The 130,074-nt window shown below is 47.6% G+C and overlaps 3 protein-coding genes, 1 long non-coding RNA gene and 1 pseudogene across 6 annotated transcripts; 2 read left to right on the forward strand and 3 right to left on the reverse strand.

The window, feature by feature from the left end:
• Positions 1-1,780: 1,780 nt before the first annotated feature.
• On the reverse strand, positions 1,781-3,878 carry GPR84 (G protein-coupled receptor 84). The gene is made up of 2 exons (XM_066365863.1): positions 3,694-3,878; positions 1,781-3,197 (listed from the first exon to the last, which is right to left on the reverse strand). The coding sequence occupies exon 2, from the start codon at positions 3,187-3,189 to the stop codon at positions 1,981-1,983; it is 1,209 nt and encodes a 402-aa protein (XP_066221960.1). The 5' UTR covers positions 3,190-3,197; positions 3,694-3,878; the 3' UTR covers positions 1,781-1,980.
• A 5,579-nt stretch (positions 3,879-9,457) lies between these two features.
• On the reverse strand, positions 9,458-34,155 carry ZNF385A (zinc finger protein 385A). Of its 3 annotated transcripts, none has more exons than XM_066369681.1 (8): positions 34,091-34,155; positions 27,774-27,910; positions 16,981-17,091; positions 15,182-15,344; positions 12,471-12,713; positions 11,224-11,393; positions 10,932-11,027; positions 9,458-10,774 (listed from the first exon to the last, which is right to left on the reverse strand). In XM_066369681.1, the coding sequence occupies exons 1-8, from the start codon at positions 34,098-34,100 to the stop codon at positions 10,544-10,546; spliced, it is 1,161 nt and encodes a 386-aa protein (XP_066225778.1). In that variant the 5' UTR covers positions 34,101-34,155; the 3' UTR covers positions 9,458-10,543. The 3 variants fall into 3 exon arrangements, with proteins under 3 accessions (XP_066225778.1, XP_066225779.1, XP_066225780.1); XM_066369682.1 differs by lacking the exon at positions 34,091-34,155 and adding an exon at positions 28,999-29,118; XM_066369683.1 differs by lacking the exons at positions 27,774-27,910; positions 34,091-34,155 and adding an exon at positions 20,707-20,833.
• A 2,876-nt stretch (positions 34,156-37,031) lies between these two features.
• Positions 37,032-67,472, reverse strand: ITGA5 (integrin subunit alpha 5). Its single transcript, XM_066369684.1, has 30 exons — positions 67,174-67,472; positions 54,087-54,217; positions 52,197-52,309; positions 51,930-52,050; positions 51,667-51,728; positions 51,535-51,580; positions 51,138-51,263; positions 50,862-50,906; positions 50,682-50,725; positions 48,112-48,168; positions 47,876-47,928; positions 47,379-47,587; positions 46,901-47,092; positions 46,631-46,676; positions 46,353-46,454; positions 46,103-46,158; positions 45,818-45,972; positions 45,375-45,512; positions 45,178-45,245; positions 44,658-44,808; positions 44,470-44,562; positions 44,250-44,329; positions 44,061-44,141; positions 43,654-43,759; positions 43,133-43,285; positions 41,831-41,917; positions 41,622-41,735; positions 40,922-41,023; positions 39,528-39,650; positions 37,032-38,519 (listed from the first exon to the last, which is right to left on the reverse strand). Exons 1-30 carry the CDS (start codon positions 67,404-67,406, stop codon positions 38,436-38,438), a joined length of 3,171 nt encoding a protein of 1,056 aa, XP_066225781.1. The 5' UTR covers positions 67,407-67,472; the 3' UTR covers positions 37,032-38,435.
• Positions 61,033-62,079, forward strand: LOC136393245 (protein XRP2 pseudogene; annotated as a pseudogene).
• A 224-nt stretch (positions 67,473-67,696) lies between the features above and the next one.
• Positions 67,697-94,612, forward strand: LOC136393246 (uncharacterized). Its single transcript, XR_010749062.1, has 3 exons — positions 67,697-68,014; positions 77,066-77,158; positions 94,432-94,612. It is a non-coding gene; the product is annotated as an uncharacterized lncRNA (long non-coding RNA).
• Positions 94,613-130,074: the final 35,462 nt, after the last annotated feature.

Below are 130,074 nucleotides of genomic sequence, written 5' to 3' on the forward strand. Positions count from 1 at the left end.
TGGTAAACTTTGTGGGGTTTACACAAAATAGTATATTTACAGGATTTAAGACAGCACTGGGTCACATAAGACTACATCTCACCTCCATCTTTGTACAGATAATAAAGCCTGAGGCCCAGAATGATCAAGGATCCCGCTCAGGTTCACAGAACCTTGACTGGAACCCTGGTCTCTACACTCCTAAGCACATGTTCTTTTTTTCTTTTTCTTTTTTGTGACAGAGACATAGAAAGAGGGACAGATAGGGACAGACAGACAGGAAGGGAGAGAGATGAGAAGCATCAATTCTTCGTTGCAGCTCCTTAGTTGTTCATTCATTGCTTTTTCATATGTGCCTTGAATGGTGGGCTCCAGCCAAGCCAGTGACCTTGGGCTTCAAGCCAGCAACCTTTGGGCTCAAGCCAGTGACCATGGGGTCATGTCTGTGATCCAACACTCAAGCCAGCGACCTCGTGTTCAAGCTACTAAGCCCGCACTCAAGCCAGTGACCTTGGGATTTTGGCCCTGGGTCCTCTGCATCCCAGTCCGATGCTCTATCCACTGTGCCACCAACGGGTCAGGCTGTTCCTTTTGGTCCTGTATTGTTCACCCCAACTGTTTGGGCCCCTGCATCAGTAGCCTGAACTTGATTCACTTTTGTGGAAGAAGACACTTTAGAAGCACATGTTCCAAATTAGGAGGCAGGATTCCTGGGCCCTGAAAGTATGTTAAATGTGAGAATGTGTCCACCCCACTATAGTTCTCTCTGTCCTTGTCTGAATCTCTCTGGATTTTACTTTTTCCTCTCAAATCATGGACTTGAGGGCAGGGAGGGAACAGCTGTAGCCAGAGCACTACTATTACTGTCAACATGACTCTCACATTCCGTCCCCAGTGCCAGCACTCGGCACACTCTGCTCCACCACCCTAACCAAGTAGACAATAAATACCTCATAAATAATAAATGTATAATTCTTCACTTTTTTTCCTCAGTTTTGGAAAAGAGAGGGGTACAGATACCTGGTTCTTCAACCCTGCTGGCTGGGAGGGATGGGGGTATCTCTAGACTCCCAGCCCCTCTGACAACCTTCTGTCCTGAACAAGGAAGACAGAAAAGAAACACAGAGAACTAGCATCACCTAGTGGTCACATGTGCTTTAAATTCACATATGACAGGATGTTGGTCAGTCTGGAGGAAGGGAATGGTATGATCTCCCCTCAGGGGCCCCTGAGTCCTCTTAACTAGAGAGTCTCTGTACTGCTTTCACAACTCAAGGATGAAAAGAGCAAGCCTAGGTAAAGTGAGGGGTTAGGTGAATTAGCTCCAACCAGTGTGACCCTGCCAGGGCAAGTAGAATGCCTGTCTGTCATTGCTTCAGCCAAGTTCAGTTCCATTTCTACAGAGCAAGAGTGCTCTCCTATGACCATTCTCTTTGGATAAGGCAAGGGTTAGGGGGTAGCCATACTGAAGTGGTTATTAAAGCTGAGTTAAAAAAATTTTTTTTGAGCTAAGAAACAACTGTTTGAAGGGACAGGAGGGTCCTGGCAGTAGTAATTAGGGATAGGGGATATTTCTGGGAAGTTAAACCAAAATTCTGGCTAATTTTCTTTAACAATTTACATATTTTATATCCAGAAACCCCTTAGTTGAAGGCTATATCCCAGGCCCACTGTTCCTGCTTCTGTTCTGATCTGGGCTCCCCACCCCCCAAACCCTCCGCTATTAAGTTCTAACTGCAAACTAACACTGGCCTATTTCTATCTTCCCCAAAGACCACACCTGAGCATTAAAAGGGTAGAATTCATTTATTAATAATTAATAATGCATCTTGAGCAGCCTAGGGTTGAAACATTGAGCAAGGGATAGAGAGGCCTGGTTTGGGGTTAAGGGAATGTTGTCTGTGAAAATGCCCACAGGTATTACTTTCATTTACTCCCATACCAGCTGGCCACTCTAGTTCTGGATGAAACATCCGAGATTCTAGTGACTGAAACACAGTTCTAACGGAACCTACGGAAACTGTGAAGCCTATGGAAACTCTGGGGCCCTCGTTTTAAGACGGAGCCATACGCTTGGCGGAACTGGCGGTTCATGGCTGCATAGAGCACAGGGTTGATGCAACCATTGAGCCAGGTGAGGTTGGCAGCAAACATGTGGATAACCCGGGGAGCCTTGACCATGGCATCCAGGATGTTAAGCAGCAAAAAAGGGATGTAGCTCAGGGTAAAGCAGAGGAACACAGCAAAACACATCCGAGTCACTTTCCCAAACTCTGACGAAGAGTCCTGAGCTTTCTGGGCTCCTTTAGTTGACTTGGCCTTTGCTGGTACTTCTGGAGTGCTTTTGTCTGCCGTCTGCTTAGATATCTTGCAGTTGCTCTGGTCCCCCACTTCTGATCGGTCTCCTTCCAGGGTCTGGGTGGTGTTAGCACTGACTGGCTCAGATGAAATCCCCTCACTGGGTCCCCCTGATGCCATCCCGCTGTCCAGTTCCTGGAAATGACCAGGCATGGCTTCATCTGTCCCAGCCACATGGTTGGAACGGACACTTGCCTGGTGCAGCTTGTATTTATCCAGTGCCTGTGCTGCTTGCTTCACCTGACGGTGGATAAGGCAATAAAAGATGCCAACACTGCTGAGCCCAAGCACAAAGTAGATGCCCATGAGGATGGTGCTGTAGGGTCGGCCTCGGATGCGGTCAAAACTGCAGGTGCAGACTACAGGCACCAAGGTAAAGACAGACCAGAGGGGAATAAAGCTGGCCACACCCACCACCCAGGTGCCTACCAGCACCAGCACTATTCCCTTGGCAGTAAACACTTGGGGAAAGAGCTTAGGGTGGGCAATGAGGAGGTAGCGTCCCAGGGCGATGAGGCAGAGGGTGAGGATGGATACAGAGTTGGATGCAAAGAGGAGAAGCCCAAAAACCCTGCAGAAGGTGGCACCAGTTCTCCAGTGCAGGTGGAGGTAGGTGTCCACAGAGAAGGGCTGGAGAAGGGTGCAGTAGAGCAGATCAGCTATTGTGAGGTTGGCGATGAGCAGGTTGAAGCGGGTACGGAGCTTAGGCTGGATGGCCAAGGCCAGCAGGGTAAGCACGTTGCCTACAGTGCCTGTTACAGCTACCATTACTCCCCAGGTAACTGCCACATAACGATAGCCCAGCACAGACTCATGGTAGCAGGAAAAGTTGACATCAGAGGTGTTCCACATGATGGAGCCTGAAGGGGAATGGGTAGGAGAGGAAGACAGTCAGAACTTGACTTTGAATTTATATCTCTTGCACAACGCTGGGTCCCTGGACACCTGAACTCCTCTGGGAGTTCAACAGGCCTCTTCATCCCAAGATTCCCAATCCTCTCCTTAGGCTCTCTTAGTCCTTTCTCAAGTTCCCAAATCTTTTCTCAAAGATTTTCCCAAATTCTTATCTATCTCAGTCTTTGTCTACTGCAAACTGCAGGCCTCATTCAATACCCATCCAGATACTCTCAGTAACCCCAGTGCCCTCCAACCTTTTAAATTCCTGTTTCCAAAGACCACCCAAGAGTCCCCGCTCTGTATCCACGATGCTGCTATAGTTCTCTTTGCCCTACTTCACTGCACACACATGCTGGCCTCAGTTGTTGTTTTCTTGTTTGTTTTTTTCTTTTCTGTTTTTACCACCTGGGAGATGAAGACATAGAGAAAGAAAAGTACACCCACCACAAAATTACTTACCTGAGTCTCCCAGCCTTCAATTCTCTCTCTAGTGGAAGAAGAAATCAAACTTACTAAAGGGCAGTCCTTTCTAATGGGCAGTGAGGCTTCAAATAGAATGTACCCTGCTACCCTGCTTTCATGTCTCTTATTATACAACTAGACTGAAAGAATAAGAAACTCCCCAGTTACTTCATCTTAGCCACTTCCTTCCCTGTCTCCAGTCCTACTTGTTCTGCTTTGGCTAGTGAAACCTGGGCTTCTCTGTTGAAATTCTTCTGCTACATACCCCAAAGCCATTTCATTTCTTCTTTCTCCTTTCTGATACCCAAGCTCGATTTCCTTCTTCTCTTTGCATAGCAGAATGCCTATAAGACCATTGCTGAGAATTGTCGAGGCAAAGAGACAGAGTATCAGAATATCTGGGCCACTTCTCAAGGAGCCAGAGGACAAGACCAAGTTCCAGGAGCAACTCTAGGCACCCCAGAAACCTTCGCTTTGTTTTGGGGGGGCATGCCTTCTTTCTCTCCAGGACTTGGAGATGGTTCAAATCAGAGGGTCTTATATGATATCCTAGTCCATCTGAGGAAAGGAGTCAGATGAAGAAAGGTGGGAATGAAGCAGTTAGGATTCTGGCTTCACTCCCCACAGGGCTCATTCAACCAAATCATTCATCCACTTACTTAAAAAATATGATTTGAGTGCCTACTATTCACTGGACTCTGAACTAGACACTGGGGTATACAAGGAGTCTTGGTACACGGGCTTGTGCAGAGTCTAGTAGAAGAGACAGACATGTAAATATATAAATGCTTCATTGGTTCTCTAAAGCAGGGATCAGCAAACTTTGGCCTATGGGCCATCTGTTTTTGTGTGGGTCATAAACCAACAATGTTTCTTCCATTTAAAAATGGTTACAAATTCGCCTGACCAGGCGGTGGTGCAGTGGATAGAGCATCGGACTGGGATGCGGAGGACCCAGGTTCGAGACCCCGAGGTCGCCAGCTTGAGCGTGGGCTCATCTGGTTTGAGCAAAAGCCCACCAGCTTGAACCCAAGGTCGCTGGCTCCAGCAAGGGGTTACTCGGTCTGCTGAAGGCCCGCAGTCAAGGCACATATGAGAAAGCAATCAATGAACAACTAAGGTGTTGCAATGCACAATGAAAAACTAATGATTGATGCTTCTCATCTCTCTCCGTTCCTGTCTGTCTGTCCCTATCTATCCCTCTCTCTGACTCTCTCTCTGTCTCGGTAAAAAAAATAAATAAAATTTAAAAAAAATGGTTACAAATTGAATGGTTATATAAATACCTACATAATATCCTCAGTTTTGCTCTTTGCCAGCACAACCTAAAATATTTACTATTTGACCCTTTAGGAAAATATTGGCAACTCTTGCTTTAAAGTGTATCAGGGGCTGGTTTAAAAGGAGCTAACTGTTGAGAAGGTCAGGAAAGCATCCACAGAGATACTTGTGCTGGATTTTATTTTTATTTTTTTGTATTTTTCTGAAGTTGGAAACGGGGAGGCAGTCAGACAGACTCCCGCATGCGCCCGACCAGGATCCACCTTGCATGCCCACCAGGGGGTGATGCTCTGCCCATCTGGGGTGTTGCTCTGTTGCAACCAGGGCCATATAGTGCCTGAGGCAGAGGCCATAGAGCCATCCTCAGCGCCTGGGCCAACTTTGCTCCAATGGAGCCTTGGCTGCGGGAGGGGAAAAGAGAGAGAGGAAGGAGAGGGGGTGGGGTAGAGAAGCAGATGGGCGCTTCTCCTGTGTGCCCTGGCCGAAAATTGAACCTGGGACTCCTGCACGCCAGGTCGATGCTCTACCACTGAGCCAAATGGCCCTGGTCGGGGTGCACAGGTGAAGCAACTATCTGCTTTTCTTCCCTGCCCTTCTGGGCACATGTGGGAGTCTGTCTCCATCTCCCCTCCTCTCACTTAAAAAAAAAGAAAGAAAGAAAAAGAAAAGATAGGGAATGTGGGGAGTAGGAAGTACAGCACATTTAGGAAAGGGGTAAATCATGAAATCAGCTTTAGACTAGATTTGGGGTAGTTGTGGGGCATGCTAGTATCCCAGCTCCTCTAACCCCAATTTCTTCTAGCCCCTATGTCTCCACACATGTGACTCAGCCCCTGTTTTTCTCCACTCACTCTACTATGGGGTCAGAATTCTGGATCTCCAGTCTCTGCCTTTTTTTTTTTTTTTTTTTTTTTTAGCTACAAAGACCTGGAAAAATCGAACAAACCCCAAATTTCTTCTTGGCTTCCATTTCTGAACCCACAGTGAACTCCAACCTGCAACTTCACAGTTGACAAACCCAGGAGGCCCTAGTTCCCTCTCCTTCCTCTTTAACTGCCAGCATCCTCCCTTCTCTTTTCTTCTGTAAGACTGTGAAGTGAGTAGAGAGGGGGAAATGAGCAAAGATGTCATTCAGGAGAACCCCACAGGGATTCTGGGTTCTGGTCTGGCCTTTCTTGTTTGACCTTTTAGCCACTTAGCTACCTAGAGGGAGGGTCACAGAGTCACTGGCTGCTCTTGGGAGCATGTGGTTGAAGTTAATTCTGGAAATAAAGAGGTCTCTCTCTCTCACATCCCCACCCCCCATTATGTGAGAGAAAAGAGTGTGCTCTTCTATCCCACAGACCATTTGGAGAACCAGATGAGAAGGTATTCTAGCATATGTATAAGTAGCACTGTCCCAGTTTTTTTGGTCTTGGATACATGAAGTCTGAATACATTTTTTAAAATTTATTGATTTTATTTATAATTATTATTTTTAACAATGAGATGATTTAACAAATTTTTATTAATGGATATTAAGAGAGAGAGGAAGGAGGGGAGAAAGAGAGAGAAACATCAATTTGCTCCTATATGTGCTCTGCCGGGGGATCCAAAGATGCTCTAACCCAGTGGACCCCAACCTTTTTTGGGCCATGGACCCGTTTAATGTCAGAAAATATTTTCACGGACCGGCCTTTAGAGTGGGACGGATAAATGCACAAAATAAAATTATGTGACCCAGGCCTGACCTGTGGTGGCGCAGTGGATAAAGCGTTGACCTGGAAATGCTGAGGTCGCAGGTTCGAAACCCTGGGCTTGCCTGGTCAAGGCACATATGGGAGTTGATGCTTCCAGCTCCTCCCCCCTTCTCTCTCTCTGTCTCTCCTCTCTTTCTCTCTCTCTCTCTCTGTCTCTCCCTCTCCTCTCTAAAATGAATAAATAAAAAAATAAATAAATAAACTTTGAAAAAAATTATGTGACCGGCGTAAAAACTGTGGTATTTTAAAATATATATAATTGTCAAACGAGGCAAGCGTCAAGAGTGAGTCTTAGACGGATGTAACAAAGGGGATCTCGTCATTTTTTAAAAAATAAAACATCATTCAGACTTAAATATAAATAAAATGGAAATAATGTAAGTTATTTATTCTTTCTCTGAGGACCGGTACCAAATGGCCCACGGACCAGGACTGGTCCATGGTCCAGGGGTTGGGGACCACTGCTCTAACCAACCAAGCTACCAGGCCAGGACTCAATAAACATTTTTAAAATTGCCTGACCTGTGTTGGCGCAGTGGATAAAGCATCAACCTGGAACGCTGAGATCGCCGGTTCGAAGCATTGGGTTTGCCTGGTCAAGGCACATATGGTAGTTGATGCTTCCTGCTCCCCCCCCCTCCAAAAATGAATAAATAAAAAAAATCTTAAAATTTTTTAAAAAAATTGCCTGACCTGTGGTGGCGCAGTGGATAAAGTGTCGACCTGGAAATGCTGAGGTCGCCGGTTCGAAACCCTGGGCTTGCCTGGTCAAGGCACATATGGGAGTTGATGCTTCCAGCTCCTCCCTCTGTCTCTCTCCTCTCTAAAAATGAATAAATAAAATAAAATAAAAATTAAAAAAAAATTTTTTTTAATTTAACATATTTTTTAATTAAGTTTTTTTTATGGATTGATTTTAGAGAGAGAGAGGAAGGGAGAAGAGAACAGAGAGAGGAGGGGGACAAACAGAAACATGGATTTGTTTCTGTATGTGCTCTGACTGGAGATTGACAAGGGCAACCATTGTGTTTGGGGAGGACGCTCTAGCAGGGGTCTCAAACTTGCGGCCTGCGGGCCGCATGCGGCCCGCCGAACAATTTTGTACTGATTTTTTTTTGTTTTCAACTGCAGTGAGAAAAATGTTGCGTAACAGTTGCCTTTTGTAGACCTAGTGCGGCCCGCCGAACAGCTGTGATCTACATGCTGAGTTGAGTTTGAGACCCCTGGAGCCAGTCTGGCTATCCCGCTAGGGCACAGGGTTCAATAACTTTTTTTTTTTTTTTTTAAGTTGGAAACGGGGAGGCAGTCAGACAGACTCCCGCATACGCCCGACCGGGATCCACCCGCACGCCCACCAGGGGGCGATGCTCTGCCCATCTTGGGGCGTCGCTCTGCCACAATCAGAGCCATTCTAGCGCCTGAGGCAGAAGCCACAGAGCCATCCTCAGCGCCCAGGCAAACTGCTCCAATGGAGCCTTGGCTGTGGGAGGGGAAGAGAGAGAGAGGAAGGAGAGGGGTAGGAGTGGAGAAGCAGACGGGCGCTTCTCCTGTGTGCCCTGGCCGGGAATCGAACCCAGGACTCCCGCACTCCAGACCGACGCTCTACCACTGAGCCAACCGGCCAGGGCCTCAATAACTTTTTTTTTTTTAATAACTTTTTAATAGACTCAAACCTGTTCATTTTGCTGATAGGGAAACTGGGGTCCAGAGAGGGGAAGGACTAACCCAAGGATTACTTTATATAGGGCCAAGCAGAGGTGGAGCTCAGATTCCCAGGCCCTGCCCCCACTTCTTTTCATGCCTTCTGTGTCTCTGGCATGGGTTTCCCACCAGAGGTACAAAAGCCTGATTTTTTCCTTTGTCCGAGACTGGGTCTGGACCTGTCTCCCTAGAATCGTGAGACACACCGCAGGGGAGTCTTAGCCTATGGGAGACTCCTTTTTCGTGTCGTTGGCGCCGCCTGGTGGACTTGTGGAGAATTCTCAGCAGCTGTGGCTGCAGTCCAAGACCTGGACTGGGATTCCCCACAGACATCTTTACATTTGAGCTAGACAGGAGTGGGGGTGAGCGACGTGGGGAGTCTCTCTTCACTTTGCACAAGCCTCAGGTCTGCCTCCTCCCACCCTAGTTTCCCTGGCCCCCTCTTTCTTCTGGTTCCCTTTCTTGTGTGTCCGTCTCCCTCGCTGTACAGATACATATCCCAATGTTATTGCTCCCAGCAGCGGGCCAAGTGGTTACCAAGAGGAGGAGGGGATGGGAGAAAGAGGGACAAATATATGGTGACAGAAAATGATCTGACTTTGGGTGATGGGTACACAATGCAATCAACCGTTCAAATGCTATAGAAATGTTTACTTAAAACTTCTGTATTCGTATCCTCTTATTGATCAATGTCACCCCATTAATTTTTTTTTTAAGTGAGAGAGACAGACAGGAAGTGAGAGGGATGGGAAGCATCAACTAGTAGTTGTGACACTTTTAGCTGTTCATTGATTGCTTCTCATACATGCCTTGGCCAGGGGGCTCTAGCTGAGCCAGTGACTCTTTGCTCAAGCAACCTTGGGCTTCAAACCAGATGAGCCCACACTCAAGCCAGTAACCTCTAAGTTTTGAAACTGGGTCTTCAGCATCCCAGGTCAATGCTCTATCCACTGACTTACCACCTGGTCAGGCAAATTTAATTTCTAAAACAAATAAACGAACAAAACCAGTGAACAAAGAGATTGAGAATGAGTCTGAGGGACAGAGAGAAACGAATCCAGACTTTATTGTCAGGGAGAAGGAAAAGGGAAAGGCATGGGTTGGGAGCCAGGATTGCTACATCATTAAGCAGAAAGAGTTGATGGGGAGGGAAGGCCAGTAGGCCGTTCCCCTCTCCGGTGGGGGGTTGGAAGGGCTGACAATACTACGGAATTCACAGGGTGGGGGGGAGGTTACGCCCCCTCCCGAGTTGTACTGTGGAGTCTGGTGGTTGGGGACAGCCATGAGGTCTAGGAGCTGGTATGGAGAGGCTACAGACTCTGCGAATCTTGCGGAAAGGAGAGGGGCAGGGGCGAGGCTTCTATTGCTTTTTGCTCACAGTTTTGCGGAAGGCGAGGAGGGGGTGGGCTTTGACTGGACACCCCTTGCCCCCCTCAGTACCCCTAGGGCTTTGGGTGCTGGTGAAAAGAATGGAATCCGAACTGGGGAAGAAGGTGAAGGGTCTATAGAGGCATCTACTTGGTCCCACCCAAGTGCCAGAGTGCCTCTAAGTGCTGTCCCCTGCTGTGGACCCAGCTAGACCTGGGGCAGGGGCTTGGTGCGGGGCGGGCACAGTGAGGTTGCAGGCGGTAAAACCAAAGTGCTTTTAAGGGATCCCGCCTGTTCCCCTCCCCCTGTGAAGGGCGGGGTGTTCACGGAAGCGCTTCAATTTTGGGGTAGAGGGCCAGAGTACCAGAGTCTGCTTATTGCCAAGAAAATCCATTTCTGCCCCCCAGGCCCCGACCATGGCTTGTGAACCCCGTTTTGTGCTAGGTTTGGGGGGAAGGGGTGGATGGACATGGCTTTTGGGAGGGGGGTGTCTCCAAGGGGGCTCGGGGTGAGACGGCCCCCCTTTCCTAGGGGAGAAGGGCAGGGGGCGGGGTTCCCTGAGATCTGGGGTGTTCCCCCCCTTCTGAAGCCCCTCTCCCCCACTACCCCTCCCCTTTCCTAGACCCCCTACCTCGGGGTGGGGGGGAAGGAGAGAGATCATTCAGGGAGTGCCGGGAGGAGGGGCGGGCTGGGAGCCCGTAGGCCTGAGTCCCGGCTAGAGGTGCGGGCGTTGAATGGGCGGGGGTTCAGGGTTCAGGTCAGTAGGGGGAGAAGAGGATGGGTCCATGAGCCGTCCGGATGGGCCCAGGGGCTGGATGGAGCAGAGGATGGGTGATCGGCGGTCCCTGGAGAAGAGGTGCTGCTGGAGCCGGGCGCAGGGACAACGGGGAGCCTGCTGCCGCTGCCATTACCGCAGCCACCGCTAGGGGGCTGGGGAGCAGGCCGCCGGCCAGGGACTTGGGCAGCTCCTTGGAGAACGTGAGAGTGCCCTGCAGCCGTGGAGGGGAAGAAGGAGGGAAGAGAGAGGGAAGAAGTCATTCTTTGGTCCTGCAAACCCAACCTCTCCTCAGGTGGCCCTCGTCCCTTTCTCCTCCGCGCACCGATTCCCCCATTGCCGAATTTTCCAGCGCCCAGCCAGGGTCTTACCGCTAACTCTGCAGCGCCCCGAGGCTTTTTGTGACGGCTCAGTAGCGGGTTGGGCTTCCCAGCCACGCCATCTCGGTGCCGCCGGCTGGAAATGTGCTGCAAGGGTGAGTGAGTAAGGGGCTGTGAGGCGACTGCCAGGAGGCAGGGCATAAGACAAAATCACAGCCCAAGTACCTGCCCCTGTCCCTTGTGTGGAACCTTGTAGAAGAGCCCTTACTCAAACTCCCTGTTCTCCCTTCCCAATTAGCAGGTGGACCTATTCAGAATTCTTGGGAAGAGCCTTGGGACCCACCTGTTTCAGCTGGACCTCCGAGTTGACCTTGACATTGCAGATCTCACAGTGGAAGGTTCGGTCCTGGGCAGGGGCCTCTGGTTCCCCAGGAGTGGTAGGCCCTAGCCGAGGGTAAGCTTTGATGGGGCCCAGCCCACTTCGGGCCTCCAGAATTGTCTTGTGCTTAGTACCTGAAACACACAGAGGGAACGAGGTAAGGAGTGGAGGGAAAATTCTCCAGGCCTACAAGGCCTCAAATACCCACATTCTTTTTTTTTTTTAATTTTTAAAATTTTATTTATTTATTTTATTAATTTTAATGCAGTGACATTGATAAATCAGGGCCCCCTCTCCTTCCTTGCCCCCCTTCCCCCCCCCGTTACCATCACATTCTTGTCCATGTCTCTGAGTCTCATTTTTATGTCCCACTTATGTATGGATTCATATAGTTCTTAGTTTTTTCTGATTTACTTATTTCACTCAGTATAATGTTATCAAGGTCCATCCTATGTTGTTGTAAATGATCCAATGTCATCATTTCTTTCTTTCTTTTTTTTTTTTTTTACAGAGACAGAGAGTCAGAGAGAGGGATAGACAGGGATAGACAGACAGGAACGGAGAGAGATGAGAAGCATCAATCATCAGTTTTTCGTTGCGCATTGCAACACCTTAGTTGTTCATTGACTGCTTTCTCATATGTGCCTTGACTGTGGGCCTTCAGCAGACCGAGTAACTCCTTGCTCGAGCCAGAGACCTTGGGTCTAAGCTGGTGAGCTTTTGCTCAAACCAGATGAGCCTGCACTCAAGCTGGTGACCTCCGGGTCTCAAACCTGGGTCCTCAGCATTCCAGTCGACGCTCTATCCACTGCACCACCGCCTGGTCAGGCCCGATGTCATCATTTCTTATGGCTGAGTAGTACTCCATAGTATATATATACCAAAGCTTTTTAATCCGCTCGTCCACTGACAGACACAATACCCACATTCTTAATTACAATATGAGAGGCATCAAGTGCGGGGTTCCCAAGCCCCTCAGGACCCTCCCACTCAAGCATAGGATGGGTCAGAGGAGAGCCATAGGCACAAGATGTAAGGTGGGGAGAACTGAGGAAGTAAGGGACTAAGGGATGGTGGACATGATTAGGAAGGAAGATAAGTTGGTAGGTCTTAGAGGGTACAGAGATATTAGGAGCCAGGGGAGCTAGGATGCAGGGAATAGGAGTGGGCTGAGGACAGGGGAGTGGGGGTGTAGGCAGGGGAGTCCATACCTTTGTTATGCGCCTCAAGCTGGGACAGGGAGTTCACTGCCACCTTGCACAGAGCACAGTAGAGCAGCCGCTTGGCCTTTTCCTCCTCTTCCTTGCTACCTCTAGGCAGGGCAGCTGGGGCTGGAGTCACTCCTTCACCCTTGGTTGCACCCTGACCAGTCTCAGGAGTGTTAGGAGGGGATGGGGAACCAGGCTGTTTCTCTGGGGATTCTGGGGCTGGACCCAGTCCATTCTCCATGGAAGCTGTTGTTGGGGGAGAAACACAAGGGTCACTCTAGATGGCTTCTGGAGAAGATTCTTTATGTGGAGGAGACCCACCCCCATTTCCTGGAGGGCAAGAGCCCAGGAATTCCCACCCTGTGACAACATGAATGCTCTCATGCCCTGGGCCAGAGCCAGATGTGGTCCAGCTGCCGCAGGCTGGGTGTGAGACTGCAATGCCTGGCTCACTCTCCATAAGCTGGGAAAGGCCAGGGGGTAGAGGAGGGAGGTCCAGCCCATGGTGTCCCCTTCAGGGTGAAGCTGGTAGCCAGCCTAGCCAGGGGGAGAGGTATGGAACAAAGATTCACCCCTCAGTGGCCTGCCAGCCAGCCTGGGCTTCCTGCCTGGCCAGCCCCTTCCCAGAGTCCTGTCCAGTCCCCAGGGAGGCAAGCCAAAGAACTAGGAAGTCACAGAGACAGGATGAGCAAGGAGAGATTGAAAGAGACAGACACAGATATAGCAAAAGGGAAACAGAAACAGCAGAACCGGAGAGGGAAGAGACAGGGATGCGGGCTGCTCTATAATTCATGGCTCGATTAAAGATGCACAGGCCCTAGGCCTCAGCGCTGGGTTCTGGCCTCCGTTCAGGGGAAACTCTAGCACTCCCATTCTTGCTCCAGCAGCCGATCCAGTTTCCGGGTCATGAGGAGGCTGGTGGTGGGGGTGGGGAGCTGGTGGGAGGGGACCTCCTGACCCCTGCAGGTGTCCATTTGCTTGTCCATTGTATGGTATTTCCCTTTATTTCACTTACTCATTTCTGACATCCTTTATCTCCATCTCAATCCAGACAGCACACTCACATCTCAGTCTGGATAGGACTTCATGGCTTACAAAAGCAGGGCAGGTATCACTATTTCCTTAGAGAGATACCATAGGAACTAAATGAGGTAATATGAATAAAGCACCTAGAACAGCGCTATTGAAGAAATGTTACCTACCACCACCATTATCCCAATTTTACTGAGATGTTATCAAATTAACCCAGATGATTAGGCTAAGAAGCAACTGGAGCACAGTTAGAACTCCGCTCACCTGCCCACTCTATCTGCATCCCTGAGGGATGGTGTGTATGTGTGTGTGTGCTGAGAGGGGCGGCCTGGTTCACAGGCTGGTGCTGCAGATCCTTGGTTCTCATTCTGCTTAGGGTAGGGCAGTAATAACAGGCAAGGATACGGAGGAAATGGGCTGTTGGGTCTCTCTGGAGTTGGCCATGACTGACATCTGATGTAGCAATCCCAGGATGGGGGTGGCTCATATCTTCCTGTCTTAATATTCCTTCTTTCCAGTTTCTTGGCTGGGAATATGGTTAAAGATGGCCAGTAGCCATGAGGGAGAAAGAGTTTCAGAGTTGCCTTTTGTAAACCCAGAAAAGACCTCAAAGGTCTTAAAGTTTTACTCCCCGCTTTCCCAGGAAAGAAAACACTGGCCCAGAAAGGTCAAAAGATCTACCCAAGTCTGACCAGGCGGTGGCGCAGTGGATAGAGCATTGGACTGGGATGCCAAGGACCCAGGTTCGAGACCCCGAGGTCGCCAGCTTGAGCGCGGGCTCATCTGGTTTGAGCAAAAGCTCACCAGCTTGGACCCAAGGTCGCTGGCTCGAGTAGGGGGTTACTCGGTCTGCTGAAGGCCTGTGGTCAAGGCACATATGAGAAAGCAATCAATGAACAACTAAGGTGTCGCAATGCGCAAAGAAAAACTAATGATTGATGCTTCTCATCTCTCCGTTCCTGTCTGTCTGTCCCTGTCTATCCCTCTCTCTCTCTCTGTAAAAAAAAAAAAAAAAAAAAAAAAAAGAAAAAGATCTACCAAGCCTGTGGTGGCGCAGCAGATAAAAACCTCCACCTGAAATGCTGAGGTCACCAGTTCAAAACCCCGGGCTTGCCTGGTCAAGGCACCTACAAGGAGCAACTACTAGTTGATGCTCCCCAGTTCTCACACCCTCCCTTCTCTCTCTCTCTCTCTCAAAAATCTATAAATCTTAAAAAAAAAAAAAAAAAAAAAAGGAAGATCTACCGAAGATTATCCAAAGAGTTGCCTGGGTTTCCTAGACTTTCAGTCTTCCCTGAGGGGAGCACCATTGGGTGGACCCTCAGATGTCCTAACTCCCTCCCCTGCCCCTCTTCCCAAGATGAAGGGGCCTCTCCCTGGATTCCATGGTTCCCTTTTTCTTGAGGAAGTTTGCCAGGTGGCCTCACCCTCGCCCCTCTCTGACTCACTGGGCAGTGGGGAGGACAGACAGTGGGAGCTCTATTGAGGAGCTGGGGTGAGGGGGAGATGACAGGATGGAAAGTTTGCATCACTGTGCTTGGCTCCAGGACTCACCTTGGGTGGGGGTGGGGGTAAGGTAGGGGCTGAGGAAGAGAAAGATGAAAGCAGAGGAAAATTCTGGGAAGTGTGGAAAGAAGAGAGGAGAAGAGATCAGTTTAAGAATGTGGGGGGCTCAGATCTACCTGGACGAGGGGCTACAGCATCCCCATTCTGGGGGGTGCCCCCTGGGGGAGCTGTGTCTCCAGGTTCCCGGACGCCAGGCTCCCTGCCTCGGGTCTTGGCGGCCTCGATGCCTTTGACTCTTCGGGCATGACGATTACCCTTGTAGTGTGCCTCAGCCTGGCTCTGAGGTGATGGAGGAAGAAAATGGAAACCAAGATCACCTTTCATTGAACAAATCTCCCTGTAGGGCTCTTTCAGGTCCAAGGTGGTCTCAGCCGGATGCAGTGAGTGAATCTCTCCTTACACCAGTGAGATGTAAAGCCCCATGCCAAGGAGCCCTGCTTATTCCTGGGGCTCGGACAAACTTCTCAAGTTGGAGTCCCTGGGAACCTGGATCCCTACCTAGCTCAGGCTCCACCTGCTACCACGCCCAGGGCCTGGTTGCAGATTTAGGCTTCCCACCTAGTCTTGAGGTGAGGGAGAAGGACCCCACACCTACAGACTCCTAAATGGGAGGAGTCTAGCAGTCAAGCCAGTTAGCATCCTCTTAGACCCTGGGCCTGTGTCCCCTGGTCCTGGGATCCAGGCTAGGCTGCGCCTACCCTCAGTCTGAGAGTCCCAGAAGCTCCGAGACGTGGGCTCTACCTAACTACTGCCGCTTGGGTCTCATTTTCCCTGAAGCCTCTGCAGACACCCTGGAGGACCCTGGCCCCAAGCCCAGCTCTGGAGACAGAAAGCAGCAGAGACAGCTGTCAAAACAGAGCCGCTTGGTTGCGGAGGGACAAAAAAAGGAGAGAGCTGCTTGTTATTGGCCCCCACCCCTCTGGTCTTCTGCCTTCCACTCCTGAGTGGAGCCTGGGTTGGAAGAGGGGTTGCCTGAGGTTGAGGGGAAGGGGAGGTCTAAAGCTGACTTGGTCATGGCTCCACCTCCCCCACCATGTGCACTCCCTGCTAAGAACATACAATCCTAGAGTTACAAGGTCACCCAGAGAGAAACAGAGTAGAAATAAAAGGTGTGGATAGGCAGAAAAAAAAGATCGAGAGGTGGGGTGGGTGGCGGTGGCGGTGTGCACAGCCTGGCAGCGCAGTGTGTGTGTGTGGACTGGGCAGAGAAGCGGAGCAGGCTCTGTTCCCCTATTCAGCAGAATGAGGCTCTGCTCTTCTTCTACAAAAGCTCTTTGAACTTGTACCCCTCAAAGTCCCCTCTAGACTCACACAGAAATCCCAAGGGAGCCTTGGAGGCAGGAAATCTGGGAGGCCAGCACCTACATTCTGAGCTCTCAGCGGCTTCTCCCCATAAGAAGTCCCATGGAAAGAAGTGGGGGCCTGGCTTTGCATGTGATTTGGAGGGAGGAGAGTGGAGAGAGGAGGAAACCAGGCAGTTAGAGGAAGTGGGTGGGTCAGGGGAGGAGTTCAGCAAAGTCCAAGGAGGAAACAGGCTTTGCAGGGAGCCAATAACCTAACTCAGTTCTGTGCCCTAGGACCAGTGGGCCAGAGGCCACGTTCCCACCCAAACACTGATGGCCACCTGTGTTCCAAGAAGCTCTGAGCCAGGGATACAGCAGTCCTTAGGGAGGGAGGGAGGGCTCAGCCTTAGCAGACTGGTCTACTTCATACTGAAATGTAAAGTCATCTCTTGGACTTCTCAAGTGCCTTCTATCATCTCATGCCCTTCCCACAGTATCCCGTTCACTTCTCTTCCCTTGATGTCCCTTTAATCCCTACCCCTCACCCAAGGCTCCCAGCCTATGTTCTCCCCCAAGACCCTCCAGCTGCCCCTGCCCCACCCGTTGAGTGGGTGAGTGGCTGGGCTTCTTACCTGAGAATTGAAGCGGATCTGACAGACATTACAGGAAATGATGGGCCGCTTGGTCTTGAGCAAGGGTCCCCCAAAAGTGTGGGAAAGCACAGCCTTCTGTACAGGGTCCATCTGTGGAGGCAGGCTGGGGTGAGCAAGGAACCCCAGCACAAGCTCATGTTCATCGTCCCCCCAGAGGCAGAAACTGGGTTCAACCAAAGTCCCCAGAGCCTCCTTCTTATCCTCAGTATGCTGAGGGCTCCGAGTCTCAGTCCTCCCTGATTCCCTCCCAGCCCTATCCTGACAGCACTAGAAGGGATCTGAGGGGTCAGCTGACCCAGCGCTCCCATTTGACAGAGGTAGAAGTGGTTTTTCAAAGGTCAGACCATGAACTAATAGCAGAGCTGGGACTTGAACCGGCACTCTTGTCTCAGTCCATCATACCCTGAAGAGCCAACTCAGTCATCTTGACCCATCTCCTATAGCTAGGCCGATGCACTAGAGGCCCACTGACAGAGTCTCAGCAACCCAGATCCTAGGGCCTTCGGTTAAGGCCTTTGTGGCCTTCCCTCTGGGGCAAGACTGTCTACTAAGCTAAGCTTCTGGCCCCAGGAGACAGATGTAACCAGCTTCCCATCTCTTGGCCCCAGAAAACCTGAACATACTCACTCCCTGGATCTCTTTAAAGCAACATCTTCTAGAGGGAGTAAACTCAGGAAGAAAACACACACACACACACACACACACACACACACACACACACACACAGAGAGAGAGAGAGAGAGAGAGAGAGAGAGAGAGAGAGCGGGAGGATAGGTGGCTCTAGCAGATAATGGGGAATGTGGGAACGTGTAGGGAGCCTAAGAAGCTGGGTTGGCCTGAGGCAGCCCCCATCTTCTGAACTGTGTCTCCCTGATCAGAGAGCTTCTGGGGCAGGGCTGTGGGGCTAGGCGGGATTAGAAACAGTTTCTGCCTCCACCCTGGGGCAGCAGATGTCTTTGCAGTCTCCTGCCAAGAGTTCACATGAGGAGGGGAGAGGATGGGAGTTTCTCTCTGAGGCCTTCTGCTATCAGAGGATGAAGCCAAGAGGACTAGAGGCATGAAAACAGCCTCCCTGCACAGTCCTCCTCCCTTCTGGCCCCTAGGCAGCCAGGGAGAGGCAAGACTGGAATGCAGCTGAGGCTGAGGAGGGTTGGGTGATCCTCCTGGACTTATAAAAATGGAACCAAATTAGACCTGAAACCTTATCTTCCAGGTGGAAGATCAAGTTAAAAACAGTTGCTGGTAAAAAAATAATAATAATAATAAAAAAAACAAAAACAGTTGCTGGTGACTTGAGGGGAGGGTCCTTAGCTCTTCAGCTGAGTCCCTCCCTGTGCCTAAGACTACTTGGTTCCAAGTGAGACACCAGTGAGAGACAGGAATGTGAAGCAAAGGGAGAAAGGGGGTTCAAGTCTGGAAAGCCCCACATATCCTGTCTTTCCTCTGCTTTCCACAGTAGTCTCACTGGCTGGTCGGGGTAATTCAGGAAAGGTGCTTTAATATCTTTGTGAAAAGGGTTGCCCCATCTAGTAGTGGTTGAGGCAGGAACCATGACCAGGTTCAGATAACTGGTCTGACAGACAAGTGTCAATCTCTTGGCCTGCCCTTGGCTGGAAGCAGACCCTCTCAGTGGCTCACTTTACACCTCCTGAAAGCCTAGGACCTATTCAAGAAATAGCCAAGTAGGAAGAATGGGTGTGTCTGTGTGTGTGTGTGTCTAGGCAGGCTGTGATCAATCTGTGCATGGGTGGATTGTGAAAGAGTATCATGTACTGTGTGTATACCATTTATGTATCAACATTTTTGTGTTGGGGGTTCTGCTGACTCCATGAATGGCCAGGTTGTGTAATCTTCAGCTGTGTATGTGTGGTTTGTGTGTGTGTGTTTAATTTACAGAGACAGAGAGAGGGACAGACAGACAGGAAGGGAGAAAGATGAGAAGCATCAATTCTTCGTTGCAGCACCTTAGTTGTTCATTGATTGCTTTCTTATATGTGCCTTGACGGGGGGGGGGGGGGGCTACAGCAGAGCCAATGACCCCTTGCTCAAGCCAGCGACCTTGGGCTCAAGCCAGTGACCATGAGGTCATGTCTGTGATCCCATGCTCAAGCCAGTGACCCTGCGCTCAAGCTGGTGAGCCTGCGCTCAAGGAGGCAACCTTGGGGTTTTGAAAGAGTGTCCTCTGTGTTCCAGTCCGATGTTCTATCCACTGTGTCACCGCCTGGTCAGGCTTCAGCTGTATGTTTATCTGTGTGACTGTATGATGTGTTTGGCAGAAAGAAATACAGACCAAGTTGGAGATAGCTTTAATCAGAGAAAGGAAACAGATGATGGCTCTCAATTCCCTATCTCTAGGCTTTGGTCCTTCCTATCCAGAGATCCTGCCCCCCAACTCTGCCCCAGGATTCTTCTCAGTCCCTGGGCTTCCTCACATGCTGGGTGGGGAATGGAATGCAGCCCAAATAGAAACCCAATCTGGGCCAGGAAACCTAAATAGATTAAAATAATAGGGATAGAGGAGAGGGATGGAGAGGGGAGAGTGGAGGTTCCTGATTCTGTCTAAACCTGGTCCCATCATCCCAGCCTGCTCCCCTGTGTGCCCTGAGGATGACTTGTGGGCTGACCATCCCAAAATCCATCCCCTGAGGATGGTCCCCGTCCTTCCTCCAGGGTTAGAGCCTTTTCTCTTGCACGACCCCCTCCTCAGCTTAAGTTCATAAATACCAACTGGTGGGGTGGCAGGGAAAAGGGCATCAACCCAGTCAGGTGGGTCCTTCCCACTCTCTCCTCCAGGAATTGAGGGAACACCAGGCTGAAGATGAGGGCTCCAAGGCCCAATCTCTGTGCAGGTGGAATGTGAGCCACTGAAGTGCTGCTTCAGACCAAGGTCAAGAAGCCCTGGTGACCTAGATGAGGGCTCTCTGGGGAGGGGAGGAGGCCAAAATCTCCCAGAGCCTGTTCCACTCCAGAGCCCCTTCCCTGGGATTTTGGCCTAGGAACTGCCTGGAAAGGTCCACAAAATGGTCCCCTCTCACTTGCCCTCCAATAGTAGACATGAAGGGGAACTGCTCCCTGAAGCTGGGGCATAATGAATCGGGAAGGGCAAGGGGGAGGGAAGGGGGAAACCAGATCAGAAACACGAGGGGGGGCTATGATTCTATTTCCTTCCATTGCCCTTTATCTGATGGTAGTTGTTGCCCCTTGTTTGACAGCCCCACTTCCCCAAACCCCCAAATAAAGGCAGAAAGGAAAGGGAGTGGAATCTTATTAATGGGAAGACCTGAGGACAGGACAGATAGAAACAGGAGAGGGAGCTAGGGGGTGTCTAAAGATCAGGTGGAAGCTGGTGGGGGAGGGATGCTGAGAAAGAGAGACCGGGATGGGGTCAGGGCTGGAGACGAGGGATCTGAGCAGCATGGTAATTTCAGGGTAGGTGTAGGACCTGACCGGATGTCTGAAGATTTGGGGGACTCGAAGGATCTAAGTCTGGGGTATCCAGTATGGTGGCAGCAGTCTGGGGGCGCCACCTGGGATCCAGAGATTGGTTGGGGCCCGCGCCAGTTGTGGGGGATGGGCCGGATAACGCGAGGACCAGGCGAAGGGAGAGGTAGCCAGCCCCGCAGGGGCGGGCGGGGATGGGGTGGGGGTGGGGGGCGCTGCGGTAGCAGCGGGAGCCAGGGAGAGAAGAGGGGACGGGTGGCTTACCCTGCGGGACCCCGGGGGCCGCGGCTCCATGGCCCGGGATGGCGGACCCGGGCGGGGGCCTCGAGCCTTGCCGGGCCGGGCAGGCCAGGGAAGCGGCTCTCGTTGCCGGGGTGGCTCGGGGCTGTGCGGCCCGGCCGGCCGCGAGAAGGGGAGGCGGTGCCGGCAGGGACCGGAGCCGCCCCGGAGGCGGGGCCGAGGGCGGGCCGAGGGCGGGGGCGGGAGTAGGGAAGAGGTTTGAAGAGGGGCTAGGGCGAAAAGAGGAGGGAGAGTCCCAGTCCAGACACTCGTTCCAGGGAAGCCCTAGTCATGATGTGAGGGGCCGCTCGGCCTGGTGATGGGCACTGACCAGATGACCTCGGCTTTCCTCCAACCGGGACCCTTCCTGGGTCTAGTGTCTCCACCAGTCCTACGGACGATCCTGTTTCTCTAGCTTGGACATTTCTCCTTTCTTTCATCCCTTCCTCCCTGATCCTGTTTTCTCTGTGGTCAGTCTCTCTTCCGAATCCCAGACGATCCTTCCCCTGCTCCCTCTGTACACGGGTCCTGCGCCCTTTTACATGCCACCTTCTCTACTTGGGATGGGGAACTGAGCTCAGGTAGCCAGGTGTCAGGCACTGCTCTCTCAGTTATTTCTGTGAACGGTTGGAACTGCGGGCGCCTGGCGCAGAACAGACTTCAGGCTGGAGACCTCGTTCCTATCTTCTTCCCTCATCCGCCACCTGCTGGAGAACCAGGTTCCCTAATAGTTTATGCTTTCGTGCACTTGCTTGCCCTCTGGCGGTCTAGTGGGGGCAGCATTTCAGGACAAGGGGCGGGAGGGCAAAGCAACCCACTCCCCGAGACACCTCCTCATCCTCTCTGGACAGGTTCTAGGATTCCCTCTCTCATCTCTGGATCTCATCACCTCTCATTCCACCTAGGGCAGACAGATGAGTGAAGCAGGGGACTGGATGTAGATACGCTGTGTTTGAGAAATAGTGAAGGATGTACAAGGGCAGAGGGACACATAATGCAGGAAGGGGGTCTAAGGAGTAGGAAATGCCCAATTAGGAGAGCAATCTTAGAGTCCAAGGATACCGTCACCACCTAATGCTGATTGAGCCCTTGGAATGTGCCAGCCTCTGTACCAAACTCTGCGTGGATTGTCTAATTTAATCTCCACAACCACTATTCTGAGTACTATTTTTGTCTTTATTTTATAGATGAGGAAACTGAGGTTAAATAATTTGTTCAAGGTTGTAAATGAAGAAGTGGCTGAACTGGGATTTGAATTTAAACCTGGACAGCCTGACTCCAAAGCCATGTTATTAACTGTTGCACAGTACTGCCAAAGGCCTGTCTGCACCTTTTCTGCAGTCCCCGTTCCCCTGCAGAATTCGACACTATTGATGCAGCCCACTACACTCTCTCCCTTGGCTTCTCCAGCTCTACAGGAATCGGGTTCTGTGGTTCTGCCCCACCCCTTCCAGTGGCTCCTCTGTTTCCTTTGTGCAGCTTCCTCCTGTTCCCACTACCTAATTCTGCTGATTTCTCAAGGCTGAGGCCTTGGCCACACTATCTTTCTCTCTCTGATCCTCCCTTAAATAGAAATAATAGCAATAATGTAATAATCATAGCAACTGAACATTTACTTTGTGCTATGCGTTATGATTATACAACATGATTCTCACAACCTTGTGAGCTGGTACTATTCCTATTTTATTTTACAGCTGGTAAATCTGAGGTTCAGAGTGATTATGTAATTTGCTAAGGCCACACAGCCACTACTTTCACTATGTCAATTCAAGTCCTGACAGTCACGTGCCAAAATTGGTGCTGCTCAGTACTCTGCTAGGCTCTCCAAGCTTATCCATGCTCCTGGCTTTACATTGCTCGTCCTCACCGCCCACTAGAGACAGTGGAGTTATGAACACGAGGGGAGTCAGAAACCCTGGATTATCCACCGGGATCACTAAGTAGTTTTGTGATTGGCAAGTCATTTAATCTCTCTGGGCCATTATTTCCTTATCTAAAAAATGAGGGAAATAATGGGCGACCTGGAGTAAGTATAAATCAGGTATTTGGTTGGGGGAAAGTATTCCCAGTATTCTGCTCTAGTTACACCCAATCAACTGCACTTTCTCAAGTGCTCTTTTCCAGACCTTGTTCATGCTATTTGCTTCTGTCTGGAATGCTCTCTAAGGCTCCTTTTAAAATCTACTAATTCTTCAAAGCCCAAATCATATGTTACCTGCTGCAAATTCAATCCCTTTTTCTTCTTCTTTCTTTTCCTCCTTTAGCTCAGGTCAGTCCCTTGGGCACCACCACATCCAGCAAGTCTTTTTTTTTTTCTCATTTATAAATTTTTATTTATTTATTCATTTTAGAGAGGAGAGAGAGAGAGAGAGAGAGAGAGAGAAAGGGAGAGGAGCAAGAAGCATCAACTCCCATATGTGCCTTGACTAAGCAAGCCCAGGGTTTTGAACCGGTGACCTCAGCGTTCCAGGTCAACCCAGCAAGTCTTTCTTGACACCCTTTTGAGCTCCTATAGAAGCCAAATGCTTCTGACACAGCTCTTCTCACACTATAGGGTAAATGTTAACTTGTTATTTTTCCTACTAAACTGTGAGTTCCCCAAGGGCGTGAACAGAGTCTTGTGTCCTTGGCACCAGGCCCAGTGCCTGACACATAGTAGGTGCTCAAAATAATAATTTTTTTATTTATTAAATCATTATTAGTGTCTGTTTCACAATATTTATTAATTCTTTTCTGGTTTGCATTGCAGATTACTGTATTTCTCCCCTGAATATAAGCTCCTTCAAGATTGGACCATATTATGACCCTGGCCAGTTGGCTCGGTGGTAGAGCTTCGGCCTGGTGTGTGGATGTCCTGTGTTTGATTCCTGGTCAGGACACACAGCAGAAGCGATCATCTGCTTCTCCACCCCTTCCCCTCCCCCCCTCTCTTCCCCTCCCACAACCAAGGCTTAGTTAGAGCATGTTGGCCCTGCGCACTGAGGATGGCTTCATGGCCTTGCTTCAGGCGTTAAAATAGTTTGGTTACTGAGCAACAGCCTCAGATGGGCAGAGCATTCCCCAGCAGGGGGTATGCTGGGTGGATCCTGGTTGGGGCACAAGCGGGAGTCTGTCTCTCTAACTCCCCACCTCTCACTTAAGAAAAAAAAAAATTCTAACACCATACCACCCTGGAAGTGCCCAATCTGGTTTAATCTCGGAAGCTAAGAAAAAAAAATTAGACCATGTTATATTCACCCTAATGTCTCCATTGTAACTAAAGCAGTGCCTTGCTTATAGTACCAATATTCCCCCATGTATAAGATGCATCTGTGTATAAGACACACCTTAATTTTGGGGCCCGAAATTTGAAAAAAAAAAAGTATTACATAAAGTTATTGAACTCAAGATTTTTTCTTTTTTTTTTTTCTATTTTTTTAAACTATTTTTTAAATTTTATTTATTCATTTTTAGAGAGGAGAGAGAGAGACAGAGAGGGAGAGAGACAGAGAGAGAGAAGAGGGAAGGAGCTGGAAGCATCAACTCCCATATGTGCCTTGACCAGGCAAGCCCAGGGTTTCGAACCGATGACCTCAGCATTTCCAGGTCGACGCTTTATCCACTGCGCCACCACAGGTCAGGCGAACTCAAGTTTTATTCATCATAAAATTCATAGAACCTGACCGGGTGGTGGCGCAGAGGATAGAGCATTGTACTGGGATGCGGAGGGCCCAGGTTCGAGACCCCGGGGTCACCAGCTTGAGCGTGGGCTCATCTGGTGTGAGCAGAAGCTCACCAGCTTTGACCCAAGGTCTCTGGCTGGAGCAAGGGGTTAATCGGTCTGCTGAAGGCCCACGGTCAGGGCACATGTGGGAGAGCAATCGATGAACAACTAAGGTGTTGCAATGTGCAACGAAGTACTGATGATTTATGCTTCTCATCTCTTTGTTCCTGTCTGTCTGTCCCTGTCTATCCCTCTCTCTGACTCTCTCTGAAAAAAAAAAAATTCATAGAACTCCTTATCACTGTCAAAACTCCCATCCATTAGCTTGTCCTCATCTGTGTCTGATGATGAATCACTGTCTTCAACAATGAGCACAAAAACAAGTGCGAAGGCCCTGGCTGGTTGGCTCAGTGGTGGAGCGTCGGCCTGGTATGCAGAAGTCCCAGGTTCGATTCCAGGGCACACAGGAGAAGCGCCCATCTGCTTCTCCACCCCTCCCCCTCTCCTTCTTCTCTGTCTCTCTCTTCCCCTCCCGCAGCTGAGGCTCCATTGGAGCAGAGATGGCCTGGGCGCTGGAGTGGCTCTGGTTGCAACAGAGCGACAGAGGGGCAGAGCATCACCCCCTGGTGGGCAGAGCGTTGCCCCCTGGTGGGCGTGCCCTGTGGGTCCCGGTCGGGCGCATGCGGGCGTCTGTCTGACTGTCTCTTCCAGTTTCTAGCTTTAGAAAAATACAAAAGAAAAAAAAACAAAAAAAAAACAAAAAAAAAGTGCGAAAAAGCGGGAAATGCAAGTAAAAAAATCTACAACCACTGTATAAGATGCACCCAGTTTTTAGACCCCAAATTTTTCAGAAAAAGGTGCATCTTATACATGGGGAAATATGGTAAGTACTTAGTTTTCTCATCTGTAAGATGAGGATAAAGTCATAGCTACTCTATCGGGTTGCTGACAAGATTGAAATATAAAAAATATCTGTGACCTGTGGTGGCGCAGTGGATAAAGCGTCGACCTGGAATGCTGAGGTCGCTGGTTTGAAACCCTGCGCTTGTCTGGTCAAGGCACATATGGGAGTTGATGCTTCCTGTTCTTCCCTCTCTCTCTCTCTCTTTCTCTCTCTCTCTCTCTTCTCTCTCTCTAATCTCTAAAATGAATTTTAAAAATGCATGTTTGTACCTGAATATGGTTTGATGGTGGGTTAGAGTAAGTCTCCAAGCCTCAAATTCTGCCTATTTAACATTTCTGGCTCGATGTTACACTGGTACACCAACTCACCATGTCCTAAAGGAAGTTCAACAGCCTCATGCTGGATCAGCTTCCTCCTCCAACCCTCTGCCCCTGTCAAGATGACTTCTTCTTCTTCTTCTGTTTTATTTATTTTTTAATTTTAATTTTAATTTTGAATTTTTCTGAAGTTGGAAACGGGGAGGCAGCCAGACAGACTCCCGCATTCACCCGACCGGGATCCACCCGGCACGCCCACCAGGGGGCGATGGTCTGCCCATCTGAGGCATCGCTCTATTGCAACCAGAGTCGTTCTAGCGCCTGAGGCAGAGGCCATGGAGCCATCCTCAGCGCCTGGGCCAACTTTGCTCCAATGGAGCCTTGGCTGCAGGAGAAGAAGAGAGAGACAGAGAGGAAGGAGAGGGGGAGAGGTGGAGAAGCAGATGGGCACTTCTCCTGTGTGCCCTGCTGGGAATCGAACCCGGGACTCCTGCACGCCAGGCCAACGCTTTACCACTGAGCCAACCGGCCAGGGCCTTTTTAATTTTTTTTGTTTTTTATTTGTTTTGGGTTTTTTTTGAGTGAGAGGAAGGGAGACAGAGATATAGATTCCTGCATGCACTCCAACTGGTATCTACCCAGCAACCCCCATCTGGGGCCAATGCTCTGCCCATCTGTGGCCATGCTCATGACCGAGCCATTTTAAGCACCTGAGGTGGAGGCTCCATGGAGCCATCCTCAGCGCCCAGGCTGACATGCTTGAACCAGGTGAGCCATGGCTGCAGAAGAGGAAGAGAGAGAAGAGGGAGGGGGAGAGGTGAAGAAGCAGATGTCGCTTCTCCTGTGTGTCCTGACCAGGAATCGAACCTAGGACATCCACACTCCTGGTCGATAGTCTACCACTGAGCCAACCGGCCAGGGCCCAAGGTGACTTCCTCCTCCCAATCACAGAGGCCTGAACCCTAGAGTCATCTTTGACTCCTCCTCTTTCTGTTCCCCAACTCCCAAACTCTGATTGGTTACCATGGTCTTTCAATATTTCCTTGGAAATACCTTGCCCATCTCCCTTCCTTTCTCTGCCACTGTCACTAGACACGTGCTGGTCTGGCACTCCAAGCTTCCTTGTAGGCCCACATTGCTGAAATAGCCTCTTCATTGGCCACTTTCCTCCAGCCTCTGCTCCCTTCCATCCAGCTGCTTTACTCACCTTCCTTAAACACTTCTCTTACCAAGACACTCTCCTGGTCAAGAATGGATAATGGCTCTCCACTTCATATTGTATTAAATCTAGACAATTTTACCACCCTCCACAACCTACCCCACTGACCCTATCCACCCAGGGTGGACATCAGAGAGCTGGAACTTACAAAAAGGCATGTTTATGCCCCTGCTGATTCCCTCATTCTTGACATCACTGCTTTCTGGATATCCTATCAGCCCTCCCACCTCCCTACAGACTCTATCACCCACTAGGTCTGGATACTTCTCTAGATGATGGACTAGATGAGTTATGTAAAACACCTAGCAGCCTGACCAGGAGGTGGCGCAGTGGATAGAGCATCGGACTGGGATGCCGAGGAACCAGGTTCAAGACCCCAAGGTCACCAGCTTGAGCGCAGGTTCATCTGGTTTGAGCAAAAGCTCACCAGCTTGAGCCCAAGGTCACTGGCTCGAGCAAGGGGTTACTCGGTCTGCTGAAGGCCCGCAGTCAAGGCACATATGAGAAAGCAATCAATGAACAACTAAGGTGTTGCAATGCGCAACGAAAAACTAATGATTGATGCTTCTCATCTCTCCGTTCCGGTCTATCCCTCTCTCTGACTCTCTCTGTGTCTCTGTAAATAAATAAATAAATAAATAAAACACCTAGCAGAGTGTCTAGCCCATGGCAAGGCCTCAGCAAATATTAACTATTATTGTTATTGTTATTAGTAATACACCAGATTAAAAAAATGATAATAATACACCAGATAGCCAACTATACTTGTAATTGACTAGTAAGGGAGATTGGATTCTAAAAAGAGATAAGGAATTAGATACAAGGGGAAGAGGAGAAGAAGGCAAGGGTGGGTCTGAGGGAGAGCTGAGGTTACAAGAGGGTGGGGAAGGCAGGCCAGCTGCTACTCACAGTGCTGTAGTTGCTAAAGAGGCCCAGGGTGGGGGCTGGCTCCAGTGGGAAAGGCAGGATTTGCTTGAGGTCCAGTGGGGGCTGCATGATGGGGGTCTGCCGTAGCAGAGGGAGGGGCCCTGCCCGGCTCAGGCTGCCTGAAAGGCAGAGAAAACATTATTTGAGGCAGGAAGATTGAAGCCTATCAGCCCCGCTCCCCAGCTGGGCCCCCACACTCAGAAGTATGACCCCATGCACACACACTTCCCCTGCTCGCTGGCTCTGGAGCAATGGAGCACGGTGCCCTATGGGTCTGGGGAAGGGTGCAGATCAGTCCTTCCCTTTTGGGTCATTTTCACTTCTCCTTTCTCTAGCCTTCATCCTCCACGACCATTAATTAGGCATTAAACACTCAGGAAGAGCACAGACCTCTGCCCACTGCCTTTTGGACCAGCAGGACTTGGGAACCCTGAGCCCCTGCCCACTCCCTTCTCCTGGTTTTGCTTTCCCCCAGGGAACCCCCAAAGCTAGGTTTCACCCCAGAGAGAACAGTCAGGTGGGTGCTTCACCCCACTGTCCAGAAAGGGTAATATTAAGGCCTAGATTTGGATGAGGGCTATTGAATCTTTTAGGCTCTCCAAAGAGTTATGATGTTGTTGTAATTGTAATTCTTAATTAACTGTTGACACCTCTGGGGTGGGTAGTAGGTGAATGGCATTTGCTTGGGGGGGGGGGGCGGACTGCCCCGGGGCCCTTCTCAGGGCGCTTCTCCCAACCTTCCTGTCTTCCCCCATGCCCTCCTGTGCAACCAGGAGTGCTCAGCTCCAGCTCAGCAGGAGGAACTAAGACCTGACCTGCTCTCTGGGAGGGGAATGCCTTGGTCTCACCCAGAGGGGAAATGAAAGTCCAGGCTGCCACTTCACTACCCTGCCCTCAAACCTCTTTTCTTCTCTCCAGAGCCATGGGAGGAACCCCACCAGGCTCCAAAGGAGTGGCCCCAAAGGCCCTCAGGACCCCTCTGGGCCTCTGCTGGCCCAGCTCCCTTCTTCGACCTCCCTGTCCATGGGTTGGAAACTCTGGCTGCCCTTCATTATTCTAGCAAGCCCCTGTCAGCAACAGAGCTTCTCAAGAACAAAGGCAAACCCAGGAGGCTGCAAGCTTGGCCCCGTCCTCCCTTGACTTTACTGGGGCAGAAGGTTTCCCAGATCCTTTCTTGCTCCCTCCACAGAGACTGCCCTTTTCATACCTTCAGTTTATGGTGCCTGCCGCTCTCAGGCAGTGGCCTGGCCCTGGCCCTGGCCCCTCAGGGCCCGGGGCCTGGGCCCGACAGTGTCCCCTTCCCTTGGTTTTGCCCCCTGCCCTCTCCCTTGCCAGCACCCCCTCCCCCAGTCCAGTCAGTAGAATCAGCCAATCAGAGTTCTGCAAAAGTGGGGCAGAGGGGAGGGCAGGGGAGCAGGGATTAGGGGAATCAGAGGCAAGAGGGGGGGGGAGGACTCAGGCACAGCTGGGGGCAGGGAGCTGGTCCAGAAAGGTCTAGAGGGGTCTGTCTCTTCTAACCACTGCTAGGACTGGGTAGTCAGGGCGCCTGAGTCAGTGAAGGGTCAAGATTGCAGGAAGCTCGGGTTCCAGGCATCTGAACGTTGAGGGGCAGGATGCTTGGCTTTGGCCCTTGGGCATGTAGGGGTCTGTACACCGTGTGGCCATTCCCTTTCTTTCTGTACACTTGTGTGCATGCCTTTGGAGTTGGGATGGGGTAGGAGGAAAGGAGGGAGAGAGAGAGAGACAGACAGACAGACAAGGGTGAGTAAAAGGGAATGGGAAAGACTAACAGAAGCAGGAATAAGTGACTAAGAAAGGGGACTAAGAAAGGGGACCCAGAGAAAAGGATAGAGAACAATGGAGAGGTGGAAGAGAGTGAAACTAGACAGAAAAACAGGGACACTGCTGAAAATCTGGACCTGGAGCTACAGACTAGGGTAGAAAGCCCAAAGGACAGAAAGTAGAGCAAGACAGGGAGAAACAGACAGGTACAGACAGACTGACGGGGTAGTTTAACCATCTCCTCTTCTTGGTCTGTCTGCTCATAGCTTCTCTTCTCTGTACCCTGCCCCCTCCTGCCTGGCACACAAGACCAGGGCAGCCTTAACGAGCCCTGGGTGGCATCAGGAATGGTGAGAGAAACCTGAGCACTCCTGGAGTCCCGGGCACCCAGCAGCCACCCTTAGCAGCTGGTTTGGGGCTGGCACTTGCCCTGCCCAGAGCACCAGAGACAGCAGCCCAGTTCTTTCACTCTTTCCCGGGTTGAGTATTATCACATTGAATCTCTGAAGGTAGTGATGATTCAATGGGGGTAGCTGATAGTCTCTTTTCCATTTGACATATGAGGAGACCTGAGGATCAGAGGAGTTGAAAACTTGACTGATGTCACACAGTTTATATGTATCAGAGCTGGGATTTAAATCAAGATCTGTTGCACTCTATAGCAAATTCTCTCTCTGCTACATAACCCCAAAAGGACTCTACTCTAACTCTGAAGCAAAGTTCTGAGCAGAGGCTTCCATCTTGTTCAAAGAGAGGAAGGGGAGAGCAAGTTCCATGCACTTCCTGGGAATGAAGGAAAACAGGTAGCAGCCACTCCATTTCCTACAGCCAACAACTCACTTTTTCCACTGACACAAACCCTGGAGGGAGGGGTGGGGGGAAGGGGAAGTGGGGGGAAGGGATGAAATGAGGATGGAGATGCAGCTTGTAGGATAAATGGGTGGAAGCAGAACTCTTGCTTTCAGGTAGTCCAAGACTCAGTTCCCTCTTCCATTCCTTTTCTGAGAATAATAGTTGCCACTTTTTGAGGGATATAGTTGCTACTATATTCCAGGCAATTTACATACATAGTCTCCCTGCTGATGGAGGCATTGCTCACTAGCTAGTTGACTGGCTAGTTTCTTGGATTCTCTTGGTCTCATTTCACATTTTTCAAATGAGAACAAAAGTACTTGCCTCATGTTGAGAAGATTGAACAAATCTATGTGGCATGCCACAAGGGAGCTTAATGAATAAATGTTTACTGAATAAATTAATCCTTGTTTTGTAGATGAGGAGAATCAGCTCAGGAAGGAGGAGTTACTTGATTAAAGTCACACAGCTAGTGAGGGAATTGAACCTGTGTTTCTGGCTCCAGACACAGGACTTTCAAGCACTACACGTTTCTGGGTAGACTAGGCATGGGAGGGGGAGGCAGGAGTATATAGTAAGGACCCAGGAAGCAGGAAATGAGGTAGGATATTCAAGACTCCTGTTATTTGGCCAGGTGAAGGCTTCAGTCGGGTTTGGAGGAGGAGGTGGAGAGCAAACTGGAGTGTGTATGTGTGTGTGTGTGTGTGTGTGTGTGTGTGAGAGAGAGAGAGAGAGAGAGAGAGAGAGAGAGAGAGAGACAGAGAGACACAAGTCAGGCAGGGCAGACCACTTCAGAGGGTAGCTCATTAGAGTAATTACCTCCAGCAGATAAAGCCCCACCCAGCTCTGTGGGGAACTGCCAAATGCTTTATTTAAAACAGCTCCCAATAAATTTAGAGGGGTGAACTCAGCCACTTGGATGGATGTCCATTTGTCCATTTCTGTGCCCTACCTTCCCCTAGGGCCTAGGCACTTTGATCCTGCTCAGGTTTCCTCTCCAGCATCAAGCCACAGCCAACTCCTTCCAGCCCACTGAGGTCTGGTCTTTCCTTTCTTCCCCAGAAATTCTAGCCTGGTTGGAGTCCCAGCCCCTTGGAAATCTTAGGTTGGGCTTGGGGCTTCAAGCCCTTGTGGTAAAGATTGGGAGTGTCTACCATGAGCTGGCTCAGAGAGTGGCTGAGTACAGGTAGAAACAGGAGCCAGGAAAGGTGTTAGGGTAGGGCTGTGGGTTAATGTTGGTCGCTAGAGAATGAGCTAGGATGAGATTCAGATTAAGCAGAGATATCAGTGTTAGTGCTGTAAATTGTGTTAGGGCTCAAGGTAGTAAAAAGCATGAGGAATTAGACTCTGGGGCCAAGGGAGAAATTGGATTGGAATCTGGACTGGGATCTCTTCTCTAATCCATCTCTTTTTCTCTCCAGGCCTTTTGGCCTCTTCTCCTTCTCCAGAAATGCCCAACATTGGGGGTTGAGAGGAGAAGCTTGAAACCCTGGGTCTTGCCTTTTTGAGCAAGTCCCATGTAAATGTCTCCTTCTGCCTCAATTTCCCCCATCTTGGCAAGAGGCAGGCTGAGGGCTGGAAAGACTTTGAAGTCAAAGATGAAAGCAACAAGGGGATGATTATAAATAACTACTCAAAACATCATCCCTAATAACCCTGGGGTAGATGTGAGAGGAGGCAGGGACAAAGGGAGAAGGTAAGCAGGAAGGGAAGAGAGAAACAAAGCCTCTGGGATATCTTCCCAATCTGACAGGAATGGGCCTCTCCCAGTGACTTTCCCTTCACCATACTAGGGGCCCAGTTGGAGAGGACAGTAAGAACAACCTGGAACAGGGAACCTGAGCCCAGAACCACCTCCTTAAACCTGGGCCCACAGTCTAGAGCTTAAGCAAGCAGGCTGGACTTTCCCTGCTGGCTAGGGCCACCAGGCACATAGGCACATAGACACAGTAGACCTCAGCATTCAGAGCTTGAAAACCTTAGTATATAGGCCCTGAGGGTGGGGCCTGAACACAAGCTGGCAGTTTCCTCCCTTTCCCCTTCTTTCCTCAAAGAGGACTAAACTGTGTGGGCTTGGGCCAACAGGCTTCCCACCCCTTCTGTAGGTTGGGCACAAGGAGGCAGTTAATTGCAGTGTCTTCCAGGGAGATGTGGTGGGGGCCTAATTGCTGGATCCAGGCATTCTTCCTGTGGGGGGATCTTGGTTGAGTTTGAGTAGGTCTCTGAGGTTCTTTTTTGGGGCCTATTGACCAGGGGAAGTATGGCTCATGCTGGCCTGTTCTGAACAAACATGATGCTGCTTCTGGGCCTCATGCCGAGGGTGAGGCATGAGTTAGTTGCACAGGTTGGAGGAATGTGGAGCCTGTCTTTGGGAACCTGAGTCCAAGTCATGTCTGCGAGGGTCACTCTAGAGTAGTCCTCATAAATGGGTGGGAATCTTCCCTGCTAGAGATACCCTTGGGAAGGAGGCAGGCAACCAGTCAGTCATGACTTTGTTCCCTCATTCATTTAATAGTTACAAAGTGCCAGGTGGAAAGGGCCAGACATAAAGTGGTGAGAGAGTAAGGAGATTCAGGAGGGGGAGTGAAAGAGATGGAGGAAGATGCGAAGAAGGGATAAAGACAGCTAATGGGAAGTCAACAGGAGTCAAATGAAAGAAGAAAAGCAAAAGAGTCAAGGACTCAAAGAGCAGAGGGATGAAGCAGCAGCTAGGCAAAGCCTGGGGCACCAACATAGAGCCAGGTGTCCCCAGTGTGTGGTGGTGGGAAGACCACAGGTGTCTGGGTCTGGTTGGTGGGGCTCCCGCCATAAACGGGCCCCAGGAACTGACCTACCCAGGGTAAACGTCAGAAGTCAGAGGACGAGCAGGCCTGCAGACTATTCGGAGGCAGGGGCCTGGAGCTCAGATGATGAGGAGTCCAGTACACAGCTCATCTGTCCCTCTCCTCCCCCACCCTGAGGTTCTCTTCTGATGTAGGTCATGAGGATGGGGTGGCTGTGGCTGAAGGGCTGTCAGAGCCCGCGGGAGTTCCCCGCCCCCATTCTTACTCTCTCCATTGCCCGCCCCCACCCCCCAAACCAGGCAGAGATGGGGGTGAGGTGGGGGAAGAAGGAAGAAGAAGGAAGCCAGGAAGGAAGGGCCCAGGCAGCAGAGCAGGGAGATAGGCGCAGGTTCTGGCGTGTTGGGGCAGGATGGCTGCGGAGACAGGACCTGAACCGCAGGGGCCCTGGGATGGACAGTTTCCTCCTTTCCCTCTTATCCTGGGCCCAGAAGGACATCGGAGCGCCAGAGCTAAGGGTGGGGGAAGACAGGTCAAAGCCTTTCCCTCAACTCCACCAGGCCGAGACCAGCCAGCCCCTTCCCCCAGCCTCCTGTAGACAGTAATATAGTATTCATGAGCCTCATGAATACGCAATGTTCTCATTATGGGGAGGGGGTCTCCCTCAGCTCAGTCTGCTCCTTTACCACTCCCTAGATTATCGAGAGAAGCGGCAGTTTGGAGAAGAGGGTAAGAGGGGACCCCAGATGTGGAGCCAGATGAAGGGGGAGGGGGAGCTGGTCGCTGACGGGCGGCCGCAGTCACCGCGGTGCAAGGGGGTGTGGGGGGGTGACCTACTGAAGGGGACCCAGGGGCCTAGAGTCTGGAGCTGCAGAGCCCACTCACCGAGGATCATGCTGGGGACCCAGGCGCCCGGGCTTCCGCGTCGCTCTGTCCCGGGGCCGTTCTGACCCGGCTGGGGGTACGGGGGGAGGAGTCGGAGGAGGAGCAGAGGCTGGTCTAGGCGGAGAGGGGGTGGAGCCCGCAGCAGGTGAAGACCCGAGGAGGAGGCACCCGGACACCAAGGGCTCTGTGAGGGGGCGTCCTGGCGGCTCCTCGCTCCCTCCCGCTTGCTGCCCCTGAGTCTCCTGGATTTACGGTGTCGCTGTGGCCAGGGCTGGGGAACGAGACATCTTGAAGACAGTGTGAGGTGATGGAGGAAGCTGAAAACTGAAACGCCTGGGTTCTTGGGAAGGGCTGTCTGAGGGCAGGAAGTCTGGTCCTGGGCTTATATGGGGTGGAGGATGCCTAAGTCAAGTACTCTGGGGAGGGATGGACCCTGGTTTGGGTAGGTCACCTTGATCCTTTCCAAAGTGGTGGGCTAGGTGGGGGTGGGGAGAATGTTTGGGGAGGCAGAGTACAGGACACTGGATATATTTTGTTTCTCTCGTTTTAGAACAGGATGCCTGGGGGCTGGGTCTCAGGTGAAATGTGGGGTTGAAGATGGTTGACAGGTTAATCTATGACTGGGGTCCAAATGCCTAGTCCTTAGAGAAGATCTGAGTGAAGAGACTGTAATCAGTGGATCCAAAAAGGTGGAAATAGAAGCTTGCAACTGAGATCATCAGGGCAACCAACAGATGACAGAAGATTCAGAACAGAGGTTCAGCCTTGTAGAGATGACCTGGATTGGGGTGGGGAAAGGCGTATCTACCCAGGGCCTGAACCCAAGGCCCTCCCCACTAAGGTGAACTTGGATTGAAGAGGACTGATGGGAGGTTTTGGTGAGGTGGAGGGTAGGGTAGAGGATAGCAGAGAATGTATGGGTTGTGGAGAATGTCTGGGGAGGCAGAGTACAGGACACTGGATATATTTTAAGGACCAACAAAGGGACCGGGCTAGAGGCAGAAACTGGGACACCAGTATAAGGCTGGAGTCGGAGTCTGGGTGTCTGGGGAAGATGCAGCTGCTGTAGCTGGACCTGCCTGTACCTGCCCCAAGAGGGAGGGCAGCAGGAGGCCTTCCCAGAATGCCAAGCAGCCAGCATTAGGCCAACCCCAGACAGAGGGAAAGGAAGTGTGACTGAGAAGCAGAACACTTAGGATTTAAGGAAGGTGATGGCAGGACTGGAATCGTTGAACACTCTTGGAAGGGAAGGGTACTGGGTCCCCTAGCATCTATGGGTTCTGGGGGGAAGCTGCAATCGACTAGATGGCTATTAGGTACCTGTATAGGAAGCTAAGTTCCTCTCTCTGGGCCTCAGCAGTCTCTTGCACTCACCCCTGACCTAGTTGGTTTGAGGAAAAGATGTTTCTGCACCTGCCAAGATGGTCCAAATCAAGGGCAAGAGAATGTTGGGGTTGCCAGTGCTTTGGTCTTGTTCTGGTCCAGAGGCCTAGAGATCTTAGGGCACTGTGGCCTTGCTGTTTTAGGTCTGGCCTTGGGGGGAGAATGCAAGGTGTCTGAGCCCATCAGAAGAGGTCTTCTTGCTCCAGATTTGACTTACAACCATGCCATCCAACCCTAACATCACAAAGCCTGCATCTATCTTCCCAAACCTTGTTATCCAATCCCCACACACATTCCTCCTTGCTTCTTCCCATTTTTTTCTCTTCCTGGGCAAACTCCTAGAACAAACCAGGCATGGTTGATTGGTGATAGAGTCCCTTTGCCCTCAGCCTTGTCCACCCTCCCACACTGCCCTGGGGACTCTGAGTTAGGGAGGTTTCAGAAGCTTAGCTTACCAAGGGGAGGCAGCTGGCTGAAGGGAGGGTGACCTTGCAGGCAGCTGGGGTGGGGGAAGCTAGTGTGTGGGGTGAATTCATTATTGATGAGCCCTGCACCCCAGGCTACTAATGAGCCTAGACCGGCTGCTCTAATTGATGTCAAGAAACTTGAGACCCCCCAGATCAGCTTCCGCCTGCCAGCTGCCTCTCCTGAGCCCCTCCCCATCCCTGTACCCCCAGCTGCTCTGTTCCTTTCTCAGGACCTCCTTTCCATGACCACCAACAAGGAAAAGGCTCATGCCTCCTAGCCCCCTACTCACATGTCCCCTTGGATCACTCAAGTCTCAAAGGTGGGAGGCAGACATGCTTTCGAGGGGCTGGGAGATTGGGAAGGGGAAACAGACTCCTGAATTACAGTTCAGGGACAGAGAGCTGGTGCTAGATTACATCTGCAGTGTTTTTGAGCCTAAGGAATTCCTTTCTTATATCGTGAGAGACCAATTCACTCTGAGATTCAAAGGTACAGGCACTACACAGACACACCCATGACACCAGTCCAAGTTAACAAGAAGAGTCCTGGTGACGGGAGGAAGAGGGGAAGATGGACCTTATAGCCTTCCTGCCCCAAATTTCTATAAATTTGTAGCTATGCTGCCCTCCGGTGGCTGAATTCAGGTCTAGCATGACATAAACGTCTGCATCCAACTCTCCCATTAGATTTTAGCACCCTTCTCCTTTCTCTTAGTGCAGTTAGGACAGGTATTGAGGAGACAGAGGACCCTGAGGGGCTCCCTCACTTTCATTTCTCTTCAAAGACCTAAGCCTTACAGTATATTGGTTAAGGATGAGGACTTTCACGTCAGACAAAGATGAATTTGACTCTGCTCTGGCACTCACTGTTGACCTTGGGCAAGTTACATAACCTCTGTGGACCTACTGTATTCCCCCTTGTGTAAATAGAATTAATTGTACCTTATTTACAGAATTACTTATAGAAATTAAAGGAGTTAATGTATGTATACTATTTAACCCCCCCCCCCATACACACACATGCATACAATAAGCAATAAAAACAAAATAAAACCTTCACTGATTTCTTCTGATTTAGTTCTGTGGCTTTTTTTCTCAACCCATTTCATTATTCTGATTTGTGGAAGTCCAGGTGAGTCTTCTGTACCGCCCTCCCCCACCTTCTACCTGGACCTCCCTCTTTGCATTCTTCCCGAATCCTTATGGAGAAGGGACTTCTTTCCCTTCTCTCTTGGAGGTGTTAGGGACCAGGTCTGGTAGGACTGAAAGACGGGCAGAAGAGTTAGCTTTCCTTTCACTCTCACCCCTTCCATCTTTTCTTTCTCCGAAGAGAAGGGAACCCCAAAACAAGTTCCACAGTTCCTGGGGGTTTTAGTTGTGGCTCCCAGTGGAAAGAAGATGCTAGAAACATAGCTACCCACCAAGCTGTCTGCTTCTAGGATGGGTTTGGAAAGAGTGTAAAAGAGATTTCAGCTCTGGTCAGTGGGGGCACCAGGCTGGGTTTATTGCACTGCAACAGAGTTTAAATAAGTCCCGGGTGTCCCGAGCCGAGGGGAGGGGAAGGGAGGGTTGGGCCGGGGGGGGGGGGGGAGGGCAGCATCAGTGCAGCTGGTGGGCAGAACCCAAAGCCCAAAGGCCCAGGACAGTGGGCTCCCCTTTCTCTGGGGGACTGGGAGGGTCTGGTCTGCCTTTGGCCAGGCTGAGGTTCCAGACCTGTTGCCATCATGGCCCCTTCAGAGTCCTGGGCAATTCCTGACTTCTCCCAAGTCAGAGGTGGAACAGGCCTCCAGGTCCAGGTGTCTGGAGCAGGCTCAACTGTTGTCCTGGATCTGCCTGGTTAGGTTACCAACGACTGAGTCCGGGTCCCAGATAAATCCCAGGCTCCAGGTTCAATCTGGCCCCATTAGAGTTCTGGTTCTCCTTGGAGCTCGTTCTGGGCCAGCATCGGTCCTTGTTTGAGATCTGTCCTGAGCTGGTCCTGGGCATTGGCCACGGCTAGTGTTCCTTATTCGCCCACCAGGATGGGTGCTGTCCCGAGGTCAGGTCTCATCCCACAGGTTCCAGGTTCTTTGCTGGGGCTTCCTGTGGATCTCTGGCAAAGCTGAGGACAGATCTTTGCAGGCTGTAGCTAGACAGAAAGTCCTGGTGGCAAGTCTGACCCAGAGAACTGGGATTGGATTCCCCAGTTCTGGTTCCAAGTTGTTTTCAAGAAACGCCCTCCAAAATGCAAAGGCTTTAAGAAGTCTGGGGCCTCAGTCCTTGGACCTGAGTTCCCCCACTCATGAGGAGGGTGTGTGTAAACAAGGGTCCTTCACAGTGCATGGGCGGTGGGGATCCCCATCTCCTCACCTCCCTGCTCTGGCCCTTCAAGTATGTCTCTGGGGTGGGAAGAGGATTTTCTCCCTAGCCCTCAGCACCTTCAGAAAACACGCAGCCCCTCTGTCAGTAGACTGTTGGGGAGACTGAGCCTTCAGGATGGAGTCGGGGATTAGGAGTCAGGCATCAGAGGTGGCTGGAGGCTTGAGCTGAGCTTTCTCCATGGCGGTGCCGTAGGGGAGGGAGCGTTTGAAGAATCCGAGCTAATGAAGGGGAAGAAGGGAGAGTTTAGATGCTCTGGCTCCCATTTCTCCCCAGACCTTATTCCAAGAAGGAATAGAGAGGACTCTAGTGCTTCCTATCTCCCCATCTTGCAAAAGTGGCCTAAATTCAGCCTCTCCATAAAGGTCTAATGAGCTAGGAGAGCTAAAGCTGGGGGTGCTTTGGTATAAAGGGATCTTTTATCAGTGCCATAAAAATGCCCCTAGTTAAGATAGGGAGAGCAAATAGATTTGAACTCAAGTTCCAAGTCTTATTTTCTAGTACTGGCTTCCTCTTGAGGATTCTGAGGCCACTGCTAGGGAGCGATCAGTTAGTGATAACTGCCATGGGTCTTTGGAGGAAATGACAGCACAAATGCCACATATTTGCCACCTGTAAGTAACACTGATTTTGCAAGTATAGGTGAACTTATCAGCTTGATTCAAGAGACTCTATCTAAGATAAGGGCTGTATGTAGGCCCTGGCCTACTGGCTCAGTGGTAGAGTGTCAGCCTGGTGTGTGGAAGTCCCAGGTTTGATTCCTGATCAGGGCACACAGGAGAAGTGACCATTGGCTTCTCCACCCTTCCCCTTTTGCTTCTCCCCCCCCCATAGCCATGGCTCAATTGGAGCGAGTTGGCCCCGGTCATTGAGGATGGCTCCATAGCCTCCATCTCAGGTGCTAAGAAAAGCTCAGTTAGAGCAATGGAGTAATAGCCCCAGATGGGCAGAGCATGGCCCTCTAGTGGACTTGCTGGTTGCATCCCCATTGCGTTGCATGCAGGAGTCTGTTTCTGCCTCCCCTCCTCTCACTGAATTTAAAAAAGATAAGGGCTATAGAATGAAAGGAAGGGTCCTATAGGTAGGGTCAGTATGGGATGCATGTAGCCAGGGCATAGACGGGGGCATGTGGATAGAGAATTGGTCTGGAGGTAGATGCTTGGGATTACGTTGGGTCAAGGGCAGAACCTGATGAGAGGGTGGTCAAGTCAGCAATAGAAAGTGCTGACCTTATAGAGGATGTAGATGAGCAGACCTAGGAGGAGGAGGCCAATGAGGATGGCTAGGATAATAATCCACAGTGGGACACCATGGCCGCCTTCTGCCTTGGTCCATTGCACAGCTGTGGCCACCTAGGGAGCAAGTCAGGAGATGTCACTGAAAAGTCATTAGTTCTTCCCACCTACACTTGGCTCCTATTTGCCACTGGACCCCCTCTTACCTTTCATCTTGGGCTAACAGAATTCTGAACTTCAAAATTAAAAAAAATTTTTTTGATTGATACTAGAGAGGGAGAGAGAGAAGCATCAGTTTGTTGTTTCACTTATTGATGCAGTTATTGGTTGATTCTTTTTGAAAAATGTATTTATTGATTTTAGAGAGAGAGAAAGGAAAAGAGAGATAGACAGACAGAAACATTAGTTTGTTCCTGTATGTTCCTGTTTGTGTAACAGGTCGATGCTCTACTCAACTGAGTTACCCAGCCAGGGCAAAACTTAAATTCTTTTTTCCCCCATTTTTTTTTAAGTGAGACTGAGAGAGAGACAGAAAGGGAGAGAGATGAGAGCATCAACTCATAGTTGTGGCACCTTAGTTGTTCATTGATTGCTTTCTCAAATGTGCCTTGACCGGGGGACTCCAGCTGAGCCAGTGACCCCTTGCTCAAGCCAGCAACCTTGGGCTCAAGCCAGCGACCATGGGGTTATGTCTGTGATCCCACACTCAAGCTGGTGATCCTGTGCTCAAGCCAGATGAGCCTGTGCTCAAGCCAGTGACCTCAGGGTTTTGAACTTGGATCCTCAGTGTCCCACGCTGACGCTTTATCCACTGTGCCACCGCCTGGTCAGGCCCCCAATTTTTAAACAATTTATTGAATTCAGTGACAAAGGAAGGGAGGGAGGAAGGGAGGGAGGGAGAGAAAGAGAGAGACAGAAACACTGATCTGTTCCTGCATATGCCCTGACTAGGGAAAGATTTAAATTCTTAAAATGTGTATTATTGTCTCTTACTCTTGGGCCTTCACACTTGCTAATTTCTTCTTCCCAGAGAATATTTTTTTCCTGAGTGGTTAGCCTGGTAGTTCAGGTTTCAGCTTAAACATCACTTCTTTCATGTAGCCTTTCCTGACCCTGCAAGACTGTGTTCCAGTGTCCCCATGGTATGTTCACATAACTATCCTGGCACTTGTCACACTGTGTTCTTATTACCACTAGACCATGATCTCCAGGAGTGAAGATGTCCTGTCCATCTGGCTTATCATTATAGTCCTAGCACAGGACATAGTAGATGCTCAGCAAATATGTTATAATAACAAGGCCAGCCCCATCTATGTCCCAGTCCTAGTGCCAGGCCCAGCACTCTGAGCTCTATCTTCCTTGGCCCAGACCTCGGGCTCAGGACCCACCAGAAGTTCTTTCCGGGGCAGCTGCCGAGGCAGGATTCGGTAGGGCATCTTCAGGGCTTCGTATACAGCTTCACACTGCAGGCTAAATGGGTGGTGCTTTTGCTGTGGGTGGAGAATTGGTGTTCAGGGAAGCCCCACTTTGGCATCTAGAGGACATAGGCTCCCCATGGTCTGGTTCAGGGTCTCATCTTTCTCTATTTTGAGCTCATTCTCTCCTGAATCTCTACATTCCTTATATGAGATATTAAATGTGTAATTGAATACTTATAACTAAATCATGCACAATGAGATGACTATGTTCAAAAGAACTTTTTTGGAATCATTAAAGTGGGTGAAGTACCCAGGACAATATCTGGTCCATAGTGTGCACTTCATAAATGACTGATCTTTACTATTCCTATCTTGTCTCTCCACTATGGATTCATCTTCCATTTCTGTTTTTCTGTCATTTTCTGCGCACTGGTTTCCCTCCAGCCTTTCCACTTTCTTTGAATGGGCCAAGAAAAGAAGGCTGTCACTCTTCCCACTGTGGCCACGAGGTGGCACCAAGGACATAGCCCTGTCTAAACAGGGGGAGGAGGCAGCTGGAGTGCCTGGGTCCCATTCCCCAAAGGATGTGGCTAGGGCAGTGGGGAAAGGGAAGGTCAGTCCAGGCAAGCCTGACGGTCAGGGCATCAGGGTTAAGGTAAAGCTCCCTCACCTGCAGGAAGGTCTTGGCCCCAACTCGGAAATGCAGTTGCAGACTACGGCTCTCTTGACGGTGGAGTGGCCCAAGCTCACAGCGCAGCCTGAAACACTCCACCTCTGGGCATTTCTGGGAAGAAAGAGGAAGCTTGAACCTGGCATCCTGCCCTTTGAGAACTCAAGCAGGTACTCAACACTTGGGCCTTCATTCCCAGGATGACTTACAAGGATCTGGGGCTCTGAGGAGGCGGGGCTCTGACCCGGAGCTTCCCGTCTTTGCAACCTGTGGCCCTGGGAATCCTCAGGATCCAACTGGAAGAGGAAAGAGACTGTTAGCTGCCTTTCCCACCTCATTACAGTGTTTAAGTCAGCCTGCACCTGGGTTCCAGAACAGCTTCAACTTGTTCGTTTTAATCCATTCAACCAACCACCTCCAGTGAGTAAGACTTGGTCCTTGGAGTTTACAAGAAGAGATGTGTAAATAATTAGGCCCCCATCCCTGAGTTAGGGCCTTTGAATTGGCTGTTCCTTCTTTTTGGAATGCTCTTCTCCCAAGTCTTCACAAGCAGATTTATCCTTATCTTTTAGGCTTCAAGAGGTTTTTCCAGATGGCTCAGTCTCCAGTCCCCAGCCTACCATTCCCCATCCCACTTTTCAATACCTGTCAATCTCTCTCTTTTTATTTTATTTTTTTAATTTAGAGGCGGTGAGGCAGAGACAGACTCTTGCATGCGCCCCAACCAGGATCCACCGGGCAAGCCCCCTACCCTGTGATGCTCTACCCATCTGGGGCTGCTGCTCCACTGCTCGGCAACTGATCTAATAGTACCTGAGGCTAGGCCATGGAGCCATCCTCAGCGCCTGAGGCCAACTTGCTCAAACCATTTGAGCCATGGCTGCAGGAAGGGGAGAGAGAAGAGATGGGGGGGGGGGGAGAGAAGCAAATGGTTGCTTCTCCTGTGTCCCCTAACGGGGACTTCCATACACCGGACTGATACTCTACTCCTGAGCCAACTGGTCAGAGCCTCTTTTTAATTTTTATTGTCTATTATCCTCCACTAAAATATAAGCTTCATGAGAGTGGGGACCTTGTTAGTTTTGTATGGTGTGATAATTCCTGAACCTATAATAGGGTTCAGTGCAGGCAGGCAGTTAATTAAATATTGTTAATGACCAAACAGGTATTGGGGCCCAGAGAGATAGAACTGAAGGCTTTCCAGAAGAGTCTTTCCAGAGATGGTGGTGCAGAGCTGGGCTCCTAGAGTATGCCAGGGCAAGAAATAGGGAAGGAAAAAAAAAGAAAGAAATGAAGGAAGAATATTTCAGGCAGAACAGTAGAAGTGTAGTGCATAAAAGAATCTGTTTCCTTTTTGGGGCCTCGAGATGTCTGTGGGCCTTCTGACCCCCTGCCAATGGCCTGAGTCCTAGCTTCAGGCACATCCTCATTGGCTCTTCCAGGTCCCCAGTGACCTTCTCCAAACCTCTCTGCCTTGGCCCTGACCACATGTCAGTCTTCAGGCCTCTCACCTCCAGGTGCTCTGAATTGGGGAGGTGACTGGAGGAACAGTTGCTGAGTCCTGTAAATCTGGTCAGGTAGAGGAGCTGCTGGCCGTCCAGGGTCTGGGGACAGCTGAGCTCTAGCACACCCCGGCTAATGGAGCTGGGGCCCAGATTGATGAGCTGAGGAGAGAAAAGCACAGTCATCTTGAGAAGAAAGGGAACGATTCTGCCCCCTTGACATCCTGGATCACCATGGCCCCCTGTACCTGCTGTGTCACCTATCTCAGGAGTTAAAGAGGAAATCAACAGGCAGAGATGAAATTCTCTCTAACCAATACTCTTGGAGATAGCTTCATCTTTTCTTCCAGTTACTCCACTGGCCTGTCTCTCTGACCCTGCCTGGGCCTTTGCATATCAGTCCCTCATTCTGCTCCTAGCCACCTGTCACTCACACTAGCTCCTCCTTCTCCATCATTCATTGTGGCCCTACCCCTCCACTCCCAGCTGCCTGCCCTGGACCTAGTCTTGTGGGTCCTATCCTTTCTCACCTCATAAACATGGTGGACAGCAGGGCCCAGGTCGCCTTCCTTCTGAGGCTTGTCTGGGGGATGCCAGTCACTCACTGGGAATAGCACTGCTTCAGGCTTGGAGACACTAAGGAGAAGGGTGGTTTTATTTTGTTATTATTTTAAAAATGTTTATTTGCTGATTTTAGTGAGAAAGGAATAGAGAGAGAGACAGGAACACTCATCTGTCCCTATATGTGCCCTGACCGGGGATCAAACCCATAACCTCTGTGCTTCAGGAGGGTGGTCTAACTAACTGAGCCATCCAGTCAGGGCAGGGGAAGGGAGGTTTTAGAAGACAGTGGAAGGTACCCCATATGTATCCTATCCTAGGAGTTTGTATCCCCTCCCAGGGAATCCCCCATTCCTCAGTCCCCATGGGCACTGACCCATTAAGGGAGACCTGGGTTTGAGCCTCCACCGAGAGTCGGAAGGAAACCACTTCGCTTTGCGAGTTGTTGAGATTCTTGCTGTGGGATGGAGAGACTGAGGTGGTGCTGGAGTCCAGCCAGGGAGGACTCCATTGGAACAGGCCCTGCCCCCAACTCAGCTGCAGCCTGGCCCCACCCACTTTCTACCTGAGGATCTGGAAGTCAAACTTGATTGTTTTCTTCATGTCCCGGAGGTGAGGAACTGTGAACCGGAGGCCACCCCAGAGCTGCGAAACAGAGGGTCAGGGGGGCTGTTAGATTGTGTGTTTTCCTTATCCCAACTGCAGCCCTTCTTCCCTATCCCACAGCACTGCTCTGAAGGGGCTGGTCACTGTCCTCTCAGGTCCTCTCACTGTCCCCGACTTACACTGGCTCCAGCCTTCATGGGGTTGCCCAGGTCACACACCAGTAGGCGGCTCTGGTTCACTGCAAAGTAGTCACAGCTCAGGCTGGAGAAGTTCTGGAGGTGGGTGCACAGGTAAGGTTTTGGTGCCTCTCTGCCAGGGCTGCCTCCCAAGCCCCACCTGAGAGTGCTCCCTGAGAGTCTGCTCATACCCCTGGGTGTCTGACGAGTCCTGAGTACTCGGCCTCTGGAGGAGCTGTGACCCGAAGCTCAGCTTCATAGGCGCCACCCTCACCCACATTCTGGGCATGGAAAGTTAGGTTCAGAGAGTTCTTGTCACCCAGGTACACGTGGTTCTGCTCACTGTTGGGGGGGCACACAAGGGACACTGGAATTAATCTCCAAACCAGGACAATGGGCCGTAATAACAGTAATATAATAATAGTAGACACCATTTACTGAGTTCCAACTCTATGGCAGGCACTGGGCTAGATGCTTCATGTAAATAATTTCATTTAATTCTTCCACAAGGCTAGAGAAATAGATGCTATTATTCCTGCTACACAGATGAAGAAGCTGAAACTCAAACAAGCTGAATAACTCAAGGTCACACAGCTAGCCAGTATGCTCCTATTATACTTTTTCAGGTGTCAAGTATTTTCAAGTTTCATGTGTCCTGCTTCAAGACCTTGACATCAGGAACCTCCCAGCTTGATGTTACCCTTCACTTACCCAAAAACTTCTAGCTGTAGGTCTGGCACACAGATGTTGTCTTCTCCACAGTCTAGCAGGATCTGAGCCTGGGAAATAGGACAGCCTTCAGAGGGAATTTAGAACCCTTCCTGGGCTGTAGTAGGTTCCTCCCCCAGGGCTCTGCCCCCAGATGCTCAGGCAACTCTCCTCCCGGCTTCTCCCCACCCTGTCCTCACCTTGTCCTCCATGCGGCTCTTGCTCTGGTAATGTAAGACTGGCCGAAGGCCATGGCTGTCCACAGGGGCTTGGGGGTCCAGGGAGAAGTTGAGTGCAATGTGAATCGGGGAGAGTTTGTCTCGGAACTCTGACTCGTTCTGGAGCAGGGGAGAGGGTTCAGAGTCAGGGGACACTGGGGATTTGATGGCCCTGATCCTCAGCTTCTCGTGTCTCCTTTTGCCCACTTAGGGCCTTCAAGGATTCAGGTGTCCAAACCTGACCACCCTCACTGCTTGAGAGACCCTGACAGCCCAACTCCTTTGACAGAAGGGCCCCGTCCTCAGCCCCTCAAGATCCCAAGCCTTTCACTGGAATCTCCCAATCTCTTTCCCTTGAGGAGCGGCCCCTAGTCCCTATGGCCACCCTCCCCAGGCCAGTCCGTACCCTGCCCCTGAGGCCATACCTTGAGGTAAATCTTCATCTCTCTGCAATCCTCCTGAGCTCCATTCTCAATGAGCAGGGTCTGGGTCAGCATTGCCTGTCTGGAGGCCAGGAACAGCGCTCGCCGGGCTCCTCCCTTCTGCTTCTGCCAGTCCAACTGAAGCTCCACAGTGAAGCCTGCAGCCAGGGATGTACATTAAGGAGAATCTGCCTGTCCATTTTAGTCTATTCAGAGAGAAGGGATGTGCCTATGTCCCCAGTCCCACCCCTGTCCCAGTGCTTGAGAGGTTTAGGGAGTCTCCTTTACCGATGGAATCAGGAACGTGTTTTCCAGAAGCATTGAGGCAGAAGCTAAGGTTGATGCTGGAGGAAGACCAAGAGGAAAGCTGATGTACCCCGACTGGAACAGGCAACCCATCCTCCACCTATCTCCCAGACAGACCTAGACTCGGACACCCTCACGGTGCCCTTCTGCAGACCTGGCCTCCCTGCCCACTCCACGGCACAGACTCAGGTAACCCAGACTGGCCCTTGCAACCTCCAAGGCCCCTGCTCACCAAGCCACAGGGTTCCCCTCCAAGCTGCAGCTGCGCTCCTCTGGGTTGAACATGGCAGGGAAGATGGTGAGAGAGGCACTGGCAGACACAATAGGGCGACCCCTGTAAAGAGTGCATGTGGGATCAATAGAGTTAAGATTCCTCTGGAATCCGGGCACAGGAGGTTGAGGCTCAATCCCCAGGATACCGGTGTCTTTTGTACACTTTTCCAATCTCAGCCCTATGGAGGAGTTCCCCAGTTCCCACTTCTCCCAGGTGGCCCACCCTGGAATTCATACCTGTATACCACAGCCTTGGCCACACCAAATGACCCCACAATCAGATCTGCAAGAAGTCAAGAAACTACCCTTTACAGGAAGCTCCAAATCAATGTCCTTCCTTCCTAACACCCTTCTGGTTTCACTACACAAGGAGGTGGAATGAGGGGAAATCGCCATCTAGTGGCACTATCCCAAAACTGCACCAAGGACCTTTGGAAAGTGCAAAGAAGGGTTAGGAGCCAGTAACCAGGGAATTCTAAGATGAATAGGCCCTAAAGCACAACTCACCAGGGTAGCCATTGCCATCCAGGTCTTGGCCTCCTCGAAGGGCAGAGCCAAAGAAGTCTGGAGAGTGGCCAGCTGCCCACAGGGGCAACAGAACCTGGGAAGGCTTAGAGCCCAGCCCCACAGGGCTCCCAGGGAATACAAACACCATTCCTTGCTGGGTTTCCCCACCAAACGGAGCTCCAATAGCCACATCTGTAAGAAACACAACACACACCAGTCATCAGGCCCCAAATCCAGGAGTACAAGTCTTTACCACCGAACCCCAGGACCCAGGATTCTATTTTCCCATCTGTCATTCCCAGTGTTCTAATTTCTTCAAAGCTTCAAGGTCTAGACAATTGGGATCAAAGTCTACACACCTCCTTAGAAAGTCACTGGGGGGTCTAGCTATCTTAGTTGATCTGGGTATGGTAGCTACCCTTTCTCTAAATCCCATCTGACTCAGGTCCCTGTCTCCTCCTCAGCTCCTTATACTTACCGTTGTAGCCATCTTGGTCCAGGTCCCCCAGGGGGGTCAAGGAACTTCCAAATCGGCCAAACTCATCATGGCCAGTAAGGGTAAGGGTGGGTGTGGGCTCCATGCCGGCTGGCTGCTGCAGGTAGATGTAGACCCTGCCTACCTCCTTAGGTCGCCCATGGGCTGTCCGCTCCATGAGCAGGGGTGCTCCCACCAGCAAGTCATCCAGCCTGGGGGTAGGGGAAAATCTAGGCATCCTGACAACCTGACTTGCTACCTCCCCTTCCCAATTCTAGTGCCAGGACATTCCAGGTATCCTCCCACCCAAGTAAGAAGAGCTGAGGTCTTTCTGTCTGAGCTCTCAGCTCTCTTCATGCCCCTGAGCAAAGGGGATGCAAGCACAAGTGAGGAGAATCCAGGGGGAAAGCCTGCAGAAAAACTCTCCCTGCACTTTTCTGTCCCACCCCACTCTTCCTTCCTGGGAAGGGCATCGTGGTGTGCCTTCTCCCTCTACTCACCCATCTCCATTGATGTCCGTTGCGGTCACTGCATAGCCATAGTAGGAAGCCATCTGGGGACGACAGAGGGGCAGCGCTGGGTCAGAACCAGGGGTTTAATCAACAAAATCAATAGGGGATATTGGGGGAGATCAGAGATTCCAGGGAGCCTGAGAAATTGGGCTGAGCTTATTGGGTCACAGCTGGGGCTTGGCTGAGAGAAGGCCAAGCTGAGGTGGGCGTGGGGGTGTCCTTACCTGTTCCCCTGAGAAGTTGTAGAGGGATCGAATGTCTGATCCATTAAGGATGGTGACCTGGGGATGAGGAGATACAACTATTGGCCCCAGACTCCCTGACCATCCAGAGGGCAGATATGTACAGGCTACCCAAGGGCAGGCGTTCCTTGGAGACACAGACTACTTGTCCCATAAATCCCTCTTGAGCTCTGCCCTTATATATTCTCACCTCTATGCCAGCAGCTCGGTCCCACAGCTACGTTATTATTTTGCTCCATATCACTTGTAAACTACTATCAGACTTCATGTTTATTCGTCTTACTGTCCATCTCTACCCACTAGAATGGAAGATCAGTGCAGGCAGGTGCTTGGTGTTGCTCTTGCCTTTCTCCCCAGAGCTGAAAGTAGTTCTTGGCCAGCAGTCAACACTTGATAATTTTTAGCTGAATGACTGAATGCCCATGGAGGCCTCAGGCATCCCTAATCTGCCAGCCCCCCAAACCACGAACACTTGTGTCTTCCCCACGTTCCCCCTGAGTGGATGGCTTTGCCAGTCTCCGTCTTTTGCCTCCTTGCTCTCTTCCCCACTCTTGCTGCTGTTACTCTGGTGAGAGCCCTCTCAAACGACTGCGAGAGAGCCTTTTGGCCCCCTCCCTGCCTCAAGCTGTCCCTTCCTCTTAGCATCCTTCCCTTGCCGCCACAGAATGATTGGCCTCAAGCAGGTAGAGGAGGGAGACCTCCAGCTTGGAAACCCCCAGTGGTTCCCTGTAGCCACTGACCAAAGTCTTGACTTCTTGGCTGGCCCCCTGAGGCCCTGGATAACTGGCCCCAATCTGTCTGCTTTCGTTCAACCTTTCCTTATTCTCCTCATCCTCAGTCAGCCAGACAGGCTTGAATTGTTTCCCTTTCCGTCCATGCCTTTTTTTCATGCTCCTGCTTAGGTTGCCCTCTTGCCTCATCTCCATTGATCCTTCATAGAACCTACTCTGATCCATCCTTGCTCTGGAAAGGTTATTCCTTCCCCTGAACTCTTATACCATCTTAACCACTTTTCTGAAATTTATCATAGTGCAAAAAGAATGCTGATTTTGGAACAAGAGAGCCCTGGTTTTAAATCTCTATCCAGCCGCTTACTAACAATGATATTTATTTGGTCTTAGAGCCTCAGCTCTCTCATCTCAAATGCACATGGTAATATTTACCCCCATCAGCTTGTTGTGAAGAATAGAAATCATGAATGGACAGTACTTGACTCACTGAGGGGTGCCTGAATAGTAGCTGTACCTTAGGTTATCACTATATGTGTCTTGTCTTACATACTTTTTTGATTTTCTTGAGAGAGAGACAGAGACAGAGACAGAGAGGAAGGGAGAGAGATGAGAAGCATCAACTTGTAGTTGTGTTGCTTTAGTTGTTCATTGATTGCTTCTCATACATTGCCCTTTATTCAAGCTTCAAGCCAGTGGCCACACTCAGTATGACCCCACGCTCAAGCTGGCGACCCCACGCTCAAGCCGGCAATCCCATACTCGAGCTGGCGAGCCTGTGTTCAAGCTGGTGACCTCGGGGTTTGGAACCTGGGTCCTCAGTGTCCCAGGTTGACACTATCTATTGTGCCCCCACCGGTCAGGCATTATCTTTACAAGCACCTTATGAAATGGAGTATGTCTTATCTCTTACCTTGCCTTAATAAATGTTAATTGAACTCTTATGGCATTCTTTTTTTTTAATTAATTAATTTATTTATGTACAAAGACAGAGGGATAGATAGGGACAGATAGACAGGAACGGAGAGAGATGAGAAGCATCAAACATCAGTTTTTTTTTGCAGTTCCTTAGTTGTTCATTGATTGCTTTCTAATATGTGCCTTGACCGTGGGCCTTCAGCAGACCGAGTAACCCCTTGCTCGAGCCAGCAACCTTGGGTCCAAGCTGGTGAGCTTTGCTCAAACCAGATGAGTTCGCGCTCAAGCTGGCGAACTCGGGGTCTCGAACCTGGGTCTTCTGCATCCCAGTCCGACGCTCTATCCACTGCGCCACCGCCTGGTCAGGCTCTTATGGCATTCTTTTTTTTTTTTTTTTTTTTGTGGAATTGTAAAAGGCTTTATTGAGTACAGAGCACGCATCTCACCCCGCAAGGTTCCCTGGCCCCGACAAAAGATGGAGGCCAGGGAAGTTGCTCTTATGGCATTCTTATCTGCATCCTTTTTAAAGCACTTGTTACAGTAGAATAATAATAGCTACCAGCTGTACACTGCTTAACAGTTTACTAAGTACTTTTACATTCATTATCTCATTTCATCCTCACAAGAGCCATGTGAGGTCAGAACTATTATTATCCCATTATACAGAGAACGAAACTCAGAGAGGATAAGCAGGCTCAAGGATTTTATGGAATGAAGTAGGATATGAACAAATAATAGAATGATTTATCTACAGTAGGTGCCAGAATTTGAATCCTGGTCTGGCCCCAGAGCCCATGCTCTGGTCCACTTTTTGAATCCTCACAAACTGCTATGCATGGTTTTTGTGTGTGTGTGATTAGCCAAGGGAGAAGAGGGGTGGAAAGGGAGAACCAGGCAGAGTCTTACATAACCATAGGTGAGGTTCCCTTTGGGTACTCCAGCAACAAAGTCTGCAAAAAGAAGATAAAGTTGTGGACTAAGCATGGCGAAAAAGGGAGTCACAAAATGGTGTCTCAGTCCCCGTAGCCCCAGGCCCTGGGTCTCCATCAACCCCCTCCCTTGCCTCTAGCCTAAGGGCATACTCACCTTCTGTGTCATCACCACTGAATTCACCCACAGCAACAGAGTAACCTTGGAAACAGAGTGGGTGGGTATTAGTATTGTTGCCTTGGGGCCCCATCTGCCCTGGCTCATCCTCCAATCCCTCCCCCACTCCTACTGGGATTGCACAGCTAGCTCGCACAGGACAAGTATGAGAGAGGGGCTGGGGATGCCTGAGTGGGGGACAAAGAGGAGAGGAGATGTGTGAGGACAGGAGCACCTGAGGCTCCCCCTGCAGTTCCCTCCCACTTGCTCACTCACCCAGATAGCTGTCATCATAGATGGAACTGGCCTGGCGAGTCTGCAGCTGTCCCTGAACCACATTGATCAGGTACTCAGGGTAATAGGACTCTGCAATCTGCTCCTGAGTGGCCGACAGGATCTGGCCTGGGGAAGGGGATGAGAAAGAGCTGGACAGAGTAGGAAGGGGCAGGGAGGGAGACCCTGTGGGTAGGGGGTGACTGGGGCAGGATTTCAGAAGTCTGGTTCAAGGACAGGATGCTTGTGGAGGGTGGTGGAAGAGGACACATAAGTCTCAAGAAAGGGAGAGGAGAATTGGGATGGCTGGCAGAGGAGGGAGGAACAGTGATCTCAGGCTGGGAGCGGGGATGAGAAGTCTTGTGTCAGGGGACTAGGGGTCAGCACAGGAAGGACTTACCTTGCCAGAAATAGCTCCCTGGTCCACCCAGGACCACACGCCCCGTCTGTGGAGGGAAGGAGGTGAGTCTCTATCTGGTCCTGATCCTCCTGTGTCCCCCACCCACACTTCTCTCCCAGATCACCCTCTCACCTTGGTGAACTCAGCACTGAAGCCCCCTTGGCAGTAACCCTGTCCTGCTGCCCCACTGTGATCTGTGAGGGGAGAAGGTGGTGGGAAGGAGGCCCGCAGACAGGACATGCAGGAAAAGAAAGATTGGGAAAGGAGGTGGGAGAGGAAACCTGAGGGAGGACCTCCCTGACCCAGAGAGTAAGCATAAGACTAATGGGGGGGGGGGACTTATAGGGACATAGGGAGAAAAGGCAGACACAGGCACATGCCCACTCTTGCACTACCTGAGCGGCAAGGTGCATACTCCAGAATTCGGGTGAAGTTGTCCGTGGAAAGGTAGCAGGTGCCCACGGGATCGCTCTGTGGCTCCTTCTCTGTGCGCCAGCTGTATAATGGAGCACAGGCCTGGGAGGGCCCGGGAAGGGAGCTTCAGATTTAGACCAACAGGATCCCTCCTCCCTCCCTCAGGCCTGTGCTCCACTATACCCCACCGCAGCCCATCCCCTAGCCTCTACACGCCACCCCCACTCCCTGAGCCTGCAGCCCCTCACCAAGATGGAGGAGCCATGGGCTCGAACTGTTGCTCCAAACCACTGTAAGGACTTGTACTCCACAGGTTCTTCTCCCTCTGGAACGGGGAGTGAGGACTCCCAGATCCAAGAGCCTTGGGGAAGTGAGAAAGGGGAGTCATTCAGCCCTAACTCAGCCCCCACTCTCAGCCTGGGGCCGCCAAAGCATTTGCAAACCTGAAGCCCATGACTGACTCACAGGGAGAGGGAGTGGGGAAGGGTCTTTAGATTCTGCTTTGTGTAGCCTATGCACCCCTCTTCTACACAAACACACACCTGGGGTTTTTAGAGTTGCCTTCCCCTGGTCCAGCTGGGCCAACGATGCTTGCAGTGAGGTGGGGGCAGGAGGGTAGTGGGGGAAGAATGGCTTTTTTCTCAGAGGGTAACCCTCTGGCTGCACTTCTGGTTGTACCTGGGCCGTGTATCTAAGTATCTTGTTCTTTTCTAGATTTTCTTTTTTTCCATTTTTGTTTTTTTCCACGTAAGAGGAGGGGAGATAGAGACCCAGACAGAGACCTGCCCATAAACTCCTGTCTAGGGCCTATGTTCTGCACATCTGGGGCCATGCTTGCAGCCAAACTATTTTTAGCACCTGAGGCAGAGGCTCCATGGAGCCATCCTCAGGGCCCGGGGCCAATGTGCTCGAACCAATAGAGCCATGGCTACGGGATGGGAAGAGAGAGAGAGAGAGAGAGAGAGAGAGAGAGAGAGAGAGAAAGAGAGAGAAAGGGGAGAGGGAGGGGAAGGGATGGAGAAACAGATGGTTGCTTCTCCTGTGTGCCCTGACCAGGAATCAAACTCAGGACTTCCACATGCTGGGCCAACACTCTACCGTGGAGCCAACTGGCCAGGGCCATTTTCTTGATCTTTCTAACATCTCTGGATTGCTGTTCCCTTATGTCTCTCTTTTTCTCTGTGTGCATCTGTCTTTTTCTAAATCCCAGCTCTGCTCTCTATAGGACATATTTTTTGTTCCTTGGAGTCTTACATGTTTTTCATGTTAAAAAAAAAATCAGTCTATTTCATGATCTTATCTCCCACCCTTCATTGTCTTCATCATTTTATGCACTCCTCCTTGTCTCCTCACCCCAGTCTTTATCTCTGCAGCCAGACTGTACAAGTTCATGTCTTGCTTTACCATTTACTAGCAATGTGACCTTGAACGATTTACTTAACTTCTATTTTCTCACCTATAAAATGGGGATAATAATACTTCATACAGTTGTTGAAAGGACTAAGTGAGTTAATATACTGCTCACAGAAATAAGGGGATATTTTATAGCTTCATATTCATTTTTAAATATCCCTTTATTTTTGTGATCAGTGTATGTATGAAGTGCTTACAACAGTGCTGGGCACAGAGCAAGTGCTTTTGAGGGTTAGCTGTTATTACTATTTATTCCTTGTCTCTGTCTCCCTCAATCTCTGCATCTACTCTGGACCTTGAGCTCCTCAAAGGCAGTGGCTAAATCCTGTTTCAATCCCCCACAGCCCCAGTACAGTGCCTGGCATGCACTATCGCTTAGTCAGTGCTTAGCTAAATGAATCAAATAATCCGTGTGACTCTCCCTGTCTTTGTCTGTGTTACTGCCCTGGCCTCCTTGAGTTGTGGATGATTCAGGGGAAATGAGAGCCACATGTTTCTGAATCATGCCCACCCTCCTTGGGCTGAGCTGAACTGGGAACACGGTGTGAGCGCCACAGGGAGCCACTGCACGGCTGCACAGAGCTGAAGCCCCACCAGGGAATCAGAGCGCTGGCAGGCCTGGTGGCCAAAGAACTGTGTAGGCTCTGCCCTTCACTCCAGGCCCCACCCAGGCCCACCCCTAGCCCCTCTCTGAAGTTCCCAGGCCTAACAAGAGGGCTGGTTACCTTTGCTGTCAAACTCAATAGGGGTGCACTGTGCCAAGTTGGTGCCCCAAGGACAGAGGTAGACGGCACCACCCTGCAGCACTCCTGGCTGGCTGGTGTTAGCCTTGGGTGCTCCCACCAGCACGCTGACCCTGTGAAGGGGAAAAGAGAGGCAGTTCAGGGTGGCTCCTAACTCTTCTCCGGTCTCCCAAGGTAGGAAGGACCCAGGCCTCTGGACCGGGGTCTGGCTTGGGGTCGGGTAGATGCCCTCTGTGCTGTATTTATATCTCAGAAGATACCACAGATGCCAGAGGCACAGGCTGGAGTCAGGCGGTCCCCATGTGCCGCTGTCACTAATACGGCTCCTCCCCTCCTCCCACCACTCTCTTTCCGCTCCTACCTTTCCCTGTTATTACAGAGAGACAGAGCCAGAGTCAGTTCTGGAACGGGAAAGAGGCTAAAGGTTCTGGACTCAGCCTCTCCATTTCTCTCCTGCCAAGATTAGTGTGCAGCCCCTGGAACCCAGGGTCCTCTTGCCTAGCCTGTGCCCTCCTGTCCCATGCCAAAGCCTTTCTCTGGGCCGAGACCCAGGCGTCCGGCCGCCCAGCCCCTGGGGTGTGTAGGAGGAAAATGTGAGTCTTGGAAATCAGGCAGTAGAAGTGGAGAGGGGAGCTGGAAGATGGCGAAACAGATCATGAAACAGATCATTCCCTGGGGCCTGGGCCTGCCTTCACCCTGGGCTCTGGTGTGGACTTCCCCCATTCTGCCTGGGTCTCTGTCTCGGCCCAGGAGCCCCTTTTCCACACACCATTGCGAGGAGTCTGAATTCAGCTCCTGCTCTACTGGAATCTGAGTTCTGGACACACTTTTTTAGTCCCCTCTGAAACGAGGAGAGGTTGCTTTTGCTGAGAGTCCTGTGTAATGGGGTGGTCACAGGTAACGTCCCCGACAATCTTCCTGTCTTTGTCTTGGTCTCTACCATTCTTCGGCCCTTTGCCTCCGAGGCTTCTGCACAGCAGTCAGCCCTCCTGGAATCTCCTCTAGGCTCTCCCATGAGGACTGCTTCTGGTAACCTGGGCCAGTGTCCCCCAAGCCTCGGCCTCTGCTCTCCTCCCAGACCTGCCTCTGGCACTGCTCCTCAGTCTTCTCTTCTGCCCCTGTGGCTGCTTGCTCTCTTGGTCTTAGTAGTTTTTGAGTCCTCTCTCTTGACCTCAGGTCTTGGGCTTCTTCATCTTTATTTCCTGCCCCTTTCAGCTTCAGCATTCCCAACACCCACCCGTCCTTGATATTAGGATGCCTGCTTCAGCCTTTCTCATCAGGAAAAGCTGTAAAGTGGGGGATTAGGATAGAGGTCACAAAAGCTGGGGTTGTCTTGAAGAGGAATCAGTGGGGAAGAATTCAAAGGGGTTGGGGGTCCAAGAGGAATAGGGGATGGGAACAACAGAGGAAACAGCTTCAAGGGACAGGATTGCGGACTGAAGAGAAGTCCAGGAGGGCCAGAGAATGAGATTGGAGGAGGGAGAAGGTAGGGGAGAGAGGAATTGGGGGGGGGGGCGAATATGAGAGTTCCTGGAGTGTTGGGGGTGGGGTGCCAGGCTTGGTTACCCAGGGGACAGGAAATGTTTACTGCCTGTGGCTTCCTGTCTGTTTTCCAACCTCTCACTTCTCCGTTTGTCTCCCACCCGCTGGGCCCCACCCTTTTCACTCAGGCAGTACATCTAGTTGGGGAGTGGGTGATGGCATGGTGACCTGGTCAGTTACCCAACCCAGTAGGTAAGGTTGGTGGCAGGGGAGAGGTTGCACTGGTCCAGGGCTGGGTGAGGAGAGAAGGCTGTGAGCCTCCCTTAGCAGGGGCAGCCCCAGAGGAGCTGTGCTACAGGAGGCAGTGGAAAGAGCACTGCATGAGGGTCAGGCACTACTGCAGTGCCTTTCCCTCTTTCTCTGGGAGAAGAGGTTGAACAAGTTATCTCAAAGTCTCTGGAGCTCTGATAGTCTACTTCCAGAAAACAGGGCTGTAGCCAAGGGACCTGGTTTTCACTCCCAATTTTTCCAACACCTTCAGCTCTTGAGGAGATGCTCGGCCTGAGTTGTCCTGGGATGGCCGGAGGAAGAAGCCTGGAATTTGTTTTGACAGGGTTGAAAGGTGAGAGAACTTACCAAGCTTGCAAAGCCCTTAAGCTCACAGGCCAGGGGCCTGTGCCTTGTGGCTGTGTGAAGGTTTAGCAAATCTGGCGTTCAGTCAAGGGACACCGACCCTGATCCAGACATGCGCCCCCACCCATGGCTTATACCCAATGGGTCACTGGCCCTTCTAGCCCACCTTTCCCAAACCATCTAATAACTAGTGCCCTTCCCTATGTGCCAAGTGAAGAACTTGGTGTCAGGGATGGCAATGTGACATAGCTTATCCTTATTTTCCCACTCTTAGTTCCGGCTTCTTAAATCCTGGAGCAGCTGGGTCCTCTAAGGGGTCCAAGAAGGTAAAAATGGAGAGCCCTTGGGATATTTTCAATTTTTCAAAGTCTACCGGAAAATATGCATTTACCTGATAAGGCAGCACAGTCTAATTAAAACCTCAAGTAGATGTGCCTTTGGCTGGAATTATATCAGCTTATGTAGAGAACCTGGCTATCTCATATTGGTCACAAGCTCTGATTGGCAGCTACAGAAGTCTTCTTGTTCTACCTTCTAGTTCAGGGGTCGGGAACCTATGGCTCACGAACCAGATGTGGCTCTTTTGATGGCTGCATCAGGCTTGCAGACAAATCTTTAATAATAAAAAAATGTTAAAAATATAAAACATTCTCATGTATTACAATCCATTCATTTCCTACCACTCATGTTCATGGTTGCAGGTGGCAGGAGCCAATCACAGCTGTCCCCTGAGACAACACCAAATTTTTATTTGATAATGAGTAACGTACATGGGTCATTGTATGGCTCTCACGGAATTACATTTTAAAATATGTGGCGTTCATGGCTCTCTCAGCCAAAATGGTTTCCGACCCCTGATCTAGTTGATAAAAAATGGGAAAAAAGAATTTATTATTTCTTGCTAAATGAGGTTTGGCAGATAAACTCTTCTAAAATATAGAGTCCAAGGGAAGAAATAATTGCCATAATTTATTCTGAAGCTTCAGAACCTTAAAATTCTAAAGATCCAGGCTGCCACAGCTGGAAGGCACTATAGAGGGCATCCACTGACTTAAAAACTCCCTTGTAGATGTCTCAGGGCTGCCACATGGACTGAGAAGAGGCTAGTTTGGTCTTGATACTCATCTTCTTCTTTTTTTAAATGTATATATTTTTAGATTTTTTTATTTATTCATTTTTAGAGAGAGAGGAGAGACAGAAGGGGGGAGGAGCAGGAAGCACTAATTCCCATATGCGCCTTGACCAGGCAAGCCCAGGGTTTTGAACCAGTGGCCTCAGTGTTCCAGGTCAACGCTTTATCCACTGCGCCACCACAGTTCAGGCCTCCTCCTCATCTTCTTTTAGAACAACCTCTTTTCCTCATTTTATATAGAATGTACTGGTAAGATATCATTTAAATTAAAAAAAAAAGAAAATATAGAAAAAAAATTAATTATAAAACCCCGTTGACTGAATTCTATGTCCTTTATTTACAGATAGGAAAACTAAGTCCCAGAAAAGTGAAGTAAAATGTCCAAGGTCACTCAGACTCCCCAACATAAGAACAAAAAGCCAGCAATCCTGATTCCTAGAGCAGTTTTCTAGTCTATCCTGTTGCCAATTTATCCCCTCCTCTCCTCACCTCTCCATTATCTCCCTAGCCAGGCTTCTGATTAACCAAGATCTTGTTCAATACATGGTTACTGTTTGACTCTGTTGGCCTGACAAGGTTGGGGGTAGAGAGAAGCAAGTGGACCAGTTAGTTCCTGCAGGCTCTGTAGTAGCCCTGGCCAGGCCAGAGGAGGACACCTAGTTCTGGGTCCCCAGGGTATTCTCAGAGGAAATAGCTGGCTGACTGGGGAGGGAGGTTGCCTCTACTGATGGCAAGCAACTAAGTTCCAGAAGGGAGTAAAGAGGTGAGTTAAGGCTGGTGCACCTTTTAAGTTCATGTCCTAGACCAAGTCACATTCTCTCTCCAAGTCTGGGATTCTCTACCTATAAAATGATAGGACCTTGAATGGTCCCTAAAACAAATTCTAGTTCTAAACTTCCATGACTCCTTAAGCTTCAGTATATATAAAAAACAAAATGGAGCAATAATACTTCCTCTGCTTAATGCAGGGATTTTTTGTGATGATGCAATGCAAAAATTGATATAAAAGTGCTAAGGAATGTGAGAGATTATTACTGTCACTGCTACAAGCAAATATTAAAAGCAAGTAAGAAATGGGGAAGACTTAGAAAAAGAACTAGGTGGGCCCTGGCCGCATAGCTCAGTGGATTAGAGCATCATCCTGAAGCACAAAGATTGCTGGTTTGATCCCTGGTCAGGGCACATACAGGAACAGATAGATTTTCTTGTCTCCTGTCCTCTCTCTAAATCAATAAAATAAACATTAAAAAAAGAAAAAGAACTAGGTGGTAGCTAAGAAGAGAAGCAGAGACAGAAACCAGCTATCTCATAAAAATCATGCCTCCCATGAATTGATCACCCTCTATGGACCAGGTTGCTTTTTCTATATATTGTCTCATTTAGTTCTCAGGACGGCTTCATAAGTTAGGTGTCTGATTTTCATTAAGACCATCAGACTTGGCCCTGGCCGGTTGGCTCAGCGGTAGAGCGTCGGCCTGGTGTGCGGGGGACCCTGGTTCGATTCCCGGCCAGGGCACATAGGAGAAGCGCCCATTTGCTTCTCCACCCCCCCCCCCTTCCTCTCTGTCTCTCTCTTCCCCTCCTGCAGCCAAGGCTCCACTGGAGCAAAGATGGCCCGGGCACTGGGGATGGCTCCTTGGCCTCTGCCCTAGGCGCTAGAGTGGCTCTGGTCACGGCAGAGCTACGCCCCGGAGGGGCAGAGCATCGCTCCCTGGCTCCCTGGTGGGCAGAGCATCGCCCCTGGTGGGCGTGCCGGGTGGATCCCGGTGGGGCGCATGCGGGAGTCTGTCTGACTGTCTCTCCCCGTTTCCAGCTTCAGAAAAATACAAAAAAAAAAAAAAAAAAGACCATCAGACTCTAAGACAGGGGTCCCCAAACTTTTTACACACGGGGCCAGTTCACTGTCACTCAGACCATTGGAGGGCCGGACTATTAAAAAAACTATGAACAAATCCCTATGCACACTGCACATATCTTATTTTAAAGTAAAAAAACAAAACGAGAACAAATACAATATTTAAAATAAAGAACAAGATTTAAATTTACTTAAATTTAAATCTACAAACTGACCAGTATTTCAATGGGGACTATGCTCCTCTCACTGACCACCAATGAAAGAGGTGCCCCTTCCGGAAGTGTGGTGGGGGCCGGATAAATGGCATGCGGCCTGCGGGCCGTAGTTTGGGGATCCCTGCTCTAAGAGCTTAAGTAACTAGCCCCAGTCACACAATGAATAAATAAATGGTAGGGCCAGGGTGCACACCCAGTTCTGCCTGATTTAAGGCGTGGCTCTTGCCTACCATGCAAACTCTTTTGTGCTCCCTTTGCCCTTTGATGCTGTTTTGATGTCCAGTATGAGAGGTGATGCAGAAGGACCAAGAACACTGAGGCCTTCCCTCTCCAGTGATGGCCCCAGGTGAAAGGCTATGTTTGCCCCCTGTATGTAGAAGGGGGTTGACAGCTCAGCTGCGGTGGCAGGGAAGTGACTGGGGAGGTGGAAGGTTCAGTCTTATTCTAAGACTGTATTGTCAAGAGAAAATGAAAGAGGGAGGAGTGCAAGCTGGACACCTGGGTTCTTTTAGAAGGAGAGGTGAGAAGGGGCAGGGGAAGAGATGAAAATGTTGGGTTCTGTTTTAGGAGAGCTTTAGGGACTTTGGGATCATAATGGCCAGGGGCCAGATAGACACTGAGGGAACCAGAAATGTGTGAAAGCCCAGATGTTTTAGAGGAGTGTTTTAAAAGGGGATGACACTTGCCTGACCTGTGGTGGCGCAGTGGATAAAGCATCAACCTGGAATGCTGAGGTTGCCGGTTCAAAACCCTGGGCTTGCCTGGTCAAGGCACATATGGGAGTTGATGCTTCCTTCTCCTCCCCCTTCTCTCTCTCCCTCTCTCTCCCCTCTCTAAAATGAATAAATAAAGTCTTAAAAAAAAAAAAGGGGGATGACACTCTTGTTAGGTGTGGGGTGGGGTGAGAGGAAGATTACCCAGATATGGGGGAAGATCCCACCTCTCCCTCCCTTCTTTCCTCTTCTCTACTCCATTAGGGTGGTAAGCAGTTTGAGGGGGCTTTGGGGACAGCAGGCCTGGCAGAGAGGTTCCAAGCCAGGGTGATGCAATGGGGTTTGGGCAAGAGGCCAGGGGGTTGGGTGGGGACCTTGAGTAGCTAGGACCTAACTATCTTTCTTATTTTCCCAACCCCAGGTCCTCTGACAATGGAGAAATTTAACCCACTTCCACCCCAACTGAACTAGCTAGATTAATCCTTTTCTCCAAAAATTAAATAAAATGAGTATAGATCAGTTAACTGTATCAGGTGTAAAAACAGCTCACCTCTGATAGAGGTCCTATCAAACCGTAAGACTAGGGATTGGGAGGGTGGTGGTGGGTGAGGGGAGCAGTGGGAAGCTCAGAGCCCAGAGATGTAGGAGAAAGGGGATTAGCATGGAGGATCAAGAATCTGGCATCTGGGCGGGTCGTCGGGGCAACTGAGTGGGAAAAAAGAGAAGGGGTGTTAGGCCTCGCAGGCGAACTGAGGCTGAGAGCTGCTGGGAGGCTCTGGGAGGCGGTATCCGGGGAGCCGTGGTATCCAGGCGCCCGGGGTTCATGTCACACTACAGGAGACAGCTGAGCCAGCGGGCCGGCAAAGAGCAGCGGTCGGGAGACCCATGGGCCGGGAAAATGGGCTGCTCTTTCTCCAGAAGACAGAATGGTAAAGACTCACAGCGCCAGGGCAGGGAGACATTGAAGCAGTACAGCTGGGATCAGTGCGGGAAGATTGACCCGAGAAACTACATGTTCAGTAGACTGAAGAATGAAACAGTGGGTCGCTTACCTGGGAAGGTTTCAGGACAACAATTTATCATTCAAGACTGTGAGAACTGTAACATCTATATTTTTGATCACTCTGCTACAATTACAGTTGATGACTGTATTAACTGCATCATTTTTCTGGGACCTGTGAAAGGCAGCGTGTTCTTTCGGAATTGCAGAGATTGCCATTCCGCGCTAGCCTGTCAACGGTTTTGTGTGCGAGATTGTAGAAAGATGGAATTCTTTTTGTTTTGCAATACTCAACCCATTATTGAGTTTTCCACAAATATCAAGTTTGCCTGTTTTCAGTGGTACTACCCTGAATTAGCTTTGCAGTTCAAAGAAGCAGGGCTAAATGTCTTCAATAATAACTGGAGTAACATCCATGACCTTACACCTGTGCCAGGAGAACTCAACTGGGGCATTCTTCCAGAAAATGCTGTTATTTGCCACCGTGTTCCTCCACCTACTACCAAAGAATTCAAAACTGTCCATATTTCCACAGAAGCAACTGAAAGTGTTGTTCCTGTAACTCACGGTCACAGATGGAAGTCTAGTAACGAATCGTGCTTAGTGGTATTATTTGCTAGTGATTTTACTACTGCAAATGCCAGGAGACTAGTTGATGAGCTGGTTAAAGAAGGCTTTCTCCTGGTTCACACAAGGGAAATGCCAATGAAACTTGAGGATGCTAAAAGGGTTTTTCGAGGAAGAGCACCTGAATTCATTCGTTATGTGAACAGAGGTCCTGTTATTGCCTTAGAATTTAATGGAGGTGTCATTGTAGAAGCATGTCAAATAATCGTCAACGAAATATTCAGGGGGATCAAGACATATATATCAGCAAACCAGGATGCAGCATCTAAAGATATAGAAAACTTCTACAATTTTGCTGATATACAGATAAGAATGTGAAGTGCATTGTGGAAGCAGGGACTTGGTATTAAACCCTTTTTCAATTTCTGTATTAGAAATAGCTTTACCAAGGCTAAAATTGTTAAAGCTGATTCTTCAGTAAATTGTTGAATACTGCATCATTTACTTGAGGTTCAAAAATAGTTCATTTTAAATTAAGCAGTTTTAATTAGCTTAAAAACTATTTAACCCACTTCAATAAGCTTGCAGTTTTGATTCTCTGCATATGATACTGTCATTAGAAAATAGAAGTGGCTACCAGTTCATAATTTTAATCCTAACTAAACATTCTTTCAAATCTCTGATAATTTAAACTTTCCTCAGTGCTTCATACTATTTGTTTGAGAATACATCCCATTGCTTATTTTTTTTAATTTAGATGGATTTGTTACTAGTTTATCAGTTAGAATGAACCTATGTGCATTTTTTCATGTACACATATCCAGTCAAAGAATTGCTTTCTAGTTGTATAATATGGCAAATGAGATTTTGTACATGGACTTGACATAATAATATTTCATAAACTGAGCCTGACCAGGTGGTGGCGCAGTGGATAGAGCGTTGGACTGGGGTGCGGAAAGACCCAGGTTCAAGACCCCGAGGTTGCCAGTTTTGAGCGCGGGCTCATCTGGTTTGAGCAAAAGCTCATCAGCTTGGACCCAAGGTCGCTGGCTCGAGCAAGGGGTCACTCGGTCTGCTGAAGGCCTATGGTCAAGGCACATATGAGAAAGCAATCAATGAACAACTAAGGTGTCACAACGAAAAACTGATGATTGATGCTTCTCATCTCTCTCTGTTCCTGTCTGTCCCTATCTATCCCTCTCTCTGTCTCTGTAAAAAAAACAAAAAGCTTCATAAACTGAATTTTTAAATTAATTGGTGTTTGATAATTGGTTTTCAAGTAACTCTACTAACTGATGATAGTATAGCTGTTTGAAGACTGTAATATAATTATTTGAATAACTTTCACCCTGTTTAATTTTTTTTTTTTTTTTTTTTTTTGTATTTTTCTGAAGCTGGAAACGGGGAGAGACAGTCAGACAGACTCCCGCATGCGCCCCACCGGGATCCACCCGGCACGCCCACCAGGGGCGAAGCTCTGCCCACCAGGGGGCGATGCTCTGCCGAGACCAGAGCCACTCTAGCGCCTGGGGCAGAGGCCAAGGAGCCATCCCCAGCGCCCGGGCCATCTTTGCTCCTATGGAGCCTTGGCTGTGGGAGGGGAAGAGAGAGAGAGGAAGGGGGAGGGGGTGGAGAAGCAAATGGGCGCCTCTCCTATGTGTCCTGGCTGGGAATCGAACCCGGGTACCCCACACGCCAGGCCGACGCTCTACCGCTGAGCCAACCGGCCAGGGCCCCTGTTTAATTTTTGAATACAACTGCTAAATGACTTTTCTGCTTTCTGATAAGAGAAAGTATATGTAACACTAAAACTGTAGAAGCCAAAACACCTGCAGTTTTCAAAAAGGTGATTACTGTTTTATCAGCTCCTGAGGGATGTTAAGAGAATTAGAACAAAACCTTGTTATATTAAGCCCTGGCCGGTTGGCTCAGTGGTGGAGCCTCGGCCTGGCATGCAGGGGTCCCTGGTTCGATTCCCAGCCAGGGCACACAGGAGAAGCGACCATCTGCTTCTCCACCCCTCCCCCTTTCCTTCCTCTTTGTCTTTCTTTTGCTCTCCCGCAGCCAGGGCTCCATTGGAGCAAAATTGGCCCTGGCACTAGGGATGGCTCTGTGGCCTCTGCCTCGGGCGCTAGAATGGCTCTGGTCGCAACAGAGCGGCGCCCTCTGGTGGGCGTGCCAGGTGGATCCCGGTCAGGCGCCTGCGGGAGTCTGTCTGCCTCCCCGTTTCCAACTTCAGAAGAATACAAAAAAAAAAAAAGGTTCTTAAAAAACACACACAAAAAAACCCCTTGTTATATTTAGGTAAGAAATACTTAGGCATAATAATAAGCTATGCAGATTAAAAAGGTAGATAAATTTGACTTTCATTAGAAAAAAAAAATTGACTTTCATTAGATATGCCACTCATTTCAGGTAATGTTCAAGCATGATAAAATTATTTTGGTTGCTTTCAAGTATTGTTTTCCAAATTAGTTTACCATAATAATTTACCAGGAGGCAGGGGACACATACTTGCTTAAAAGTCCAATTCTTGGACCCAGTCCCTAGATGCACTGATTCAGTCATCAGAGAAAATTGTGTTTAAGAGGCTTGTTGTACTCTGAAGTCATCAGTTCAGAAGATGTTGGGAAGCTGTTCTTGTGTGAAGTGACTGAACCTGCCATCTACATTGCATGTAGCAATAGGTCTATTTTTAAAAGGAACCTTAATTTTACTTCTATTTTGATAAAACTAAGACTGGTGACTTGTAAAAAAAATTCTCTGATGATTGCTACTAAAAATATAATTTTGTGTTTAAACTGCTTTTTTTTGTTATTTTCATATTAATTTATAAATAATACATCAAATTGTGCTGATGTCCAGAAATAATATATTAAAGGACTTTTCACTTTAAATTAGTAATATTTGCCACTTACCCTGTGCCTAGCCTTGTGCTAACCATTAGCATTGCATCATTTCAGTCTTTTTATAGAGCAGTCTATATATACTAATCAACCTCTCCTTTAAATCATATAGTTTCATAAGATTCAAATAAAAATTGGTGACAGGTTTAATATAATTTTGATCATAATTTACAAATGAGCATCGCAATTAATGGTCACAGGTTATTAATTTTTCCCATAGTTGCCCTGGCCAAGATAGCTTGCTTAGTTAGAACATCATCCTGTTATCTAAAGGTTGCAGGTTCGATTCCCAGTCAGGGCACACACATACAGAAACAAATCGATGTTTCTACCTCTCTCTCCCCCTTGTCTCTCTCTAAAGTAGAAAAATAAAAAACTTTTAAAATTTCCCTCATAGTTAAGCTAAACTAAACATGTTCCGTTTAGTCATGATTACATTATTAAACTACATTATTCACACTTAATTACAGTACTTTTTGTTTTCCCCCCAAAATAATACAATGGTATGCAAAGCTGTAAATTGAGTTCTTTATTTTATCCATGGTATTTTAGCAAAAAACTCAGAAATATAACATATAAGGGAGATGTTAATTTTAAATTTCCACTAAATTTAGCATCTATTAACCAAAGCTTAAAATGTTATATTCTTCTTTGCCTGACTGGGCGGTGGCACAGTGGATAGAGCGTCGGACTGGGATGCAGAGAACCCAGGTTCGAGGCCCCGAGGTCACCAGCTTGAGCGAGGGCTCATCTGGTTTGAGCAAAAGCTCACCAGCTTGAGCCCAAGGTTGCTGGCTTGAGCAAGGGGTTACTCAGTCTACTGAAGGCCCGCGGTCAAGGCATGTATGAGAAGGCAATCAATGAACAACTAAGGTGTAGCAATGCGCAACGAAAAACTAATGATTGATGCTTCTCATCTCTCCATTCTTGTCTGTCTGTCCCTGTCTATCCCTCTCTTTGACTCTCTCTCTCTGTCTCTGTAAAAAAAAAAATTTATATTCTTCAGTTAAATAAGAGCTTTTGCCCAAGTCTAATTTGTTTTTAAAGCTAGCATTAGTCTTCCAAATGTTTGAAAATATTAAAAAAAAATAAGTAGTGCTGTTGTTGTTTCTATAATTCTAAAACTTTGATAGTAGTTATAATATACTACATTTCATTTCTGAATAGCTTTTGAACTCATGAATTAGTAATTTTTAAGTTTTACATGTATAAGCATTATATTAGTTTATTTCTCTTGTGTTGAAAGTACTGCTTAAGTTTTAGTACTGTTTTTGCTTCTGTATATTTATGTATAGCTTTTGTATGTAATTTATCTAGTGTTTATAAAATTGGATTTATAATAAATGTCATTAAAAGGAAAATGGCTTAACACTAAAAAAAAAAAAAAATCTGGCATCTAGGGGTCCCCATCCCAGCCCAGGAGCAGCTAGCTACCTTTCCCTCTTCCCAATCCCCCAACCCCCATATTTAAATAAAAACCCCAGTTCTAATGTCTCAGCTCCAACTTCGGTTTTCCTATGCCTGCGGGCTCCCCATTTTCCGGGCGCCTAGGGTCCAGTCTGATGGTCACCCTGTTGAGCTGGGATTGAGGATCCTTCTTTGAGCCTCCCAATCTCTGCTGTCCTGTGTTCTGGCGCTCCTGGGCCCAGCAAGCCCGCGTCTCCCCAGCTTCCGACCCCAGCCCCAGAATTCCCGGTCTCAGTTCAGCTCCAGCTCACAAGCTACAGGAAACCAGCTTTTCTCTTCCTCCCAGAGCCGGAGGAAGAGGGAAGCCGCCCACCCCGCTTCAAGCGCGCACACACACCCCTCCCGACACATCCGAGCACCCGCCCTTGACTGAGCCCACCCCCGGTCCCGGCTCCCCCAGTGCCAGGGTCCGGAGACTCTCCCCAAGTTCCCGGATCCCCTCATTTGAACAGAGATTGGGGGTGGAGGGCAGAATAGGAAACCAAGGAGAAAGGAAGGGGAGCCGCCGTCTCCCCCCCCCCCCGGTCTTGCACAGTCTGAGTTGAGGGGGGAGGGGAGGATGAGGCTGGCCCCCATTTAACCTCTAGGCCCCCTCAGCCTCCGACTTCCCTCTTACTACACACAGTTCATTCTGCTTCGAACAGTTCTCTCTCTGCACAATGGCCCTTGGGGACCTGAGGTTTCCCTGTGCTCCAAAAACCCTTCCCGGCCTCCGCGACCACTCTTCGTCCCCATCCGCCTGGTTCCCGGCAGCTCACAGTTCTCAGCCCGAGACCCTCTGCCCTCTATTCACGCACCTCTCCCTTGACCCCGAGACCCCTGCCCAGACTTCTCCAGGTTCCAACTTCGTGTCCTCTCCCCACCCCATACATGTTTCCCCACCGATCTCAAACTCCAGGCACCCCTCCACGCCGGACACTGTCCCCTCCCTACTCCTGCGCGGGCCCCCAACTCTAGCGTGGGCCCCTAACTCCAGCCCTGGTCCTTCCAAACTCCGCCTCTCAAACTCAAGCTTTGGTCCCCTCCAGACTTCAGCCGCGCCCCCACCTTCCAGGCGTCCCCCCCCCCCTCCATCCTGCCGCCAACTCTCCTCACTCACCCGTCTGTCCCCGGCCGGTAAAACTCCACCGAGAAGCCGAAGAAGGAGCCCGGGGACCCAGAGAGCACAGCTGGGGCCTCCGAGTCTAAGTTGAAGCCCCCGACCCTGGGTGTCGGTAGCAGCAGCAGCAGTAGCCGCAAGGACAGCGGGGGCAGCAGCAGCCAGGGTCGGTGCGGGGGGCCCCAGCGTGGCTGCACGGCGTGGAGAGAGGAACCCGGTGTCCGGCTTCCCATAGCGCCTGCTCTTCCCTGTCCCGGGGCCGCCGACCCGGAGCCGCTTCCTAACCTCCCAGACGCGAATGACTCAACGCGGGGAGGAGTTTGCCAAACTCCCGGCTGAGCCCTCCTCCCAACGGCCGGGGGAGGCGGTTGGGCTGGGGGGGGGGAGGGCATTCCTGGGTCCTCGGAACGCTGAGCCCACGCCCCCGACCCCGAAGGGGTGTGTGTGGGGGGGCCGCACCTCCCCACCCCTTCTCCCAGCCCCGGTTGGAGGCCGGTCATTTGTACTGGGTCAGACTGGGCGCGTCTGGGCTCTTCCTCCTCCTCTCTCTGCTTCCCCCTCCTTCCTCCCCTTTCCTTTCCAGATGTACAACGAGAACGCTCGGAAAAGGAGTCGGAAAAAGGGAGCTGAGAATTTCCTAATGAGGAAAGGAATCACCTCTGGAGGGCGGAGGGAGCCTGTACATGAGTGTGGGATCTCCCTCAGTTTTTCAGGAAGGAGACTTTTGGGTCGAAAGAGACAGGAGACACCTCTGGCATCTAGCCAGCTGGGATTCCTCCTTGCCTTCCGGGGCCACCGGGCCTGTGTTCCTGCCAGCTGAATTTGGGACTCAGGAGTTGAGGTACAGAGCTCTCCAGATCTGACGGAGGACCTCCACAGGCTCCTCGAGTCCTGCTGCCCCTCACCCCAAGATGCTAGAATAGAAAACCCAGGAGTTTGGAGTTATTCACCAGGAGGATTGTGCTCCATGTCACCCCCTTCTTGGTTGTAGGGTATGGAAAGCTCTGTTGAGGTTCTTCTTAGAATCTGGCAGTTGACCAAGAGACTGGGGGTGGTAGAAGGGTGGTGCTTTGGCCCCTCAGTGGCTTCTTGATCAAACCAACCTGATTCCTATAAACGTGGAGAATTGTAGCACGGGGTGGGGTGGTAGTGATGGTATCTTGCAAAGGGACTACCCGATTCTCCCCAGATCCCCTGGGGATGTAAAGGAAGGAACTCTGTAGCAAGGGAAGGCAGTGACCCCCAGCCCACTCCCTCCTCCAACCCTTGCTCTGTGTAATGAGATCACCTTTCAGGATTCCAGTCTTTATCTTAGTCTGGGGGTGGGGGACTTAGGGGACTAGATTCTCTCCTAACCTCTCCTTTCCAGAGCCCTTCCTGCCTTTATCCTCCAGGACTCCTTTTCTTTCAGAATAATAATTGCTCCAATCAAATCCCGCTCCCTCTGTTCCCCAGTCCCCTGACACACTCTGGCCTCAGGGACTCAAAATAAAAGTGCCCAGAATCAATGCTTTTTCTTTCGCTATGAGTTTATTTCTGCTACTCTACTTTTTGTTTCATATCACCTAGCTGTTTTTCCCTTTTTTTAAAAAAAAGATTTTATTTATTCATTATAGAGAGGAAAGAGAGAGAGAGAGAGAGAGAGAGAGAAGGGAGGGAGGAGCAGGAAGCATCGACTCCCAATATATGCCTTGACCAGGCAAGCTCAGGGTTTCAAACCAGCCACCTCAGCGTTCCAGGTCGATGCTCTCTCCACTGTGCCACCACAGGTCAGGCTCTGGGTCAGGATCTTAAGCACAGCACTGCCACAAAGCTAACTTCTAGGCAAAAACTACTCAAGCCAAGGGCTGAGAACCCCCTTTGGAGGGAGAGGGGCTGAAGTCTGACTGCTATATAAACCAGCAAAGCACAGGTGTGTGACCCCAGCTCTCTTCTCTATCAACCCAGGCACAAGGTCTTTAGATTTTCCCAGGATTTAGGAGCTTGGGGTGGAGGAGGGAGGGGTACAGAGAGGGAGGTGTGACTCAGCTCCTCCCAGGAGCCTTGGTAGGGGATTGTGGACATAGTGTCCTATTCCGGCCCTCTTCCCAACTCCACCCCCCCACCAGGCTTGGCCAACTCAAACAGGCCCCCTCCCTGTCCATTCCTTGCTCCTGTTTACATGGGGAGCCCCTTAGTCATTGTCTGGCTGGCTTTCCTACTCTCTCTAATCTCCTTCCTCTCTTGGCTCTCTCTGCCCTTATAAGTCTTCTCCCAGTGGCCCCAACCCTCTCACCATGCCTGCTCCAGGTCAGGCGTGATTTTGGGGTTCCCTCTTAGTTGGAGCTCCTTCAGCATAGCCCTCCAGGTGTGAAGCTGCCCTAGAAAGGTCAGCCAAGCCTGACCTGTGGTGGTGCAGTGGATAAAGCCTCCACCTAGAATGCTGAGGTCTCCAGTTTGAAGCCCTGGGCTTGCCCAGTCAGGGCACATATGGGAGTTGATGTTTCATGCTTCTAGCCCCCCTCTCTCTCATCTCTCTAAAATAAATTTTAAAAATCTTAAAAGAAAAAAAAAAAGAAAAAAAAAAAAGGAAAGTTCAGCCAAGAAGGGTCCCTGGAGGTCATCAGCCCAAACCTCTTCTTTAGAAGAGGAAATGGGTGGAGAGAGTTTAAGTGACTTATCCAAGGTCACTTGGATAGCCAGTTAGTGTTTTAACTCTAAACCCAATGCCTTCTCTCAGCTTATTGCCCTTGAAATACTCCCTCTCCTCTCAGCTTTTTCTGTCTTCTGTATCTCTCAACTTGTCTCTGACCCAGTCTATGTATCTCCAAGTGTCTCTGTTTTCTCTCTGACATGACCTCTCATGTGCCCTCTGTCCTTTCATCTGTCAGTAGGAATAATTTGCTGTGATGATGAACTATTATTAATCATGGGCTGCTTCACAGAGGAGCAGAAGGGGTGAAGGGCAAGGGCGGGACACTCACCAGGCTCCTGCTGTCACCAGCCTGCCTGCCCAGAAGGCAGGAGTTTTAGAACCAGAAGAGTGAATTTCTGTAGAAATGGATGGATAAAGGTGCAAGTTCTAAAGCCAGGAGACATGCTGAATTTCAACAGGGTGGGAGATGGGTAAGGGAGTATTAATAATGGTTTATTTAGCATATGCTATATGCCTGGTCCTGGGCTTGACATTTAACCTGCCTTTATCCCATTTAATCTTCCCAACTAGCCAGCACTAAAGATATGACCCTTATCTTACTGTGAGGAAACTGAGGTCCAGAGAGTGAAGTGACTAAACCAATATCAACAGACATAAAGGGTCAGAGGTGGAATCCAAATTCAATCCCAGTTGATTGCAAAGCATGTTGCTTTTCCCTCTGCACTGTTAGTTTAGTCTTCTCATTTGGGCTGGGTTTCTGGAGCAGGGGTCTTTAACTGAGGTCCATTGTTTCCAGGGTGGGATGGAAGGAAGATTGGTGCACAATCCACTAATCTTGTGAAACTGGATGGAAGTTTTTGTGTGTATGTATGTGATTTCTCTGGGGTGAGACTCAGTTGCTTCTTTTGGATTACCAAATGCCTGGAAATTCTGAAAGCACTAAGGCAGGATGTTCTATTTTTTTTTTTTTTTTTGATGTTCTAATTTCAAGGAACAGCCATGAGCCTTGCTGAGCCTGTGAAGAGCCTGGTTGGGTGGCTTTAGCTGAGCAAAGTTTTCATGAAATTAAACTTCCCAACTAGTGTGTGGTAGCACATGCAAATAGTGTATGCTGAGATCATACCAATCCTTTCAGTATTTGCAGCCTTCCAAAGACCTCAAGCTGGTGGATTCTGGCTAGAACAACCTCTCTTGCTTACTCTAGGGGATTGTACAAAAAGATTGAGAAGAGTTTCCTAGACAAAGGAGCCAGAAGAGCTTGTCGGCTTGTGGCTCCTGGCTTTGGCCTTGAAGTCCCACTTCTGCCATGTGATGAATGGGAAGAAGGAAGGAAGAATGGATACTAATGAAGATTATAGAACTGCAAGTGGATCTCTGGAGGCAGAACAGGAGCTTAGTTATCCCAAGAATCTGTGTCTAGAGCCAGCTAAAGTTGGGGCATCATTGTGTGTGTGTGTCTAAGAGAAATTGGAAAGTACAGGAGCAGGTCATCTGAACCCTGAGGCTCTGTCACTGCCCTGACTCAAGGTCTCAGTCTAAGAAAACTGATGGGTCCATCATTTGTGAATCACCACCCCACTATCTGTATTTCCTGTCTGACCCAGGAGAAACCCCTCCCTCATGTCCTGGACCTAAAATAAACCCAAAATTCCCTCCCCTTTTCACCCTCACTTTGCTCAGAGCACAGGAAGGAGGGATGAGGGATGTTTGCTAGGGTGACAAGATCAGGCATGGGGATATGATGGGGGGGTTCACTGGTGCTCTAGGACTCTGAACCTGGGGATTGAGACTGGGATCAGATATCTCTGTAAGGACTAAACTGGGAGTTTTTCTAGGCTGGGCTAGATTGGGGAGGGACAAAAAGACAGGGATTGGGGGAAAGGCACTGACTGGAGAGGGGCAGGGCTAAGGGGACACTGGGGTAAAAAAAAAATACCATATAAGACTGAGTAGTCCAAAAAAGGAAGATCACTGAAAAGGAATTTTCCCTACCCTAGCTAGTAGTGCCCTCTCTTCCAAAACCTCTTCAGTTTATATATATATTTTTTTCTACAACAAAATGTAACAACCCCAGGTAGGAAGTTAAAAGCAAAATTAGATTCTCTGGTGGTGCCTTCAACATTGACCTCATTTAATTGGCTATCCACCTCATGCCCATTAGTTTCTGTTCTTTTCCTCCACTTTGCTACATGTACCTACTTCTGGAGAGGAAAGGAGTGCCTGAAGCTTCTGGGCTTAAGGGCCTGGAAAGTGGAGGAGAGATCCTTCCAGGGTGGGAGCATCAGTTTCCTAGGATGGCCTTCACAGATGTAGGCACATCTGGAGCCCATCAGGGAGGGATCTGGAGCATCAGGATTCTCAATGCACATCTGATTGAGGCTGTGAGGCACTGAGGATGAGCAAGGTTCCCTCCCACCCCCACAAGTTTGCCTGCCATTTCTAGGCCTCTCTTGGGAAAGATTACCTATCCCAGACAGGAAGTTAAGGCATTGGAAAGGGCCAGGTGGAGGTCCAAGGCTTGCACCAAACCCAGACTTACTTTTTCAGTAGCTTTGTCTCTTTCTGGCTCTATAGAGGTGACAGAATCTCTGCTCTGGTAGAAATCAGTGTGTGTGTGTGTGTGTGTGTGTGTGTGAGTGTGTGAGTGTGTGTGTGTGTGTGTGTGTAGCAAAATTAAGCCATCTGTCCTTAACACAGTATTGCATTTGTTATGACATCAGGTTGGGGATGGGGATCAGCAAGTCCCCCTTCTTGCTTTTCATGAAAAAGCATGAGTCCTCCCCATGAGTTTTCATGAGTTCTTTGGACCTCTGGCACTTCTCACCCTCCTACCCTCAAACAAACACACACTCCTTCCTTGGCTACAAATTCCTCCCTGTCCATCATCACCTTCTAATGAGCATATTTGTTTTCCAGGGGTCACATACAAGGCTAAGAATAGGTCTATCTACTTGCCATTCCCCTCAGGGGGATCTAACTTTTTGGGGTACTGAATTAAGGGGTAAATAGGTATTCAGTGATTCATGCAAGGGATCCTGGTGTCCCCAGCTGCCAGCTGCTCAGGGTAAAAGGGAAAGTGTCTGGGGCTCAGATTCAGGCTCAGTGACGTGGAGCACTCCCGAGGAGCAGAGTTCTCTCCTTCTTCCACAGCTATATCTTGAGGAACTGAGCCTTAAAAGATTCTTTGTACTTATTTATGTAGTGACAGGAAGGGAGAGAAGGAGGAGGGAGATGAGAAGCATCAACTCAACGTTGTATCACTTTAGTTGTTCATGGATTGTTTTCTCATATGTGCCTTGACTGGGGTAGGGGGGCTCAAGCCGAGCCAGTGACCCCTTGCTTAAGCCAGTGACTTTGGGCTCAAACCAGCAACCTTGGGCTTCAAGCCAGCGACCTTGGGATCATGTCTATGATCCCACGCTCAATCTGGCAATCCTATGCTCAAGCTGGCAACCTTGGAGTTTTGAACCAGGGATCTCAGTGTTCCAGGTCTATGCTCTATGCACTGCACCACCACTGGTTAGGTTTAAAAGAGTTTTAAACAACTCCTGAATTGTGACAATAATATAATAGAAGCTAATGTTGTATAAAATTTACAAGTGGTTTATTTCTGGGTCTAATTTATAAAAATTGGGCTTCCTGACTTACTTGCAGCAAAAGTTGAATGGCTAGGACCTTTGAGCCTCCATGTCTGTTTTACATTTTTTTATTATTTTAATTAAAAAAATTATATATTGATTTTATTTTTTATTTTTTTGTATTTTTCTGAAGTTGGAAATGGGGAGGCAGTCAGACAGACTCCCGCATGCGCCCAACTGGGATCCACCTGGCACGCCCACCAGGGGGTGATGCTCTGCCCATCTGGGGCGTTGCTCTGTTGCAACCAGAGCCACTCTAGCGCCTGAGGCAGAGGCCATAGAGCCATCCTCAGCGCCCGGGCCAACTTTTGCTCCAGTGGAGCCTCGGCTGTGGGAGGAGAAGAGAGAGACAGAGAGGAAGGAGAGGGAGAGGGGTGGAGAAGCAGATGGGCGCTTCTCCTGTGTGCCCTGGCCGGGAATCGAGCCCGGGACTCCTGCACGCCAGGCCAATGCTCTACCACTGAGCCAACTGGCCAGGGCCTATATATTGATTTTAAAGAGAGGAAGAAGAAAGAGACAGAGAGACAGAGAGAAACATCGATCTGCTCCTGCATGGGCCCTGACTAGGGGTCAAACCCACAATGCCTGTGTGTCAAGACAATGAATACTCAAGCCAACAGAGCTGTCTGGACAAGCTGAGCCTCCATCTCTTATCACCTCTGAACTCAACCCTTGATTTTACTTCAAAGCCACAGGGAAGAAGCCAAGGGGAGGAGCTTCTTGACCTTTTGGCTTAGAGCCTTTTCAATAGCTCTCCAGCAGCTCCAGGCCAGAGACCTCTGTCCCAGTCTCCGATATAGGCTTGGCTAGAGAGTCCCAGCTGACAGAATTGTAGGGCTAGGGCCTACAGGTCTTTTTTTTTTTTTGTATTTTTCTGAAGCTGGAAACGGGGAGAGACAGTCAGACAGACTCCCGCATGCGCCTGACCGGGATCCACCCGGCACGCCCACCAGGGGGCGACGCTCTGCCCACCAGGGGGCGATGCTCTGCCCCTCCAGGGCGTCGCTCTGTTGCGACCAGAGCCACTCTAGGGCCTGGGGCAGAGGCCAAGGAGCCATCCCCAGCACCCGGGCCATCTTTGCTCCAATGTAGCCTTGGCTGCGGGAGGGGAAGAGAGAGACAGAGAGGAAAGAGAGGGGGAGGGGTGGTGGAGAAGCAGATGGGCACTTCTCCTGTGTGCCCTGGCCGGGAATCGTACCCGGGACTTCTGCACGCCAGGCCGACGCTCTACCACTGAGCCAACCGGCCAGGGCCCTACAGGTCTTTAAGATAGAGGAGGGATGTGTAATAGAGATTGGCCTGGAAAGTTTGGGGTTTGGGTAGAGAGCTGAGTGGTTGGGGGAGTAGGTGATCACTTCCAGGAGATCAGCCCTTCCTACTGGCCACACCCTCACACCCAGCCTGCATTGGCTGGCCACACCCCCGCAGCTGGCTGGGAAGAGATCTCAAACTAACCTCTGCCCCCTCCACCCAAAAAAGCCTATTGCTTACAGATGTTCTAGGAAAAGGGTGGAGGTTGAAAAGGGAAAGGGAAGACAGGGGGTGCAGGGAAGAAAAACTGAAGGAAGGAGGGGGAAGATTCATGGAAGAGAAAGAGGAGAAATTGTGGTCAGGTGGGCAAGACTGTGAAGATGAGGAAGAGTGGAAGGAAAACAGTTGGGGAAGGAGAAAAGAAATGAAAAAGAAGGTCTTATTTCCTTTGTAATTCGCTCTACTCACTGCAGGTAAATTAATCATCTTAAACCAAGGCTTTGATGATGTTACTTCTCAGCTCAAAACCACGGCTCCAGCCTTTTAACCAAACCAGTAAAGATCTGTCTACTCTAAACTGCCTAGAACTGCACAACATGCATAATCAGTGCCATTGACCAAATTCAGTGTACATTTCTGAGTGCCAGTTGTGTAAAGCTCAAAGGGCCGTGCTGGGGGAATACAAAGGGAGAAGGAGAGTGAACTGGGCTAGGATGGAGACATAAATAGGATCGAAAGGTGAACAGAGAGAGGCCTCAGAAAGAGAGAAAAGGCAGAGTAGCTAGGAAGGGAGAGCCAGAAGTGGTGAGTGGAGAGTGAAAGGAAGGGGGTGGAGGAAGCAGGAGGGAGGGTCCTTGGAAGACGGTAGGAGAAAGGGAAATGGAAAGGAAAGCAGAAGGAAATGAAAAGGTGGAGATAGAGGGAGAGGACTGTGGAGAGAGGGAGGTTTGGGGTGGACAGGAAGCCTGCAGGCCACCTGGTTTGCTCCCTATCCCCTTCGCATTTAAGACCCAGCTTTGTATGTCCTTTGCCATTTTTAGGTCCTTCAGTTGATGCTCTTCCTTCTCTGGTTCCTTGCCCTCCCTACCTTCACCTCTTGTGTACAGATTTCTTTTTTTTTTTTTCAGAGACAGAGTCAGAGAGACGGATAGACAGGGACAGACAGACAATAATGAAGAGAAATGAGAAGCATCAATTATCAGTTTTTTGTTGCGACGCCTTAGTTGTTCATTGATTGCTTTCTCATATGTGCCTTGACCGCGGGCCTTCAGCAGACCGAGTAACCCCTTGCTCAAGCCAGCGACCTTGGGTCCAAGCTGGTGAGCTTTTTTTGCTCAAACCAGATGAGCCTGCGCTCAAGCTGGCGACCTCGGGGTCTCGAACCTGGGTCCTCCACATCCCAGTCTGACGCTCTATCCACTGCGCCACCGCCTGGTTAGGCTTGTGTACAGATTTCTGAAGTAACTTCCTCCCCCCTCCTCATGCTGCAGGCCAGCCTCCCTTGCCCCTCTTCTCTAGGGTTCTTTCCCTGTAGTGGGTGGATGGGGATGAGACAGACTGGAGGTGTGTCCAACTCTGGTTTGCTCTCTACTCAGTGCCCCTCCCCCCACCTTTCCCCAAACTGGTCCAGGGCTGAGATGTTTGTGTCAGTCCCTCTGGCCTCTTTCCTGCTCCTGAATCCCTGGGGTGGTGTTTGAGGGTGGGAGGAGGGGTAAGGTCCGAGGTGGAAAATCTGACGCTGAGTCCAGACCCCAGCCCCTCTCAGACTGGCTGAGCTCATCTCTCCAAGCAACCACAGCTGGACATTTTCCATGTGATCACCTCAGGGAAGGAGGCTGGGTTCCAGAAACTCAGACAGAGCTGACTGGGTTTCACAACAAGCAGGCTTGAGGACAGAATACCCTCAGGTGCTGTCACCCCACCTCTGCTGTGTTCCGTAGGGAAAGGCCTGGGCGAGGAGCAAGGGCAGAAGCGACGTAGGCTTGGAGAAGAGCCAAAGCTGGAAAAGATTTTGGGCCCAAGTTGGCCCAGATTTCTCTATTACTGCACATGAATGTTCAACACTGTGCTGGCCAGGCTGGGAAAAGATACTGTGTGATGTGAATGTTTATGTGAGGTGAAAACCTGTGTGTGTGTATGAGTGTGTATGCATGTGGTCTGAATATCTGAACGTTTCTCTGTCGATGTGCCTAAATGAATGGGTGGGGCCATCTGGGTCTGGAGTGGTCAACAGGTCAAAGTTGGGGTTTGTGTGTGATTGCCTTGCTCTCCTCCCAGCACAGCGCCTGGGGAATGAGGATTGCCTGCTCTCCCACCACTCTATCCCTTCTCTAACCCGTGCTCTTCTTTCCACCACATATAACTGTAGGGCCAGAGAAAGCAAGCCACAGAACAGAGAGAGGGAGGGGTCACTATCCTCTCCAGAAGAAATTGGGGCAAGAAGCGTCCTGGACTGGCTGAGGTAAGAGCCACCGCCCCTCCCCCCAAGGAGTGGATGCAGGGGCGGCAGTGAGAGTAGCTTGAGGCCCCCTGTCTCAAAGGCTGCTGGGCTGGAAGACTTAGAGGGTTCCAGCGTGGGTCTCTGCACCCCTTCCCTCCCTTCCTCCCAGCCGTGAGATGTTGAGACAGGCTGGAGGGGGTTGGTGGTGGAGTGGTGTGGGGGGAGGCAGGGAAGAGGGTGGGCAGGAAGCACTTGACTGTTTGTTCCCTCTCTTTCCTGACTCCTTTGTGGCAGCAGACCGGTTTCCTTCCTCCCTATGGCACCTTGGCTCCAAGCTCTTTTCCACTCTTATGCCCCTTAGTATAGCTCAGTCTGGCACAGAGGAGTTTTTCCAAGCTGGCTCTTCTAGGAAAGGGGACCCCTAGATGAGTGGAACAGAGGCTGAGGAAGCAAATGAGATGGCAGTGTGCCCCTCCAATCCACTCCAGGTCCATAGCCCAGGCTTGAATGGACCGTGGAGGGGCTCAGCAAATGGGAAGTGCTCTGAACAAAGCAGGGACCCAGGAATTTGGTCACCTGGGGACTGCCCCTCCTTCAGCCTGGAATGTGGAGACAGCAGGCTAGAGAGACACCCTACCCCCACCCTCACTTCTCTCTCTGCTTCCCTACTTGGCTGTCCTTGCCTCAGTCTGCCCCTACCCCACCTCCCACCTCCATCCACTGCCCTACAAGTCAAGGAATGTAAGTTTCCTTTCTCACTCTTTCATTGATTAGTCATGAGCACCCCGATTCCCAAGGGAATTGTTACTCACCCTTGGGCCCCCCTCACCAGCAGTCCTTTCCTCAGAATTGGCTGAGTTCCTGTAGGAGGAGACCACAATGTTGGGTGTGGATGGGGAGGTAGTGGCGGCTGTGGGTGGTGGGCAGCATCCTGGAGACTGCCACGCAGGACCCCTCCCTCTCCCCAATACACGCATACACAAGGAGGCTATACTGGTTGTAGCTACTTTAATGGCCAGAGATTTAGGCAAAAGGGGTGGGGTTGGGGTAGAGGACTTTGTGCTGTGACTGTGGAAAAGGGCCCAAAACATCTGAGCATCTAGTCTCCTCACTGGTGCTGCCTTTGTGGCCAGGATGAGGGCCTGGGGCCTGCTCTTTGGACTTGGCTGAGTGCCCAGGCCTGGCCTCTGTCTCACAGAATCAGACAAGGGCTTTCCCAGTAAGGAGTCTCCCAACTCTGGGTCCTGCTGCCCCACTCCTGCTGCCCCACTCCCTCTCCCCTGTAACAGCTCTTCTGCCCTAAAATGGCCACATTTTCCTTCCTTTGTTCCTTTCCTCCCTCACACCTGGGTTTGGGTCCCAGAGGCAAAAAGGGGGCCGAGTAAGGATAAGACTGCACAGATGGACAGGTTTGGAGAAGGGTAATAGGATCTCAGAAAGGGGAATAAGGTCACATGACCTAGGCATGTATGGGGGTGGGGATGGAAGCATGGCTCCCTGGAGTTATTATCTTTCCCATAATAATGGTAGCTTATGTTATTAATAGAGGTACTAGTGTACATATTAATATATATGTTATACATGTTGGTACACATGTTATAACACATAGTACATATTCTAAGAGCTTTACATGTATTAACTCATTTAATTGGCACTGCCACTCTATGAGGGAGGTATTGTTGACCTATCTGGTAAGGTGAGGAAACTGAGGCACAGAGACTAGGTTAAGTAACTTGCCCACAGTAAGTGGAAAAGCTGTATTCAAATCCAGTCAATCTGGCTTCACTTTAGGAGAAATCAACATACTCGCTTTGTCAGTGGGGAACTTGAGGCTCCCTGTCAGAGGCATAGGAATGCCCAAGTGGCTTGTGGGCTGGTGATGCTCACAGTAGCTGCCAGTGAAATGTAACCCACTATGGACTTTTGGGTGTTTGCATGGCTTCAGACTAAACACTCCCAGAGAACCATTGATCCATGTTTTTAAAAACAAACAAACAAAATACACAGTAAAACAAATCTCTTGTTGAGTGACATGCAAATAATATGTAGGTTAGCACGGAAGCCAAATAAGTGTGATGGGTGGGGAAGGATCGGGGGTGCAAAAAAGGCCAAAATAAGAGTTAAGGAAGAGCTGGGAGAATGAAGAAAAAAACCACAGGGTGTGTGTGGAGGGACTTCCTTGGGCCCTTTTCCAGCTTTTTCTATATTCCAGACAGTTAAAAATAGTGATTTTTTTTCTTTTTATTTAAAAAAAAATTTCTTCAAACCCTTGTGTCGAGGGCTGACTTTCAATAAAAAAATAGTGATTTATTCTACCCCGTGAGGGGGAGAAAGGAAGAGAGAGAATTCTAGCCCTGCAGCAGACAGGGACCCCCTGGGATGGATCCAGGTACTTGACTTGTAACTTCCAGTTTGAGCAAGATTGCCTTTTTTTTGGCTCTCAGTTTTGTCTTTTCTAAACCGAAGGAATTAAACTGGATGATGCCTAAGGGTTCATCTCCAACACATTCAGATTTCTACATAGGAACAAAGTGGGGACACTTGTGAGGGGGCTGGAGTCCGTGTGTGTGGGGCCCGGACTAAACAAACACTTGGTAACTAGGATGAGCTCAGGGCTCTGGGGAAAGGCTTTGCAGGGGGTGATGGGAAGGAAGCCAGGCCAGTCAAGGCTCAACCCCAGAAAAGTGAATGGACAGACTCATTCATTCATTCAACTGTTCCTTTAGAAATTAAAACCTAGAAACTTGAGCTTCCCATTCAGGCCTATAAGATATAATGAGAGGCTATAATGACAGTATAAATATACTGTTGGGCAGATAAAATATATTATGCTCACTTTGTTAAAGATAGCACTGCCCGCTGCCCACATGGAAGCCAGTCGCCCAGGTGATATTAATGTGTGTTGGGGGCGGGCTGTGGGCAGGCAGGATCCTTGCAGCCTGGGGCTTGGTTTTAGGACTAAACCTTTCCTACCCCCCTTTTTTTTTTTTTTTTTTTTTACAGAGACAGAGAGAGTCAGAGAGAGGGATAGACAGGGACAGACAGACAGTAATGGAGAGATGAGAAGCATCAATCATTAGTTTTTCATTGCGCGTTGCAACACCTTAGTTGTTCATTGATTGCTTTCTCATCTATGCCTTGACTGTGAGCCTTCAGCAGACCAAGTAACCCCTTGCTGGAGCCAGCGACCTTGGGTCCAAGCTGGTGAGCTTTTGCTCAAACCAGATGAGCCCTCACTCAAGCTGGCGACCTCGGGGCCTCGAACCTGGGTCCTTCTGCATCCCAGTCCGACGTTCTATCCACTGTGCCAACGCCTGGTCAGGCCCTTCCCCACCCTTTTTGATGTGGGGTGGTGCAATCCCATCACGCCTCAGATAAGTGACTTTGTATCAGAGACTTCCTTGTTTGTATATTGGCTTAAAGGTTTTGGTTTCTACACTACAAAGTGGGCAGACTGGGAGCTTGCTCTCTCGGTTCCTGAGTTTAACATTAAAGAGGAGAGCAGAAAAAGGCCACGGGGAGGAGACCAGAAGAAGCAGCCAGATGGTGAAATGCTGAGGGAGAAGCCAGTTTGTGCAGAGTTTGTGCAGGGAGAAGGAAGGAGATGGGGAACAGAGGTGAATAAGTCTGGTGAGCTAGAAACCTTTGATTCTAGGAAACTCGGATAAGTCAGTAGCTTTGTGAGCACTGAACGAGTGGGTTTTGGAGCCCAGTGAGTGTTTTTATTTGCCCACTGGGTACAAGTTAGGATTAAAGATGATGGCCCACCAGTTTTTGGCTCTGTTGTTTCTTTTTTTTTTTTTTTTGTATTTTTCTGAAGTTGGAAACGGAGGCAGTCAGACAGACTCCCGCATGCGCCTGACCGGGATCCACCTGGCATGCCCACCAGGGGGCGATGCTCTGCCCATCTGGGGCACTGCTCTGTTGGAACCAGAGCCATTCTAGCACCTGAGGCAGAGGCCACAGAGCCATCCTCAGCACCCAGGCCAACTCTGCTCCAATGGAGCCTTGGCTGCGGGAGGGGAAGAGAGATACAGAGAGGAAGGAGAGGGGGAGGGGTGGAGAAGCAGATGGGCACCTCTCCTGTGTGCCCTGGCCGGGAATCGAACCTGGGACTCCTGCACGCCAGGCTGATGCTCTACCACTGAGCCAACTGGCCAGGGCACAGGCTCTGTTGTTTCTTTACCGACTGTCCTAATCCAATGCGAACCTGCATGGGCCATGCGGCTGTGATGGTGGCCGCGGCTACTGGCTTTACAGAGCTCTAGATGTCTAGGACGGCAAACTCACAGGTCTCTCCTCAATTTTTTTTGACTTTCCCTATTTCATTTTATTTTATTTTACATTTTTTTTACAGGGACAGAGAGAGAGAGTCAGATAGAAGGATAGATAGGGACAGACAGACAGGAACGGAGAGAGATGAGAAGCATCAATCATCCGTTTTTCGTTGTGACATCTTAGTTGTTCATTGATTGCTTCCTCATATGTGCCATGACTGTGGGCCTTCAGCAGACCGAGTGACCCCCTGCTCGAGCCAGTGACCTTGGGTCCATGCTAGTGAGCTTTTTGCTCAAGCCAGATGAGCCCGCGCTCAAGCTGGCAACCCCGGGGTCTCGAACCTGGGTCCTTCCGCATCCCAGTCCAATGCTCTATCCACTGCGCCACCGCCTGGTCAGGCTCTCTCCCCAATTTTTGAAGTATTATGATGTAAAGCCAGTGGCCGTGGCCACCATCACAGCCGCCTGGCCCATGCAGGTTCGCATTGGATTTGGACAGTCGGTAAAGAAACAACAGAGCCCAAAACTCATGGGCCATCATCTTTAATCCTAGCTTGCACCCAGTGGGCAAGTAAAAACACACACTGGGCTCCAAAACCCACTCATTCAGTGCTCACAAAGTGTAAAGCCAGAAGCCAGGGCCACCATCACAGCAGCCCGGCCCATGCAGGTTCGCATTGGATTCGGACAGTTGGTAAAGAAACAACGGAGCTACAAACTGGTGGGCCATAGTCTTTAATTCTAGCTTGCACCCGGCGGGCAAGTAAAAACACACACTGGGCTCCAAAACCCACTCACATTCAGTGCTCACAAAGCCACTGACTTATCCGAGTTTCCTAGAATCAAAGGATTCTAGCTCACCAGCCTTATTCTCCTCAGTTCCCCATCTCCTTCCTTATCCCAGATACAAACTCTACACAAACTGGCATCTCACTCAGCACTCCGCCATCTTGGCTGCTTCTCCTGGCCTACTCCACGTGGCTTCCTTCTGCTCTCTCCTCTAATGACAATCTCAGGAACCAAGAGCCCAAACTCTCGTTCCGTCCTCATTTTATAGTGTAGAAATCCAAACCCTTAATCCAATATACAAAATAGGGAAGTCTCTAATACAAAGTCACTTCTCTGAGGCATGATTGGATTGTACCACCCCACATCAAGACGGGTGGGAAAGGCTTAATCCCAAAATCAAGCCCCAGGCTACAACGATCCCCAACACACATTAATATCACCTGGGCAGCACCATATTTAACAAAGTGAGCATAATACATTTTATCTGCTGTTGGGCGGATAAAATGTATTATGCTCACTTTGTTAAAGATGCCGTCACCCAGGTGATATTAATGTGTGTTGGGGGCAGGCAGGATCCTTGTAGCCTGGGGCTTGGTTCCTGAGATTATCATTAGAAGAGAGAGCAGAGGAGAGCAGAGAAAGGCCACGTGGAGGAGGCCAGGAGAAGCAGCCAAGATGGTGGAGTGCTGAGTGAGATGCCAGTTTGTGTAGAGTTTGTATTTGGGATAAGGAAGGAGATGGGGAACAGAGGTGAATAAGTCTGGTGAGCTAGAAACCTTTGATTCTAGGAAACTCGGAAAAGTCAGTGGCTTTGTGAGCACTGAATGTGACTGGGTTTTGGAGCCCAGTGTGTATTTTTACTTGCCCGCCGGGTGCAAGCTAGAATTAAAGACTATGGCCCACCAGTTTTTGGCTCCGCTGTTTCTTTACCGACTGTCCGAATCCAATGCGAACTTTCATGGGACTGGCGGCGGCTGTGATAGTGGCCCTGGCCACGGCTACTGGCTTTACATCTGCCCAACACAAAGCTACTGACTTATCCGAGTTTCCTAGAATCAAAGGTTTCTAGCTCACCAGACTTATTCACCTCTGTTCCCCATCTCCTTCCTTCTCCCTGCACAAACTCTGCACAAACTGGCTTTTCCTTCAGCACTCTGCCATCTTGGCTGCTTCTCCAGGCCTCCTCCATGTGGCCTGTCTCTGCTCTCTCCTCTAATGCTTTCTCAGGAACCAAGAGAGGGTAAGCTCCCATTCTGCCCCCATTTTATAGTGTAGAAATCAAAACCTTTAATCCAATATACAAAATAGGGAAGTCTCTAATACAAAGTCGCTTATCTGGGGCATGATGGAATTGCACCACCCCTCATCAAAAAGGGTGGGGCCTGACCTGTGGTGGCGCAGTGGGTAAAGCGTCAACCTGGAAACGCTGAGGTTGCCGGTTCAAAGCCCTGGGCTTGCCTGGTCAAGGCACATATGGGAGTTGATGCTTCCAGCTCCTCCCCCCTTCTCTCTCTCTGTCTCTCTCTCCTCTCTAAAAATGAATAAATTAAAAAAAAAAAAGGGTGGGAAAGGCTTAGTCCTAAAACCAAGCCCCAGGCTACAAGCATCTTGCCTGCCCACAGCCTGCCCCCAACACACATTATCACCTGGGCGACGGGCTTCCATGTGGGCAGCGCCATCTTTAACAAAGTGAGCATAATATATTTTATCTGCCCAACATTTGAGAAAAACTAGCATTTGAAGATACATGCCAATATTACCTGAGAAGTACCAGGTCCAGATCTAAGCATTTTACATATATTAGCTCATTTAATATCAAAATAATTCTATGAAGCAGCATTTTATATATCATTCACATCAATTTACCTCTTTCATCTTTACAACAACTCTCTAAAGTTAATAAGGTCATTTTTGATTGTGAGAAATCTGAAAGAGCAGGAAAAGGGGAAATTATATTTCTTTTTTTTTTTTAAAGATTTTTTTTTATATTTTATTTATTGATTTTTAGAGAGAGAGGAGTGAGAGAGAAAGAGAGAGACAGAGAGGAGGGGGAGGAGCAGGAAGCATCAACTCCCATATGTGCCTTGAACCAGGCAAGCCCAAGGTTTCAAACCAGCAACCTCAGTGTTCCAGGTCGACGCTTTATCCCACTGTGCCACCACAGGTCAGGCTCGGAAATTATATTTCTAATAGCATTTCTCTGACAGGTAAAGGTGGAAGACCCTGGAAGGAGTTAGGGGACTCTCAGTTCTTAGGTAGATCTTTTTTGGCTCTGGGTTCAGAATTGGCTTAACTGAAGGGAGGGTGGGTGCTCTGGCTGTTGGGCTTTTGAGAGATGGAAGATGAAGATATACACTTACGTCACTGAGATGGACAAATCAGTAGAAAAAGTCAATCTGATATCTTTGAGAATGTTTTTGAGAAGTCTTTGGGCAGAAACCTTAAATCAGCAAAAGGATCTTGAAAGGCCAGAGGAAGAATTCTGATGGAACTAGTTACCACTTGTTTCCACAACTACTGGCTCAACAACAGGAGATAAGTAAATTAGATAAGTAGTGGGACTTCCCTATTGTTTGGGGAAGATAGAGGGAATCCTGTCTCCTTCAGTGATCATAAAGTTTTCTTTTTTCTTCTTTTTATTCAGTGAGAGGAAGGGAGGCAGAGAGACAGACTCCCATATGCACCCCGACCAGGATCCACCCGCAAGCCCACTAGGGTGCGATGTTCTGTCCATCTGGGGCTGTTGCTTTTTGTTGCTTAGCAACTGAGCTCTTCTTAGTACCTGAGGCGGAGGCCATTGAGCCATCCTCAGAGTCCAGGACCAACTTGCTCCAATTGAGCCATGGCTGCAGGAGAGGGAGAGAGAAAGAGAGAGAGAGAAGTGAGAAGCGAGAGGAGATGTGGAAAAGCAGATGGGCACTTCTCCTGTGTGCCCTGACCGGGAATTGAATCCAAACCCAGGACATCTACACACCAGGCTGATGCCCTACCACTGAGCCAGCTGGCCAGGGCCTGTGATCATAAAGTTAATGCATTCTTCCAGTCACCAGGCAGGAGGTGGAAGTACAAGTGCTAGTAGTGGTGCAGGGGAAGGTAATGTAGATGGGGTGGTGACCCTGTTTGACCTCTGACCAGCTAGAAGAGCCTGAGATTTTTGAGGAAGAAGTTTGCCAAAAGGGCACTTGTAGGGAAGGTCCATGTGTTTGGGCTCTAGCCTAGAATGATGTCAGAGACATAAATCACACCTTCCAAATAACTGTCCATTTCCTTTTTGAGCTCACTTCCCAGCCAAAACCCCAGCTATCAAAAAAAAAAAAAAAAAAAAAAAAAAAAAAGCCCAGCTATTTTGCCAGAGGAGTGAATGAGGGACCAAGATCCTGGAAGAGAGTGATTGGGAACTGGATAGGTAGGAATTACCTGGGAATTACCTGTTCTGTTCTCATTGGCTAATAAAATAGGCCTGGGGCAGGGCTGGTAGGCCAGGGAGCCTGATCTTAACAGAATTGCGTTGTAGACACACCCATAGCCACACCCTGTCTGCTAAATTCTCCTCTCCCACAAATACAACCAACGGGACAGACATTTACACAGATAGATATACTACCTACTCTTCCCTCATCCCACTCCTGTTCACTTTTGCTAGAAACCCCCAGATCTTCTGGAGCAGCACGCTGCACTGGGAACAAAGAGTAGGGCTTGAGAGGGAGGAGTATCCCGGATTCTCATTAAGAACCATCCTCCTCTAGTGATCTCATAGGCCTGCCCTGTGTCATCTCTTTTGCCCTTCCCCACTGGGGACAGGTCTGGATGATCTTCCCTCTCACTTTAGGAGAAACTCGGTGGTCTATTGTCCCCCTGGCGCAGTACCTCATAACCACAGTGATGGAGGAGCTGGAGCTTAGGCATGAGGTAGAGTATGCATGTTGGGAGGGGTAAATGTTTGAGGCCAGGAAGTTGAAAAAGCTACTCAATGCTGTTTACTACTGGCTTGGATCCAGGTTGCTGGGGTCTGTCTGACCCTAATAGCACTTCCTACTTCCGTCTTTGGTCAGCTTCGCATTCAATGCTAATTTGAGGGGTAAGATTGGAGAGGCAGGGTTCCTCTGAAGAAAAGGTATCCCTTCTGTCGCCCCTTTCCAGATCACCGTTCTGGACTACAGGGATTTGGGGGCATAAGTAACCCTATCCAGTCTGGGACCATTCCATGTGTTCTCTTCCATGGAAACACCCATGTGTTCTCTTCCATGGAAAGGAATTTGTCATAGCCCCATTGTGGTATAACTATAATCACTTTGACATCTAATGGTGTTGGGCAGAGAAAATGTATTATGCTCACTTTGTTAAAGTGGCGCTGCCCACGTGGAGGCTGTTGCCCAGGTGATATTAATGTGGTGATATTAATGTGTGTCTCTGGGCAGGCAGAATCCCTGTAGCCTGGGGCTTGGTTTTGGGATTAAGCCTTTCCCACCCATTTTGATGTGGGGTGGTACAATCCAATCATGCCTCAGAGAAGTGACTTTGTATTAGAGACTTCCCTATTTTGTATATTGGATTAAGGGTTTGGATTTCTACGCTATAAAATGAGGGCAGAACGGGAGCTTGCTCTCTTGGTTCCTGGGATGATTAGCATGAGAGAGCAGAGGGAGCAGAGCAGAGAACAGAAAGAGGCCATGTGGCCAGGAGAAGCAGCCAAGATGGCGGAGTGTTGAGTGGGAAGCCAGTTTGTGCAGAGTTTGTATCTGGGATAAGGAAGGAGGTGGGGAACTGAGGAGAATAAGGCTGGTGAGCTAGAAACCTTTGATTCTAGGAAACTCGGATAAGTCAGTGGCTTTGTGAGCACTGAATGTGAGTGGGTTTTGGAGCCCAATGTGTGTTTTTACTTGCCCGCCGGGTGCAAGCTAGAATTAAAGACTATGGCCCATCAGCTTTTGGCTCCCTTGTTTCTTTACCGACTGTCCGAATCCAATGTGAACTTGCATGGGCTGGGCTGATTTGATGATGGCCCTGGCTACTGGCTACACAAATGGGAGCCATGATGCTTTTATTTTGGGCTAAGTTTCCCCCATACTGTTCTCTGAATTGTCTGTTTACATCCCCATTAGAATGGAAGCTATAATGGAGCAAGAATTGTGTGTATGTCAGTTGGTACAGCTCCCTGACCAGCATTAGGAAAATAATACAGGGTAAGGCAAAAGTAGGTTTATAGTTGTTCACATGAAAAATAATACAATAGCTCTGGCTGGGTAGCTCAGTTTGTTAAAGCATCATCCCAATACACAAAGATTGTGGGTTTGATCCTGGGTGAGGGCACGTACAATAAATGAATACATAAATAAATGAAACAACAAATAGATCTCTCTCTTTCTCTCACTTCCCTTCTCTCTCTCAAATCAATACATCCATTAAAAAAGAAAATAATGTGCCTGGCCTGTATTGGCACAGTGGATAGAGCGTCGACCTGGAACACTGAGGTCCCAGGTTTGAAGAAATGGGCTTGCCCGGACAAGGCACATACGGCAAGCAATCGATGAACAACTAAAGTGAAGCAGCTATGAGTTGATACTTCTTACTTCCTACTCCTTCCTGTCTCTGTAAAATCAACAAATGTATTTTTTTTTTTTTTTTTTTTTTTTTTTACAGAGACAGAGAGTCAGAGAGAGGGATAGGTAGGTACAGATAGACAGGAACGGAGAGAGATGAGAAGCATCAATCATCAGTTTTTCATTGTGACACTGTTGGGCAGATAAAATGTATTATGCTCACTTTGTTAAAGAGGCCGTTGCCCAGGTGATATTAATGTGTGTTGGGGTGGGCTAAAGGCAGGCGGAATCCTTGTAGCCTGGGGCTTGGTTTTGGGATTAAGCCTTTCCTACCCTTTTTGATGTAGGGCGGTACAATCCTATCATGCCTCAGAGGGTGACTTTGTATTAGAGACTTCCCTATTATGTATATTGGATTAAGGGTTTGGATTTCTACACTATAAAATGGAGGCAGAACGGGACTTGGCTCTTGGTTCCTGAGGTTAGCATGAGAGAGCGGAGAGAGTAGAGCCAGCAGCAGGAGGAGGCCACGTGGAGGAGGCCAGGAGAAGCAGCCAAGATGGCGGAGTGCTGAGTGAGATGCCAGTTTGTGTAGAGTTTGTATCTGGGATAAGGAAGGAGATGGGGAACTGAGGAGAAGAAGTCTGGTGAGCTAGAAACCTTTGATTCTAGGAAACTCGGATAAGTCAGTGGCTTTGTGAGCACTGAGTGTGACTGGGTTTTGGAGCCCAGTGTGTATTTTTACTTGCCCGCCGGGTGCAAGGTAGGATTAAAGGCTATGGCCCACCAGTTTTTGGCTCCATGGTTTCTTTACCGACTGTCCGAATCTAATGCGAACCTGCATGGGCCGGGCTGCTTTGATGGTGGCCCTGGCCCTGATTCCTGGCTTTACAGACACCTTAGTTGATCATTGATTGCTTTCTCATATGTGCCTTGACTGTGGGCCTTCAGCAGACTGAGTAACCCCTTGCTCAAGCCAGCAACCTTGGGTCCGAGCTGGTGAGCTTTGCTCAAACCAGATGAGCCCATGCTCAAGCTGGCAACCTCAGGGTCTCGAACCTGGGTCCTCTGCATCCTAGTCCGATGCTCTATCCACTGCACCACCACCTGGTCAGGCAACAAATGTAATATTTTTTAAAAAGAAAATAATACAATAATTAGTAAATAATAATATAAAAATGAACTCTGTGTTTTGCGTACTCACAATAGTAAACCTACTTTTGCCCAACCTGTATGTTTCTTGATTTGGAAAGTGACAATGTGATAATACTGGAGGAGGAGATATCTTGAGAATGCTGAAATATTTTATTTCCAAGGAAAGAAGAAGGGATAGGGCCACTGAAATGGGTGTAAACTGACATCAGGTCCTCCCCACCCTCACACCTCTGAGAACCAGAAAAAGCTTCTTTTTAATACACCCTCTATTGCAGTCCCCTGAGTCTCAGTGTTTCAGTATTGTCTCATTGATGTGCCTAGTTTAGCTTGGTTCTTGTGATTCCAGCATCCAGAATGCACTGTTTTTGTTCATCAAGGCCCACCCAAGCCCTGCATAAATTTCTCCAGCTCATTCTCTCAATAATGTCTTGCTCTTCTAAATTCCTGCACTCATAGTCTGTGATAGATATGTAAATTCCAAACTGCCCTCTTGATGTTCCGCTTATCTGTCAGACCTCACCCTTACTGGACTATCACCCCTGAGACAAAGGAATTCCAAAAAACTGAGAAGCCACCCCAAGGAGGGCCTCCGGACATACCAGGACTTTTGCCTCAGTATCGCCTCAGGTTCTCCCAAACACTATATAACTCGTCCCTAGTCTGTAACCTGCGCTCTTCTCCCCAAGAGAAGTGCCGGGCAGGGTTCCTTTCTTCCTTTCAATAAAGCTTGTTACTCTGGTCTTTTGGACTCCCATGGATTCTAACAGTCTGGACTACACAGTCGAACACTTAATTATAACAGGGTATTTATAAAGTCCTTATGCAACTTAGAAATTTAATACATTTGGATATACAGATGACAGGAACAACCCTAACTATTTTATAAAAGCATAGTTCATTAAAATCATTAAAAATTTAATGCTAACATTTGCTTTTTGTAAATGTGTATTTATTTATTTATCTATTTATTTATTTTTAGCGAGAGAGAAAGAGAGAAAGACAGGGACAGAGAGACAGGAGGGGAGAGAGATGAAAAGCATCAGTTCTTTGTTGTGGCACCTTAGTTGTTCATCGATTGCTTTCTCATATGTGCCTTGAGGGGGGGGGGGGCTACAGCTGAGGCAGTGACTTCTTGCTCAAGCCAGCGACCTTGGCCTTATGCTAGCGACCTTGGGCTCAAGCCAGTGACCATGGGGTTATGTCTATGATCCCACACTCAAGCCAGCGACCCTGTGCTCAAGGTGGTGAGCCCACACTCTAGCTGGATGAGCTCGTGCTCAAGCTGGTGACCTGGGGTTTTGAACCTGGGTCCTCAGAGTCCCAGGTGGACGCTCTATTCACTGTACCACTGCCTGGTCAGGCTATTAATGTGTGTTTTTATTTGCATAGAAAGGGTATATATCAGGGGTCCCCAAATTATGGCCCATGGGCTGCATGCAGCCCCCTGAGGCCATTTATCTGGCCCCCCCGCCGCACTTCCAGAAGGGGCACCTCTTTCATTGGTGGTCAGTGAGAGGAGCGTAGTTTCTATTGAAATACTGGTCAGTTTGTTGATTTAAATTTACTTGTTCTTTATTTTAAATATTGTATTTGTTCCCGTTTTGTTTTTTTACTTTAAAATAAGATATGTGCAGTGTGCATAGAGATTTGTTCATAGTATTTTTTTATAGTCTGGCCTTCCAATGGTCTGAGGGACAGTGAACTGGCCCCCTGTGTAAAAAGTTTGGGGACCCCTGGTATATATACTGGAAAGAAAACCTGGGTTTAAATGCTGCCTCTTTCATTTGATAAATACATGACTTTGGCAAGTTACATAACCTGTCTGTGTCTCAGTATTTTAATCTGTAAAATGGAAATAGTACATTCCTCATAGATTTGTTGGGAGAATTAAACTAATATACTCTATGTACCATTACCTACCATGGTGCTTGACTGCAAATACTAAAGCAGGGGTCTCAAACTCGCGGCCCATGGGCCGCATGTGGCCCGCCGAACAATTTTGTGCGGCCTGCAGACTAATCCACGAAGTTCAAAATATTTTGGATAAAATTAAGTAAGCCTAGGGGCCTACTTGTATTTTTCATTTCTCTAGCATCCTAGCTAGAGATTAGCTTAGTTAACAGCAGTTGTGATGCGAACTACAGTTTCTGGTCGTTTTGTGACATTGAGTAAACTGCATGTACGATTGTGCTTGTTGTACTGATTTTTTTTTGTTTTCAACTGCAGTGAGAAAAGTGTTGTGTAACAGTTGCCTTTTGTAGACCTAGTGCGGCCCCGCCGAACAGCTATGATCTTGCTCTGCGGCCCACATGCTGAGTTGAGTTTGAGACCCCTGTACTAAAGCCTCCTTCAGTCTGTCTGATAATCTGAAATCTATTCAAATAGTCTAATGTGTTCTCTGAAACAGAGGCAGATTTAAGGTCAGATGAGGCCCTGGGTGCAGAAGAAACTATTGAGCCCCTTAAAAAAAAGAGACAGGGAAAATAAAAATACATGTCAACTATATTTTTAAATAAATAAAAAATATTATGTACTATTAATGTTAAAATTGCACATATGAAACCAAACTTGGTGTCATTAGAAAAAAGTGTAAAGTTGGGGTTTTGTGGGGCCCTTCAGAAGTCAGGGCCCAGAGTGCGTGCCCGGTGCACCAGCCATTAAATCTGCCTCTGCTCTGAATGTAATGTATTTACTTTTTAGGTCGCTTCTCAGCACAGACTTTATTTTTATTTATTTATTTATTTATATAATTTTTTAATTTTTCTGAAGCTGGAAACGGGGAGAGACAGTCAGACAGACTCCCGCATGCGCCCAACCAGGATCCACCCTGCACGCCCACCAGGGGGCGATGCTCTGCCCCTCCGGGGCGTCGCTCTGCCGGGACCAGCGCTGGGGACCAGAGCCACCCCAGCGCCCGGGGCAGAGGCCAAGGAGCCATCCCCAGCGCCCGAGCCATCTCTGCTCCAATGGAGCCTCGGCTGTGGGAGGGGAAGAGAGAGACAGAGAGGAAGGAGAGGGGGAGGGGTGGAGAAGCAGACGGGCGCCTCTCCTGTGTGCCCCGGCCGGGAATCGAACCCGGGACTTCTGCACGCCAGGCCGACGCTCCAGCACCGAGCCAACCGGCCAGGGCCTCAGGACAGACTTTAGAACTCTTCCTTAATCTCCTCCCAACCCAGTACCCCAGATTTCACTGGTCATAACATTTACCCCACTCATTGTTTAATTGTATCTCCTTGTTTAATGTACCTCCCCACTAAACTAAGTTCTGTGAGGTAAGGATCTTGTTAACTTCTGTTTTTCCATTGCCTACATCAGTAAATATTATTTAAATAAATTGAGCCTTTTAATTTTTTTTTATTTTTTTTTAATTTATTCATTTTAGAGAGAGAGACAGAGAGAGAGGAGAGAGAGACGGGGGGGGGGGGAGGAGCTGGAAGCATCAACTCCCACATGCGCCCCGACCAGGCAAGCCCAGGGTTTCGAACCGGCGGACCCAGCATTTCCAGGTCGACGCTTTATCCACTGCGCCACCACAGGTCAGGCTTAATTTTTTTTTTATAAATTGTAATCCTTCTGTTACTTGCTAACCATTATTTTTATTTATTTATTTATTCACTTTTATTAGAAAGAGCGAGGAGAGAGAGGGGAGGAAGAGATAGAGAGGACAGGGGGAGGAGCAGAAAGCATCAATTCCCATATGTGCCTTGACCAGGCAAGTGCAGAGTTTTGAACCGGCAACCTCAGCATTCCAGGTCGACATTTTATCCACTGCCCCACCACAGGTCAGGCCTAAATTGAGCCTTTCTAAAAAAAAAGCAATGGTATACATAGCACAGTGATATCTGAACTGTGTGACAAGACATTTTAGTTTTTTATATAACAAGATAGTTTTCTAGCAAGATAGCACTTCTTGTTATTGTGCTTTTAATGTACACTCAGCAGCACTATTCACAATAGTGAAGATCTGGAAACAGCCCAAGTGTCCGTCAGTGGACGAGTGGATAAAAAAGCTTTGGTACATATATACTATGGAATACTACTCAGCTATAAGAAATAATGACATCGGATCATTTACAACAACATGAATGGACCTTGATAACATTATACTGAGTGAAATAAGTAAATCAGAAAAAACTAAGAACTATATGATTCCATACATAGATGGGACATTAAAATGAGACTCAGAGACATGGACAAGAGTGTGGGGGTTACGGGGTGGGGAGGAGGAGAGGGAGGGGGTTGGGGGAGGGGAGGGGCACAAAGAAAACCAGTTAGAAGGTGACAGAAGACAATTGGACTTTGGGTGATGGGAATGCAGCATAATCAAATGTCAAAATAACCTAGAGATGTTTTCTCTGAACATATGTACCCTGATTTATCAATGTCACTCCATTAAAATTAATTAAAAAAAGAAACTTTATTTATTGATTTTAGAGACAGAGGAAGGGAGAGACAGACAGACAGAAATATTGATGTTCCTGTATGTGCCCTGACCAGGGATTGAACCTGGTATTTTTTTGTGTGTGTATTTGTGTATTGGGACAATGCTCAGATTAACTGAACTATCTGGCCAGGATTAAATCTTTTCTTCTTTTTTTTTTTTTTGCATGTATTTATTTTTAATTTATTTATTTTTAGGGAGAGAGGAAAAGAGAGAGAGAAAGAACATTATATCTGTTCCTGTATGTGTCCTAACTGGGGATAGAACCGGCAACCTCTGTGCTTCTGAACAATGCTCTAACCAACCAAGTTATCCGGCCAGGGTCAGGGCTAATTCTTAAAATATATGTGGAAATGTGGTCCAATTACTTATTAACCTTTGTCACCTGACCAGTTCCTACAGAACTATTTTTTGTAGGTGTGGCAGAGATCACAGTCTTCCAGCATCCAGTCTCCTCTTCTTCCTTTTAGTAATATGACCCTTCCACCCTGCCATCCACAAGTTACATGGCTGACAGCTAGATACTACTCTGCCCAGCCTCTCTTGAAGTAGAGAGTGGCCAGACAACTAAGTTCAGGTTAATGGCTTAGGAGTAAAGCAGTGGATGAAATTTCTGGGTCATAGTCTTAAAAAGAAAAGTTGAGGCCCTGGCTGGTTGGTTCAGGGGTAGAGCGTCGGCCTGGCCTGCGGAAGTCCCGGGTTCGATTTCCGGCCAGGGCACACAGGAGAGGCGCTCATCTGCTTCTCCATCCCTCCCCCTCTCCTTTCTCTCTGTCTCTCTCTTCCCCTCCTGCAGCCGAAGCTCCATTGCAGCAAAAGATGGCCCGGGCGCTGGGGATGGCTCCTTGGCCTCTGCCCCAGGCCCTAGAGTGGCTCTGGTCACGACAGAGCGACGCCCCGGATGGGCAGAGCATTGCCCCCTGGTGGGCGTGCCAGGTGGATCCCGGTCGGGCGCATGCGGGAGTCTGTCTGACTGCTTCCCCATTTCCAGCTTCAGAAAAATACAAAAAAAAAAAAAAAAAAAAAAAAGGGGGAAAAAAAAAAAAGGAAAGTTGATTGCCTCTACTTCTTCTTTCTTCCTTCTGCTTTCAGGGACATAGTAACAAACTAAGCAAGCCACCTTGGACCAAGAGATGCAAGCCTTCTGTACCAGTCAAGGACTATCCCATCTACTTCTGCACTGTCACTTTATTTGAACCACTTTATTTGTAGGTCTCTGTTATAGTGACATGGGCTACATTCTTTGAATAAAGATGAAGATCATCATGTAATTCATGAAATCTGTTAGTCTACTCTGAAGAAGGTTTCAAGGAACTCAAATATAAAACAAGCAAATTTCAATGAAAATAGAACCTGTTGAAGTCTAGTGAAAACGATAACATTTGTTCTACCACGAACATATTCAAATTTTTTGCAGGTTTATAAACATCCTACCTCTTCTATCTATCATATATATTATTTATGATAACTCTGAAATCCCAAGTGGATTATGTGATAGCTACCCTATTTCCCCATGTACAAGACACGCCCATGTATAAGATGCACCTTAATTTTGGGGCCCGAAATTTGAAAAAAATGTATTAGATAAAATTATTGAATTCAAGTTTTAGTCATCATAAATTCATACAACTCCTCAAGTGGGAAATGCAAATAAAGAAATCTATAACCACTGTATAAGACGCACCCAGTTTTTAGACCCCAAATTTTTCGAAAAAAATTGTGTCTTATACATGGGGAAATACGATAGTCTCCAAGATGGCCCCATGATTCTCATCTCCTGGTATTCATGCCCTTTCTGTGTTCCCTTCTTCCATTGAATCATGACCAGCCTGTATGATCAACACAATACTGTGGAAGTGACATGTGTAACTTACCAGGTTAAGTCAAAAAAGATATTATTTCCACTTTGGTCTCTCTCTCGGATCACTTGCTCTGAGGGAAGGCAGCTGCCATGTCATAGGGACACTCCAGCAATCTTATGGAGAGGCTCAGGTGGGGAGGAACTGAGGCCTGCACCAAAAGCCATAACCAACTTGCCAGAATTTGAGTTCATTTATGAGAGTCATCATGCAGTACAAAAGTGGCCAACCCTAGTCAGTTTTCCAGATAACTGCAGTCCCAGATGGCATCTTGACTGCAACCTCATGACATCAAGCCAGAGACACCTAGCTAAGCTGCTTCCCTGACCCATAGAAACTGTGTGATAGAAAAAAAATATTGTTGTTTTAAGTCACTACATTTTGGGGATAATTTGTTATGCATCAATAGATAGATAATTAACATACATTATAAATTCCTTGAAAGTAGGATTCATCTTATACAGTACTTATCTTACTTCAAGCTATTGCTTTAACCATCGCCCTGCCCTTGGAGATTAGAGCATATTTAAACATCTGGTGGAACACGAGAGGTGAAATTACATTGCATTTGAAATTCAGCATAATATACCTGGATGAGAAAAACCAAGATGTTAATCAGTCACAATATCCTGACCATTTTTTCTTCCCCGAGGATATTTAAGATTCCCCAGGGTGGCCTGAGCAGGCGGTGACGCAGTGGATAGTGTTGGACTGGGATGCGGAGGACCCAGTTTTGAGACCCCGAGATCACTGGCTTGAGCGCAGGCTCATCTGGTTTGAGCAAGGCTCTTCAGCTTGAGCCCAAGCTTGCTGGCTTAAGCAAGGGGTCATTCAGTCTGCTATAGCCCCCGGGTCAAGGCACATATGATAAAGCAATCAGTGAACAGCTTCAGTGTAACAACTGTTGTGTTACAACAAAAAATTGATGCTTCTCATCTCTCTCCCTTCCTGTCTGTCTTCCCCATCTGTCCCTGTCTCTGTCTCTCTCTCTCTCTTTTTTTTTTTTTTTTTTTTTTTTTTAACAGAGGCAGAGATAGACAGGGACAGACAGACAGGAACGGAGAGAGATGAGAAGCATCAATCATCAGTTTCTCGTTGCGTGTTGCAACTTCTTAGTTGTTCATTGATTGCTTCTCACATGTGCCTTGACCGCGGGCCTTCAGCAGACCGAGTAACCCCTCGCTGGAGCCAGCAACCTTGGGTCCAAGCTGGTGAGCTCTTTGCTCAAGCCAGATGAGCCCGCGCTCAAGCCGGCGACCTCGGGGTCTCGAACCTGGGTCCTTCCGCATCCCAGTCCGACGCTCTATCCACTGTGCCACCACCTGGTCAGGCTCTGTCTCTCTTTGTCACTGTCAAAAAAACCCAAAAATATTCCCCAGGGTGGAGGTAAAGGCAAGAGAGTAGAACACAAGTGAATATTTTTCATTTTGGAGTTTCCTAAAACTCTTTTTTTTTTTTGTATTTTTCTGAAGTTGGAAACAAGGAGGCAGTCAGACTCCCACATGCGCCCAACCGGGATCCACCTGGCATGCCCACCAGGGGGCGATGCTCTGCCCATCTGGGGCATTGCTTTGTTGCAACCAGAGCCATTCTAGCGCCTGAGGCAGAGGCCATAGAGCCACCCCCAGCACCCGGGCCATCTCTGCTCCAATGGAGCCTTGGCTGCGGGAGGGGAAGAGAGAGACAGAGAGGAAGGAGAGGGAGAGGGGTGGAGAAGCAGATGGGCGCTTCTCCTGTGTGCCCTGGCCGGGAATCGAACCCGGAACTCCTGCACACCAGGCCGATGCTCTACCACTGAGCCAACCGGCCAGGGCCCCAAAACTGTTCTTAATTCTTTTTTTTTTTCTTCTTCTTTTTTTAAAGACTTTATTTATTTATTTTAGAGAGGAGAGAGGAGGAGGAGGAGGAGAGAGAGAGAGAGAAAGAAGAGGGGAGGAACAGGAAACATCAACTCCCATATGTGCCTTGACCAGGTGATCCCAGGGTTTTGAACCAGTGACCTCAGCATTCCAGGTCTACGCTTTATCCACTGCGCCACCACAGGTCAGGCATGTTCTTAATTCCTAAGTGGAATGTTTTCTTAAGCTTGGGTATATAAGGAAGCTCTGATAAATAGCAAGTGTCCAATATCCTATGGAAACTCTCCTGGGCAGGGGAAGTGAGACAATGCCTGGAGGGAAAGTAAAGGAATGTCTGTCTTCACAGGATTAATTCAGGCACTGGTCCTTTCTGAGGGACCAGGTAAATACTGCACAGGAAGCCAGAACCAACAGAGTCATCCCACTGTGAATCTGAATGTGCAGGAAGGGACCTGAATGAGGAAGGACAACTCTGGAGGAGATCAGAGACAGCACCATGTTAAACCCAAACTCTATTGAGTAATGGATACATGTTAGCCAGATGAGCATCATTTTCTATTTGACATGGTTGTTTTAGATTCTCTTAGTTACAAGGTTGACCAAAGCCTCTGGCCTTTCAGGATTAGGGGATCTGGACCTCTGACCTTCAAATCCCTGTGGTGGTGGGTGTGTAGTGTCAGGATAGAGTAGGGACAGTGTGAACTCAAACCTTTCACTTCTCCCATTCTTCTAGTACATGGTTTTCTTAGCTTAGATATAACTTATGCCTGAGGTCACATGGGGTTCTGTGGGTGCTAGACTGGTAACCCTCAACAAGAGAAAGTCAATCACTTCTCAAAACTGAACAGCAGATGTTGGAGGAGGAAGATATTCTGGATAACATGTAGTCTAGTGTCCTCATTTTATAGATAAGGAAAGTGAGGCCCAGAGAAAAGAAATGCCTCGCCCAAGGTCATACCGCTGATGTGGGATATAATCCAGGTGTCATTCCAAGTCAGCTCTTTGCACCAGGCCACCTAGGCCTTCACTCTACTTTCATCATATATTTCATTTCATCCCACTAACTCCCAACTTTATTCTGCGTCATATTCAGAAAGATCCATTTCCAGACCTTCCCCCCCCCCCCCCCCACACACACACACACTGGAAGGGTGAAGACCCTTGCTTTCTTTTTAGGTAAAGTAGAGCATCCTCCCTTTCCTTGCTTCTCTTTCTCCTGCTGCTCTCAATGCGGAACTGAGTCTATTTCTCAGCACACAGAAGGTCCTCAGAAGTTCCAGGCTCCGTGCAGTTTGTGGCGGAAAAGCTGAATGGCACAGTGCCTTGGGATGCCCTTCATGTTGGCAGGTTGATTGTATCCAACTGGTGGTCATGGCCTCTTGCCCATTGGCAAGGAGGGTACCCATCCATGCATTAACTTGATGCCTGGCATCCACAGATGCCAGATGGCTGGCTGGCTGGATACCTATGCTGTATCTTGCCTGCTCTGCTGGTCCTGGTTTGTGTCACTTTTAGATTTGTATATGGTTAGGAGGGTATTCTCTCCATGCATTTAAGATACTGGCAGTTTTATTTTTCTTTTTATGTTTTCTAATTTTTTTTAATAATTTTATTTTTCTGAAGTTGGAAATGGGGAGGCTGTCAGACAGACTCCCGCATGCACCCGACCGGGATCCACCTGGCATGCCCACCAGGGGGTGATGCTCTGCTCATCTGGGGCGTTGCTCTGTTGCAACTAGAGCCATTCTAGCACCTGAGGCAGAGGCCATATAGAGCCATCCTCAGCACCCAGGCCAACTTTGCTCCAATGGAGCCTCGGCTGTGGGAGGGGAAGAGAGAGACAGAGAGGAAGGAGAGGGGGAGGGGTGGAGAAGCAGATGGGCGCTTCTCCTGTGTGCCCTGGCTGGGAATCGAGCCCGGGACTCCTGCACGCCAGGCCAATGCTCTACCACTGAGCCAACCGGCCAGGGCTGGGATACTGGCAGTTTTAGATTGTCCAGAAGGAGACCTCACTGCCAACCTTGAACCTGTGCTAAACAGCACAGGATCGCCCGGACTTCAGGTAAGTGCTTCAAATGTCTATTTGATCCCCCTCCTCTTCTTCTCTTTCTCCCACCATTTCTTTGTATCACCCCTTCCTAGCCTGATACCAGAAGCTGACAGGCAATGACCTCAGGCCAACGTTTTTAAGAAAGGGAAGGAAGGCCCTGGCCGGTTGGCTCAGCGGTAGAGCGTCGGCCTGGCGTGCGGGGGACCAGGGTTCGATTCCCGGCCAGGGCACATAGGAGAAGCGCCCATTTGCTTCTCCACCCCCCCCCCCTTCCTCTCTGTCTCTCTCTTCCCCTCCCGCAGCCAAGGCTCCATTGGAGCAAAGATGGCCCGGGCGCTGGGGATGGCTCCTTGGCCTCTGTCCCAGGCGCTAGAGTGGCTCTGGTCGCGGCAGAGCGACGCCCCGGAGGGGCAGAGCATCGCCCCCTGGTGGGTAGAGCGTCGCCCCTGGTGGGCGTGCCGGGTGGATCCCGGTCAGGAGCATGCGGGAGTCTGTCCGACTCTCTCTCCCCGTTTCTAGTTTCAGAAAAATACAAAAAAAAAAAAAAAAAAAAAAAAAAGGGAAGGAAGAGAAATGAAGTGTATGAGTTAAGATGAGTAGAAACTAGGAAGCAGAAAAGGTAACCTGCTTACTCTCCCCATAAGCTTCAGAAGACTCTGGAAGCTACTTATTGCCCAATAATTTCCACTGCTGTTTCAGGCAGCCTTACACTGTATCTCCACCTGGTGGTCACCAAGGAGATCAACAACACCATCTCAGCACTTTCTTTAGAACAGACTAAAACTTCACCAATACTCCATCTTCATTTCAAGCTTAAATTCTTCCTTCTCAATTTTCTCTTGGGAGACTGCCTTTTTTTTTTTTTTTGTATTTTTCTGAAGCTGGAATTGGGGAGGCAGTCAGACAGACTCCCGCATGCGCACGACCGGGATCCACCTGGCACACCCACCAGGGGGCGATGCTCTGCCCCTTCAGGGCGTCGCTCTGTTGCGACCAGAGCCACTCTAGCGCCTGGGGCAGAGGCCATGGAGCCATCCCCAGCGCCCGGGCCATCTTTTGCTCCAATGGAGCCTCAGCTGCGGGAGTGGAAGAGAGAGACAGAGAGGAAGGAGAGGAGGAGGGGTGGAGTGGCAGATGGGTGCCTCTCCTGTGTGCCCTGGCCGGGAATCAAACCCGGGACTCCTGCACGCCAGGTCGACGCTCTACCACTGAGCCAACCGGCCAGGGCCAGGAGACTGCCTTTTCAAGAGACTGAATGTAGGGAGACCTGAGTACGGTTTTCCCCATATGCAATCTTTTCCTTTTCAAAACATCTGAGACTAGATAAAGAGCCTCACCTCCTTGTTTCAGTTGCCTTAGATTTAGGGTAGTTGAAATCTGTGTTCCTTCTCACGCTGATTAATTATGCCCACAGAGAGAACAAGCAGGTAGTGCGGTTATGCTTGAGCATAGATCATAGGGTTCCTGTTAGCCTTAGGGGCAGGAAGTAAATCTTAAAGAATTTATTTTATTTTATTTATTTATTTTAAAGGTTGCCTGACCGGGCGGTGGCGTAGTGGATAGAGCGTCAGACTGGGATGCGGAAGACCCGGGTTCGAGACCCCGAGGTCGCCAGCCTGAGTGAGGGCTCATCTGGTTTAGCAAAAGCTCACCAGCTTGAGCCCAGGGTTACTGGCTTGAGCAAGGGGTTATTCGGTCTGCTGAAGGCCCACGGTCAAGGCACATATGAGAGAGCAATCAATGAACAACTAAGGTGTTGCAATGCTCAACAAAAGACTAATGATTGGTGCTTCTCATCTCTCCGTTCCTGTCTGTCTGTCCCTGCCTATCCCTCTCTCTGACTCTCTATCTGTCTCAAAAAAAAAAAAAGTTTTATTAAGTGAGAGGCAGGGAGGAAGAGACAGACTCTTGCATGTGCCCCAACCAGGATACACCTGGCAAGTCCACTAGGGGGTGATGCTCTGCCAATCTGGGGCCATTGTTCTGTTGCTCAGCAACAGAGCTATTTTTAGAGCCTATGGTGTGGTCTTGGAGCCATCCTCAGCGCCTGGGGCCAACTTGCTCAAACCATTTGAGCCATGGCTGCAGGAGAGACAGAGGGAGAGAGAAAGAGGAGAGAGAGAGAGAAAGATAGAAAAGGGAGGGGGGTGGAGATTCAGATGGTCACTTCTCCTGTGTGCCCTGACCAGGAATTGAACCTGGGACTTCTACATGCCCAGATGATGCTCTACTGCTGAGCCAACTGGCCATGGCCAGAATTGCTCTTATTTGTCACTCTGTTTCTACCAGATTTAGATATAGGAGAGCCTGAGGGTGTCCTCTACTGTTCTCTTCATATTCATAATTTTTTTATTCTCCTCTTCCCATCCCACTAGCTAAGGCTAAATCCTTTAGAACCCATTGAAACCATGGGCATAGAATCCTGAGAGATCCTGGGGCTACATCTTTAGAAGTGAAGGTCATCTGAATAAAGCACAGTGAATAAAGCATCAACCTGGAATGCTGAGGTCTCTGGTTCAAGACCACAGGCTTGCCTGGTCAAGGCACATACAAGAAGCAAGGTGATGCTTCCTGTCCCCCCACCTCCATCCTTCCTGTCTCTCCCTATCCTCTCTCTAAAATAAATAAGTGAAATCTTAAAATAAATTTTAAAATATTTTATTTATTGATTTTACAAAGAGAAGGGGGGAGAGTGAGAAGTATCACTCATAGTTGCTCCACTTTAGTTGTTCATTGATTGCTTGTTGTATGTGCCTTGACCAGGCAAGCCCAGGGTTTCAAACCTGTGACCTCAGCATTCCAGGTTAACACTTTAGCCACTGAACCACCACAAGCCAGGCTTAAAATAAATTAAAAAAATGAAGTGAAGGTCATTTATAAGTAATGACAGCTCTCAAATTAATACCATATTGGTGAAATGGGACAATGTCAATAAATACCCTTAAAATTGATCAGGATGTGCACTATCAATCCATGGAGATTACAGGGCTAGGGAAACAAACCAGAAATTTACTCTCTTTTCTCAGCTGACACTGATATACCCAGGTTGAGTAAAAAGCAGTTATATATATATATATATATATATATATATATATATATATATATATGTTTTAAACAGAGACAGAGAGAGAGCCAGAGAGAGGGACAGATAGACAGGAAGGGAGAGAGATGAGAAACATCAATCATTAGTTTTTTGTTGCGACACCTTAGTTGTTCATTGATTGCTTTCTCATATGTACCTTGACTGTGGGCCTTCAGCAGACTGAGTAACCCCTTGCTCAAGCCAGCAACCTTGGGTTCAAGCTGGTGAGCTTTTGCTCAAACCAGATGAGCCCACGCTCAAGCTGGCGACCTCGGGGTCTTGAATCTGGGTCCTCCATGTCCCAGTCTGATGCTCTATCCACTGTGCCACCACCTGGTCAGGCTTATTTTGAATTTCTTATTGCTTTTTTTTGAGAGAAAGAAACATCAATTTGTTGTTCCACTTATTTATGCATTCACTGGTTGACTCTTGCATGTGCCCTGACTGGGGATCAAACCCACAACCTTGGTGTATTGGGAAGACATTCTAACCAATGGAGCTGCCCAGCCAGGGCCTCTTTTTTTATTTTTTGGAGCCTAACTTTAACTGAAATGATATGCTTTAAATGTCTCAAATTTTGTCTTAAAAGGAAGAAATCAAGAAGTTAAGACAGTTATGGGGATAATCTTATGCTGCATCTATTGTACTTCATGTCATCTCTGTGTTAGGTATTTATTTATTTATTTATTTATTATTATTATTATTTTGTATTTTTCTGAAGCTGGAAACGAGGAGAGACAGTCAGACAGACTCCCGCATGTGCCCGACCGGGATCCACCTGGCACGCCCACCAGGGGCGATGCTCTGCCCACCAGGGGGCAATGCTCTGCCCCTCCGGGGCGTCACTCTGCTGCGACCAGAGCCACTCTAGCGCCTGGGGCAGAGGCCAAGGAGCCATCCCCAGCGTCCGGGCCATCTTTGCTCCAATGGAGCCTCGGCTGCGGGAGGGGAAGAGAGAGACAGAGAGGAAAGAGGGGGTGGGGGTGGAGAAGCAAATGGGCGCTTCTCCTATGTGCCCTGGCCGGGAATCAAACCCGGGTCCCCCGCACGCCAGGCCGACGCTCTACCGCTGAGCCAACCGGCCAGGGCCATGTTAGGTATTTTTTTAAATTTATTATTATTATTTATTTTATTTTATTTATTCATTTTAGAGAGAAGGTACACAGGGAGAGAGAGAGAGAGAGAGGCAGAGAGAGAGAAGGGGGGAGGAGTAGAAAGCATCAACTCCCACATGTGCCTTGACCAGGCAAGCCAGGGGTTTCAAACCAGCAACCTCAGCATTCCATGTCGATGCTCTACCCACTGCGCCACCACAGGTCAGGCTGTGTTAGTATTTTTAATTTATTCATCTGAGCTAAAATGTATTGAGTGCTTACTGTTAACACTCTTAAAGACTTAAATGCATTTTTCACACTTACACCTTTAAATCATTGTATGATTCAGGTACTGTAACTTTATTATCCTCATGTTCTTTTTTGTGTGTGACAGAGACAGACAGAAAGAGGGACAGATAGGGAGAGAGATGAGAAGCATCAATTCTTTGTTTTGGCACCTTAGTTATTCATTGACTGCTTTTTCATATGTGCCTTGACGGGGGTAGGGGGGTGGCTACAGCAGACCGAGTGACCCCTTGCTCAAGCCAGTGACCTTGGGTCCAAGCTGGTGAGCTGTGCTTAAACTAGATGAGCCTGCGGTCAAGCTGGCAGCCTCAGGGTTTTGAATCTGGGTCCTCTGCACTCCAGTCCGACACTCTATCCATTGCGCCACCGCCTGGTCAGGCATTATCCACATGTTCTTAATCACTAGTGATTCCTTGTGATTAGTGTGTAGATTTTTTAAGAATTTACTTGGGTCTTTAAAATGTAATTATTTTCCTTGTAAATTCCTTTTAAAAAGCCTTTATTCAAAGTGATATGTGGTTTCAGAAACTTTATGCATCAGAATTATATAAGGTGTATTGTGAAAAATAGATTCCAGTTAGCTCTATCTAGGTAATCGGATTCAGGAAATCTGGACCACAGCCCAGGAATCTGCATTTTAAAACAATCACCCAAGTAGTTGTGATGGAGGTGATATTTGGATTATGCTTTGAGAAACACTTTTTACTATAAATGGCCTGAGGGTAGGGCTGTGGCTATAACACATACATCTTCATGTGTCCATCCCATTGAATTTGGCTGCATATAGCAATAGCTGTAGTAACACTGGGCACTGGGTTTATATCATCCTTGGCTAAGAACCAAAGGCAGTTCATTCACTGTTTTTTTTTTGTTTGTTTGTTTGTTTGTTTTATAGAAATGGAGGAGGAATGGTAGCCCTGGGGCCTCCATATGTATTAGAGGCCCTTAGAAAAGAGGCTGTGTTATGTTAAGTGGCCTTTTCTTTTGCTAAGTTGAAATATCTCTGTGCACAAGTTTAAATATTGTTTGTTTGTTTATTTATTTATTTCAGAGACAGAAAGTCAGAGAGAGGGATAGATAGGGACAGACAGACAGGAACAGAGAGAGATGAGAAGCATCAATCATTAGTTTTTCCTTGAGACACCTTAGTTGTTCATTGACTGCTTTCTCATATGTGCCTTGACCGTGGGCCTTTCAGCAGACTGAGTAACCCCTTGCTCAAGCCAGCAACCTTGGGTTTAAGCTGGTGAGCTTTGCTTAAACCAGATGAGCCTGCGCTCAAGCTGGCAACCTCGGGGTCTCGAACCTGGGTCCTCCACATCCCAGTCCGATGCTCTATCCACTGCGCCACAGCCTGGTCAGGCTGTGCACAGGTTTGATGAAAGCTGTAGAGTTTTGACATAGGTCTCAGTGATTCTGCAGTCTTCACTTGAGAGGGTTAAGAAGAATATATATATATATATATTTTTACAGAGACAGAGTCAGAGAGAGGGATAGATAGCGACAGACAGACAGGAACAGAGAGAGATAAAAAGCATCAATCATTAGGTTTTTTTTTTTTTTTTTGTATTTTTCTGAAGCTGGAAATGGGGATAGACAGTCAGACAGACTCCCACATGCGCCTGACCAGAATCCACCCGGCACGCCCACCAGGGGGCGATTCTCTGCCCCTCCGGGGCGTCGCTCTGTCTGACCAGAGCCACTCTAGCGCCTGGGGCAGAGGCCAAGGAGCCATCCCCAGCGCCCGGGCCATCTTTGCTCCAATGGAGCCTCGCTGCGGGAGGGGAAGAGAGAGACAGAGAGGAAGGAGAGGGGGAGGGGTGGAGAAACAGATGGGCGCTTCTCCTGTGTGCCCTGGCTGGGAATCGAACCCGGGACTTCTGCACGCCAGGCCGATGCTCTACCACTGAGCCAACCGGCCAGGGCCAATCATTAGTTTTTCGTTGCACATTGCAACACCTTAATTGTTCACTGATTGCTTTCTCATATGTGTCTTGACCACAGGCCTTCAGCAGACCGAGTAAACCCTTGCTCGAGCCAGCGACCTTGGGCTCAAGCTGGTGAGCTTTTGCTCAAACCAGATGAGCCCGTGCTCAAGCTGGAGACCTCGGGGTCTCAAACCTGGGTCTCCGCATTCCAGTCCGAAGTGCTATCCACTGCGCCACTGCCCGGTCAGGCAAGAATATGTTATTTTTCTCTACCTTTTGAATAGCCCAATGCAGCGGCAGGGTAAAGGGAGGAGAGTCAGGGGCTAAGTGAGAGTTGATAAATGACCTTTGAAGCAAAGGAAGAAGGTGTTTTAGGAGGGGAGAAATGAAGGGCTGCGCACACCTTCTGTAACACCACAGCATTCTCTGAAGACAACACCAGTCGCTGCTGGCTGTTTCCTATTTAGAAGGAAATAACAACAAAAAACAGTATTGGTAAACTGCCCCTCGGTTTGTTTGGAAATGGTGATCTCAAACGCAGTTTACATCAGAGAAGCAAGAGGATAAAGGAAAAGTCTTGAAGGAAAAAAAAAATTAGGCCAAAAAATATTGCAAATTCCTCAAATAGCCCAAAGAAGGCTGCAGGGACTTGGTGGAAAACTCTATTTAACCCCTCCCTGGCCTAGCTAACACAGCCTACTAGAGGATGCTTTTAATGCACTTTTTATAACAAGCCTGGCTTCTGAGGTTGTGATGAGCATTCTAGCTCCTAAAATCAGTGCTGGTTCTTTGAAGAATTTCTTTCTCCTTTAACTCCTAGGAACAGATTAACCAAAACCCCAAATTGGGAAATTAGGGAGTTCCAAAGTTGCTCTCTGTGTTTTATTTATTTATATATATATTTTTATTAATTTTTAGAGAGGAGAGAGAGAGAGAGAGAGAGAGAGAGAAGGGGGAGGGAGGAGCAGGAAGCATCAACTCCTCTTGCTTGTGGAGGAGGCTTGATAAGTGGCTTGATCAGGCAAGCCCAGAGTTTTGAACCAGCGACCTCAGCGTTTCCAGGTCGACGCTTTATCCACTGCGCCACCACAGGTCAGGCCGCTCTGTGTGTTTTAAAAGACTGTATTTGATTCAATATGTTGAAGGCAAAAACCCTTTACTTTCTAGGTTACTTTCTTTCCCCGCTGCTTCTCTCACCCCCATGGATGGCCTCAGAGAGTATTTTCAGGTTGACAGGAAAATTTTACAGAATGATCAAAAGCAAAGCAGGCCCTAGAAACGGTGCATAATCTTCCTCCTCTTTACTTTAAAATGCTTATTCTCAATTGAGTAACTAGAAAAACAAAATTTTCCCATTGGACAGAACATTGGAGGTCATCTACTATAGTTCAGACTCCTCATTCATAGAAGAGAGGAGTGAGGCACAGAGAGTTTCACTGGCATGTCCAATGCCCCAGGGCTGTTCTTAGACTCAAGATGAGTCTGTCAAACTCCTAGTTCATTGTTACCTCTCTTAACTGCTTTCATAACCACGTTTCTCAAGCAGTTTTTGCCAGCCTATGACCACTTAGTAGTCAGGTACTGTAGCAACAGATTTTTGGCTTTTGGGGGGGGAGGGTGAGGAGATTGGTATGGTACCCTTTTCTGTGAAATCTGAAAGTAATTTATTTCCTTAAAAAAAAAAAAAGGCCCTGGCTGGTTGGCTCAGTGGTAGAACGTCGGCCTGGCGTGCGGGAGTCCCAGGTTCGATTCCCGGCCAGGGCACACAGGAGAGGTGCCCATCTGCTTCTCCACCCATCTCCCTCTCCTTCCTCTCTGTCTCTCTCTTCCCCTCCTGCAGCCAAGGCTCCATTGGAGCAAAGTTGGCCCGGGCGCTGAGGATGGCTCTGTGGCCTCTGCCTCAGGCACTAGAATGGCTCTGAGTGCAACAGAGCAATGCCCCAGATGGGCAAAGCATCACCCCCTGGTGGGCATGCCGGGTGGATCCCGGTCGGGCGCATGCATGCGGGAATCTGTCTGACTGCCTCCCCATTTCCAACCTCAGAAAAATACAAAAAAAAAAAAAAAAATTGCCTCACAGGTGATGGGCCAGCAGATTGAATGTCAGCCCTGGACACTGAGACCCTGGTTTGAAATCTTGAGGTTGCTGACTAAAGCGTGAGCTTATTGACTTGAGCATGGGCTTGACAGCTTGAGCATGGAATCATCAACATGGCCCCAAGGTCACTGGCTTGAAACCCAAGGTTGCTGGATTGAGCAAGGGGTCACTGGCTCGGCTTAAGCCCCCCAGTCAAGACACAGATGAGAAATGATGGATAAACAACTAAAGTGAAGCAACTATGAATTGATGCTTCTCTTCTCTGTCCTTCCTGCCCTGTCTCCTTTCCTATCTCTCTCTAAAAAAAAGAAAGAAAAAGAAAAGAAAAAAAGCCAAAAATCAATTGACCTCTCAATCTTACTGCAAAAACAAACACTCAAAACCCCCATGCACCCCCATAAGGATGACATCAGATTTCTCAGCAGAAACCCTTGAGGCCAGAAGGGAATGGCAAGAAATATTCAAAGTAATGCAGAACAAGAACCTACAAACAAGACTACTTTATCCAGCAAGGCTATCATTTAAAATTGAAGGAGAAATAAAAAGTTTTCCAGACAAAAAAAAAACTCAGGGAATTCATTACAACAAAACCAATGCTTCAGGAAATGTTAAGGGGTATGGTATAAACAGATCAAAGTGGGAAAAGAATATAGCAAAAGAGGAATACAGCTTTAAAGAATAAAATGACAATAAACAACTACATATCAATAATAACCTTAAATGTAATAGGATTAAATGATCCAATCAAAAGACATAGGGTAGTTGCATGGATAAGAAAACAGGACCCATACATATGCTGTCTACAAGAGACACACCTTAAAACAAAAGATGCACATAGACTGAAGGTAAAAGGATGGAAAAAAACATTTCATGCAAATGGAAATGAAAAAAAAGCTGGGGTAGCAATACTTATATCAGACAAAATGGACTTTAAAACAAAGGCTATAGTAAGAGATAAAGAAGGCCACTACATAATGATAAAGGGAGCAATCCAACAGAAAGATATAACTATTATAAATATCTACGTACCTCTTGACCTGTGGTGGCGCAGTGGATAAAGTGTTGACCTGGAAATGCTGAGGTCGCAGGTTCAAAACCCTGGGCTTGCCTGGTCAAGGCACATATGGGAGTTGATGCTTCCTGCTCCTCCCCCCTTCTCTCTCTCTGTCTCTCTCTCCTCTCTCTCCCTCTCTGTCTCTCTCTCCTCTCTATAAATAAATAAATAAAATAAAAAAAATAATAAATATCTACGCACCTAATATAGGAGCACCTAAATATATAAAGCAGACTTTGACGAATATAAAGGGTGAGATCAACAGCAATACTATAATAGTAGGGGATTTTAATACCCCACTAACATCACTAGATAGATCCTCAAGAAAGAAAATTAACAAAGAAACAGCAGACTTAGCCTGACCAAGCGGTGGTGCAGTGGATAGAGCATTGGACTGGGATGTGGAGGACCCAGGTTCAAGACCCTGAGGTCACCCACTTGAGCACAGGCTCATCTGGTTTGAGCAAAGCTCACCAGCTTGGACACAAGGTCTCTGTCTCGAGCAAAGGGGTTACTTCGTCTGCTGCAGCCCCATGGTCAAGGCACATATGAGAAAGCAATCAATCAACAACTAAGGTGTTGTAACATGCAACAAAAAACTAATGATTGATGCTTCTTATCTCTTCGTTCTTGTCTGTCTGTCCTTGTCTATCCCTCTCTCTGACTCTCGCTCTCTCTCTCTCTCTGTCTCTGTAAAAAGAAAGAAACAGCAGACTTAAAGGACACACTAGATCAACTCGATTTAATAGATATCTTCAGAACCTTTTACCCTAAAGCAGCAGAATATACATTCTTTTCAAGTGCTCATGGTACATTCTCTAGGATAGACCATATGTTAGGGCACAAAAGTGGTCTCAACAAATTTAAGAAGATTGAAATCATATCAAGCACTTTCTCTGATCACAATGGCATGAAACTAGAAATCAACCACAACAGAAAAGCTCAAAAATTCTCAAACACATGGAAACTAAATAGTAGGTTGTTAATAACGAATGGATTAAGAATGAGATCAAAGAAGAAATAAAAAAATTCCTAGAAATAAATGATAATGAGCATACAACAACTCAAAATTTATGGGACAAAGCAAAAGCAGTACTGAGAGGAAAGTTCATAGCACTACAGGCACACTTTAAGAAGCTAGAAAAAGCTCAAATAAATAACTTAATCCTACATCTAAAAGAACTAGAAAAAGAACAGTAAGTAAAGCCCAGAGCTAGTAGAAGGAAGGAAATAATAAAGATCAGAGCAGAGCCTGACCTGTGGTGGCGCAGTGGATAAAGCGTCGACCTGGAAATGCTGAGGTAGCCAGTTTGAAACCCTGGGCTTGCCTGGTCAAGGCACATATGGGAGTTGATGCTTCCAGCTCCTCCCCCTTCTCTCTCTCTGTCTCTCTCTCTCTCTGTCTCTCCCTCTCCTCTCTAAAATGAATAAATTAAAAAAAAAAAGATCAGAGCAGAAATAAATGACATAGAGACTAAAGAAACAATACAGAGGATCAATGAAACTAGGAGCTGGTTCTTTGAAAAGGTAAACAAGATTGATGAACCTTTAACTAGACTCACCAAGAAAAAAAGAGAGAGGACTCAAATAAATAAAATTAGAAATGAGCGGGGAGAAATAACAACTGACACAACAGAAATACAAAATATTGTAAGAAAATACTATGAAGAACTGTATGCCCAAAACTAGATGACCTAGATGAAATGGACAAATTCCTTGAAACATACAATCTTCCAAAAATCAATCTGGAAGAATCAGAAAACCTAAACAGACTGATTACACCAAATGAGATTGAAACAGTTATCAAAAAACTCCCAACAAAGAAAAGTCCTGGGCCAAATGGCTTCACAAGTGAATTCTACCATATATTCAAAGAAGAACTAACTCCTATCCTTCTCAAGCTATTTCAAAAAATTCAAGAGGAAGGAAGACTTCCAAGCTCCTTTTATGAGGCGAGCATAATTCTGATTCCAAAACCAGGCAAAGACAACACAAAGAAAGAAAATTATAGGCCAATATCTGATGAATATAGATGCTAAAATCCTCAACAAAATATTAGCAAACTGGATCCAACAATATATGGAAAAAAATCATACACCATGATCAAGTGGGATTTATTCTGGGGAGGCAAGGCTGGTACAATATTTGCAAATCTATCAATGTGATTCATCACATAAACAAAAAGAAGGAGAAAAACCACATGATAATTTCTTTTTTTTTTCTATATTTTTATTAGTCAGGACTCTTTCAGTTGAAAGAGATAACTTCAATCGAACTTAGGCAAAGCAAACAAAAAAACAAAAAATGACATTATGACTTGATGGCTCGGAAGAGACAAATGGGCAGGATTTCTGGTACGGCTGGATCCAGGGCCTCAAACAATGTAATTGCAACTGAATCTCTCTTTCAGGAGGCAATAGGAGCAGAGAGGACTGGCTTACCTGGACCAAATAGCTTGTCATTGGGAGCATGGTGGTGTTTATAAAAACAAACAAACAAACAAATGGAATAAATGCTTGGCAGAAGAGATCAGATGTCTCTTACATATTTGGAAACCATATTTATTTCAGTTTTTGTATTTTTGTCTGATTTTCCTTTCGAGATTTCAAGTTCTTTGCATTGTTACCCGTTAGATGAACCACGTTTCACATAATGATGCTCAGGAAGTCCTGAATTAAATGTAATCGACTCAAATAGAGATTCAGTCTCTTAGAAACCAGCCTCTGGCAACAAATCTCTCTCCCCCTTTGAGTTACTGTTCTGAAGCTGGTAGCATAAAGAATATCACCAACCTGATGTTGGATGCCTTTGTTTTTCTCGCTGCTGCCCCTCAATTCAAAGTCATTTGTCCCTTTGCAGGTGCCAAGCAGCTAGGAAAGTGGGCCCAGCATGAGGCAATTTCAAACTGTGAGGCATCTTATTATGCAAAGGTAACAGGGTTTTTTTCACTGTGATTCCCTCCCCAGCCCCCCACCCCTGCCATTGGTTGCTGTCTGTGATTATTGCCTTAGCCATGGAGGAAAACAAAAGCTTTCAAAAGTATGTGTCAATCAAGGGGAGCTACTCACTCCCTAGTTTGTTAGGGGACAAATTCTTCAGAGACACAAAACTATAATTGCCAGCAGTTAATAGTGAGTCTTCAAGAAACAAAAACAAAAAACCCCCACTGAAAACAAAAAAAACAACAAACCCCAAAACGAAACAAAACAAATCCTAACATCAAACAAACAAACAAACAAACAAAACAACCAAACCAAAACAACAAAAATTAGAATACAGAGAAATCTGGAAAGATCTACAGAAGTCCGTTGTAGGTAGAATGTCTAGAACTGGGTTTCTGTTCTTTTCATTCAACCTGAATGGAAGAGAGAGGAGTATAAACGCAGTCTGAGAGGAGCTAAAAAATATGTATCTTCTATAAATCCCATCATTAGGAATTTTGATAGGTTCAGTAAGCTCTTATTAAAAAAAAATAAAAAAGCAAAAATATCAGCTACTCACATTTTACTCTGAACTAGACACTTCTTGACAGTCAGGAGTTGCAAACTCAATTGCTTACAGCATCCAGACATGAAATATCAACAAGTAAAGCAGACTGAGCCAGGACAACAGAAGAATTGTGGGGACATGGTGAGCCTGAAAACACATGCTCCTTCAAGGAGCAGCTGCAACCCAGCTCTAGACAGTCATTATTACAAGAAATTATAGGCTCAGTGTTATTGTGTTTTGGGGGGCCAAAGTTGAAAATCTTTTTTTTTACACAAAATCTTCCAATGAAAGATTTTTAAAAAATGTTTACTGGTTCCTAACCTTTCTTCACAGCTTCCTTTGATAATTTGACAAAATCCATAGAGCCTGGAAAATTCACACATACTAAACTTTGTGTGTAGAGGACTTCCTTGAAGACCACTGTGTATCTCAAGATGAGAACTGACTCCTGCACTCATAGTTATATTGAACAAGAGAGGGTCCGACTGGCTGGATTTGCCATCATGAAATATATAGCACTCCTATTGGGCAGTTTCATTCATAGTCTTTCCCTCATGTTGTGATTGGCTACCTTTAGTTTGGTACTGATTCTGGGTCCAATCAGGTGTCGCTGTGGCTGCACCCAACCTACAGGTTCAAGCCACCATACTTTCAAAACAAAGTATCTCAGGGGTTACTTTTCTCGGAATTAGACTGTGAACACCCAGATCCTTTGAAGTTTATGGATTGCCCCCCAGGATGTCTTCTCACTGACATTTCCCCTTGATTTTCTTTCCATTTGGAAAACTCCTTCTCTCTCTCCCTTTCATTTATCTTCTTATATTAAAAAAATCTGGCAAAGTAGTTACTTTTAATTTTTACAATCTAATTGTATTGAAGTAATACAAGCACATAGTTTAAAAGTCAGATGATTAACATATTTATAATAAAGTATTAGTTTTCTGCTTCTCTCCTTCTCCATCCTAACAGATGACTTTCAACTCCCTTAGCTATTTCTTAAGGCATTTCCCTATCTTGAATTTCTAATCTTGATTCTGACATATACTTTTTAGTTATTTTATTTGCCCTCTCACTCATTAATTCATTGATGAATTAAACACATATACAATAAAAACATCTACTATGGTCCAGGGGCTCCCCAAGGTGCCATGAATGGAGTGATGAGCAAAAACAAAGCAGTCTCTCTCCTAATGAAACTCTTCACTCGATAATTTTAATAGATGCAGAAAAAGCATTTGATAAAATCCAGCACCCTTTCATGATCAAAACTCTCAGCAAAGTAGGAATACAGGGAACATACCTCAACATGATAAAGGCCATCTATGACAAACCCACAGCCAACATCATACTCAATGGGCAAAAATTAAAAGCAATCCCCTTAAGATCAGGAACAAGGCAGGGTTGCCCCCTTTCACCACTCTTATTCAACATAGTCCTGGAAGTCCTAGCCACAGCAATCAGACAAGAAGAAGAAATAAAAGCCATTCAAGTTGGAAAAGAAGAAGTAAAACTATCACTATTTGCCAATGATATGATATTATATATAGAAAACCCTAAAGTCTCAGTCAAAAAACTACTGGACCTGATAAATGAATTCAAAGTGGCAGGATATAAAATTAATATTCAGAAATTATAGGCATTTTTATACACCAACAGTGAACAGTCAGAAAGAGAAATTAAGGAAACAATCCCTTTCACTATTTTTTTTTTTTTTTACAGGGACAGAGAGAGGTATAGGGTATAGACAGGGACAGACAGACAGGAACGGAGAGAGATGAGAAGCATCAATCATTAGTTTTTCATTGCGCGTTGCGACACCTTAGTTCATTGATTGCTTTCTCATAAAGGCCTTGACCGCAGGCCTTCAGCAGACCGAGTAACCCTTTGCTCGAGCCAGCGACCTTGGGTTCAAGCTGGTGAGCTTTTTGTTCAAACCAGATGAGCCCGCGCTCAAGCTGGCAACCTCGGGGTCTCGAACCTGGGTCCTCTGCATCCCAGTCTGACGCTCTATCCACTGCGCCACCGCCTGGTCAGGCTCCTTCACTATTATAGCCAAAAAAATAAAGTACCTAGGAGTACATTTAACCAAGAAGACTAAAGACTTGTACTCAGAAAATTATAAAACATGATAAAAGAAATCAAGGAAGATACAAACAAGTGGAAGCATATACCATGCTCATGGTTAGGAAGAATAAACATCATTAAATGTCTATATTACCCAAAGCAATTTATAAATTCAATGCAATACCAATTAAAATACCAATGACATACTTTAAAGATATAGATCACATATTCCAAAAATTTATATGGAACCAAAAGAGAACACGAATAGCCTCAGCAATCTTAAAAAAGAAGAATAAAGTGGGAGGTATCACACTTCCTGATATCAAGCTATACTACAAGGCCATTGTACTCAAAACAGCCTGGTACTGGCATAAGAACAGGCATATAGATCAATGGAACAGAACGGAGAACCCAGAAATAAACCCACAGCTCTATGGACAACTGATATTTGACAAAGGAGGTAAGGGTATACAATGGAGTAAAGACAGCCTCTTCAACAAATGGTGTTGGGAAAATTGGACAGCAACCTGCAAAAAAATGAAACTAGACCACCAACTTACACCATTCACAAAAATAAACTCAAAATGGATAAAAGACTTAAATGTAAGGCATGAAACCATAAGCATCTTAGAAGAAAACAGGCAGTAAGCTCTCCGACATCTCTTGCAGTGATATATTTGCTGATTTATCTCCACGGGCAAGTGAAATAAAAGAAAGGATAAACAAATGGGACTATATCAAACTAAAAAGCTTTGCACAGCCAAAGACAATAAGAACAGAATAAAAAGACAAACTACACAAAGGGAGAACATATTTGACAGTACGTCTGATAAGGGGTTAATAACCAAAATTTATAAAGAACTTGTAAATCTTAACACCAGAAAGACAAACAATCCAATCAAAAAATGGGCAAAAGAGCCTGACCTGTGGTGGCGTAGTGGATAAAGCGTCAACCTGGAATGCTGAGGTTGCCGGTTCAAAACCCTGGGCTTGCCTGGTCTAGGCACATATGGGAGTTGATTCTTCCTGCTCCTCCCCCTGTTCTCTCTATCTCTTTCCTCTCTCTCTCTCTCTCTGTCTCCCCTCCAATAAAAATGGATAAATAAAATCTTAAAAAATAAAAAGGGCAAAAGAAATGAATAGACCCTTCTCCAAAGAGGACATACAGATGGCCAATAGACATATGAAAAATGCTCAACATCACTAATCATTAGAGAAATGCAAATTAAAACCACAATGAGATATCACCTCACACCGGCCAGAATGGTGCTCATCAACAAAACAACACAGAATAAGTGCTGGCGAGGATGTGGAGAAAAGGGAACCCTCCCACACTGCTGGTGGGAATGTAGTCTGGTGCAGCCTCTGTGGAAAACTGTATGGAGATTCCTCAAAAAATTGAAAATCAAACTGCCTTTTGACCCAGCTATCCCTCTTTTAAGAACCCCAAGAACACTATAGAACGGTTCCAGAAGGAGAAATGCAACCCCATGTTTATGGCAGCATTGTTCACAATAGTGAAGATCTGGAAGCAGCCCAAGTGTCTGTCAGAGGACGAGTGGATTAAAAAGCTTTGGTACATATATACTATGGAATACTACTCAGCCATAAGAAATGATAACATTGGATCATTTACAATAACATGGATGGACCTTGATAACATTATACTGAGCGAAATAAGTAAATCAGAAAAAACTAAGAACTATATGAACTCATACATAGATGGGACATAAAAATGAGACTCAGAGACATGGACAAGAATGTGATAGTAACAGGGAGTGGGGTGGAGGGGTGGGGGGGGCGAGGAAGGAGAGGGAGGGGGTAAGGGAAGGGGAGGGGCACAAAGAAAACCAGATAGAAGGTGACGGAAGACAATTTGACTTTGGATGAGGGGTATGCAGCATAATCAAATGTTAAAATAATTTGGAGATGTTTTCTCGGAACATTATGTACCCTGATTTATCAATGTCACTGCATTAAAATTAATAAAAATAAGATTAAAAAAAACCCCAATGCACCCTAGATCCCTGGTCCACAGCAAACCATGGCTCGTGAGCCACATGCGGCTCTTTGGCCCCTTGAGTGTGGCTCTTCCACAAAATACCACATGCGGGCGCTACCTTGATAAGAAATGTACCTACCTACATAGTTTAAGTTTTAAAAATTTGGCTTTCAAAAGAAATTTCCATCGTTGTACTGTTGATATTTGGCTCTCTTGACTAATAAGTTTGCCGACCACTACCCTAGAGCAAACTCTCAACTCCAGGTACCAATTATCATTTTTCCTTTCTCTGCAGATTGTGCATTTGTCAGTAGCTCTGCGAGAAGTCAGATACAATATATGTTGTGGAATTGTTTGTGACAACTTTCTGATCCCTGGATCGTACCTATGGTGCTATGTTCTCAAAGTCAGTATCCCATAGGCTGGAGCTTCCTTGGTGGATTAGTATGGTAGTGTACTAGGAGTCATTTTTTTCCCAACAGTTTTTAATTTAATTTAATTTTTTTAGTGAGAGAGGGAGAGAGAGAGAGAAAGCATGAGAAAGGGACAGACAGGGACAGACAGACAGGATGGGAGAGAGATAAGAAGCATCAACTCATAGTGGTGGGCATCTTAGTTGTTCATTGCTTGCTTTCTCATATGTGCCTTGACTGGGGGGACCCAACAGAGCCAGTGACCCCTTGTCCAAGCCTTGGGCTTCAAGCCAGAAAGCTTTGAGCTCAAGCCAGTGACCATGGAGGTCACGTTTATGATTCCACAGTCAAGCTGGCAACCCCTTGCTCAAGCTAGTGAGCCGTGCTCAAGCCAGATGAGCCCACACTCAAGCTGGTGACCTCGGGGTTTTGTACCTGGGTCCTCAGCATTCCAGGTCAATGCTCTATCCACTATGCCATCTCTTGGTCAGGCATCAGTTTAAAATTTTTTTTTTTTTGTATTTTTCTGAAGTTGGAAACGGGGAGGCAGTCAGACAGACTCCTGCATGCGCCCAATTGGGATCCACCTGGCATGCCTGCCAGGGGGCGATGCTCTGCCCATCTGGGGCATTGCTCTGCCGCAATCAGAGCCATTCTAGCGCCTGAGTCAGAGGCCACAGAGCCATCCTCAACGCCTGGGCCAACTTTGCTCCAATGGACCCTTGGCTGCGGGAGGGGAAGAGAGAGACAGAGAGGAAGGAGAGGGGGAGGGGTGGAGAAGCAGATGGGCGCTTCTTCTGTGTGCCTTGGCCGGGAATTGAACCTGGGACTCCTGCACGCCAGGCCGACACTCTACCACTGAGCCAACCTGCTATGGCTAAAAAATTTTTTTTAAAGATTTTATTTATTGATTTTTTTAGAGAGAGGAAAGAGAGAAAGAGAGAGAGAGAGAGAGAGAGAGAGAGAAAAGAGCAGAAAAGCAGGAAGCATCAACTTATAGTAGTTTGTTCTCATATGTGCCATGACCAGGCAAGCCTGGGGCTTTGAACCAGTAACCTCAGCATTCCAGGTTAACACCTTATCCACTGTGCCACCACATGTCAGGCAGGAGTCATTCTTATATAGTCTGCTTCTCCAAGTATTCAAATGATATTGTAAGCACTTAATAATTGTCTTAAATTTCCTTTCTGCTAAAAAATATTGAGAGTAGTTTTCCTTCCTTCCTTCCTTCCTTCCTTCCTTCCTTCCTTCCTTCCTTCCTTCCTTCCTTCCTTCCTTCCTCCCTTCCTTTCTTTTATTAAGTGAGAGGCAGGGAGGCAAACAGACAGACTCCCCATACTCCCAGATAAGGATCCACCTGACAAGCCCCATACCAGGCAATGCTCTGCCCATCTGGGGCTGCTTCTCCATTGCTCATCAACTGAGCTATTTTAGCACCTGAGGAGAGGCCATGGAACCATCCTCAGTACCTGGGGTCAACTTGCTTGAACCAATCCAAGCCACGGCTATGGGGGGTGGAGAGAGAGAAGGGGAGGGGGAGGTGTGGAGATGTAGATGGTCACTTCTCCTGTGTGCCTTGACCGGGAATCGAACCTAAGACTTCCACATGCCGGGCTGATGTTCTGCCACTAAGCCAACCAGCCAGGACCTAGTTTCTGTTTCCTACTCTAAGACATGCTGTAGGCATTTAGAAAATAATTACAATACAACTCATAAACAGTTCTGGTCAAGATGGTGGAGGTGGGTGCTGCACTTACTTCCTCCCATGACTACATCAAAATTACAACTAAATTATGGAACACTCGCCTGACCAGGCAGTGGCACAGTGGATAGAGTGTTGGACTGGAATGTGGAAGACCCAGGTTCGAGACCCCAAGGTCACCAGCTTGAGCGTGGGCTCATCTGGTTTGAGCAAAAGAAGCTCACCAGCTTGGACCCAAAGTTGCTGGCTCGAGCAAGGCATTACTCGGTCTGCTGAAGGCCCACGGTCAAGGCACATATGAGAAAGCAATCAATGAACAACTAAGGTGTCACAAAGTACAACGAAAAACTAATGATTGATGCTTCTCATCTCTCTCCATTCCTGTATGTCTGTCCCTGTCTATCCCTCTCTCTGACTCTCTCTCTGTCTCTGTTAAAAAACAAAACAAACAAACAAACAAAAAACCAAAGGCTATAATAAGAGACAAAAGAGAACATTACATAATGGTAAAGGAATTAATCCAACAAGAGGATATAACCCTTGTAAACATTTATACATCCAACATAGGAGAACCTAAACATATAAAGGAAATACTGATGGACATAAAAGGAGCCATCAAGGGTAATACAGTCATAGTAGGGAATTTAACACCCTTTGACAACAATGGAGAGATCTTTCAGACAGAAAAATCAACAAGGAAACAGCAGTCTTAAATGACACATTAGAATAATTGATATTTTCAGAATATTTTACCCCAAAGCAGCAGAATACATATTCTTCTCAAGTGCACATGGAACGTTTTCCAGGACAGATGACATGGTAGGCCACACAACAATTCTCAATAAGTTTAAGAAGACTGAAATCATATCAAGCATCTTCTCTGACCACAGTGGTATTAAACTAGAAATCAATTATAAGGAAAAAAATCAAAATACACACAAATACATGGAAGCTAAATAACATGTTACTAAACAATGAATAGGTTAACAATAAGATCAAGGAAGAAATAAAAAGCTACCTTGAGCCTGACCAGGCAGTGGCACAGTGATAAGAGTGTCAGCCTGGGATGCTGAGAATCCAGGTTTGCAACCCTGAGGTCACTGGCTTGAGTGCGGGCTCATCCGGTTTGAGTGTGGACTCACCAGCTTGAATGCAGGGTTGCTGGCTTGAGTGTGGGATCATAGACATAACCCCATGGTCACTGGCTTGAGTCCAAGGTCTCTGGCTTGAAGCCCAAGGTCTCTGGCTTGAGCCCAAGGTCACTGGCTTGAGCAAGGGGGCTCTGGCTCACCTGTAGCTCCTGGTCACGGCACATATGAGAAAGCAATCAATGAACAACTAAAGTTCCACAACAAAGAATTGATGTTTCTCATCTCTTTCCCTTCTTGTCTTTCTGTCCCTGTCTGCTCCACCCCCCATTGTTAAAAAAAAGTTATCTTGAGACAAATGAAAATGAAAACACAAAAACTTAGAATCTATGGACACTGAAAACAGTTCAAAGAGAGAAATTCACAGCAGTATAAACGTACCTCAAGAAACAAGAAAAATTTCAAAGAAAAAAATCTAAATTTACACCTAAAGGAACTAGAAAAGGAACAATAAACAAAGTCTAAAATGAGTTGAAGGAAAGAAGTAGTAAAGATCAGGGAGGAAATAAACAAAATAGAGTCTAAAAAAACAGTACAAGAACTGCATGGGAAATACAGTCAATGATATTGTGGTGACTATGTATGGTGCCAGGTGGGTGCTTGAGATAACAGAGGGAAGCATTTTGTAAGGTATATGATTGTCTAACCACTAAGCTATACACCTGAAACTCATACAGAATAGTATTGAATTTAAACTGTACTTGAAAAAAATTAAAAGAAAAAATTAATACAAACGATCAATGATACCAAGAGCTGGTTCTTTTTTTTTTTTTTTTTTTTCTGAAGTTGGAAACAGGGAGGCAGTCAGACAGACTCCCGCATGTGCCCGACTGGGATCCACCCGGCATGCCCACCAGGGGGCAATGCTCTGCCCATCTGGGGCGTCGCTCTGTTGCAACCAGAGCCATTCTAGTGCCTGAGGCAGAGGCCACAGAGCCATCCTCAGCGCCCAGGCCAACTTTGATCCGATGGAGCCTTGGCTGAGGGAGAGGGGGAGGGGTGGAGAAGCAAATGGGCACTTCTCCTGTGTGCCCTTGCCGGGAATCGAACCCGGGACTCCTGCATGCCAGGCCAATGCTCTACCACTGAGCCAACCGGCCAGGGCAAGAGCTGGTTCTTTAAAGAGATAAACAATGTTTATAAACTGTTAACAAGAAAAAAAGAGAATGGACCCAAATAAGTAAAATCAGAAATGAAAGAGAAGTGACAACTGACAGCATAGAAATACAAAGGATTATAAGAAAATAATATGAATAATTACATGCTAATAAATTGGACAATCTGGAAGAAATGGTTAAATTCTTAGGAACATACAATCATCCAAGACTAAATCAACAAGAAACAGAAAATTTTAACAGACAGATTACTACCAATGAAATCAAATCAGTACTCAAAAAACTCTCAAAAAACAGAAGTCCTGGACCAGATGGCTTCACAGGTGAATTTTACCAAACATTCAAAGAACAATTAACACCTACCCTTCTCAAGCTATTCCAAAAAATTCAAGAGGTGGGAAGGCTGCCAACTTTATTTTATACAGCCAGCATTATACTGATTTCAAAACTAGGCAAAAATAATTCAAAAAGAAAAAAGAAAATTACAGGTCAATATCTCTGATGAACATAAATGCAAAAATCCTCAGATATAAGCAAACCAAATTCAGCAATACATTTAAAAGATCATACAACATGATCAAGTTGGATTTATTCCTGGTGTGCAAAGTTAGTATAATATTTGCAAATTAATAAACATGATATATCACATAAAAAATGATGGATAGAAATAACATAATCATGTCAATAGATGCAGGAAAAGAATTTGATAGAACCCAGCATCCATTTATGATAAAAATTCAGCAAAGTGGAAATAAAAAGATTATACCTTAACATATTAAAGGCCATATATGACAAACCCACAGCTAACACTGAACTCAAAGGAAAAGCTAAAAGTATTTTCCTTAAGGAACAATTATTTTTGCAACAGGTTTGTCATGAAAACTACCACTAAATCTAAGCCAAAATGGAAATGAAAAGACTGATACCAACCTCTCAAAAAAGAAGAACAAAGTTGGAGGTATCATTCTACCTGATATCAAACTATACTACAAAGCTATCATTATCAAAACAGCATGGTTCTGGCATAAAACAGACACATAGGATGAATGCAATAGAATAAAGAGCTCAGAAATAAACGCACAAAGGAGACAAGAACATACAATGAGGCAAAGACAATCTATTTGATAAATGATGTTGGAAAAATTAGACAGATACATGCAAACCTCCCACCCCAAAATAATGAAACTAGACCATCTTCTTACACCAAATACAAGGATAAACTAAAACTGGATGAAAGACTTAAATGTAAGACTTGAAATCATAAAAGTTGTAGAAGAAAACATAGGTACTAAACTCTGACATTTCTTTTAGTAATATTTTTTTCTGATATATCTCCTTAGTCAAGGGAAACAAAATAAAAATAAACAAATAAGACTAGATCAAACTGAAAGGTTTTTGCATAACAAAGGAAACCATTAACAAAATGAAAAGACTACTTATTGAATGGGAGAGGATATTTGCCAATGATATACTCAATAAGGGGTTAATATCCAAAATTTATAAAGAATTTATACAACTAAACACTAAAAACTCCCCAAACAATCCAATTAAAAAATGGGCTGAGGACCCGAATAGACACTTCTGCAAAGAGGACATACAGATGGCCAACAGACATACAAAAAGATGCTCAATGTCACAAATCATCAGAGAAATGCAAATTAAAATTGCAATGAGATATGACCTCACACCTGTCAGAATGGTTATTATCAATATCAACAGAAAATGAGAATTGTTGAGGATGTGGATAAAAGGGAACCTTTGTGCACTATTGGTGGAAATGCAAATTAGTTCAGTCACAATGAAAAACATTATGGAAGTTCCTCAAAAACTTAAAAATAGAACTATCTTATGATCCAGCAATTCCACTTCTAGATATATATCTGAAGAAATCCAAAACACTAATTTGAAAAGATATATACACCTTTACGTTCACTGCAGTATTCTTTACACAGCTAAGGTAATAGAAGCAATCCAAGTGCCCATCAACAGACAATTGGATAAAGGAGAGAGGGTACAAAAATAAAGTGAAATATTACTCTGCCATAGAAAAGAATAAAAATCTTACCATTTGTGACAATGTGGATGGACCTAGAGGATACTGGGCTAAGTGAAATAAGTTGGATAGAAGAAGACAAATACAATATGATTTCACTTATATGTGGAATCTAATGAACAAAATAAACAAACAAACAAACAGAAACCAATTCATAGATACAGAGAATAAACTGATGGTTGCCAGATTGGATGGGTTGGAGGGCTGGGCAACAAAAAGGAAAGGATTAAGAAGTACAAATTGGTAGCTACAAAATAGTCATGGGGAGGTAAAGTACAGCCTAGAAAATATTAGCAATAATACTGTAATAACTATGTATGGTGCTAGGTGGGTACTAGAATTATCTGGGGGATTACTTGTAAATTATAAAAGTATCTAAGCACTATGTTGTACCCCTGAAACTAATATAAAACAACATTGAATGTCAACTATAATTGAAAATAAAGCCCTGGCTGGGTAGTTCAATTGGTTAGAGCATCATCCCAATACGCCAAGGTTACAGATTTGATCCCTGTCAGGGCACATAAAAGAATCAACCAATGAATGCATAAATAGGTGGAACAATAAACTGATGTTTCTCTCTCTAAAATTAATAAACATTAAAAAATAATACTCTAAAAAATAGTGTAACAGAGAACAGTATGAGCCTAGACCAGGGAGCTTGATAAAGTTACCCAATGAGATAACATTTGATTTGGAACTTGAAGGGGGAATACGCTAAGCAGAGAAGCATTGGGAAGGAAGGAACACATACATTTTGGGAAACAAGATGTGCCATGATGAGATCATTAAAGAGTACAATGTGTGAGAGAGACGGTGAGATCACTGAGGCTAGACAAAGGCTAGACTATGAACAAGGTGGGTAGAGATGAAGTTGGAGCAATTATAAAACGTAGGGAGAATAATAACACTGTGTCTGGGGCAGATGACCTGACTGCAATTCTGGTTTCTTCACATAGTAACTAAGTAACTCTCATCAAACCTTGTAGAGTCTATAAACCTCAGTTTCCTTATCTAACAAATGGAGACCTAATAATATCTACTTCATGGAGTGAAGTGGCCGCCACCGTGGTGGCCATGCAGGCTATCATTGGATTCGGGCAGACAATAAAGGAAGTGTGGAACCAAAGAATGGTGAGCCATTCTGTTTGTTAAAGTCTCTTACCAGCAGATGAGTAAACAGGTAGGGAAGACCGCTGATGCACTCTCTGGTTCCACAACCCAGAAAATCTTCTCCGGTTCGTCCTGGAATCAAAGGCCCCCATCAGCCTCAGTGGAGCTCCCAAAGCCCCTCAGCTCTGGTTCCACATCTGCACTCCTTCTCTCCCAGCAAAACCCAGGCTGGGAAAAAAAAATCCCTTCTCCAGCAAACATTAGCAATACAATGTCCCTCCCAAGCAGGAAGGTAATCAGCAGTTTGATCTGCAGCCTTGAAGACAAGCACTTCTACAGCCTTTCACAGACTACATACACATAACATTGCCCAGGCCAATGCAAAATATAAACTAGCAAACCTAAAATACACATTTTACAAACTTATTTGCCCAACATGGAGTTACGTGGAGTTAGATTGACAATGCATATAAAGTACTTTGCACAGTGTATGGCAAGTGGTCACGCTGTCGTGGCCATGCAGATGCAGGTTCACTTTGGATTCGAGCAGATGGTAAAGAAACAGTGGAGCCAAAAAATGATGGGTCATTCCTTTATTAAAATCTCGCACCGGTTGACGAGCAAACACACAGGGCTCCTGTAAGGTCGGTGGATAATGGGGAAAGCTCAGGCCCGGGAACTTTGGCTAGGACCGCCCACAACCAAGTGCACCAAAAGAAACTTCCCAAGAGCCCTTTGTAAAAAAGCGACTGTCTGCCAGCCAGTGAGATTTCACCATGTCATATTAGCTCGACCACCCTAGGGACCCTTTAAGTATCTCCCACACGGGTCACCCCTTGCGACTTCCCTGGCCTCCATCTTTCCTTGGGGCCAGGGAACCTCGTTGGGCGGGATACGCTCTGTACTCAATAAAGCCTTTTGTTATTCCACACTTATGGCTTCGGCCCCTTCCTTCCTTCTTGGCGGGGAAAAATACCTTACAGCTCCCAAAGCCACTGACACGTTTTCCAGTTCCACAACCAGGAGAATCTTCTCCGGTTTCTCCTAGAATCAAAGGTCCCACCAGTCTCAGCGGAGCTCGCAAAGCCCTTCAGCTCTGGTTCCCCATCTGCACACCTTCTCTCTCTCTGCACAAACTGGCTTCTTCAGCACTCTGCATTCACTCTGCTCTCCTACTCTGCAAACATGGCTTCTCTCTCCTCCAGGAAACATTAGCAAGACAACAGCCCTTCCCAAGCAGGAAGCTAATTTGCAGTTTCACAGACCACATACCTGGCACTGCCCAGCAGCCATTTTTTTTTAACACTAAAAGTGAGCAAACTAAAAAAAATATTAATTTTATAAACTCATTTGCCCAACATACAGTTTTTGGCACATACCAAGTGCTCAAAAAGCCTTTGCTATTATTATGATGTAAACTGGGAACAGATTACTAACGTCTGAATGCTATACTAAGGCATGTGGAGGATAAACTGAAATGGGGAAAACCGAATGGCTCTTTTTTTTTTTTTTTTTTTTTTTGTATTTTTTTTGTATTTTTCTGAAGCTGGAAATGGGGAGAGAGTCAGACAGACTCCCGCAGGCGCCCAACCGCGATCCACCCGGCACGATGCTCTGCCCACCAGGGGGCGATGTTCTGCCCCTCCGGGGCGTCGCTCTGCAGAGACCAGAGCCACTCTAGCGCCTGGGGCAGAGGCCAAGGAGCCATCCCCAGCGCCCGGGCCATCTTTGCTCCAATGGAGCCTTGGCTGCGGGAGGGGAAGAGAGAGACAGAGAGGAAGGAGGGGCGGGGGTGGAGAAGCAAATGGGCGTTTCTCCTATGTGCCCTGGCCGGGAATCGAACCCGGGTCCCCCGCACGCCAGGTCGACGCTCTACCGCTGAGCCAACCGGCCAGGGCCCTGAATGGCTCTTTAAGAGGCTGTTCTAACAATCCAGGCAGTGATGATCTGAAATAAGGTAGGGACAATGGAGACACAAAGAACTAGTTGATTTCAGAAGTCACCTCTGATATTAAAATGCCAAGATTTGGTGGCTGACTTGGGGGTGAACAGTGACATTATGACAAAGAGCAGTTCTAGGTGGTAGCTGAAGCTAAAGGCTTAATTTGAGTGCCTCCAACTCCAAGGCCTATTTGAGGAAAGTGGCTTAAGTAATTCTTTTGTGCATAACATTGATACGACTCCTCCCACAAGCATTATAAGAAACACCCTGCTGCTTTTTGAATGCTTCAGGAAGTAGGACTAAAATAGACCACTGGTCTTGCAAATTAGGAAGTTGAGTGGAGACAGTGAAAACAGAGTAGGCAGATTGCAATGGATTGAAGAGGAAGCAGGAACTGGAAATCAAGTACAGTCAATTCTTTCAGGAAATGCCAGCACTGAAGGGAAGAAGCAAGCAAACAATAGCTCAGGAGGAAGTGTAGAGGGTTCTGTGTATTGTTTACTGAACACATGAGCTCTTCTAGTATACAGAAGCTGGAAAGCTAACGACTACATTTCTCACATTTCGTTGTAGCTGAGGTTCAGATGTGATTTAAGCTTTACCAATCAGATGCAGTCACTTGGATTCTGAAGTCAGCAGGGTTTAAGACAGAGTGCAGGGCACCCATACAATGGGCAGTTGACAGCAGCAGAGAGGTTGTGCTTCTTGAACTGGCAGCTGCAGTGGCAGCTTCCTAATGTAGAAGAAGTAACGGCTCCTTGAGAAGTCTTTGGGGGTTATTTTTGGAAATTCAGTCTAGAATTTGTTTCTTCAAGACTTCCCAACAATTCTGTGACCCATTTAATGCCCTGTAACACTTTCCTTCCTGTTGAGACAAGCTCAAATGAACTGTTTTCTGCAACTAAACCCTGATTGATACAGGGGACAGGGTATATGTTTCTTTAAAGAATGAATGTAACTATAGCATTTTTGTAGCTTAGTTAAACATTAGAGAAGATAACCTATTTATTAATGAAAAATATAACACACATAAAGAAAAAAGAGAAATAGAATAAGGTAAAGAGAAAAGAGGGAATAACTTATGAAAGATACTGGAGGGTAGGAGAGGTTGGGTGTAACCCACCATGATTTTTGCCTCCTGATAGTCACACTCCTGTAAAGTCTCCTCCCACAGCTAAAAGGCTCACCAGTGTAACAAAAAGCATATTGTGGAAATGATGGAGTGTGACTTCTGAAATTAGGTCATAGAATTTACATCTCCTACCTTGCTAACTTACTCCTTCTGGGGGGAAGGCAAGTTGACATGTTGTGAGGACAAGCTGTGGAGAGTCCCAGTAGGAATTGAAGCCAACAACCAACACTGACTTGCTAAACATGTAGGTGAGACACCTTCGAAGCAAGTCCTTCAGCCTCAGTCTTCAGAAAACTGCAGCCTGGGCTGACATCTTGACTGCAACCACGTGAAAGACCCCAAGCCAGGACTACTCAGCCAGGCTGCTCCTAAATACTCCCAGAAACTATGAGGGTAACAGGTGTTTGCTTTTTAGTCCATTATGCTTTGGGAAATTTGTTATGTATCAATAGATAGCTAATATACTGGAATATAGTACAGGTAGAAGATGAGTTATCTTTGGAGTAGTATTCCTCTGAGATAAAGGAAAAGATGAATGCTTGTTGGTCAAATAAGTTTGTAAAATGTGATTTTTAGGTTTGCTTGCTTATAGTTTGCATTAGAAGCTGGGCAGTGCCAGGTATATGTCTGTGAGATTGCAGATTACCTTCTTGCTGGGGAAGGGTCATTGTTTTGCTAATGTTTGCTGGAGGAGAGGTATTTGTGCCAGAAAGTTTTGCAGAGAGAGAAGAGGCAGAGAGAAGCCATGTTTGCAGAGTGAGAGCAGTGAGCGATGCAGAGTGCTGAAGGAGAAGTCAGTTTGTGCAGAGGAGAAGGTGTGCAGATGGGGAACCAGAGCTGAGGGGCTTTGGGAGCCCTACTGAGGTTTGTAGGGGCCTTTGATTCTAGGAGAAACCAGAGAAGATTCTCCTGGTTGTGGAACTGGAGAATGTGTCAGGGCTTTGGGAGCTCTGAATGAATGAAAAGGAAAGTGTTTTCTCTGTGTTGCTTGTCAGCTGGTGAGAGTATTGAATAAAGGAATGGCCCACCTTTTTTTTGGCTCCACTGTTTCTTTACCATCTTCCCAAATCCAATGTGAACCTGTATGTGCATGGTCACAATGGCTGTGACTACTGGCCTTACAGATATGATAGGTAAATATCAGCATTACATGCCTAGTGGGACCAATCCATGCTTCTTTTTCAAGGGTTTTGTAAAGTTATAACACCAACTCTTCCATTGAAATCTCCAATTCAACAAAAGTATATCTCAGTAGAGCTTCTAATCTCAAGAGCAAGATTTCCCATCACTTTCAATTAGCAACTCTGTTATGAAGTTCTACTCTAGAGAAAACCAGCACCAGGCCCTAAATAATCCTGACCCTGTCCAATGAAAACCTGAACCCAAAGCCTGAGGAAATAAAACCAAAACAGACAAACTGGGAAAGCATACTTTATTCCATTAACAATTATTTTTAATAAAAATTGAGAAGCATAATTAGATCCATACACAGCTTTTCAAATAACCTGGCCTTATTTCCTAATATATATGTCCATATATATATTAGAAAATAAGTACACTGTGTGTCCATAAAGTCATGGTGCACTTTTGACTGGTCACAGGAAAGCAACAAAAGACAATAGAAATGTGAAATCTGCACCAAATAAAAGGGAAACTCTCCCAGTTTCATACCTATTCAGTGCAGTTTGATGTGGGTTCACGCACAGATTTTTTTTTTTTTTTTTTTTTTGTATTTTTTTTCTGAAGCTGGAAACGGGGAGAGACAGTCAGACAGACTCCCGCATGCGCCCGACCGGGATCCACCCGGCACGCCCACCAGGGGGCGATGCTCTGCCTCAACCAGAGCCACTCTAGCGCCTGGGGCAGAGGCCAAGGAGCCATCCCCAGTGCCTGGGCCATCTTTGCTCCAATGGAGCCTTGGCTGCGGGAGGGGAAGAGAGAGACAGAGTGGAAGGAGGGGGGGGGGGTGGAGAAGCAAATGGGCGCTTCTCCTATGTGCCCTGGCCGGGAATCGAACCCGGGTCCCCTGCACGCCAGGCCGACGCTCTACCGCTGAGCCAACCGGCCAGGGCCAACGCACAGATTTTTTAGGGCTCCTTAGGTAGCTATCCTGTAGAGCCTCTACAGACTCATCACTGACTGATGGCCTACCAGAACGGGGTTTCTCCACCAAACTGCCGGTTTCCTTCAACTGCTTATCCTACCGAGTAATGTTATTCCTATGTGGTGGCGCTTCGTTATAAATGCGCCGATATTCACATTGCACTTTGGTCATGGATTCGGATTTAGTGAGCCACACACTGAACTTTCCTCTGTACCATCCAATCTCGACTGGCACGACCATGGGCTGCTCCACTATATACATGGTGTTATGTCATCATCTGCGCAGGTATCATCTGAAAAAGAGGGTCTCAAAGATAAGTTTCTCCTCCCAACCTGATAGTTTAAATAGTGACTTATTTGTTCTTGTTTTTGGGAATCTCTAAAAATCTCCAGCAAACAAAGTCCAGGCTAGCGAATTCCAGGCCCAGTAAAAATCTCAAGCAGTCTCTGAAAGCTCCTGGATTAGATAAATTGGTTGCTTTGATTTACCACCAAAGAAACAGTATTGTCTATTTTGTGAGCTAACACAGGCAGCCACCCTCCTATGTAAATGTTACACTCCAAAAGGTCACATGTGTTGTGATTAAGTTCTAGTTGTTATGAGCAAAGAGGTATCCTGCTAAAATAACAGGATCAGGGTTTTCATTTGTTTTTCATAAATGATAGATGTTAACTAATCTCACCTCTTTAGATATTTATTTATTCATTTTTTTAGAGGAGAGAGAGAGAGAGAGAAGGGGGAGGAGCTGGAAGCTTCAACTCCCATATGTGCCTTGACCAAGCAAGCCCAGGGTTTTGAACTGGCAACCTCAGTGTTCCAGGTCGACGCTTTATCCACTGTGCCACCACAGGTCAGGCAACCTCTTTAGATATTTAAAAACACAAAGTATTTTCTGTTTAATTCCTTTGTTGAGTTGTAGTCAAGCAGCTAATTCTTTGCAATGAAGACTCATACCCCTGTTTGATTTTCCTAAACTAGGCAGATGGTAGTTTTTGTTATCACCCAAACTAATGAAATCAAAAGGGTTTTGTATTTTCTAGTAATAAAACTATATTTAAATAAAGTATGTGTAAGGTGTTGATTGATACAGATATAAGTGACTAGATTTAGGAGCATAAAGGGTGTTTT

The sequence above is a fragment of the Saccopteryx leptura genome, chromosome 2, assembly GCF_036850995.1.
Source record: "Saccopteryx leptura isolate mSacLep1 chromosome 2, mSacLep1_pri_phased_curated, whole genome shotgun sequence".
NCBI lineage: Eukaryota > Metazoa > Chordata > Mammalia > Chiroptera > Emballonuridae > Saccopteryx > Saccopteryx leptura.

Coding starts and splice junctions, on each gene's coding strand:
- ITGA5 (XM_066369684.1), bottom strand. CDS start 67,406: ATGGGAAGCCGGACACCGGGTTCCTCTCTCCACGCCGTGCAGCCACGC. Junction 50,726..50,861: donor CAGTGGTGATGACACAGAAG/GTGAGTATGCCC, acceptor TTCTTTTTGCAG/ACTTTGTTGCTGGAGTACCC. Junction 41,024..41,621: donor GGGCCAAGACCTTCCTGCAG/GTGAGGGAGCTT, acceptor CTCCACCCACAG/CAAAAGCACCACCCATTTAG.
- GPR84 (XM_066365863.1), bottom strand. CDS start 3,189: ATGTGGAACACCTCTGATGTCAACTTTTCCTGCTACCATGAGTCTGTG.
- ZNF385A (XM_066369681.1), bottom strand. Junction 11,394..12,470: donor GCTTGAGGCGCATAACAAAG/GTATGGACTCCC, acceptor TGTGTGTTTCAG/GTACTAAGCACAAGACAATT. Junction 10,775..10,931: donor GGGGCGCTGCAGAGTTAGCG/GTAAGACCCTGG, acceptor CCACGGCTGCAG/GGCACTCTCACGTTCTCCAA.